This window comes from Lacerta agilis, chromosome 9, assembly GCF_009819535.1.
Source record: "Lacerta agilis isolate rLacAgi1 chromosome 9, rLacAgi1.pri, whole genome shotgun sequence".
Taxonomy (NCBI): Eukaryota; Metazoa; Chordata; class Lepidosauria; order Squamata; family Lacertidae; genus Lacerta; species Lacerta agilis.
This window is the reverse complement of record NC_046320.1, coordinates 10,530,040-10,674,218: the sequence shown is the minus strand read 5'-3', so window position 1 is coordinate 10,674,218 and position 144,179 is coordinate 10,530,040. Positions and strand designations below refer to the sequence as shown.

Sequence of the window (144,179 nt, the reverse complement as noted above, 5' to 3'; positions counted from 1 at the left end):
TTAGTTGGACAAGGATATGATGATTGTTCAAACCATGGCAGGGAAAGAAGGTGGAGTTCGAACACAAATCATGGCAACATATCCTCAGGCAACCTTTGTCCACTGCTCATCCCTAGACATAATCTCACTGTAAATGATCTCAACGGTGGAAGTCATGTGCGTAATACAGTTGGCACAATGAAAGCCACCATAAAAATTTTCTGTGAAAGCACCCAAAGACAACATCTAATATCCAACATACAAAAACATGGTGGACTATCTATCTGTTTGCAGAAAATTACCCAAGTATTTTCCTCACAACTCAAGCAATTAGCAGAATTAAGTGACACCAAAAGACGATATCTCTCATGCCAGTTTTATTGTTTTCCTTGTCATCATAAGCAAATATTCTTCAGTGCTGGAGCCAGTCATTCAAGCTCTGCAATCTGTGCTGTTAGATGTAATGGAAATGAAAGCAGCTAAATGAGAATTGCTGTGAATAACAGGATAATACAAGGGAGCTAGTCAAGAGGCTATTAGCACAATAATAGAGAAGTGCAAGAAATTGGACAGTGAAGTTAACTTCAAGCACCTAGAAAAGCCATACAATGGAAGTACTGTACCATTCATACCAACCAATTCACGGAAGAGTTCCACCAGCAGCTCTTCTACATTCCCTACCTCACCGAGGACTCATTTTAGTGATGAAAGCCAACTTGCTCACAGTTTTCTGAAACTATAACCATCTCAGATATACCACACTGAAGAAAAAGAATTTATAAACTCATATCAATTCTGTCGGAATACACTTCGTGGATCCGTTAAAGATCCGCGGTTATTTGTTTATTTTAATGGTTATTAAGAATTACTTTTCGTATCCTTACACCTAAAAGTGAAAGTGAAAGTAAGAATGAAGAGGCACTTTGCCATTAGGATTATTCCGCCCTTAACTTGTAGTCCCGGTAATGTTTCAAAGTTATCAATGAACGTTAATCCTGCTTCCCGCCTTTTTGGAGGGCAGCAACAGTGGTTTTATTGGTTGAATTATTTGTTGTGATGTCATACCTGTTCCTAAATAAAAGGCTGAGGCTCCCCGCTTAGGCACGTTCGTTCGTTCGTTCGTTCTTCTTTAGTTCTTTCAGTTGAGTCAAGTTTAGTTTAAGGGTTTTTGGGAGCGGGCTGGATGGGTTTCTTTTAGTTAGGTTTAGTTTGCGGAAGATATTTCGGTGAGGGTTTTAGTTAGGCTTTTAGGTTTAGCCTAGGGCTAGATTTGCGGAAGATATTTTGGTTTAGTTTTATTTAGTTAGTATCGCGGAAGAATTGGCGCGCAGGGACTGAGAGCTCAGGGAAACTTAGCTTAGGGCCAGAAGACGAGCCTATGCGGGTTTTGCCAAAGCCACTAAAGATATATTCGGTGTCTGTCGTCAATTTGGGGAAAAGGGAAAAGGTCTTAGGAATTTTTAATTTCTGCCAGAAAAATCTTATGCTTAAACAACATCCTTGGTTTGGTTTCTTTTATTGCTAAACGTTAGTGCAGGAGGTTACAAGTAGTTCCAATTCAGATTCGAGGCATCCATTAGTTTTCGAGGCGTCTATTTTATTTTGAGGCATTCGTTCACTCACGCACCTTCAGAGTCATTTTCCGTCTTACTCAGCTACCTTCGGATTGTGAGACTTGGCCGGCGCCCATGCTCATAAGCACGCGGAACGCTGGCCGCTTTTCCCCCGCAACTGGTACCTCGTGCGTGGGCAGCTTAAGCTCACGCACGGGGAGCTCCAGCACCGAACCCCGGCACAATTCAATTCAGGAACTATACAAATTTGAAAACTTGGGAGCTGAAGCTATGACTTGGTACGAGACAAGCTAAAGAAATGCACCCGTCATCATGTGACCTATGCAACATGAGCCTTACTGAGGTATAGGACTACTACGCCAAATGGTTGCCTGCTATTAAAATGACCATCTTTGCAGCACTTTCCATCCCAGTTACAACATGCATAATTGAACGATCCTTTAGCACTTTGCGCAGGGTGAAGACAGGACTACGTTTGACAACGGCTGAAGATCGATTGTCTGGCTTGTGTTTGTTGAGCATCCATAGAGAAAAGTTGAAGACCTATCTCAAGGAGAAATTCATAGAAGATTTTCTTGACTGTTTTGGCCAAGACCTTTGAAGAAGACCAGTTTTTGTTTAGAGTGTGATCCACTTTGTATTATATTTTCCTTTATGTTGTAGGTGGGCAAGTGTTAAAAAAAAAAGCCTGACTGGTTTCAGATCCTATGTCTGGCATTCACCACAGCTAAGACAGAGTCTGTGTAGAAGGTAAACGGTGTGAAAGTCAGCCTTAGATGCTTTATTCTTATTTGGTTTAGAGTCCTACAGTACTCTTGTTCAATGGGCAAATTAAAGCTGCTTGTCTTTCTAGTGCCTTACTCTGTTATTATTAAATGGACAAATAAAGCAACTGGTGAGATTTCGTTCTGAAATATAACATCCCATACAGTACCCTAAATCACAATTTTTTCTTGCTGCTTCTCATGTAATGGTGAGTGGGGTTTAGTCATGAATCAACAGCCTGCAGTTACAAGTCATAAACCTTGCCTCCCTCAATTATTTCAATGGATGCCCTTGTCAGAGCCCCATGGAAGGCTCTCTGCAAACCTGAATGATCAGCTGATCATGATAAGGATCTGACCCATGGACACAAGAAGATTCCCCACAAGTACCAGCTTGAAGAGTTGTGAGTTCAGACTATGCAGCATCTTCTACTAATTTTCTACATAGTACTAGTACCAGGTGGCACTGTGGGTTAAACCACAGAGTCTAGGGCTTGCTGATCAGAAGGTCGGCGGTTTGAATCCCTGCCACGGGGTGAGCTCCCATTGCTCGGTCCCAGCTCCTGCCCACCTAGCAGTTCGAAAGCACGTCAAAGTGCAAGTAGATAAATAGCTACCGCTCCGGCAGGAAGGTAAATGGTGTTTCCGTGCGCTGCTCTGGTTCGCCAGAAGCGGCTTTGTCATGCTGGCCACGTGACCCGGAAGCTGTCTGCGGACAAACGCCGGCTCCCTTGGCCTATAAAGTGAAATGAGCGCCGCAACCCCAGAGTCGGACACGACTGGACCTGATGGTCAGGGGTCCCTTTACCTTTACCTTTACTACTTTTATAATTGACTTTATCTGTGAAGCTTTGAAGAACTGAAGCTTAGAAGGAAGAATTATCTTAAGTTTCCATATTCATCTCCTCCCCTTTTTCAATGTTTCCATCCACAACTGACTTGAGTTTTGTAATGGTATAGGGAAAAGGTTTACAGTACAATTAGTTTTCTTTGTACTGACACCTCGCTAACAACGCTGTTTCAATTTAACCCTATCTTTGAAGTTTGGAAGTTTAAAGGCAAGGGCTGTACAATATACCTGCTTTGTATTAACCTCCTTTTGTTTTGCTATCTCCACAGTAACATCCTAGCTGCTTTTTGGTTCTGAGGCTGAGTAAAAAGGAACATTCAAAGTTTTCAACAAACACGAACCTGTTCTTTATGAAAATATCCTCAACTAATCTATGCTACAATATATCTCTGTGAACATCTTTCTGTATTGTTTGTGAATTAAGTGTTTCTTACCAATTCCTTTTGATTTTATATTCAGGGCTCTATTTAACACCATTGATTACTCCCTCAGTTATTTCAATGGATGTGTCTTTCCCCAGTGAAGCAGTTGCAAGGACTGAAGGTCGCTGCCAGTGTGATGTAGTGGTTAAGAGCAGTAGACTCGTAATCTGGGGAACCGGGTTCGTGTCTCCACTCCTCCACATGCAGCTGCTGAGTGACCTTGGGCTAGTCACACTTTTCTGAAGTCTCTCAGCCCCGCTCACCTCACGTTGTGTGGGAGGAAGGGAAAGGAGAATGTTAGCTGCTTTGAGACTCCTTCGGGTAGTGAAAAGCGGGATATCAAATCCAAACTCCTCCTCCTCCTCCTCCTCCTCCTCCTCCTCCTCCTCCTCCTCCTCCTCCTCTTCTTCCTCCCACTGTTCTCTAAGGCTCCTCTCCTGGTTCCTTCCCCAGCAGCCTAAGCCTCTGTTGTCTTGTATCTTGTTGATCTACCCTCTCAATTTATCTGCATGTTTTGGAAGACCAGTGGGGATGGGAGCTGATTGAAGCGGGGGGGGGACTCCCTGGATTCTTTGGCAGCCTGGATTCTGCCCCAGCTTCTTCCTGCTCACTAAATCCTGTTGCCTCTTCAGCTTCTGACACCTCCTCCCCCTAGTCTGCTGCCTCTTCTCCCTCTGACCAAGCATTGTCGTCCTACCACCAGTCCCCTGGCTCTGAGCCTTCTTCCCCTGGGGGTTCCCTGGAGGGTTCACCAGCTGCTGCCTCCCAGCATACGTCTGTTTCCAGCCAGTCCATGACAGGTTTATTAAGAAGTGCAAGTTAACAACAAATATGTGTAAGGCATTAAATGTGATTCATAAGACTAGGAGACAAAACAAGCCCCGTGGTCTTTTGCTCTCAGATACTGAAAAAGCTTTTGATCAGGTTGAATGGAATTATCTGTTTTAAACACTATTTGGTTTTGGAGCAAAATTTTAATTAAATTAATATATTAATCTCCCCATAACTTTCTACTTTTGGATTTATATGCTATTATAATAATACAATTGTAAAATAAAATGGATAGATTGTGAAATATTGGGAAGTGGAGGGAATCTCTTATCCAAACTATAATTCCTACTTTCCCCAGATACATAGCAATACAGCATTCAGATTGTAGGCTGATATCCAGGCACAATCTTGAGTCTTTTAGCATTATATAGAATAGTGGGTAAAGGTGAAATGCAGAATCAGATCCTTATCTCCTGGAGACCTCCGCTGACCAAACAAAAGGGAGAAATTCCATGGTATTCTTGATTCAGAGTAACTACCTTCAAAGGATGATGCAGATACAGAGCTCTACTGGTTTAATTCCTATAGTGCAGAATATATATGTAAGGCACTTACACATTGTCTCATTTGCCAAAAAGTATAGAAATTGTAAGTTAAGGTGTCCATACTTAATGACCACTCCTTACATGCAGTAAACATGTGCCTGTTCATAGCTTTGCCTCCATCTCTGCAAACTACCCCTGGTCTTTCCATCTCAATTTTCTTGCACTGCACATCTGGGGCAACAGTGAAGCTGGGTTGGTCGTACGTCCAATTTAAACAAGCTACAAACTTAAAAATTCTAAACTCTTGACTCAGTTAGCCAGCCTGTTCTTATAACTTACAGACCATGGTCATCTGCACATGGAACCAAAAGTAAGATCAGTAAAATAGTTACTCAAGCAGAGCATCAAATCATGAAACTATTACAACATTGTACCTAGCCTTCTCTAGTCTGCAGGCCTAGACACAAACATGACCAAACATTAGTAAATGTTCTCCTGGCATTTGCCCAGGCTTTCTCTGACCCATAAAACTGGACCCTGTTTTACATGTTGGAGTCCTCTGGATTTCTGTTTTATTTGCTTTTATGTGCTTTTATACCACTGTTTTATTGGGTTTAGGCTGTATTTTTGTTTTACTGATATTTTGGGGAGGGGGTTTAAGATTTTGCACCACTTAAGAGATTTTTGAACTATTAAGTGGTTTATAAATGCTTTCAAATAAATGAATGAATTAGTATGAGGTTTTTTCCAGTGTAGAATCATGGGTTTATGCTGGACTTTTTTTCCAGCCGGAACTCACCAGAACTCAGTTCTGGCACCTCTCTGGTGGGCACCATTGCCATCATAAGAGAACAAGTGAGGCCTTCATGGTAAGTTCCGGCACCTCTTTTTCTAGAAAAATCGCACTGGGTTTATGAATGTGTAATGTTCCAGGTGTAAACTGTAAATCCGTATACAAAATAATATTCCCAAACATTAAAAAGAATAAAAACCTTCCTGAAGGTGCGAAACTAAGATCCTGGTGCAAGGAAAGTAAACAACAAATTCCTAGAATGGGTATTTTAAATTGAGCATTGTGGACAGGGTGATTTAAGAGTACAATTTCAAATGGGTTTCCTCTCCAGATCGTTTTTAAAATTTCCATTAAATAAACTATTCTGTGCAATTAAAAACACACACCACCAAACAACCCTGTTGTTGTGGATTCTGATATGATTGGTTCTGCTTTTGTAAACATTTCCAGCGAAGCGGAACCCCAATATTCAGAGAGGAATCTGGCAGGGGTGCGTTCTGTAAGCATCCTAATTCCTTGTAAAAACCACATCTCACAATGTATTAATGCAAAGCATCTTAAAGTATGCTTTGTCATCAGTCTGTGAACATGGGCACAAACTGGACTGCTAAGCAGTTGCTAAGCCTTGTATCTTTTTGCTAATTTCCTACCAGTAACGTGCATTTCCCAGTTCATTTCTTGAAAACTACGTTTAGTAGAAGAGAAACCAAAACAGAAGGGAGAGAGTAGGCCCTTCTTCGGAAGAAAGCGGAGCTGGGCTCACCCTCAGCTTCATTGTTTTTCTTTGGTAATTAGCTTTTGTCCTGCTTTGTCGTTTTAGTGCGTCTGGATATTCTTCAATTAATCAAACAGAACGAGAACAAGAGAGCTTAGGCTGCTCATGAGGTCACTTCTTGCAGGGACTGGATTACAGCACCAAAAGCTGCCTGAAAAGCATGTATTGATCTGTTCTGACAGTTGCTGCCACATTAAGCCTCACCACAGCTGTGATATAAAGGTGCTTTGAGCTGTTATCATAAATACCATCCACTATCTTTAAAGATCATCAAAACAGCTTCACATTCTATAAGAGTGATTGTCATGTATTTTATCCAATACATTTTAACAGCATAAATTGTTTTAACATTTTAATAGTAGCTTAAAGGTCAAATGCAAATTATTTAAACTAGCATTTATCCAATGAAAATTATCATACAAGCTCAATTTGTGGGTATGTGAAATGAAAAACAGAGGCCTTTAGAACGCAAAATTCTCTCTATTTAACTACTAATAGGCATTTTAAAATGTCCAGATCATTTCACCTATATCACGTGGCTGAAATTATGTAATTATGCTTGTAGATCACCACTGTTTGTTTGTTTGTTTGTTTATACACCACTTGTTTGTAAAAATCCTCAATACATTTTACAGTAGATACCACATAATGTAACATATTGTCTCATGAAATGAACTATTATGATGTAGCAACATGGTTTTGTGGGAATGTTGAGGGATGTGGGAGAGGATATATTGTTTTAGATATCCTATCCCAACTTGCGTTTACAAGCTCGATAATATCAGCAGAGCTAACATTCCCTTTTTACTTCATATGCGCAGCAGATAGTTTGCATAGACTCGCTAGAGTCATTAAAAATATTGTCCTGGTGTCTTCCCCTTTTTATCCCTCTTTCAATAAGACACTTCACAGTGTTTGGTAAAGTGTATAACGTTTACTTTACAAGTAATCATCTAGTCACACAAGGATCCTAGAGGCAGGCTTAAAAGTTACTAAATAATATACATATGGTGACTTTCTCCTTTTGAGAGAAAGTCCCTCTTTATACTTTTGGCCTAGTGCCAACGGTGCATTTTAATAATGCTGCTTTTAAACTGTCTTAGAGATAGACACGACAACTGACCAGCGACATGGAGACTCGGCATATATAACAGTTGGCCGCTCCCAACTGTAGAGTTCACTCCCAACTGTAGAGTTCCATATAAGGAAGTTGGGTTTGACTGCCCCTGTCCTTTTACATCCCACAGGTTTAACATATTTGTTATGTCTAAACGTATGCAGTATGGGGAACTTGAAGAGGCGGGTTTCTGATTTTCAATGCAGAAATCAACTTCCTTTACAGGCTGAAGAATAAACATGGGCAGAAAGGTTCTCTCCCAATATGCAGCATAAAAACAGCCGTTGTTTAGTACCGTAAACGCACGTTAATGCCTATAGCATAACCTTTCATGGACTTCATTGTGTCCGGCTGCTTGACGCTTGCTCCGATTTAGAGCTAAAGAGTGGGTTTCCCTTGAGAAAGGTGTGGTGTGGGGAAAACCACTCCTGCCCTTACCCAGAAAGGAGAGGTCAAGTGGGAATCCGCTCAAACCTGTGTTTTCTAGACACAGGAAAAGCAGAAGTGTTGGTGAGCCCAGCTGAGTCGGATAGATTTTAAGCACCGGGGAATGTGGGACATGTAACTAAGGCTTCCTCCCTAAGTAAAATTAAATACTGGCCCATGGTGAATGGTAAGCTCCTTAGGGAAACGCTCAAAGTTTGGACTTAACCAATACACAAGCTCAAATCAGTGCTTGATGGACATGTTAATGGTGGAAATCACACTGAAGAGGAGGTAGACTCTTCTTATCTCTCACAAAGGTCTATAAAAGAAAAACCTGTTTCCTTTACACCTGCACACCAAACCTGTAAATATCCAGCCTTCATGAAGGGAATTGAACTCACATCACTTCTTCCTTTGGATCCCTTCCTGATTTTATTTTCCATCTCAAGAGCTTCCAGAGAATATCATCTGGCATTGCTGTTCACATAGGTTTTGTGGAGGAACCTGCCAAATTTGATATTTCTAATTTATTTGACCTGTGAAGTATAGAGCATTGCCAACCCGTGTACACCATTCATTGTCTTTCCTATAGAGTTAGTATCCAGAGATAACTGTATCCCATCCTTTCTGCCCATTCCACCACCTGTCTGTTATGCCCACTACCTATCATGTTCTCATTTAAAACCAGGTTCTCCAACTCTCATATATTGGTTTGGAGGCTTCTGGCATTAACATAAATGCCTCCAGAAGGTATTTTGGCAAATGTCTCTGGCTACCCCTGCCTCCAGGTCTTTAGGACCGGTTTTTAAGACCTACTTTATGCTCATTTCCTAGCTCCATCAGATGCCATTTGGACAGTCAGAAATGCAGCCCTTTGCCCTCCTGATGCAGTCCTGAGGGAAATTCTTCCTCTATTTGCAATGGAAGGAAATCCCTCTTTGGCACTAGTAGGATTGCCCCCCCCCCCAAAAAAGACAATTTTTTGGATTTTGGGAGGGGGTGTCCTGAGCCTGCAGATACCTCCCTCTTTTTTCTCCTACAGGCCTGCCATTGCACACCAGCTAATTTTGCTGTTAAAGGGGATAACATGGCTGCAGATAAAGTTCTTTGACGTTCCTGACATAGAAATCTGCCTGTGCTCAAGTCTCTGCAGACAAGGGATTTATAATATTTATATATAGGAAGGCCTTTGAGGGGATTCAGTGATCTTTAGGAAGCAAAACATCTTGAAGTAGCAATGCTTTTATGATGTTTTATGTAGAATCTTTTTTTGAGGTGTAAGCCATACGGATCATTCTCAGGGAAAGCACAGGAAGTGAAAATGTCATTCCTCAACCCCAGAAAAATCACATTCGGATCTGGGTTGCTTCTGAACCTGATAGTTTTGCTGCTATGGCATTTTGCCAACTTCACCTGGCAGCTGTGTCCCTCTTAGGAAATTAATAGTAAAAGCTGCCTATATGGGTCTGGGACCTATAGGGGTTTGCCTGTTGGAGGCATCCCTGGCCACTGAGAAGAGTTCACACCTGATGTGGGGTCCTACATTTGAGCTACGGACCCATACCACAAGATGGCTTGTGGGAGTTCCTGCAACGTAGCCAAGTATTATGTCTCCCATTCTCAGTCCACATGCGCAGCAGGCGGCTGTGAGCTAGCCAGTGCTAGCCTAGGACCAGAAGATCCCAGGTTCAAGTCCCTGCATTGCTAGAAAGCTCTCTGATTGGCCCTCTTCACAGAGTGATGAAAATAAAATGGGAAGTGAAGGAAGATATCATTTATGCCACCCTGAGCTATTTGAAGGCAGGGCAGGAAGTAAAAACATAATGAATGAATAAGTCGGCATTATTCCAGCCCACATCTTCACTTAAATTACAGCTTGCCCTGGTTCATTAACATGGAACTACCATTTTCTTGATGTAACAGACCTTGCAGGTCTACTCAACATATGAGCAAGGAAAGGATAGTTGTATAGATTGTGCTTAGGGCTGTATTATGGAGAGGGAGGGAGGGAGGGAGAGAGAGAGAGAGAGGGAGAGAGAGAGAGAGCATATGCACACACTGTGGTCTATATAAAAATCAAAGTCATGAGTAATGAGTTAAGTGTTGGGTACTTCTAGATATCATATAATTACTAGAGCCATTGAGTCCGTAATGTATCTAAGAAAAATGTCCAAACTGAAGTTCATAATGATCTCAGTAATCAATATGGTTGAATCTGTGTGCACAATGCAAGCTAGACAGGTTAATCTTCATACAGGCCCTAGAAAAGCCATTATGAACAATATAAACAACTGAAGCAACACAGATCTTGACAGTGGATTATATAACATTATATTTTCTAATTCAACTATATAGCACAATGGTGAAAACTGTATTGAAAATACGATCAGTTCAACGGCAATGAGTCAAAATGAAAGGGGAGTATTCTAGTTTTCTTTAAAACTGAGCTATGAAAGTTATTCGTGATGATATTCCAGTTCTTATTTCAGTTCTGGTCTATGAAGGTCACGGTGTTCATTCCAAACACAACCCTTTCCAGCTTTCCTTCCACAAAAGTATCAGATGCTCTCTTGTATATGATGGATTAATTCAAGAATATGCTAGGATTATTTTCTAAAGAAACAACCAAAAAAAAAATCCACAAAATCAGTTGCTATTTTGCCAGATGAATCTTGAATAATTCCAGGAGCAGCCCTCTGAATTATAAATCTGTCTCCCCCTAATTCAATTGGCAGTGTCACCCCAGCAACCCAAGTGGTGATCACCTCCCTTAAGAAAGGAGCATGGCCGTCTTCTTAAAGGGTCTTTTCCTGAAACAATGATGATTATTCAGGCACTTGGGCATGGTTCATTTTGCTTGCTTCTTCTCCTGCTCTTTGCCTGAGGTTTCTTCCAATACAGTTTAGAAGTTTGGCTGGCCAGTTCTCTATCCAGCTATCACTTGACTCTCAATATCCTTTTGGATTTCAAAGTTGTATGACTGTGGTGAAGGGAGAACCTACCTTTGGCAGAATCCTCCCTTCATAGTCTACAGTGGGCAACCTTGGGCTTGTCTGCACTATATGTTTTCAGCTGTTTGCATTTACATTTAATTTGTGTACTCTACATTGTATTTACTTCAAACGACACCAGACTTGATGCTTTTCTCCTGTAAATTTGGGTCTATCCAATATGGGGATAATCTGATAAATTGGGGGAAATCAGACACCAAATCACTCCGCAGACTATTTGTTTCATTGTTTTGGGGAGCAAGGATGGGTGGGGGGTGGGGGTAGATCGGTCATTACTGTCTGCTACTCCATTTACTAGGTTCACTGCTTCCTCAATATTTTCTTTTCATTTTCGGCTGTACTTATAACTCTTTCCAGCACACTCCTGAACCAAGGAGTGTAGACACACACATTCCTAATGTTTGCACTAAACCAGAAAGTTGCATAAGCAAATCAGATTAAAAGTTTCTACACCTGATATAATGGGCAGTAATCTGAAAAGTGTGCGCTGAGATTTTAAAATTGCTTGCATTTCTTTTCCAGCATTCTAGTAAGGGTACATCAAGAGCTCAGCATTTCTTATAAGCAAATTTTATTTTGATTCCTCATATTTGCCCCAAACCAGAAAAATGCACACACCAGTAGGACTAATAATGCTGGGCCAATAATGATTTTACAGACACGTGAAATCTGCTTTCATTGCTTTCTCCTGTGTTACTACAATAAATATTTTGGCTCATAAATCTATACAGAACCAACAAGGCCAAAGTTAAGGAAAGTGATGTGAGTAACTTCAGCTCTCTCAAAGTTGGAGGAATATGCTGTTTTCCATATTTGGTAACTTGATTAGGTAACCTAAAACCTTTAAAGAAAGAGAAAATTTGATTAAAGAGTCTCTTTCCTTTTGACAAAGCAGCCCATTTTTACCATCAGACAGGTACAATAAAGAACTCTGTAACTGTTCCCTCTGATATTCCCTGTTATATATTCAGTGGTCTGTGTTCACCTGAGTTTGAGTTTGGACTAAGGAATCTGAGCGCCTGTGTTCTGATTCGATACATGATATCCAATCACACAGCATTGCTGTATCAAGATTTGGGCCACTGGAATAGGCTTTTAAGATCTGAGTTACGATTTGTAGCTTGGGGGGTTTAGACAGCCAATCACGTTGAGAGTGGGAGTGGCCCAGACCTTCAGAAATGTATATAAGCAGTTGCTTTGCCCTTGTTCTGTTCTGTTAGCTCAATAAAGTCTCTTGCTGTTACCACTGTGTCTCGCTTCGTAGAGACCCATGTATACTTCACTCTCCATGACCAGAAGGCCCCAGGCTTTGTTCTCCATGCTTAGTTAAACAGTTTCTTAATCTTACATAAAATCCTGGGAAGCTACTTCAGACCACCTCAGTGTGGTGATTTAAGTGGGTTTTCTTCAGCTCCCACTCTAACTGCTTCTTGTTAAATAGTTTGACATTTATGCGTCTAGACTTGGATTGTTCTGATATTGATTTTGTACATAATGATAATGGAGCACGAGGGCTACATCACTTTGGCCATATATACTAACAATATATCCTCTTGAGATTCTATGCTTCATGATGAGAACAAAACCTTGACACTTAGCAAAGGTTTTTGGTGCTTGAAGAAGAAGAAGAGTTTGGATTTGATATCCCACTTTTCACTACCTGAAGGAGTCTCAAAGCGGCTAACATTCTCCTTTCCCTTCCTCCCCCACAACAAACACTCTGTGAGGTGAGTGAGGCTGAGAGACTTCAGAGAAGTGTGACTAGCCCAAGGTCACCCAGCAGCAGCATGTGGAAGAGCGGAGACACAAACCCGGTTCCCCAGATTACGAGTCTACCGCTCTTAACCACTACACCACACTGGCTCTCACGCCACACTGGCTCTCACACCACACTGGCTCTTGGGATTGGATCTCTCTGCTTTTATCACAATTAAAAAAAAAAATCCTCTAGCAGTCCTTGCAAAACGTGAAGACTTCTTTAAGATTCTCTCTCTTGGTGCTTCCATGCAGATGGCAATTATAAAGTCTGGTTCAAAGAAACTTAATCTGCATCTTGACCTATCTGGTGGAGTGCATAGCCTGAGAGATTCGGTGGTGTGAAGCTTAGTTCCACTGCTCCCTCCTGGCTGCCCTTCGCAGTGCAATTCAGGAAGGAGTCTAGCAGAAGTTAAGTGCTTATCTGCATGCAGAAGGCTTTGGGTTCAACCCCCAATTAAAGGATTGTCAGTAAAAGGGGTGGGAAGAAACCTGTGTCTGAGATGTTGGACAGCTGCTGTCAGTCAGAGTACAGAATAACATAAAATAAAAACGGGAAGGTTCTAGACACAGGAAATATTTCTGATTCTGATTTCTTTTTTTCCTGGCTGCTCCTGAAACATGAGAAATATGTAAAAGTTTTTTTTGTTTTTTTTAAAAAAGGAAGATTCAAATGTGATATACCTAAAATGGGAAGGAAAATGCTATTTCAAACTTACATATTTCTATCAAAGTAGCAATCCAATTACCACGGAGCGATTAAGAACAGATATTGGAGAACTTGAAGTAGACTGGGTACAAATACATCAATTACAATATATTCTTAAAGAGGATGGGATTCAAATGCATGCAAACTACCTGCTTTTAAAAAAAAAGTGTTAGAAGTGACTAATTCTCTGAGCAAGGTCTAGTATCAAAACTATATGCGGAACTAATTAAAACCAAAACTGTTACCATGACTGGTTTAAAGATAACTTGGGAAATTGTTACGGAACTGTCTATAGATGATTGTGACTGTAAATCTATTTGGCTATTTAAATCCATGCAAACTGTAGTATAGAATAAATGATACAGGACAAAAGTACAATTTGCACATTTTGTAAATGGGGTTTCCACAACCTGCTGGCATAATTGTGGGAATTGAGGCTCCTATTATCACCTCTACTGGACTTGTCTGGTGGCTGTAACTTTCTGGGAGAAAGTGCAACAGATAATGTCCTTGTTTTTGAAAGAACCCATACTTTTTTCCTATTTGTTTGAAGGTATCCTAATCTCGATATTAAGGCCCCAGAGTTGCTTATATTACTCATAATAGCAGCTAGATTATCTATATTGCGAGACATAGGTAAACCAAGGGATTTTTGTCTAGCATGGCAAACCTTTATTTCACATACAAATTAGGATGTCCATTATCCTCCATTTTCAGCAACCCTGAAAAAACGGAAACCATTTATAAAAAAGAATAACAATAACAAAAAAATAATGTGGTTGGAGTTATATTGTATCCAGCATAGGCTATTCTGTATTTAAGCTTATATTTCTCTTATCCAAAATGCAACAGTAACTGAATCTTGGACCCTTTTTCTGTGTTTTCTTATTTCCACCCTTACTTACTGCCATCACTACAAAGCCAGATCTCCAAATGGCTCTCAACCTTGCAAGATATGACTCTTTAGCACCATATGACTCACCCCTAAAGCACTGTCCTGTTTTATTGTAGAGTTTCTATCAGATAAAGTCATAATAGGAGAAATGAATGCTGTCTGTTCTTCACTTATAAAAAGCTAATTGAATTGAGAACCATTGGGAGGCTTCCACAAGTCAGACTTTGATTGGGCTTAAACAACATGAACTGTGAGGTCATCCATCCATTGATTTGGTTGTCTTGATGTCTCTTAGCTTTCTTTGGGGGAAAAGACATGGTTTATCCTTGTTTTTCTTTAGGTTCCTGTGTTATTTGTACATTTTGTACATGCCCATAGCTGTCAACCCTCCCTGCTGTTTCCCAATGCTATAATAAGGGAATTTCCCTCAAAAAAAAGGGAAAGGTTGACAGCTATGTACATGCCGTGTTCTCTATGACTGGTCTGGGCAGTTGCTAGCTCTTGCTCAATTAGCCTAATGTTTATTTGGGATTGATTCCTGATATCTAGAGATTACCATACACCTAACCTTAACAGCTGTATATATATATATAGTTCTTCACTGAGTTCTACATATTACAAAAGAGAAAGCCATTATACAATCACAATCCTTTGTAATAAAGTACAAGTTTCTCTGCGTCCAGTCCCTGTGTCCGTGGGATTGCGCTACTGCGCATGTGCCCCACGGAAAGCCGTTGGAACTTGGAGCGCAGAGACTTCGGGCGGCCGGGGGAAACTGTTGAAGCAGCGGGTGTGCGTGGGCACACGGCGGGTGCGCACCCGCATGCACTTCTAAGTGGCAGCGGCCGTTACAAGTGGCGGTGGGCGAGCGATGTCAAGCGAGAGCTGCTCGGTCAGCTCTGCGCGTGTTCCCGATGTTGCTAGGGCAACAGGGACGCTATGCGCAGAGCTGGCTACGTCATTCGGCTCTCGCGTTGTTAGGGGGAAAAAATGAGATAAGTGAGAGCCGCTCAGTCAGCTCTGCGCATGTCCCCAACGTTGCTAGGGCAACAGGGACACAGAGCTGACAAAGTTTCTATAACTAACATTGGGGCAGAGTCGCCTCTGAAATTCTGTAGGACAAACATTTTTTTTTTTGAAAAAAAACCCACTGGTGTGATCTATACCATAAAAATGTTTGACCACATATGTTCTAGCGCCCGTTAATTTAACGGGTTTAATGTCTAGTACTACAGTAAATAAACTGCAGAAAAAAACAAGACCCAGACCCTATGCTGAAATTTGAGGTAGAATATGAAAGATGGCAATACAGTTAATATAAACCAGTAAGCCCAAGTCTGACTTGTGGAAGCCTCCCAATGGTTCTCAATTTAATTAGCTTTTTATAAGTGAAGAAAGCAGTATTTGAATATTTAGGTCCCTCCCTTCTTTCCCTTCTGTTACCTTAAGACAAATGTTATGACTGGCTGGACTCAACACATCATATGGGGACTTCCGGAGAGGAAAAATGGTGGGTGCCACAGCAGCGGGCAGCAAGCAGCTCCTGAAGCCAGCCGGAGCCAACTGCACTACCAGGCTGGCTCTGGCCTGCTGAGGCTGCCACTGCCACGTTTTACAGGGACAGATGTGCAAATCCGGGGACATCTGGTAACCCTACGTTAGTGTGATAAAGTGAGGCCCATCTTATATTTGTTTTTTGCTGGTTCTGAGAAGCTGCAGTTATGACTCATCCACCCCAACTGGTTCTAATTACTCAAAGGCACCTCTGCTTTGGATATGTGCATCTTGAGAGGAAGCCATCTTCCCTCTGACATTCAACACACTCCAAAGGCTCCCCTGATAATCTTCATTCAGACAAGGATGCAATTTAAACAAGGCTTTGTTCTTCGCATGTAATTGAAAGCAAGAATGTAAGACTCTATTGCCCAACTGTTAAGTTGTTTCTTAGTCTCTGAGAAATCAGAGCTCCTTACCGAACCACAAGGGGCAAACACTTTGTCTGGACATCCTATCCTTCTTATTACACAGATAAGAAACTGATACTAAGCTTGAAATCATTGCTTAGTTTCTTCAATTTTTTACTTGGATGGACCTCAAGGGCTACAATTATCTTAAAAGGTTTACCCTCCACAAACCTGATGCTGCTGAGATAGTATGAAAAGTAGGGGAAAGTGGGGCACGTTGAGCCATGGGGCACATTGATCCTTTCCATTTTAAAACCGTACTTTAGCTTTTATACAAAGTTTGTGGCAACACAAAAACAACAGCAGTGATACTACATACTGTCATTGTGTTTGGGTTTGGGTTTTCAAAGAAGTTTTTTTTAAAAATCCAGATTTGTTAAATTAGGTAAGCTTTAGTAAAAAATTGTATATGTATTGTGAACCATGTAGTTCTAAAAGTTGTAAAGGTAGCTGAAATATATTTTCATTTATGTGATCATAGTTAACATAGCTGCAGTATGTACTAAAATATTTGTCATGGCTGCCAGCCTGTTTTGCGTAAAATAGATGTATGTCTGAAATGGTGATGTGGGGCACATTGATCCAATTGGGAATGGGGTACATTGAGCCTGGAAAGGCTGTGTCAAAAATTATGAAAGAAAAGTTGAATGTGAACCAGCTGCTTGAAAGTGACTTGTCTGATTTTGAAACCTTTTCTAAAGATGTAGTAGAGGAAAAAGAAAATATAGAATTCAACAAGACTGTTGTGAAAGAGGGAAACTTTGTTATCGTGAAGATTTTAGGAAAAACCACAATTTCCCATTATGTTGCTGAAGTTACCGGAACTGATGAATATGGTGACTTCAATGTAAAATTTCTAAAACATGTTCTGTCCAAAGTGAATGACCAGCCCAAGTTCACTCCCTCTTCTGAACCAGAAGCTTTGATTCCTTTTGAGGATATTGTAAAATTGTTGCCTAAACCACTCTGCTTCGGAGGAACTGCTCAGTGCTTCTAGGATGGTAACATTTCCATGTTCACTTAATGAGTACAAGTTGAAGTGATGCTGACTCTTAGGAACTTTGAGATATTTTTTAAACTCTTTTGGAAGCTTATACTGTGTAGTAAAAATGCCTTCTTTGCTCTTAAATTGGAATGGCTCAATGTGCCCCAAATGAAGGATCAATGTGCCCCACTACTGGGGCACATTGATCCATTATTTTGAAAAACTTAAATGTGATTTTTTTGTCATTTTATTCCATCATATGTGAAACATTATCCCTTTGGTTTTGTTTGGAATAGTGCCTAATAAATATTAAATGCAAAAGTTTTCTGTTGTGTGCATTATTTTGAGGTGTGTAGAGCTTAAAGTAAAAAATGGCTCAACGTGCCCCACTTTCCCCTATAAAGGCCGAGTACATTATGATGTTTAGGACCCTGAGAAAAACACATCTGAAATACATTAAAAAAATTACCACATCACTGTGGTCAAGGATATTGCTGAGGGAGGAAAGATGACATAAATCTGGTGATTGGGAAATAGCAGATGTTGTCCCTCAAGGGTGTAAGTAGGACTATTATTACAGGGAGAAACAATATAATGTAGAGCAGAAGCGATCTAAGTCTAGGTGGACGCAGATTGACAGAATGTACCTAATTTATCTTTGATGCTAAGGAGACAGAATGAGAATCCTTTTTTCTTTACATCAAGTAGTGGTAGAAGAAAACTCAAAGACATGAACAGAATCATTAAGAACGTAAAGAGGAACACAAATTAGGAAATAGAATTTGGGGCACTGATTGCCCAACAGCATAACAGTTTGCAGCTCTGGGGCATATTAACAGTCGCCTGATCTTTGAATCAAATAATCTAGGCCAGTATAAAGAGATAGAGGTATATATAATGATTCCTGGTGTAGAGAAAGTGAATGGAGAAAGGGACTTCTCCCCCTCTCATGGACATAAGTTGAATTTTGGAAGGTTCGGGGCAGACGAAAGAACGTTCACACACAGTGGAACATGGCTCAACTATGGAATTAATCCCTCGCAAGAGGTGGTGATGGCTACCAACTTGGATTACGTTAAAATAAGATTAGACAAGTTCATGGAGGTTAAGGCTATCAATGGCTACCAGACATGATGGCTGTGTTCTACCTCCACTGTTGGAAGCTGTATGCCTCTGAATTTCAGCTGCTGGGGAGCAGCCATTGAATTCAGGTCCTGCTTTCAGGCTTCCCATAAGCATCTGATTGGCTACTGTGGGAACAGCTGCTTCACTAGATGGGCCCTTGACCCGGCCCATCAGGCTCCTCTGAAGTAGCTGAAATATGATGACAGTCACATATACCTGAAGTTCTAGAGCAGGGGTGGGGAATCTTTTCAGCACTTGGGAGCCAGATCTCTCTGTGGCCCCAATCCACTGGTCAGCTTTCACAGGTAGGCAGGGCGGGCAACCAGCGGCGTCGCAAGGGGGGCGGTGGGGGCGGTCCGCCCCGGGTTCCAGGAGAGGGGGCGTGACACTTGGGCCGGCTTCTGATAGTTCCTCTAAAGCCCCACCATTCCCCACTCTGTACCTGAAACCTTTAAGGCATCAGGTGTAGGGTGGGTGTGGCTTCCCCAAAATGGTCTCATGAGTCAATTAACCACCTTCCATTGAAAAAGAAAATTTGACATTGCTTGGGAAGCACCTTTGAAATCCTTCTAAAAATGTCAATCAGAACTAGATCTGTGCCAGATGCTCTCCTGTGAACATTTTGAGAGTGAAAGGTGGGCTTTTGAGAAGGCATAACTTTAAAAATGTTTACAATTCTTTTGCCACTGTTCACCATCTCTGGCTTCAGCATCCTTCTGTCAACATTCTTTGGATTTCCTTTGCCATGTGATACTGCACCACCATTAGCCATCAAAAAAGGCAAACAAAGCTACCGGTAAATCTATTGCCCTCATTCTGAACAGGCATCACAAGAATGGGCTGCACTGCCTTGACAACTGGGCTGAAGCTCCTTTCCTAGCTTGTGCTACAGTGCCTGCATGGAAGTCTTGCCAAGAGGACTCAACAGAGGAGAGAGGATGCGACCCGCACCCAACCCCTGCCTCTGCATGGAGGGGGAGGGGGGACCACTTCTGCTTCCTTTCACAGTGACCTCTAAATCATTGCCAAGGGGGAGGTACTTTTTGCAAGAAGTGAAAATCTTACATGCCCTCAGTGGGTGGCGCTGTGGTCTAAACCACTGAGCCACTTGGGCTTGCTGATTGGAAGGTTGGCGGTTCGAATCCAAGTGATGGGGTATGCTCCCATTGCTCTGTCCCAGCTCCTGCCAACCTAGCAGTTCAAAAGCACACCAGTGCAAGTAGATAAATAGGTGGCAGGAAAATAAACGGTGTTTCTGTGCGCTCTAGCACTCGTCACAGTCATCCGTGCACCAGAAGCGGTTTAGTCCTGCTGGCCACATGACCTAGAAAGCTGTCTGTGGACAAATGCCGGCTCCCTTGGCCTGAAAAGCGAGATGAGCGCCGCACCCCATAGTCGCCTTTGACTGGACTTTAATCATCCAGGGGTCGTTTACCTACATGCCATTGGTTTTGGTTCACTCCATTTCTAACTTAAATGTCATTGACCTCAGTAGGCTTAAGTGCAACCAACTTCTATGTAAATTGCTTAAATGTTTGTGTTGATTCTTCTTCTTCTTCTTCTTCTTCTTCTTCTTCTTCTTCTTCGGCAATCACTCGTAGCTGAGTAAGATTGTCTTCCATGAATACGGTTTCAACAGTGATTCCATAAGTGACTGTGCAGGCCAATCCAGAATTGTGTTGATTAAACTGTACATATAATATGTTGCCAAAACAACAGTTAACTTTGTCAATTCATGTAAGTTGGCAATCCCTTTAAAACAAAACGGACCCACACATCATTTTTAATGGATGTTTCATATCCAGTTGTTTACAATTTCCTTCTCCTAGCCATCCATTGCATCTCCACATGGAATTGACATGTTCAAAAATGTGTGTGTTTGAGAGAGGGGGGATAAACTAGAAAAAAAATGTTGAATTTCAAGATAGACAAATTTAATAAAAATAATAACCTGGAGGGGAATTCATTTTACTGTCACTCTGTCAGCTGCCAGTCATTCACATTTATTATCCTCGTCTGGTTTGTGGTTTGACCTCCATGAAGTTTATTTTGGGGTATTTCCCCCCCCCCTGCCTTTCATTTTAAGCATAAATGCAGATTCCAATAGTAATGTAATAGTAATAGAGCTACAGCTTGATACAGACCAAGCTAACTGAAACAAGAAAAACACTTTATTAATCAGCAATCTATGTTCAAAGGTATGGCCTCTCCTCTGCCTTTCAAACATTGCCCCACCCCACCCCATTCCTACAGGCCTGACAGACATTTTCTTCTCAGTCTGAAGTTAGCCTTGTAATAAACTGCCAGAAATGTTTTATGGTTCTCTGCTTCATTTAATAGTCATGTCTTTCAAACTGGAGAACTGCTCAATTAACTCTGACTAAATGCTAACATTCTTTGGGGCATATTTGGATACAAGCCTGTGCAGCACATTTTTCTCATGCTCAGCTTTCTTTTCCTTTATGCGTGGACTAGCGTGTGTTTCACTCTGCAGAAGTCTTGACAATGCTGGAAAACTTCCACGTGCAACTACTGAAATCCACGGGCAGTTTCATTTTCACAACCTGTTGGGTCAATCCATAAAACACGCAAGACAGACTGAACGAGCTGAAGAACCAGGCTCTTGTTTAGCAACCACCTGACCTTCCCATGCCTTGGGGGGTGGGTGTGACAAATTTTTTTGCCCCTGGGTACCAATTTACCTTGCTACGCCCCTGAGTGGAGCAACGGTGGGGGTTGGATCTGATGCCTGAGGAGTTTCCATGTGCTGCTCTGGTTTCGGTGTTCCAGCAAGATGAGCACCGCAACCCCAGAGTCGTCTGCAACTGGACTTAACTGTCAGGGGTCCTTTTTACATTCATTTACCTTTTTACATTCATTTTATTTCTCATCACATTTATCCTTTGTCTCATTCAGGCTGATACAAAACTAGGAAGGATGGACCAAAAAACTTCAGAGAATGGGCCAAATATTCTAAATCAGCTCAGTCCCATGGTCTCTGTACCTTGCATTCTTTCGGTTCTGTTTTCATGGTTTAGGTTTCTAGGTTGATTGATTGGGTATGCGGCTTAGGACCCTCATACCTAAGGGACCGCCTCTCCTGGTATGTCCCATGTAGGACCTTATGGTCCTCAAATAATAATCTTTTGGAGGTCCCGAGCAACAAAGATGCTAGGTTGGCCTCAACTAGGGCCAGGGCCTTCTCAGTATTGGCCCTGACTTGGTGGAACAGTCTATCACAAGAGACCAGGGCCCTGCGGGATTTGGCATCTTTCTGCAGGGCCTGCAAGATGGAGCTGTTCCACCTGGCCTTTGGGTTGGTTTCCGTTTGATACTTTGCTTCATTCTTTTATTGGTGGGCTATTTGAAAATGAGACTGCAGTTTTAATTTTGAATTTTGAATTTTGTATTTTAATCTGTATTTTAAATTGATTGCTTTTATGTTTTGCTGTGATTTTAATTAGTGTTAGCCGCCCTGAGCCCGGTTTTTGGCTGGGAAGGGCGGGGTATAAATAAATTTTATTATTATTATTATTATTATTATTATTATTATTATTATTATTATATGTTTTTATATTGGGCACTGCTTAGAGAATATTTTAGTAATAAACAGTTTAGAAATGCTTTTGCATACACAAATAAGAAACAAAGGAAGCTTGTTCAGTGGGGATAAAGAGGGCGTAGGAAGGAGGAGATGGTGGCGAGGTCCCTAACACATCACTTGCAGGGTCAAAGAGGATTTACTGGACCATCTTCCTGAGATGGAGCTGTTACCAGGACTCTCTTGGGGTGCAGCTGCTTCACTCAGCCAAAGCTAATGAGTAAGTGGGGTGGTGAGGCAGGCCTCTCCCAACACACCTGGGGCCATGAGGAGATTGGGACAGTTATATAACTGCTGCTGGGCTCAGAGCCAGGCTGGTGCTCACCTGGGTGTCAGGGGATGCGACAAGCACTGGATGAGATCCATTGTCTCAAGCCTCAGCAGTAGTATATTCCATCTGGGGGTTGGAAATACCGGTACCTGATACTTAGATTCTCCCACTGTTAGCTAGATCCTGTAAACAGTCAATAAAGACGTGGCAAGAAGTTTTTATCCCACCTCCTAATTTCCTGGATGTGGGTGCAGTAAGAATGGCATTAAGTAAAGACAAAATTCACTGCAGATGGTGACAGCAGTCACGAGATCAGAAGACGCCTGCTTCTTGGGAGAAAAGCAATGACAAACCTAGACAGCATCTTAAAAAGCAAAGACATCACCTTGCCGACAAAAGTCCGTATAGTTAAAGCTATGGTTTTCCCAGTAGTAATGTACGGAAGTGAGAGCTGGACCATAAAGAAGGCTGATCGCCGTAGAATTGATGCTTTTGAATTATGGTGCTGGAGGAGACTCTTGAGAGTCCCGTGGACTGCAAGAAGATCAAACCTATCCATTCTCAAAGAAATCAGCCCTGAGTACTCACTAGAAGGACAGATCCTGAAGTTGAGGCTCCAGTACTTTGGCCACCTCATGAGAAGAGAAGAATCCCTAGAAAAGACCCTGATGTTGGGAAAGATGGAGGGCACAAGGAGAAGGGGACGACAGAGGATGAGATGGTTGGACAGTGTTCTTGAAGCTACTAACATGAGTTTGGCCAAACTGCGAGAGGCAGTGAAGGATAGGCGTGCCTGGCGTACTCTGGTCCATGGGGTTACGAAGAGTCGGACACGACTGAACGACTGAACAACAACAACAACAACAAAGACAAAATGTTAATGCTTTCTACAAAGCAAAGATTACTAACAATAGGAACCTGGTCTGCAAACTGCTGAATGAGGGGGGGATCAATTCTAATCTGCCCAAACTCCAAAAAGAGTTGCAGAGACCAGAAATCAACTTCTGATATGCACAGAGAGGAACTTTGGAGGGGAGAAAAAAACATATTGGTTCTGGAACTGTTATTTTTCAAATGAAGGGTGTGGTTTTTGTTTTTGTTTTTTTTTTAAAACAGAATACTAGGAGAGCAAGATCTCAGTTCAAGAAGTGTCCTCTGAAGAAGTGTCCATGCACACGAAAGCTCATACCAAGAACAAACTTAGTTGGTCTCTAAGGCAGTGTTTTTCAACCACTGTTCCGCGGCACACTAGTGTGCCGTGAGATGTTGCCTGGTGTGCCGTGGGAAAAAATGTGTTTATTTGATTCCTATTCAAGAGAATTACTTTATATATAGTCAATATAGGCACAGAGTTAATTTTTTTACCATTTTCTAATGGTGGTGTGCCTCGTGATTTTTTTCATGAAACAAGTGTGCCTTTGCCCAAAAAAGGTTGAAAAACACTGCTCTAAGGTGCTACTGGAAGGATTTTTTTTAAAATTTCTTTTTGTTTTGACTGTGGCAGGCCAACACAGCTACCTACCTGTAACTGTGTCAATAGTATCAGACATTGTGTTTTGTGACTCAGTTCAAGAACATTTGTTTCTTTGTTTTTAACCCATCCACATAACAAGTTTGGGCTTTTGGAGTCTCCTTCAACCGTAGGATTTTACAGTTGTTAGATGGAAGTTCTGCAAAGACAGGCAACTGCAAAATGGTGAGAACAGTTTCTTGTAAATAGCCTAGCCAGGTCTATTAAGCATCTACTTTATTAGAAAAGCTTGGGCCAAAAGCTTACTTAAGAAACTAGCTAGCAGAAGGGGACATGTCTCCTCCTCCTCCTCTCCCAGCTAGAGAGGGTGCCATTGAGGTTTGTGCACACCTAAGAGCTGTGGCAGCTGGTGTCCGCTAGACTACTAGAAGTTCACAGGAACATGGCCAAGTTGTTCTGGTTTTCTCCCTTGAAAAGCTACTATGGATGCTGAAGCACTACAATTTTACATATAAAAAGTGAAAAGTGTCTTGCTTTAGTTCAGAAGGGGTCTCACTTAGCATAAGTTTGCCTGGGTGTGCTGTGCAGGAATGGTACCATCTAAACCAGGGGTCAGCAACCTTTTTCAGCCATGGGCCGGTCTACCGTCCCTCAGACCATGTGGGGGGGGGCTATATTTTGAAAAAAAATATGAACCAATTCCTATGCCCCACAAATAACCCAGAGAAGCATTTTAAATAAAAGCACACATTCTACTCATGTAAAAACACCAGGCAGGCCCCACAAATAACCCAGAGATGCATTTTAAATAAAAGGACACATTCTACTCATGTAAGAACACGCTGATTCCCGGACCGTCCTTGGGCCAGATTGAGAAGGCGATTGGGCCGCATCCGGTCCCCGGGCCTTAGGTTGCCTACCCCTGATCTAAACCTTAAGAAAAACTGGAACGCAAAATATCTCTATAGATCTCAAACCTAGAGACACACCTAGAAACCCTACTGTTCCAATAGCACTTTCAAGTGCCCTCCCCCATTCACAAAAATAAATGCAACCCTAAACAACACCCTTCTTTGTGGGATGTAAACACTGAGAAGACAAAACACAACATTGCTAGAGTGGACATGAAGGTGTCTCAGTCCTCCAGCCTTAACTTCCTGTTTACCTGGACTGAGACAACTTCCCCTATGTTACTGGAGATGGGTGTGGCTTCACCTGGGCAGGTTTACACAAAACCATAGGAACCAAACCCCATCTTTCTCTTTTTGGATCATCTTTTGAACAAGCTACATCTTAGGACAAGATGCCAGCCAAGAGAGGACAAAGAGGCTTTCCTCCCTTATCTACATGTAAATACATTTATCCAAGCTAGCCTGCCTTTCTGAGCCTGTATTGTAACTCAGGATGATTGTAAGTAAACTCTTTTATATCTCATAAACAGTACTGTGTTTATATTTTTAAGAGGGAAGAAGGGGAATATGCCAGGAATATATATTTCTTATAGAGGCTTTAGCAAGCCTATGCAACTGTCTCTGCTGTGTTTTAGAAAGGGAATGGAACTCTGCTAAGTTTGGAGGTTGTTAACACAAGCTGGGATGAGATATATAAAGTAATATATACTCATCCACACTCATAAGCATTCCCACATTCTTCTGTCTAGCTACTAATGAGGCACAGCTTTTTCTTCTTCTTCTTCTTCTTCTTCTTTTTTAAATACAGTTCTGAGCATGCCAAGGTGGCCCTACTAGTCCAACACTGAGAATGCTGGATAGCCTTCATAATGGACAGGAGCCTTCAGGCAGCCCATTCAGTCACACGTTTTTCCTGCTTCAAGACTCAGGGGCAGGACCTCTTTGCCATAGTAACATTTTTGGATTAGGGTTAGCCAAGTGCTGCAGAAACCCCATTGGCCAGAGAACAGGAGATGGGCAGGAATGTTTGCAGAGCTACTGAGAGTTCCAATAAAAGTATAAAATGTGTGTAGCACAGAAAATAGTTTTGAGATTGGGGTGGGTGGGTGGGATTTTTGCTTGGCATTCTCTGTGGGAGGGCTGGGCCCCAATAGCCTTAGTAGGCCTGTCTCCACTGTATAAGAGTGTAAAAGAAATTGGCACTCTGGGGACTGGAGCAGGAAAAGAGACAGGAACTTCACGCAGACACACTCCCAGCAACTAGGTCTCTGGCTTCCCTGCCCTTTTATGCCTGCAGAAAAGGAGTTTTGTACTTCTTACCCCTGCGGAAAGCTAAGGGGAAGAAGGATCTGCTGGAAAGTCAATGCTGTGAGCCAGTGGCGAAGCTTCATGCTCCGGCATCAGGGGGCAGAGAGCAGGCAGGGGTGGGGTTAGTGCGCATCTTGGGGGCGTGGCGTGCTGCCCGCAGGGGCGGTGCACCCAGCGCGGGCAGGGGGCAGCCGCGACGGCTCTCTACCGGGATCACACTGCTGGGGGTGGTGCTCTCCCCCTGCACTCCTCTTCCTCCGCCAGTGCTGTGAGCCTTCCATTGCACATCCAGCCTGTATATGCGTGTAAATAAACCTTTTATCACAGAGATGCCACCAGTCTCCAGTGACCGTCATTAGAAGGGAACCAAACAAGGCATGCACTGGGGTTCCAGGAATTCTCCTTGGCTGGAGAGTGAAGTGTGCGTAACAACACAGAAATGTGCACGCTCAGGGTTGGGTAGCAGCGCTCACCTGACCTCCGGCTGGCTGCATTGCTGTTGCCCGCCAGGAGGAAGAGTGAGAGAGGTTGGCACAGTGGAAATGCCCAGTGTAGCCAATCTCCACAGGAGGTCAAGTGCTCCCCCCCCCCCACCACTAGAAACATGCACATAGACAAAATAATACCATAACGTTTGGAATCTGAAGATGTGTGCATGCACACGAAAGCTCATACCAAGAACTAACTTAGTTGGTCTCTAAGGTGCTACTGGAAGGAATTTTTTTTTTTTATTTTGTTTTGACTATGGCAGACCATTGGAATCTGGTTTACAATATTAAAATTTGGAATCTGTAATATTAGTTACGTTTTTAAAAGAGTCTGCTTTACTTGATTATTTAAAATGAAGCCAGAGCAGACCTCCTTTATATTGCAGAAAAGGCAAAAGAGACGCAACCCTGACTCAGTGAAAGAAAGAAAAACACACTTTCGCGGCTAAGCGGAAACCTATGATGTGGAAATAACAGAAATCATTATGATGGGTTTCCCTAGTAAAATCCTACTGTAAATTACAGCAGCCTGACACAATGAACTGATATGAAAATGTCTCCTTGTTATTGTCTCTGAATCAGCAACCAATGCAGTGCAATGAAGCATTGACCGCTTATAACCTACCTACTAGTGGCCCAATACTAATTTGAAACGACAGCCGAGAGCAACTGCTTACAACTTTCTTAGCTTCTCCAACTAATTGGTAACCTTTCACCTTATCCCATATTAGTAGCTGGGGGAACCACTCCTAGCTAAGCGGGCAGGTCAAGTCAAAGTCCAATGGCTAAGGCTTCAAGCATGGGACTTTCTTGCTCCAATTTTCTTTCTCACACCTAAAGATCAGGTCACTGGGCCCTAGGTCTGCACTTTGATCAGGGCTCAGAATGATTTGTTTACCTTGCAAATTAGCCCAGTCAAATGTGCTTGAACTGTGAAGTATCATTTTCCTCCAGACTTTAAAGTTTGCATAAAGAAATACTGTTATCATTTAACAATGATTTTGCATTTCTGCAAAGTTGACAGCATTAGTAATGTAACCCTGGCGAACTTTCAAAGCGCAGGTTCTGGGAATACGGTAGATGAGGTTTTGCCGTTCCCAGTGTTCACGTTAACGCTGCGATTTTTAGAACCTGCCTCATGCAACATGGTTCCGTGGTTTAATGCACAGAAGTTTCAATATCTCACTCTCTCGGGTGTTTTATCCTGTCTCAGCAAATTCCCACAACAAAGGAAGTTGTGAAAATAATTTACAAGCGTTTAGTGGTATTAAAAAGGGGGGGGGATTTTTGGAGCAGGTCCAACTGAAAATATTTTGGACAAAATAAGATACCCTTGGAAACAAAATGGTGCAAGTAGATCCTAAGGGGAAAAGAAAAGAGTAAGAACACATCAATTAATTAGGTACAGTGACAAAGCCTATTTTCTGACATAGACCAACGGTGCCCCCTTGAGTGTCTGTGATTCAACACTCTACTGGAGTTCCTTAAAAGGCAGTTATCCTGGGTGTTATTTCTAAACACAATTCCCCAGATTCCTTTGACATTTAAAGTAGTAAAAAGGCAATTCTCTTGAATTTATCATTCATGCCTCCCCCATAGTCTAGACTCGCATGGCTACTAAGCTACTCCTGCGTCATCTATGGTTTGTTCAGGTTCTGCTATTTATATATATATATTCCATTTTATTTTTATTAAAGATTTTCTTGATTTACAAAAGTGTGTGCAATGTCTCTCTCGTTGTTGTTTTTTCCATGTAACATTTTTACAACTCAGTTTCGGTTGTTGAGACATTAGGGAGAGAAGGGGGAAAGAGGTGGGTGGGATGGGGAGATGGGTGGGGTGGGGTGACGATGTTTCTATTTTCCTTAATATATGTAGGGTTTGGTGTCAGCGTTGTTTGTGTAGGTTCTCTGTTGTTCGCTTGTGCTCCTTTGGTGGGGAGAGAGGTCGGGATTGGCGTAGGGTGTGATTGTTCATTTGTGGTTGGCTGTGGTGGTCTTTGGTTTCCTGTGTGAGTGGGGTGGGTGGGTGTTTTTGATCAGGTTAGCCATATTGATTTGTATGCTGTCAGTAGGTTTTTGTCATTGTCTTGTTGGGCTGTGTGTGTGATGAAGGGGAACCATACCGGGGTGAAGGCGTCTTCTTCTGTTTGTCCCCGTGTCAGTTTCAGGTTACTGGTTAGTTTTTCTAGTAGGGCTGTTTCCCATACTGCTTGGTACCATTGGTCCATGCTTACTCCTGACAGGTCTCTCCAGTGTCTGGTTATGATGTTTCTAGCTGCTGAGAGTAAATGATGCCACCTGGGTTTGGAAAAGTGAACCCAAAGTTCTTTAAAATTGGCTCTCTCTTTCTGACCTTGGAGAGGGAGATCTCTCCTATTGCCTCAGAGGATGTAGGATTGCAGGGCTAATGTATTAAATTGTCCAGTATTTGCAATTGTATTTTAATAACGGTGAAATGTATAGGATACAAATATTAGAAATAAAAGAGTAAATTTCCTAGTGTCATCTTTTGAGACACATGTCTCTGGATGCTAGTTACTAGGACTTGCAATGGGGGGGGGGAGAGTGCTGTTTTGCTGAGGTCCTACTTTCAGGGTTCACAAGAGGCATCTGGTTGGCCACTGTGAGAACAGGATGTTGGACTTGATGGGCTATTGGTTTGCTCCTGCAGGGCTCTCCTTTTTGGGAAGGAAAGATGTACATTATTTAGCACAATTATTAAGGTCATGGTGGCAAGTTGGGTTAGTAATGCTCATACTTTATTTTTCCATGTATAAGACGCCCCCATGTATAAGAAAAGCCCTATTTTTTGAAACCAAAATTAAGAAATCAATATTTTAAATATCAAACAGAACAACTTTTATATTTTATTAACTATTCAAAGCACTGGCAGTGGCATAGCAACCCCTGCTGGTGCCTGGGGCACTGGGGTGTTTGTGTGTGCGCGCACGGCCAGCAGCGGAAGGTGCCCCACCAACACCCAAGATCACCCAAATTTGGACATCCAGTGCTCTGGGGTTTCCGAAAACATCTTCACTGCAGCCACATGAAGGGAAGTAGTGTAGTTTTTTTAAAAAAACACCTGTGTACCGGTATTCCCCATCTGTGTATAAGACGACCCCCAATTTTTATTTTTATTTAGCAAAAAAACATTGTCTTTTACATGCAAAAATGCAGTGATTAACAAAATATAATGTTGCATGCACTGCAATCTCTTCTATTCCAGCAGAATGGCTGCTGTGTCCAACACTTGCTCAGTCAATGAGGAGCAGGGGGGAAATACACAGCCAGAAAATGCAAAAACAGGGGGAAACCCACAGACAGCCCAAGGCATCCTAGTGCAATGTGCGTAAAAGATTGTTCTGCTCTTTCCTAATATGCAAACCTCATTTTAGTTGGTATGTATTTTGAGATGCTTTTTATTCATAATATTTTTTTCAATTATTATCCAATGTGTTAACCTCATTTCCTTTTATCCAGCAAAAGTATTGTATTATATTATATAATATAGAAAAGGAAGTCCATTCAATTACTTTGCCTCCTTTAAATATTTATTGACATTATTTTCTTCTTTTTTAAAAAAAGAACCTCTAAAAACCAGTGAGGGATTAGTAATTACATTTTGACAATAAGTTCTCAAATTGAATCTTTAGTCTGCTTAAACGTACAAAATATATCTCATATGCAACTCTCCTGGTCCTAATACACAATGCAGTGCATTATCAAATAAGATATGTATTTTTTGAGTAAATTTGTGTTCCCAGGTATTGAAACTAGTTATGTCTTTCTTCAGTTTTGGACGACATTTGTACTGCACTTGCCATCAATTTTATTGTTCAAATCAATTTGTCTCCACTGATGGAAGATAATTGCAAAGTAAACAAATTATCAATGCTCCATTGAAGTTCATTCAGTATGAGATGAGAAGATTTCCCTCTGCTTCTACAAAACAATGATTGATGGCAAAGAATTGCAAAGTTTTCCCCAGGTCATTAGCTTTACTCAATTTGTGTTTGCTATGATAAAGGCTGCTTTGAGGGCTTTAAGAATAAGAAATAAGAATAATGAAAAGCAGAGCAACAATTTCTAAAACAAAACAAGCTTGCTTCCAATCTGAAAGGTTTATATGCTGCAATTTGGGAACCTAAACTTATTTTTATTTTAGAAGTGGGTTAATAGAAGTAATTAGAAATGCAAAGAAAATGCCTTTCTTCTTGGGAGGCGGCCGGGGGGGTGGGGATGGGGGGGGGGAAAGAGGCTTTTGAGCTTCAAGTTAGAGTCCAGTTGCAAGCATGCAAGTCAGTCATTCCCAGCACCTTCCAGGTAAGTGCATGCAGAATCTCTGCCTTTATGCTAATTTCGTCCAACATTATATAGTAAAAAAAAAAAAAAAACCCTCCCTTGGTAATAACATTCACATTTGGCAACACCATTATACTGTTATTTGCATGTTAAACTCTATTATGATTTTCCTGTTGCTGCTCTCCTCGTTTGCCTCCCAGAAAAATCCCAACTTAATCTATTCAAGATGGGCAGCTTGCCTTGCCTGGGAGTGTTGGAGCAGGAGGTGGCAACCCCCTACTTCTCATGGCCTTTGGCTTTCCTGGAGTGCCTCCTTCTGGCCCCTTTAGGCCACATGTTGGGGCCACATGGGCCTGCTCCCTCCCTTCAAGCTGACCTGTCTGCTTCCATGCCTGAGAAAACCCCATCCATATGTGCTCACATCAGCTTTGTTGCAAACTGAAGAGGCTCAAACGTTTCTGTGCATTTTCTCACTTGGCCAGAGAGAGGTGTGTGCAAGTTTGCATTGCATCTATTTATTATATGGTTTAATTTCGGGAAGCTGGCTTGTATGTCATCCAGATGTCCTTTCTCAAGCTAGGACTCTTGCATCAGGGGATTCGCATTTCCTGAGCGTTCAAAACAGCAACATTTAGTGAGAGGAAAATCCCCCTCCATGTGCACATACCCCATATTTGCATCTTAATTGCTTCCCTCCAAGGTCAGGAGTGAACACAAATACACCTTGTCCTATCCAGAACACAAATAATTAAATGATACTGAGCTGAAATCATGGCCTGGCCTGGCTCCTTCCTGTATCTATCAGGGATTCTTATTCCCAATATTTGCTTCCCTATCATAGAATCATAGAGTTGGAAGAGACCACAAGGGCCATCCAGCCCAACCCCCTGCCAAGCAGCAAACACCATCAAAGCATTCCTGACTGACGGCTGTCAAGCCTCTGCTTAAAGACCTCCAAAGAAGGAGACTCCACCACACTCCTTGGTAGCAAATTCCACGGCCGAACAGCTCTTACTGTCAGGAAGTTCTTCCTAATGTTTAGGTGGAATCTTCTTTCTTGTAGTTTGAATCCATTGCTCCGTGTCTGCTTCTCTGGAGCAGCAGAAAACAACCTTTCTCCCTCCTCTGCATGACATCCTTTTATATATTTGAACATGGCTATCATATCACCCCTTAACCTTCTCTTCTCCAGGCTAAACATACCCAGCTCCCTAAGCCGTTCCTCATAAGGCATCGTTTCCAGGCCTTTGACCATTTTGGTTGCCCTCTTCTGGACATGTTCCAGCTTGTCAGTATCCTTCTTGAACTGTGGTGCCCAGAACTGGACACAGTATTCCAGGTGAGGTCTGACCAGAGCGGAATGCAGTGGTACTATTACTTCCCTTGATCTAGACGCTATACTCCTATTGATGCAGCCCAGAATTGCATTGGCTTTTTTCCTTATTGGATGTGCTCTGACACGAACAGTTGGGCGGCTGGTGGGTCTCAAAAACTACCTGAGGTACTTTCCTCAGTAGTTCCATCTGAATTAAATAACAAGAGGAGGAGACGATGGCGTCAACATAAAAGCTTCAGAAAATCCAAGATGGAGAAATCATTCATAAACACTCTTTGGGCTTGGTCAGTCAACCAGCTACAAATGCACCTAACAGTTGCCTCTTCCAGCCCACATTTTACCAACTTCTTCACAAGAATATCACGGGGCACTTTTCTGAAATCAAGATACACTACATCCAAAGCGTTCCCCTGATCCACCAAGCTTGTAACTCAATCAAAAAAAGAAATGAGATTCGTCTGGCATGACTTGTTTTTGAGAAACGCACGCTGGATCTTAGTTTCAGCAAGAGCAAGATGTCCTTTTCAGTCTGAAAGAACCCGGCTACCTCATTTAAGTCACTGCCGGCTTAAATGAGGACCTCTCCTTTCATACTTTTCAAAAGCCTACATGAAAACCAATGTAGACGACATTAAGTGATATTTTTTAAGAAACCATTTCAGATGGGGAAATTAATGTACCAAGTTAAGTAGAAGTAATGTGTATAGAAGAAAAGGCTTTTCCAATTTTTCCTAAAGGGTGTTTTCACTTGCAGTAATGAATGTGTTAAGACATGTATGAAAATGCATTAAAGGATCAGGAAGATTTCTCTTCAGGTACTTTAGGGTCCTAATAAATAATAAATCTGATGATTAACAACAATGGCACAAGGGAAGCACAGTGCTAGGGAATATTAACCGCTACATCCAGCTTTAAGAGCATACTAATTTTAATATTTTCTTTGTATTTTGAAATAAAGAAAATGCAGGAAGGGGGGAGGGAAGGAAGGCAATGTTATATTCACAATGGAATCGGATTCAAATACTTCTGTTATCATCAAAGGTAGAGCCGGAAATGCAATTTACTGGTAGTGTGCTCAGATGAAGAGTGCAACGTAGAACAGTTTAGTGATGTTTAAGCAGCCACAAAGGTTTTTGTTGATCAAGAGAGCTGAAGTAAGACCACCACCAGGGCTTTTCTCTCGGCTGGACAGACTGCCCTCCATCATCTCTTGGTTCTGGCTGGGCATGTTGAGCATGAGGGTCGAAGTGTTCCAGTGGGTCATAATGCTCATGTGCTGTGCCCATGGCCCCATGGCCAATTCGGGTGGGCTTACTAAGGAGGGGTCGCAAGACAAAGTCTACCCGTCCAGCCTTGGTCATCTTGGCAGGCAAAGTCACCTTCTTCAGGACTTTACTGTAGCCACGAGCCTGAGCACTGACAACGTATGTACCAGGGGGCAGCAGTCTCCAGTAGTCTCCACCGGCAGCTAAAGGAGACAAATACCTTGTTTTAAATTTTCAAACATTATAGAATGATACTTCCACATATGCATATTCATTGGTCTGTTTCAGTAGGCAGGGGCGTTCTTAGCCCCTTGGCTGCCGGGGGCGGGGAAGCCAAGAGGCACCCCTGGGGGTGCCGGGCGGCGGATTCAGGAGTCTTTGCGGGCTGCAAAGACTCCTGAAGAAGCCTCCGCCCGGCGGCAGCACCCCTTCTTGCCGCGGCTGCTCGTGCCTGCGTGAGCAGCCGCGGCAAGAAGGGGTGCTGGACGGCGGATTCGGGAGTGTTTGCGGGCTGCAAAGACTCCCAAATCTGCCGCCCGGGCTCCCTTGGCGGAGCGCAAGTCAGGGCAGGGAGAGGGACGGGCCACCTCGCTGGCCCGCCCCTTGCCTCCATGCCGAGCTGCGCCGCTGGAAGGGGGGGCTATTTTCGGTGCTGCTGGGGCGGAGCCGCAGGGGTGGCCAGCGGGGGGGTGACACCCCTCCTCGCTGGCCACCCCTGCGGCTCCACCCCGGCAGTGCCGAAAATAACCTAAAAAGATTTTTTTGTTAAAAAATGTTTAAATTTTTTTTTTTAAAGCCCAGTGGGCGGGGCCGCCCCCGATGTGTCACCCCTAACAGGGGCGCTGCCCGGGGCCCCCCGCCCCCTCCGCATGCGACGGTAGGATAGGATTTATTGAAAGTGAGATGCTCTGGAGACGGTATAATGTAGTTGTAGACTAGGACTGAGGGGACTCACCTTTAAGCTCCCACTCTGGTTCTTCCTGCCTAAGTGCAGAATCTTGTTGAAATTCATACCTCAGTTCTAGTTTGAAACCATGCTCATTTAACTTTCCCGTCACTATTAAACCTTTATAGTAGTTTGAGTCCAAGACCGGAGAACCACAGACATTGATGCTTCTTTCCATGTTATTCTCACACAGGCCTGGGGGAACACGTGGCCCCCAAAATGTTGTTACCCTACAATCAGGGGCAGCCCATCCTACTTTGCTGCTTGAAGTGAAATGGGAAGGTGCCGCCCCGCCCCGAAGTTTCAAGACTTCTACAAGAGTTCTGTGAGTTCTGCAGCAGCGGCAGGGGCAGATGGACGACCCCCCTCCCCGATTCCACCGCCCGAAGCGACTACAATTTCCATCGGCCAACGTTCAGAGCTGATGGGAACTGCAATCCAACATCTGGAGGGCGTCACATTGGCTTTTCCCTGGTTTTGATCTTTCCTTTGATACAGTGGTACCTCGGTTTGAGAACAGCCCTGTTTACGAACTATTCGGTTCACGAACTCCGCAAAACCAGAAGTAGTGTCCCGGTTTGTGAACTTTACCTCGGTCTAAGAACGGAATCCGAATGGTGGAAGGGCACCGGTGGCGGGAAGCCTCATTAGGAAAGCACACCTTGGTTTAAGAACGGTTTCGGTTTAAGAACGGACTTCCAGAATGGATTAAGTTCATAAACCGAGGTACCACTGTATTTTGATAGTTTAATTTATTAGTTACAATTCATGTCCGAGTTGTTTTATTGCTTTTGGATTTTGTAAATTGACTTGAAGGTAAAGAAGTTGTTGCGTAAGTGAATGGCGTCAGCCGCCGGAAGTCCGTAAGTGAATCAATTAATAAAACATTACTGTACTCGAAATGAAAAAAGAATATTATGATATTCAGATGAACCACACCTTGCAATTTCAGGCCTTAATTTGCTTCTCCATACAACCCCATGACGGGGTGAGCTCCCGTTGCTCGGTCCCAGCTCCTGCCAACCTAGCAGTTCGAAAGCACATCAAAGTGCAAGTAGATAAATAGGTACCACTCCGGCGGGAAGGTAAACAGTGTTTCCGTGCGCTGCTCTGGTTTTGCCAGAAGCGGCTTAGTCATACTGGCTACATGACCTGGAAGTTGTACACCGGCTCCCTCAGCCAATAAAGCGAGATGAGCACCGCAACCCCAGAGTCGTTCGCAACTGGACTTAATGGTCAGGGTTCCCTTTACCTTTACAACTCTATTACCTGCAAGTGTATCATGACGGATGCCTTTGACCGAAATCCGGGCATTCTTTATCGGGTTTCCAAATTTGTCAGATACAATTCCTTTTATTCCACGATGAGCCTACAAAGAAAGAGTCAGCAATTTTAACAGGTGGCAATAAAGTAACTTATTGTATCTATTCTTCACTGGCATCATTAAAATCTGCATGTGTAGTGGGAGTTTAGTGGAATTTTACCTCTGTGGTTGTTTGTGGTTTTTATTTCATGATTTTAATGTATGGTGTGAAACAGAGTTGTGTTCTCGTCCCAACTCTCTTTAGCATATTCTTCTCCCTGCTGCTCTCTTTTGCCTTCAGCTCAACTGAAGACAGTGTGGACTTTCATTTGAGGAGCGACGGGGGTCTGTTCAAACACTCATGACCCACACCAAGAGGTCTTGTTTGCAAATGACACAACCTAGAGGAATCTCTACAGAGACTCATCAACCACCAGCCTGGCAATGACCAACACCCCTGGGTCAGGATGTCACCAGCACCCCATACATCAGCACTGTTGACCGCACATGGTAGACAATTTTGTCTACATAAGCTCCATCATAACCAACAGCTGGACAAGCATATTGGCAAGGCAGCTACGGTAATGGCTCGCCTCTCCAAAAGGGTATGGGAGAATGTGATGCCAAGATGAAGGTCAACCAGGCTTGTGTGTTGAGCATGTTGCTTTATGTAGGCAACTTACAACTGTTAGGAGTGACATCTCAGCACCTTCCACATGGACTGCATCTAGAAGATTTTGGGCATTACATGGCAGGACAGACTCAAAGATGTGCTCTCTTGAGCCCACATTCCCTGTATGTTCACACTTCTGTCTCAGCGACGTCTACACTGGCCTGGTCATATCCACAGAATGGAAGATGGTAGGATCCCGAAGGATGTGATCTACAGGGAACTGGCTTCAGGCACTGGGCCCATTGGCAGACCAACTCTGTGTTACTCCCGCCCGGAAACCAATGTCCCCACTTGTGGAAGGATGTGTGGATTCAGAATTGGCCTCCACAGTCACTTACGGACTCATTGTTAAAATCGTGTTAATGGAAGACTATCTTACTCGGCTACAAGGGATTGCTAAAGAAGAAGACAGAGATGTCTTCAAACGTGACATGAAGGTTGGCGACATCACCCCCACCATGTGGGAATCCCTTACAGAAGTGCCTAGAGACAGACACTCATGTTGTGCATCCATAGCAGTGACCAGAGGAGGAATGACCTCTGGGAGGCGTGCAGAGTGAAGAAATGCCATTGTGATGGCCTGGGCCTCAGCCTTGGACTCAGAACCAGAGGAGGCTCAGTCTGCGTCGGATCCTCTTCCGCAGGCATCAGCTGAACCTAGTCTGGGGCCTGATCCTGAAGAGCCTCAGTCTGCTCAGGTTCCCTTGCAACAAGCACCAGCTGGGCCGAGTCAGGGGCCTGCGCCTGTCCTCATTGCCGTCAGCTGGGCCATCAGAAGCTGAGGTGGCCCCTGGGACTAGTAACCCTCCAGCGTCTCCTGAGCTGCAGAGTCTCAGGGCTGAGAGAAGGAGGGACCTGAGTACTCGCAGGAGGAGTGCTTGCCTTCAGGCGAGGCAGGGTGGTGGGTCATCGGGGGATCAGGACCGGCCATTACCTCGGCAGAGATAAAAGGACAGTCAGATTCCACCCCAGCTTGTGGGAGCAACATTGGTGCTTGCCAGATCCTGCCTGTGTTCCTGTGCCTGCCCTCGCTTAGTTCCCTGAAACTGCTTCATCGGAATGACCCCTCGTAGACTCCTTAGACTTCGGACCGGACCCAGACCTCGCCTCTTGGATTACCCTTGGACCAGCACCTCCAGCTGCAACAAAACATGTCTCTCCCACATTGGTGTCTACAGCCACAGCAGGCACTCTAGAGTGACTGAGTCAAGCTTGCAGGGGAATGTATATTCCACCCAGGACTGAGTAAAACCAACCGACCAGCCCCATCAACCTTGTTTGAAACTGCAAAATAAAGCTGCTGCTTAGGCCTGGGCTGTTGTCTGCAATTCCAATCCTGTTCACGTTTCTCCATCTTCTTGACATGAAGTAGATGTGAAGACAGAAAGGTGCAGGACAGAATTAACTGGATTTTCATCAGGTTTTGATGATGGGTGCAACTTCTTCAATGTTACAAATTCATTAGTTATCATTCATCCTCCCCCAATCTTCCATGGTTTTTTTTTAATGTGTACTTAAAAAAATAGTAACTGTTTTTGGTTGCTATCTTCAAAATATTTTGTGTATGAAACGTTTTTGTAAATAACCTGTAAATAGCTCATGTTTCTAATTTTTACTTAGCCATAAAGTTAATTTCAGCAGGGTAAATTCTGTCCTCCTTGTGCAAAGTCTCTAGTTCTGCAATTTCCCTCACCGTCTGGCTTTTGCATTGCTGCTTATTGAACAAAGAAGAGATCTTGGTGAGTGAGGCCTTTCCCCGAGGGGTTTTTGCCACAGAGCAGAGAGTGGATTTCCATCTATTTCTGCGAGATCCATCAATCTACATTTCTGTTTCGGGTTAAACTTTATGAGATGGCACAATACCATCTACTGAACTTGAAAAAGGTGGTTGAGCCCAGGAATTTTTAGGATTGATTATCATGTGAAGATTTATCCACCGTGCACAGAGTGGCTCTTTTTGCTATGATTGGGGAGCGGGGATGGAATGAGGCAATGGTTTTGACTGAGAGGACGCTCGGTCGTTCAGGAAATTTCCTTGGTTTAATGCTTCCCTACCTGCTATATTCATGGCTCTTCCCAGCAGTCGCAAAGCTGCATGCTCCGCTACCGGGGGCGGAGAGCAGGCGGGGGCGTGGCTGGCACCCCGGGGGGCGTGGCACACATTCTGGGGGCGTGGTGCCCGGCACGTGTTGGGGGGGCATGGCACGTGTTGGGGGGGCGCTGCGATGGCACCCTACCGGAATAGTGGTGCCGGGGGCGGTCTTCTCCCTCCACACTCCTGTTCCTCCGCCAGTGCTTCCCAGACTTTACTGGGTGAGGTCAGTGCTTTTGTTACAATGGCCTATGGCTAAACACAATCAAAGTGACTTGACTCAGTCATCTCTATTAGGGGCTCATTTATTCGCAGGCTCTTTTGTCTCGAGTGAGTCCCATTTGGATTCACTAAAGCAGATCAGCTGTAAAATAAAAATAAATTTATGGGTCTGGACTGGACTTTGTAGTGAAGGATGATACTGCAAATAAAACGGATGCTTTATGAGGAGTAACTTAATGCCCGTGAAGGGAAACTGGCATATTCCTAACTACTTTAAATCCCTATTATGACCAGACTCCTCAGAACAATACACAACAGATACCTGCTAATGACCTGGAAAGGGATGTTTTGTTGCTCCTAATTTTGCTGCCACTTATTGTTCTGGTAGACTTGCCAGGCCAGGCCACTGATCTGAGAGAGCATTTGCTTGAAAAACATAAGCTGCAGCCTCCCCAATAAGGGTTTCAAGAAGGTCTGTTCTGGAGTGCCCCTCACAAAAATGACTGTAAAAATGATATTTGAATTCAGTGCTTTTCTTCTAGAAAAAAGGGGCCTGTAGCGCATACCCTTCACCACACCCAGAAAAAAAGTCTGCACTACACATTAGAATCATAGAACTACAGTGGTGCCTCGCAAGACGAAATTAATTCGTTCCGCGAGTCGTTTCGTTTTGTGAAAATTTCGTCTTGCGAAGCAGGGTTTCCCATAGGAATGCATTGAAATTTAATTAATGCGTTCCTATGGGCATTAAAAGTCGGGGCTGCTGCCTGTTGCTGGCAGCAGCAGCGACTCCCAGCTTTGCCCTGCTTCTCTCTTCAGGCGGCAGGGCAGGAAAGGGGCCGCCGCGTCCTGACCGGGAAGGGGGAGCCGGAGGGAGGGAGGGAAGGGCGGCGGAGCTGTGCCCTGCTTCTCCGAGAGCCGCGGCGAAGACGAGGAGGAGGAGCCGCTCCGTTTCAGGTTCCCGCCACCGCTGCGCTTCTTCTTACAGTGGTACCGCGCAAGACGAATGCAAGACGAATGTTTTCATTTTGCGAGTCACGGCCATAGAAAAATTCGTCATGCGAATCACCTAAAAAAATCGAAAAACCCTTTCGTCTAGCGAGTTTTTCGTTGCGCGAGTCATTCGTCTTGCGAGGTACCACTGTATAGAGCTCAGCTGCTTCTCCTCACGTCTCTGGCAGCGGTGATGGATGCTCATGGCGGTGCCCCTTGGATTCCGCTACCTGAGGCAGCTCCCTCAGTCTGCTTCATGGACAGGCCGGCCCCGCCCAGGATGAGCAGAATGAAAAATGAACACACGTAACTGGCTTGACAGCAGGAATTTGGACACTGCTTGCCCTAGGTCTTCAGCTATAATCTCAAAGATGGGAGGGAGCTACACCAGAGCCATCTGTGGACTGCAACTCGCAGCCCCTTTGTGAAAAAGGCAGCTGGGTCCCTTGAGTCAAACAGTGTCACAAACCTTCCTTGGTGAGCAGCTCAATAAAAGGAAGGGAGGAGAAAGAAAGAAGACACAAGAAACTGTACCATTTCTATGAACCTCAGAAGAGCTTCTTTGTTTTGCTGCCAGAGTGAATAGAGTTCTTCTTCCAGGGGAAACTTCTCGCAACCAAGCTCCACAGTAACTTCGAAACAGTTTGTGTGGAGGTAATTAAAATCTGCCATTCCTTGAAAAGAGGAAGATTGGAAGGTTCATTAGAGATCTAACAAAAGCATCAGTACAGTAATGGTATTTGACGGGGGCATTTTGATATGACACTAAAGCAACTTGGAGCCTCCCAGGGTTTAGTTCTATGCATTGTGTGAATGTGGAACAGAAAACAGGAGGTGATTTTTGGAACAGAATCACATTCTAATCAACGTAGATTCACATAGTCATGTGAAATGTGAATATGACTTAAGTAAAGGATTTGGAGTTCCACTCTGGAAAATTTGGGAGGAATTATGGCCATCGGCCATGGATGCTTTAGTTGGGATTCCTCCGTTGCAGGGGGTTGGACTAGATGACCCTTGGGGTCCCTTCCAACTCTATCATTCTATGACTCTGTGAGTTCATTCTGTTCTGCCCAAACTCTGGAATGGATTTATATCATCTGGAATAGATCCCACAATCCGCTGTGGTTATATCTGTGCCAAGTGGGTAGCAGTCTCACTGGTTCCTGGTACACAGGGGGTCTCACTGAGGGTGGGGGCATTGTGTTTCTGGAGGGACCACTTTCAGGCTCCACTAGGACTTCTTTATTCCAAATGTCCAGTTCCCTATTCAGATAGTCATATCACTGAATGTCTCAACATGGGAGGTGGGTCCAGTGTAGCTTGAAATAGTCTGGTTCACTTGCACTTTTCACTTGTCTCATTAGCCGTTCTAGAAACAGATGCTTGAAGAACAGCGGTTCCTGAGAAACCTTCCCATTCACCCGCAGTATCAGCCAGAGAAAGAGCCTATTGTCTGGCTTCTATCCCCGGCAAAGCATTTCCCCTATGTTCTCCCCTTAGGGATGCCATGGTACGTTTTTGTTAGGGTGAATAGCTGGAGTAGTCTGTCTTCAGTGTTCGGCTCCCTCATCAAGATTAGAGCTCTTAGGAGCTGCATGGATGCACTTTGTCTCTAGTGCACACGTAGGCAAATATCTGTGCATGATATGACAGCACAGCCTGCCATTTCTGCCTGACTGTTTTTAAGGAAAAGGCTAGTGTTGTGATGTTCTTGTTGTTAATATCACTGTGTTTTAATATATCTTTTATAGGTGTGTATTTATATGGGCACCACAGTTCAAGAAGGATACTGACAAGCTGGAGCGTGTCCAGAGGAGGGCAACCAAAATGGTCAAAGGCCTGGAAACGATGCCTTATGAGGAACGGCTTAGGGAGCTGGGTATGTTTAGCCTGGAGAAGAGAAGGTTAAGGGGTGATATGATAGCCATGTTCAAATATATAAAAGGATGTCATATAGAGGAGGGTGAAAGGTTGTTTTCTGCTGCTCCAGAGAAGCGGACACGGGGCAATGGATTCAAACTACAAGAAAGAAGATTCCACCTAAGCATTAGGAAGAACTTCCTGACAGTGAGAGCTGTTTGACAGTGGAATTGGCTGCCAAGGAGTGTGGTGGAGTCTCCTTCTTTGGAGGTCTTTAAGCAGAGGCTTGACAGCCATCTGTCAGGAATGCTTTGATGGTGTTTCCTGCTTGGCAGGGGGTTGGACTGGATGGCCCTTGTGGTCTCTTCCAACTCTATGATTCTATGTCTGTGTGTTTAATCAGTGCTTTTTTACTATTAAAAAAATCCTTCCAGTAGCACCATAGAGACCAACTAAGTTTGTTCTTGGTATGAGCTATCGTGGGCATGCACACTTCTTCAGAGAACAAACTTAGTTGGTCTCTAAGGTGGTACTGGAAGGAATTTTTTTCTATTTTTTATTTTGTTTTGACTATGGCACACGACCAACACGGCTACCTACCTGTAACTTTTAACAACAACAACAACAAAGTGCCAGTACTGTGTACCCCTGAGTATTCCCTGAAAAAGCACTGTTTTTAATACTAATCAGTGTTTAATTGCTTTTAATCTTATTTTTTCTGTACTTTTAGCTGTTTCTGTTTTATCCTTAAGCCACCTTGGATCTCTTTGTAGAAAAGAGGCAGGATATAAACGTTGTTGTTGTTGTTGTTGTTGTTGTTGTTGTTGTTGTTGTTGTTGTTTTTCACACTGTACAGTTGCTAAGATATTTTGAACTATCCATAACAGATTGTGGGGCAAATCTGAGCCCACAGCATTTCCCCACTTCTAGTGAATCACACTTTTGGCTCTAAATTCAGCAGAGGACAGACTACTGCAAAACAAGCGAATAAAGCAGGTAGTGATGTGTCTTGTCAACAGTGTAAAGTACGTAATCCTTGGTAAGATAAAAACACATCACTGTTTCCATCTGTGAAATGTTGGCAGATATATCATTCTCTTCCTTTTAATACATTTGGTTTGATGGATCACAAATTAGGCAAGCTTACATTAGAGCCAGTGTGGTGTAGCAATTTGAGTATTAGACTAGGACTTGGGAGACTAGTCCTTAGGACTAATCTATAAAGTAAAGGTAAAGGGACCCCTGACCGTCAGGTCCAGTCGTGGACGACTCTGGGGTTGCGGTGCTCATCTCGCTTTACTGGCCAAGGGAGCCAGTGTTTGTCCGCAGACAGCTTCCGGGTCATGTGGCCAGCATGACTAAGCTGCTTCTGACGAACCAGAGCAGATCACGGAAACGCCGTTTACCTTCCAGTCGGAGTAGTACCTATTTATCTACTTGCACTTTGACGTGCTTTCGAAAGTGCTAGACGGGCAGGACCAAGCAACAGGAACTCACCCTGTCACAGGGATTCGAACCGCCGACCTTCTGACTGGCAAGCCCTAGGCTCTGTGGTTTAGAGCACAGCGCCACTTGTGTCCCTTCTGACTAATCTATACTGGTGAGCTATAACATTATAAATGCAGTATAAAAATGTGACACCAGGGGACGCTGTACAGCAGCCAATGGAAAATTTCACTGACAGATATAACTTTTTTTCTTAGCTTTTTAAAAAAATCAGTGTTGATCCAGCCTGAGATTCAAATCCCCACACGCGGCCTGGGCCAGTCACTTCCTCTCAGTCTAACCTACCTCACAGGGTTCTTTTTGTGGGAATTAAATAAGGAGCAGGAGAGCCACCTTGAGCTCCTTGGATGGGAAAGTGGGATAGAAATGCAGTAAATAACAAATCAGCACACTTAGCCAAAGTTTCTCTTTCTCAACTTGCAATAGCTTCATTGACCCATGAAATTCTAAGAATTGCTATAATATGTGAAAATAATGTGTGGCTTGTCTTAGAATTCATGGAATCATAGAATTGGAAGGGATCCAAGGGTGATCTAGTCCAAACCCTTGCAATGCAGAAATCTCAGCTAAAGCCACCCAACCTTTAAAGCCCTATGCGGCCTAGGACCCTGGTACCTACGGGACTTCCTCTCCTGGTATGCCCAGCGGAGGACCATAAGGTCCACAAATAACAACACTTTGGAGGTCCTGAGCCACAAGGTGGTTAGATTGGTCTCAACTAGGGCCAGGGCCTTTTCAGCACTGGCCCCGACTTGGTGTAACGATCTGTCACAAGAGACCAGGGCCCTGCGGGATTTGACATCTTTCCTGCAAGATGGAGCTGTTCCGCCTGGCCTTTGGGTTGGACTCAGTCTGACCCTTATGTTTCCCTCCCCTTATGGTTTTGATTTATGGGCTGCTACTAAAACGAGGCTGCATTTTAAATTGTATTTTAACCCGTATTTTTTTCTTTTTCTTTTACGTTTTATTGTAATTTTATTGGTGTTAGCCGCCCTGAGCCCGATTCTGGCTGGGGAGGGCAGGGTATAAATAAAAAATTATTATTATTATTATTATTATTATTATTATTATTATTATTATTACTACTACTACTACTACTATAAACACCTCCAAAGATGGAGAGTCCACCACCTCTTGTGGGAGTCTGTTTCACTGCTGAACAGTTCTTACTGTCAGAAAGTTCTTCCTGATGTTTAGACGGAATCTCCTTTCTTGTAACCATTGATTCAGATCCTAGCCTCTGGAGCAGGAGAAAGCAAGCACGCTCCATCTTCCATGTGACATCCCTTTAGATATCTGAAGATGGCTATCATATCTCCTCTCAGTCTCCCCTTCTCCAGGCTAAACATACCCAGCTTCTTCAAGCGCTCCTTGTAAGGCTTAGTTGCCACAGCCTTGATCATCTTGGTTGTCCTTCTCTGTACACATTCCAGCTTGTCAACATCCTTCTTAAATTGTGGAGCCCAGAATTGGACACAGTATTCCCAGGTGTGGTTTGACCAAGGCAGAATAGAGTGGGACCATGGCTTCCCTATGCTTCTGTTGATGCAGCCTAGAATATCATTAGCTTTTCTTGCTGCTGCATCACACTGTTAAACATGTGGTCTACTAAGACCCCTAGATCCTTTTCACATGTACAGCTAGTAAGCCAGGTGTCCCTCATCTTAGATTTGTGCACCTGGTTCTTCCTGCCTAAGTGCATAACCTTACATTTGTCCCTATTGAAATTCATTTTGTTAGCTTGCACCCAATTCTCCGATCTGTCAAAGTAATTTTGAATCCTGATTCTGTCTCCTGTGGCATTAGCTACCCTTCCCAGTTGGGTGTCATCTACAAATTTGATAAGCATCCCCTCAATTCCTTCATCCAAGTCATTTATAAAAGCATTGAACAACAACAGGCCCAGGACAGAACCCTTGTCACTTCCTTCCAGGATTACGAGGAACATTAATGAACACTCTTTGGGTTCAGTCAGTCAACCAGCTACAAATCCACCCAGTGGCGGAGGAACCCTCTCCGGCACCCGGGGCGGGGCAGCCCGTACGGAGTGCACATGTGCAGTGACCATACAGGATGTTGCACATGCGCAGTCTGTACAGGCTTCCGCTTGTGCGCAGCAGCCATACAGGTTGCCGCTTGCATGGTGTCCGTACAGGCTACGCTTGTGTCATCCCGTATGGACGCCTGTATGGATGGTGCGCGCCCTTAGCCACTCGACAGCTGCGGGGGAGGCAGGGGCCATCTTGTCACCCCCCAGAGTGTCACCTGGGGCAAACCGCCCCATCCTCCCCTCCTATGCCCCTGAATCCACCTAACAGTTTCCTCGTTCAACCCACATTTTACCAGCTTCCTCCTGAGACTATCATGGAGGACTTTGTCAAAAGCCTTGCTGAATTTTCCTTTGAGAATTTAAGATTAGAAAGTTCAGGCTTTTTGCAGAGTTGTCAAATTGCTAAAGAGATGTACCTCCTGCAAAGCTGTACCACTCAGCACCATTTATGATGCCTCCTCGCTTCACAAAATTTCCACCACAACGCATTTCTGACTTGTCCGAGATGCCAGGGTGTGCATCTGCGTAGGCTTTAGACAGCAATTTGAACATCTAAAAAGAGAGAGAGAGAGAGAGTGGAATTATATTTATTATGGAGGCAGTGAGAGATTTCACTTTCTTGGGTTCCACGATCACTGCAGATGGTGACAGCAGTCATGAAATTAGAAGACGCCTGCTTCTTGGGAGAAAAGCAATGACAAACCTAGACAGCATCTTAAAAAGCAAAGACATCACCCTGCCGACAAAGGTCCGTATAGTTAAAGCTATGGTTTTCCCAGTAGTAATGTACGGAAGTGAGAGCTGGACCATAAAGAAGGTTGATCGCCGAAGAATGGATGCTTTTGAATTATGGTGCTGGAGGAGACTCTTGAGAGTCCCATGGACTGCAAGAAGATCAAACCTATCCATTCTTAAAGAAATCAGCCCTGAGTGCTCACTAGAAGGACAGATCCTGAAGCTGAGGCTCCAGTAGAAAAGACTCCCTAGAAAAGACCCTGATGTTGGGAAAGGTGGAGGGCACAAGGAGAAGGGGACGACAGAGGATGAGATGGTTGGACAGTGTTCTTGAAGCTACTAACATGAGTTTGGCCAAACTGCGAGAGGCAGTGAAGGATAGGCGTGCCTGGCGTGCTCTGGTCCATGGGGTCACGAAGAGTCGGACACGACTGAACGACCGAACAACAACAACTCCAAATGCTGTTTGCCTTCCAGTTGTTGAAACTCTGGTCTGGTTCACACTTGCAGGTTACCTCACCAAGTGTCTCCAACACAGAGAAGTGCGCTCAGTCACAGCCACACAGAGGCGCCAATGTGCAAACTTCTGGCTTCCGCAGCACAGAGCTTTCAGCATCATGGGAAGCAGTGGTTCCCTGCAAACAAATGCCTGAATTCCAGCATGCAGTCACTATAGCATTTGGACCTTTCTTTTATATATATATTAATTTTTATTAGTTTTTCCATTTTAACAAATCCATCCAAATTATTTAAATTTAATATATTTTTTCAAACAGTCATTAAGTTTCCCACTCCCATTGCAAGCATATGTCCATTAAATTCCTGATGTTACCACTTGCATTTGGACATTTCAAACAGGTTGTGACCTGCACAGCAGCCCACCAGGACTGGGATATTATGGGAAACATCCCCAGCCTATTCTAGTTAAATGTTTGGCATAATGTTTTGGCTGGCTTGCTTGTTTCTTTATTTAAATTTAGACACAGTTTGATTGTTGGGGGGGGACACCCTCAAACCCATTTACAAAAAGATAAAACAAGAAAATTTTACAGTTTCCGACCCTGCATAATTTCCTATCATGTTACTTTATGTTGCTCACTGCATTTCTTCTTCTTTTTTAATGAATGAAAAAAAGAGATGAAGCAGTCTAGTTTTGAACCCGGTGAAATTCATTTGTAGGTCCTACAAAGGAACCTTGATTGTCAGTCTCCCCTCCTGGATCCTTGTCTGTCCTGTGTGAAGGTTTTGTTGCTATTTTAATTTTACATTTGCACGTAGTGATCAGCAGAGTGAGGATTCTTGGTCATTCAATTTATTTATTACCATATTGTCATTAATAATGATTCCACATCTGTGTCCCGCCACCATTTAGAACTCGTGTGTTTTAAACCGCAGCACAATTTCTAACTGCAAATGCTTTGGGTTGTTATCCTCATTTTCATCAGTCGCCTAATAAAAATATATTCTCTAGTGATGGTATAAAACAAAGTTTTTAAAAAAACCCCTCTCTTATATATTTCCAAAGGTGTTAAATGCTCAGCATTTCTTTGAATAGATCTGGCAAGCTAAGTCACAAATGCCCATTCCGGGGCACTTTTGTTCTCTTGGCATAAATTAAAAGGCCTTATTTCAGCCCTGGTTTGATGTCAGTTGTACTAGACTGCAGATATTCTGCTAACAGCCTTTGAAAAACCTTAAGAGAAAGGCACTCAGCTGTGCATTTGCCTAGCTAAAATATTCTGGTGGTGAAGTGTCTGGAGGAGAGAAACCAGCAAAATGCTATGGAGGCACAAAGAAGCACGTGTGCCGGAGAGATTAAGAGGGGGAGACAGCAAGGCCCAAGGACTTGTGACCGGGCAGTCAGCAGAGGAGCTGCAGCTGAGGAGCAGCTTCTGGGTGAAGGGGAGACAGGCTGCAGCAGCGAGAAGAGGCAAGACTTCCTTGGTGCAGCCCATTTCCTCAAAGTTCTAGGTTGCAGGAACCACAGACAAAGCAGGCTGCGAGCTGTTGACTAAAATGCATTAAGCTTCTCCTTGTTTATATTTTGAGGTCCACGTCACATGTAACCCAGAAGTGGCAGCAGTTCTTCTGTAAAGATGGTGCCAGGTGCTTTGCCTGGAGCCAAACTTGTCAACAGTTTTTTGCCTTTAGATGAAATTAATGGACTATGCAGAATTGGGTAAGATGACAGGGAGAATTCAAAATCGGCGGGACCAGAGGTTCTTAGAAGACTGGAGAAAATACCGTACCGTATGTGGACTATTTGAAAACCAACCGCGAACAACTAACTACGCTAGTAGGACTGCAAGAAGTTTTGTAAGGAGGACTATATGAAATATTGCAGGGGAAATTTATGAAAACAGTTATTAGTTATGAACTGTTAAAAGTAACAGTGAAAATAATGGAATGCAGGAGTAAGTGATGAAGACTGAAAATCATTAGATGGAGTTGATGGAAGTCCTAGGCTTATAGCCAAAATATTGTATAAGATAAGAAGAGATGTTATGTATTTGGAAAATGTATGAAAAGTTTGTGTGTGTGTGTGTGTGTGTGTACACACACACACACACACACACACACACACACACACATATCAAACATATCCATCCTTAAAGAAATCAGCTCTGTGCTCACTGGAAGGACAGATCCTGAAGTTGAGGCTCCAATACTTTGGCCACCTCATGAGAAGAGAAGACTCCCTGGAAAAGACCCTGATGTTGGGAAAGGTGGAGGGCAGAAGGAGAAGGGGGCGACAGAGGATTGAACAGTGTTCTCGAAGCAACTGGCATGAGTTTGGCCAAACTGCGGGAGGCAGTGGAGGATAGGGGTGCCTGGCGTGTTCTGGTCCATGGGGTCATGAAGAGTCGGACACGACTGAACAACAACAACACACACACAAACACACACACAGTTTTTGCCTTTGCACAACAACCTGAAGCAGGTGGCTCACAATCTCTTTGTTGTTGCTTCTGGGTAGTGTGTGAAGCAGCTGTGGATAAGGAACAAAGGTAGATTTTTGTGGGCTCCAAAAGCCAAGGCTGACAATGGGCCAACAGATCCTGAGGATTCCTATCTTACTTCTTTGTGGGTCACAAATGCCTTCAGAGCTCCAGTACGTCTCTTAACGTTCAGAGCTATCTGGTGAGACTCTCACCCTTTTTAGGTTAGGGGGCTTCGCTTTCTTAGTGGCTGGGGCCCCAATGTATCTCCCACCCCACCTTTATCCCCTGTTGGGCTGAGGGACACTGTGTCCTTTGCTCTCCCCTCAATACCCCTTCCTGCCTGACTAGCTCCCCTTTCAGTTGGATACCCAACATTGCAGGGTCTCAGAGAATGCCTCCCAGACAGCTCCATGCACTGAAATGAGGCTATTAGGTCTTCATCTATGCCAGGATGTATAGGATAGAATTATGATATATGTGTGGGAGGAGACCCATATTCCAAGTCTATACTGGCCTCTCCAAAATGATGCCTGGGCCCTGAGAATCCACACAAAATATCTTGGGCTCCATCTTACAGACATCTTACCTGCTTGGTGTGATGAATCCAGATATATAATACTACATGTATGATTGCCTTAAAAGGGGTGGGGAGCATTTTATGAGATAAAAGTGAATTATTTATCTTGTAATTCAGCGATTTAAGGCAATAAAATGCAGGACAGGAAAAATGAGAAATGTGCATTTTGAAGTTCTTCAGAGGGTGATAGCTCACTCTAATCCTAGACAAATTTTCTTGGAAGAAGATCCCATTGGTTTCTAAATAAAGATGCTTTGGGAGTTGCAACCCCAAAGAAAGTGAGTAAAAGGGCTTCTTCTGACAGACTCAATAAAAATGACATTACTGCCCCCTTCTGTTGCCTTTTCATTTTACTCAGAGCTGCTCTTTCAATGTTTCGTGCTGATCCTGGGGACTAAGACTTGGCGTTCCTGGGACAACGGATTCACCCATTTTCTTCTTAAATACAATGGCTCTTGTTCTAAGCCGCAGTGGATGTGTGTGGTGAGCCATTTAAATGCAAGCAATTGCCGTTTGTAGAACTATCACACTTTTCTTGTCAGGCAATTATTAGCAAATTCTTTGGTCAGCCATTTTGAAAATTCACACAGGTTCAGATTATTCTGAATGAGTCTGTCATGTAATACAGTATTACCTTTTCATCGGGGGTGGGGGAAAACATTTTCTCTTCCAGGGGGTGTACGGAGTAATCATAAGGGTAGGAAACAACCAGGTCCCCCCCATGGAGACTGGCAGACAGGACAAATGGGATAGATTTGAGCCACTTCATCACAGCTTTCGTCTCAGGGGCGACCTGAAGAACATTTTAAAGTGATCACATTAAGATGAATTTCATATTTCCTCATTGAGATATTGTGAATGGAAAATACAGCCTGAAGCCTTTACACACCGCTGGAACATTTTAATGAAAGTGCTCTGTGTCAAGAAGGATATCACCGTAGCACATGAAATTAAGAACTGAGGTCATTTTGACATGCATTACTGAAATGAGGCAGATTATGCACCAAAGAGTATTTTAGCCCCGATGATCTAAGGATATTTTAAAGGTGCATTTATGTTAGGGGACGCGGGTGGCACTGTGGTCTAAACCACTGAGCCTCTTGGGCTTGCCGATCAGAAGGTCAGCGGTTCGAATCCCCGCGTCGGGGTGAGCTCCCGTTGCTCGGTCCCAGCTCCTGCTCACCTAGCAGTTCAAAAGCATGTCAAAGTGCAAGTAGATAAATAGGTACTGCTCCAGCGGGAAGATAAACGGCGTTTCCGTGCGCTGTTCTGGTTTCGCCAGAAGCGGCTTAGTCATGCTGGCCACATGACCCGGAAGCTGTCTGCAGACAAACGCCGGCTCCCTCGGCCTATAGAGCGAGATGAGTGCCACAACCCTAGAGTCGTCCGCGACTGGACCTAACGGTCAGGTGTACCTTTACCTTTTTAGATACTATGTTAAAGGTAAAGGGACCCCTGACCGTTAGGTCCAGTCGCGGACGACTCTTGGGTTGCTGCGCTCATCTCGCATTACTGGCTGAGGGAGCCGGCGTACAGCTTCCAGGTCATGTGGCCAGCATGACAAAGCCGCTTCTGGCGAACCAGAGCAGCACACAGAAACACCGTTTACCTTCCCACCGGAGTGGTACCTATTTATCTACTTGCACTTTGACGTGCTTTCGAACTGCTAGGTGGGCAGGAGCTGGGACCGAGCAACGGGAGCTCACCCCGTTGCGGGGATTCAAACCGCTGACCTTCTAATCAGCAAGCCCTAGGCTCTGTGGTTTAACCCACAGTGCCACCTGGGTCCCTATGTTAATGGCCTATAAAATAGAACACGTTTCATAAACTTTTGCAATCCATACCTTACCCCACCAGTAAGACTGTGGAACTGGGAGATGGTCAGTACGAGCCCCTCGGATCCTTGATAGCCTGTAAGCTTCAGACGTCAAATCTGGGAAGTTCCTATTAAGATCCAGATTCTGCGCTGTTTGTCTCCCATTCGTCCATCCGTTGTAGCCAGCCCCCTGGTCAAGCAGTCAACAAAAGGAGAAGCTCCACAACTCTGGTGCTACTTTGAGATGGTGCACTGAAGCACCAGAGAAAATCCAGAAGTGCCACAACAGCCACTAACATGTAATCTAAACAAAATAGTCACAGCTAGAAGTGGGCATGCTTGCCATGAAAATGAAGTAGAAAACTCAAGTGGTCAGTTCAGATACTGGGGTGGTTGAGGGGGCCTCCTGCCTGCACTAGTTTGCCCTGGTCCCTAAGGGGAGGAATGTTCCCTTAGGGGGAAGCAGAGGGGAGGAGATGGGTGGTGGCAATTCCAAAAGTGTCTCCTTTGATTCATCTTCCTGCACATGTCTTTGAAAAATGGAGAAGACACAACATATTCACGTTGCAGGATCTCCTTCTACCTGGGATTATGGGGGGGGGAGAAGAACTGTAGCTTGGGTGCTACAGCCTTACAGAGCTGAAGGAACTGCTGACCACAAACTCCTGACCAAGAGGTAGAAGGATCTACACATCAGCAGGGGCGTAGCAAGGGGGCGGGCCACCCCAGGTTCCATAATGGAGGGGGTGACAAATTACCAAGGACAATTGGGGGGGGGGATGAATTTTTTTTAATGCCTGCTCCGAAGGTCTTATCTTACTATACTAGGGATTATATAGCTATATATGAAATTTCATGCATATCAGTTAATATCTTGACCCTCCTCCATCAAAATAGCTGTTCACTTGGCTGTTTTCCTATGTCATGAAGGCTGAAATTTCAGTTCAGTGGAGTACTTACTGTTCCCAACCCTAACCCTGTGGAAAGCCATCTAATTAGACTTTAATTTGATTTTGAGATGTTTTTAGGAGGTAATATAATTATTGTTTGATTTTATACCAATGTTATGTATCTGATGTTAGCCACCCTGAGCCCGACTTCGGCCGGGGAGGGTGGGATATAAATAAAAGGGTTTTTTATTATTACTTGTTATTATTTCTTTGTAAGAAAATATGAAATAACATAAAACCATTTTTGCAGGGGGGGGGAATCAATGGGGGGTTTGACAAGAAATTTTCCGCACCGGGTACCACCTGACCTTCCCACACCTCGGGGGGGGGGGGTGACAAAAAAATTTTTGGCCCCTGGGTACCAATTTACCTTGCTACAACCCTACACATCAGCCCCCCCACACCCCCGAAATAAGTTGTTCTGGATGACTCAGGTAAAAAACGCAAATCACACACTACTGTATTGCCAAAGAAAAGCAAAAGAGGTTTGTGGGTTCCCAGAGCAAATTATTAGGTTTTTTTAATTTTGTTTTGTGAATTCATTGTTAGACACCTTGGGCACTAATTTTTTTTTTTTTTAGCAGTATATTATTTCAAATCAAAACAAAAGTTCCGCCCAATCCCCTGCTAGGTATTGACCTCTTCTGCTGCAAGCTCATATCCATCTGGATTCATGGAAGGAAGGAGATGAATTCGTGTGTTGTTGATGAGCGTCTGGATCCTGGAATTCCCAATAAGGTATTCAGAGCACAAATACTGGGCAAGGTAGATCAGTAATTCTTTGCCCACAACTTCATTTCCGTGCATGTTGCCGATGTATTTAAACTCTGGCTTAACTGTGAAGAGATGAGAACCAGGATATGTTTTATCTGACTTTCAAGAAACAGACCGTGAGACTTGGCTCAGTGGTCATTGTGGTTTGTGTTGCCCTCATCAAGGTGTCTGTCACAAACTGCCAAAGTAAGAACCACTGGGAGACGTTTGATCTCTCCCTGCCCCTGGCTGGCCTTCTCATGCCTCAAGGTGAGAGGCGCAGGTGTGCCACCACCAAAGAGCTCTTTCCTGGGGTGGGTAGGCTCTGTTTCGGACAGAGCAGGTATAGCCCCGGTGCTGGCAACCCACACTACACCACTGCTGGAGGGTGGAAATGGGATCTGGTATAAACATGCAATAAGTCAATAGTTCATTTATGGTTATTTGACATGCTCATTCTATAAATATTACAGTAATTGCACACTGCTATTACCAAACTGCGAAATAAATACATTTAATTTAGTTGTTATTCACTGATGCAGGTCTCAATCCCTAGTGTAGTTAACAGTAAGGGTCAGGAATATTCTTTCCAGTTTGCCACGGCTCAAGCAACGTCAATACTCTGAATAAATTTCATATACCTCTGGTGTCCATTACTCACGCAATTCATGGTGTCCAGGACTGGTAGAAAACTCAATCACAAAGAGGTCTTTCCCTTCAAAGCTGCGGCCAATGCTGTACAACTTAGCAATGTGGGAACACCTGGATGCTACCTTTTTCAATTCTCTCACCATTTGTGGGAAGGAGTGGTGGGTGAACTGAATGAAAGTAGGAACCTCACTGGGAGCATCTTCCACAAATTCAGTTTCCCCTGCAATGCAAGGAAATCGATTTAGCTGTGCTTGCTCACTAATTTTTATGCTCATGTAGACGATTATCCCAACACCTGAGAACCTAATACAATTGGGACAAATCTAATTCAAAGAAATGAAAAGGTACGTGTGAATGAAACATGATACCCAATTGTAAGAAGGTGGTTAATACTCTATTTTAGGATCACACTTACACCATGTTAAGCTACCCTGTTCCCTGGGTTGCAGGCAGACTGGTCCCTAAGGAAAATATGTCTCTGAGAAGTATGTGCAGGAGACCTTATTCTCCATCATGTTCTGTTTGTGAACATCTCAGAGGCATTTGGAATATCATAAAACAAGTCTTGTAGCATCTTAAAGACCAACCAGTTTGTTGTGGCATAAGATTTTGTGGACTACAAAAAGGTAATCTGAGCCTGTAGAGTTTAGCAAAACACAAAAGCAAAAAAACATTTTCTCAAGCCTGATCAACCAAAATGAAAACAACCTGAGCATATACAGTTTTACATTTTAAACTCACTTCCACTTAATTCATCATGGTTTTTGCTCCCTTCCTGCCTTGGATCAGGCTAGCGTACCCCACATGTCTGTTGTGAAGTATGAAGGAAGAATAAAATGGTTACAAAAGAGATCTTCATGCTTGAAGACATAAAATCTTGGTTCCTTTAGCTAGAGTGATACCTCTTTGTGCTATAAAGAGACAAGTTTTTCTGCTCCCTCTTGATCAAATGATTGCAGCTCCAAGACATCAACTAATCTTAATCTGGCCTTTTTGGCATTAAAATCACTTTGAGATTTAACCAATCTGTGTGCAGATTTGTTAAATCATCAATTTATTGATCACTTTCTACACAATTGCCTCAAGGTGATGTACAATAAAAACCTTTGTCCCAACATGACACCAAATACTTTATTTCATTCAGGACTGATTTACATGGACCTAAACATATGCCATCCCAATGTGGTTTTGTACAGGCTATGTCAGTAATCTGGTTAGTTTATTTGTGCATAAATTATCAGCAACATAGAATCATAGAGTTGGAAGAGACCACAAGGGCCATCCAGTCCAACCCCCTGCCAAGCAGGAAACACCATCAAAGCATTCCTGACAGATGGCTGTCAAGCCTCCGCTTAAAGACCTCCAAAGAAGGAGACTCCACCACACTCCTTGGTAGCAAATTCCACTGCCGAACAGCTCTCACTGTCAGGAAGTTCTTCCTAATCTTTTGGTGGAATCTTCTTTCTTGTAGTTTGAATCCATTGCTCCGTGTCCGCTTCTCTGGAGCAGCAGAGAACAACCTTTCACCCTCCTCTATATGACATCCTTTTATATATTTGAACATGGCTATCATATCACCCCTTAACCTTCTCTTCTCCAGGCTAAACATACCCAGCTCCCTATGCCGTTCCTCATAAGGCATCGTTTCCAGGCCTTTGACCATTTTGGTTGCCCTCCTCTGGACACGTTCCAGCTTGTCAGTATCCTTCTTGAACTGTGGTGCCCAGAACTGGACACAGTATTCCAGGTGAGGTCTGACCAGAGCAGAATACAGTGGTACTATTACTTCCCTTGATCTAGACGCTATACTCCTATTGATGCAGCATACATACCTAATTATGTGACTGACATCTCCGCTTTCCTTCTTACATGACTGGCTGATTGGCGATCCAGATGACAAATTCACCATCTGATTCAACTCAGGTTAAAACAAGCTGATTTCAGCAACCAATATTCAATTGTAACAAAATGAGTAACTCAGTTGACTTCTAGTCAAAGTCCCTAATACATTGGAATTATATCGGTAGGAATTGTTCTGTAGCCTACAGACGTAAATACTTCGGATTGTGGCCCGGGCCTTTAGGCCTTTTATTTACAAGGACACGCCAAATTTCTAGGCATGCTCACTGCATCTGAAATTAGTAGCATATATACAACATGCAGAGATGGCTTCGGTTCTTACCTCGCAGCTTTGCTAACGGATCAAAGCATCCTTCCACTTCATCGACAAAAAAGCGATCACAGTCTAAGAAATATGGCCATGCCATGTCAATCGCATCAAAGGCAGGAAGGCAGTTTTTCCTCAGAGCTTCACAAACTTTACGGCAAGGCTTAACAATTTTCCCCTCTTCACATTTTGGGGCCATGATAGAGCAGCCTAGAATCCTTAGATCAGGATTGCATTCTCCCTGCAGCAAGTTATGGAGCACACTCATCAAGATATATTCAGAGCTGTATTCAATCACCCCTCTGGACTTCTGATCCAGCAAATTAGGGAAGATTGTTTTTGAATAGGACACGTCATTGCAGGATCCCAGGCTGATGTCCACGCATGTTGCTGTAAGAAATCAGGAGATAAGTAAACAAATGTTTCTTGTTAAGTATTCTTTTGCTGGAAGCCGCCCAGAGTGGCTGGGGAAACCCAGCCAGATGGGCGGGGTATACAATAATAATAATAATAATAATAATAATAATAATAATAATAATAATAATAATTCTACCTAAAAGAATCTAGTATTAAACATAGCACTATCTTTGAATTTATTCATCGGTGGCTTGTCTGGAAACTCTTCACAGGACTGAGGCATCAAAGTTGTTTAGGGTTTTAAACATGTAAGCACATGGAATTGGGCCCAGAAGCAAACTGGCATCCAGGACAGCTGTTTTAAAACAAGGGTTCTATGAGCATTATTATTATTATTATTGGTAAATAGTGATATCGCAAAGCACCCTTTATGTTAAATATGAAGAGGTTCATAGATATGTTGGCTAAGTTCCTACATGGGGTGAAGCAGTACCATTAATTACTCTGAGTGAAATATGGGCATTTTTGTCTCTCTTTGTGTGAGAAAATCTGGGAAGATTTTTCAGTATTTGCACATTAGATTTAAATTCAAAAAAGGAACAAAAACAGATATCTTACCTTTATTTTCTGATGGGGTTTGACACTGAGCTGAAAAACAAAGGTGGAGGGTGGGGGGGGACAGATTGTCATGAAATAAATTAAAACGTGACTGCTTCAAATTGCAGTATATTAGATAGAATTTTTAGACAACAAAACAATTCATTTATTTATTCCCCCTCAGAGTGCCAGATCTCAGCTCCTTTCCCGTTATTTGTTGCATGAGTGTTGGTTGGTTTATTTACCACGGAATATGTGCCAGCAAGTTACACACAAAACACACAAAAATATCTCTGCTCACTACCTTACATTTTCCCTATTAATTACAGTGTCCCACTAGGAACATATTATGCAGTGCTTTTTTCTGGCAGCACTCAAAGGTATGCATTACTTTTTATTTTCAAATGTTAAAAGTGTTTCATTTATTGTAATAACTTCATGGTGTGTACCAGCACCTCATTCACTCATTCACACACACACACACACACACACACACACACTATATATATATCACTTATCTTATGCTCCAGCAAGAATACAGAGAATTGGTGGGTGAGAGAGAGAGGATGGAATAGGAGTGAAATGGCTGTAGTGAGTTCATGGCAGGACATTTGTTGCCTTCCCAGCTAGCAAGTTTAGACACTCCATATGGCACATCACTTCTCAGCTAAAATATGAATTGAGAAACTCCCGATTCAAATCTCAACTAAATTCCAAATTCACTGTTGTTTGGTAACAGGGTACTGCTCCCTTAAGCCACTATTGTCTCTGTCCCCATCCTCGATATGGGAATAATAATGGCCTACTTTACAGGATTGCTAAAATAATACATGCGAAGTGCTTTGAACAACACACAAAGAATTCTTCTTTTACTACTATTACAATTAGGAATCACTGTTACTGCAGTATCTGTGTGCCACATAAATGGAACATGAATTACCGTGCTTGGCTAAATGTATGAAACCCAGATCTACCTCTCTCTATTCCAAAAGATGACGCAGATAAATCCATCAAAAACAGTCCCGAGTCAAGCAAATCAAATCTCATTCGGAATCTCCCTCAGTAGCTTCTTTGCCTGGCTCTGAAAACACTATTTTCGTTCTGTTATCCTATCCCAACCTTCCCTAACCTGCTTTTGCCAGCTTCTGCTAATAAAGGGTTGCCAGATCCGCAGGACTGATCCGAAGTCTCCTGGTTTGTCTGGCTACCCCTAGGTGGCAGGGGGAGAGCTTGAATCTCCAAGTGGGCAACAGCACATTAAAAACACCAAAATTATGAAGAAGACTCAGTACTTTTTCTGAGGGGCAGTATTTCAATATGAGAAGAATAATGAGAGTACCCCTAAACACTTATTTATTTATTTTTAGAAAAAAGCACTGAGAAGACTTAATACTTTGCAAGCTTCAGCCCAGTAGCAGCCAGCTGCAAATTGATGTATAGATTCTGTAGGATGGTTTGCTCTCCTCCAATTGACCTCCGTCTCTGCAAATTATTGCATACTCTTTAGGGTCTGCCTGCCTTCCTAGGTAAAGGTAAAGGGACCCCTGACCATTAGGTCCAGTTGTGTCCGACTCTGGGGTTGTGGCGCTCATCGCTTTATTGGCCGAGGGAGCCGGCGTACAGCTTCCGGGTCGTGTGGCCAGCATGACGAACCAGGGCAGCGCACGGAAACGCCATTTACCTTCCCGCCAGAGTGGTACCTATTGATCTACTTGCACTTTGATGTGCTTTCGACCTGCTAGGTGGGCAGGAGCAGGGACCGAGCAACGGGAGCTCACCCCGTCGCAGGGATTCGAACTGCCGACCTTCTGATCAGCAAGCCCTAGGCTCTGTGGTTTAACCCACAGCGCCACCCACATTCCCTGCCTTCCTACCCTCTACTAATTAAACTCCTTCTCTGGGTCCCAGTGGTGAGAGGGAGCACAGAGGAAGAAAAAGAACTGGGCTGGCCTCAAGAGGAGAGGGTTCCGAGCGTGCATTTGTGCCCATGTGCCCGCATGAGTTGTGGTGCTACAAAACACCGTGGAGCACATGAAGAGCAGCAGGTGCTGAGCTCTGCTGTCTCCGCTGCCACAGCAACTGGATGGCCTTTGGAGACTGGAATGCTAGGAGCAAGGAGTGGAGTCTGGATCATTTATTTTTGTTTAAAATGGAGTGGAGGCTAGATGGAGCATTTCAGGGGGAACTGGATGGGGTGGGGATACCTTTGTGTGTTTGAGAAAATTGGAGGAGCTTTCCAAACTGGAATATGAATTGACGACAGAGCTACATGGATTCATAAAACGGGATTCTGGTAGCTCAGTGATACTTTTGGCTCCCCACACTGCCCCATCTTAAACACAGAGCTTGGGGAATAAAGGAAGTCTGTGTGTTTGGGAAAGTTAATATGCTTTGTGCTAGTGTTCCCACTCCCCATTTCTGGCAGACTCCCTTATATGCCAGACAGGTAGACCTGAAGAAGAAGAAGAAGAAGAAGAAGAAGAAGAAGAAGAAGAAGAGGAGTTTGGATTTGTTTTCCCGCTTTATCACTACCCAAAGGAGTCTCAAAGCGGCTTACATTCTCCTTTCCCTTCCTCCCCCACAACAAACACTCTGTGAGGTGAGTGGGGCTGAGAGACTTCAGAGAAGTGTGACTAGCCCAAGGTCACCCAGCAGCTGCATGTGGAGGAGCGGAGACGCAAACCCGGTTCACCAGATTATGAGACTACCGCTCTTAACCACTACCGCTCTCAGAAATCTTGCATGCTGTGACTGCAGCATTTTAGCTTTCATTCCAAGTATAGGGGGAGCAAATCCACAACACTGATCAATTGCTTATCTCCACTCTCACATTTACAGTGGTTACAGATGCTTCAGGTTACAGACTCCACTAACCCAGAAATAGTACCTCGGGTTAAGAGCTTTGCTTCAGGATGAGAACAGAAATCGCATTGCAGTGGCAGTGGGAGGCCCCATTAGCTAAAGTGGTACCTCAGGTTAAGAACAGTTTCAGGTTAAGAACGGACCTCCAGAACGAATTAAGTTCTTAACCCGAGGTACCACTGTATTGCCACTAGTCTGGCCTTCAGTGATCTGCTGTTTCCCAAGATAATAAGAAACAACTATCCGCCTACCCGAAAATATTAAATGTATAACTTCTGCTTTGAGAGAAAAAAAAGAATCACGGAGGCCGTGAGTATAGAGTTAATTGGATTCTAAATTTCTGCTAATTGGCACTCCGGGAGGAACGTGAAAAAGGAAGCCCGTTCCTCCCTTTGTTTAATGAAGAAGATAACATTGTTTTTAGCTGCTGCTGTAGTAGCGGATACAAAGTCTCCATGGAGTTTTTGACAAGTGAGACTGGCTGAACCCCTTTTAGGGGAATTAAGAGATCGGAAATATCTCTTTTTTGAAATTGTTGGATTACAATCTTTCCACCCTGACTCGGGGGGAAATGGCGGCTAAAATTTATGGTTAAAGATGGAAAAGTACTGAAACCTGAAACCCTCTGCCTATTTCTACCATGCTTGGTTTCGCTTTCAAACTGGCTCTAGACTCGGGACTGACACATGAACAAAGGATTATTCTTTTGAAGTTGGAACTGTTAAACCAGAAGTTAATTTTGTTGAACCAGGATGTCGAAGAAAAGTTATATGCTACAGGAGAGACTCTTGAGAACTTTGGTAAACTGGAAAAAAATCTTGCTAGGGAACTTGAGGAAGTTTTTGGAAAACAAAGTACAGTGACTGCGCAACTGCGAGAAGCTGAAAAATCCTGCTGGTGTGAGAGACGCAGGGTTGGAATACAATTTATATCCAATTTCTGGGGTGAGAGCCCAGAAATGATGGGAAGAAGATTTGTGAATCTACAATCGGAAGATGATTGGAACTTTGAAACGGAGATGCTGGAAGGAGAAGATTTGTGTATCCTGAAGCTCCCTGCAAGGACATTTATGGACTGCGTCTGGACCTGTGGATTTATAGAAAAAGAGGACATTCTGGACAATGGTGTTGGAGGGAGATGGAGAAATGTCTGGGGGGAGATCCCAAGATGGCGAAGGAAAATGGTTAGAAAAGGGATAGGGTGAGAATATATAAAATATAATTAGGATGGCTTATTATGGTACCCTGAAGTTAGTGTGTTAAGAATTTAAGATTTCGAATTAGTGAAGAGATGTTAATTTTATTAGCAGCAGTTTAAGTGAAATAAGATGTATGATTTGAGTTAAGAAGTAATAGGTTATTTTGAAGTAAAAATTAAATATTAAGAAGTATGTTTAGATTTTTTCGATGATTTAAACTTTAGAGATGAGAAGTTATTAAAGTAAATTAGAATTGGAACCAAAGGAGAGAAAACGGGGGAAGTCACCCAGTATAGATTCGAACAAGAATTTTTTAAAAAAAAAAAAAACAAGAAAAAGAATTATTGGTGTTTCAGTGGGGGTTTGCATTTGTTTTTCATTATGTTTTGATTGTTGTGTTTGTGTTGTTGTATGTGTTTGTGTTGTTGTGTTGTTTGTAAAAAACCAATAAAATTCTTATAAAAAAAAGAAAGAAAATGCAGGAACAACTTATGGTCTGTAACTAGCTCAAGAAGAACCCTCATCATCAGTTTGTGCAACTTGACAAACCGTATTAAAGATTCAATATTGTAGGTTAAATCTGCACTTTAGCCACTAGGTGGCAATACAGACAGCAGCAGAGAGAGTGAAAACATTTCCAAAACTCATTCTCGGATCTCATCGTTAGTGCTTGATGCATAGAAAGACCAGGGAAGGGGAGGGAAAAAGTAGACTGGTGAACCAGAAAACATATCATCATTTGAGCTGGTTTATAACTGTAATAAACAAATGAAAAACGTACTATCTTTAAAGGAGCCTTTGCAGCCTGCAATTTACAAAATTGCTAGAGGCTGTGCTCACATTGCTTACCAACACCACAAAAAAGAAGAAGAAGAGTTTGGATTTGATATCCCGCTTTATCACTACCCGAAGGAGTCTCAAAGCGGCTAACATTCTCCTTTCCCTTCCTCCCTGACAACAAACACTCTGTGAGGTGAGTGGGGCTGAGAGACTTCAGAGAAGTGTGACTAGCCCAAGGTCACCCAGCAGCTGCATGTGGAGGAGTGGAGACACGAACCCGGTTCACCAGATTACGAGTCTACCGCTCTTAACCACTACACCACACTACACCACAAAAAAACCTCCCTTGCCAACCCCCTCCCTTTACACCTCCCCCAATCCATGGAGTTTGCCAGGATTTTTGTTAGGTGCAGGCAGGACTTTGTGGGGGACGACGACTTTGGTTAGAGGGCACAGAACCGACGTGATTGGTCATTTAGTTAAGTATTTCTATTGTTTTACTTGATCTAGTGGGGCAGCTGCTCTCCCGCTGCCCATGCCCCAATTCCTTCTCCTTACAGATCACCCAAACCCCGAACCATCTTTCAAAGATGCCAAAGCCATGCCCAGATAATTCAAAGCGCAATGAGACCTGCACCAGCAGTTGGTAGTTCCAGTAGGGTTGCCAAGTAAAAACCAGCACACCCTGAAAGTTGTTGAGGTTTTAGGAAGAACTCAACCTTGTTGAGCTTCTTTTTAGGAAACCACCGAAATTGTTGTTGAGCTTTTCTATACAAAAACGATAAAAACACAATTTTTCGATTGACTTGCCTAAGATCCAGGACAAAAGAACCACCTTTTGGAAATGCCTCCCCCCCATTGTTTGTAAGCCAGGCTCCTTGGAGTACAGGAAGTACATTACCAGAGAATTTATTAGCATATAACTCTCATTTTGCTTTGTATTTATGATTTGTCATGTTCTAATTTACTGACAGGGATGCGGGTGGCGCTGTGGTCTAAACCACTGAGCCTCTTGGGCTTGCCGATCAGAAGGTCGGCGGTTCGAATCCCCACAACGGGGTGAGCGCCCGTTGCTCTGTCCCAGCTTCTGCCAACCTAGCAGTCTGAAAACACACCAGTGCAAGTAGATAAATAGGTACCGCTACGGCAGGAAGTTAAACAGCATTTCTTTGTGCTCTGGCTTCCGTCACAGTGTCCCATTGCGCCAGTAACGGTTTAATCATGCTGGCCACATGACCAAGAAAGCTGTCTGTGGACAAACATCGGCTCCCTCAGCCTGAAAAGCGAGATGTATTCTGCACCCCATAGTTGCCTTTGACTGGACAACTGTCCAGGAATCCTTTGCCTTCCCCTACCTTACTAGAGATGATGCTCTGAGTGTGCCCCAAATAACACGGCAAATTGGAGTGATTCTGGGCAGGTTTTCATGTCTCCAAATGGAATTAACAAGGCTTCTCAAGGTGAATGCTAAACTTCAGTCCCTCTGTGGCCTTGTCCCGTCCCCCCTCGCCCCACTTTGCTTTTTCTTTTCTTAGAAATGAAACCAGACTGATTGCGGAAACGCCCAGAACTCTAGAGGGGGTGGAGAGGTAGAAGGGAACTTACATTTCGACAGACGTTTAATTATTCCCCCAGTGCACTGCAATCACAGTGTTTGCGGGAAGAGATGCTGAAGTAAATAAACAGTTGTTCTTCAGTTGGGTTGTCATTCTTGTACACGATCCATTTGGCTATGAAAAGCAAGCAGCTAGGCTATTGGGATAGCTTCCTTCCTTCCCAATCATTCTTTCTCCTACCAAACAATTAAAAATCATTTCCTTCTCTTTCTCTTCTTCACAAAGGGTACTTTCAGAAAGGACTTGAAAAGCATGATTTCCCCATTTTTTATTTCAACAGATATATATTTTTATGTATATGAGAAAATCACCTAGCAAAAAAGCCCCCGGATCTTTTGTATGAAATTTGTTGAGTTTCTTACCCAGGATTGCCACCTTCATCTCCCCAGTTTTCAAACTGATTTTGCCCATAACAAACTGAGGGAGAGAACTTGATTGCCAATTTAGGGTGGGAAAACAAAGTGTGAGCTTGTGGGAGAACTGCTGTGTCTATTTCCCCCCCTGAAATCTGGCAGTCTTCTTCCCCTCGGAAGAGGGGACCTTATCTTCAGTTTTAAATTGTCTTTGGTTTGCATCTAATTCAGAAAAAAGTAGAAACTTTGGGCAGTTACCAACTAAGCAGCTATGCTAGTGCAACAACATTTAGCCGCACAATGTATTTTCCCTGTCCTCTTCTTGTGCCAAATTTGGTCCAGGGGTTCCCCCCAACCTTCTGGAGCAGATTCTTTTTGTGGGGGGAGAGCAGGGAGTGGGAAAGTTGCATCGCACAGCTAAAAGTTATCGCACAAGCATAACTTCACTTGGATACTGCCCTAAAGATTGCCTACACACACAAAAACCTGGATGGATCTCCCAGAAATCAAGCAGGTTTAAACCATTCCTTTGCCTGCAAATTTCATCCACTTATGTGAAAATGGGGGGTTAATAGCAAGTTTTATATCTCCCATTATAGTCAATGGGAATGAAACAGCTTCAAATTTAACATATCAGAGTTGGACCCAAATACTGAATCAAAATGACACAGCACAGATTCAAAATGGGTGGAGCTGTTTCAAAACACAGCAGATACAAGGCAGAGCTTGTGGCCTCTGCACACATTAAAAAAAAACGGGATGTACATTCCAATGCAGCATAGCTAAATAAATAGTTTCTCCAGCTTTGTATTTCTGGAATTTACCCTGTAAGGAATGATGGATGGGTGACAAGTAGACCAACAGAAATTATCTCTGCACATGGAAGCAAACTTTCTCTAAAACTTAACCATAGGTTAAACTTAACCAATCTAACTTTCCGATATGAATTGTAGCATAGCCCAGATTGCAAAAGAGATTGCAGGATATGGGGTACATACCTCCACCTTTGGTGGGAGTGCACCCTGGTTCAATCATTTTGGTTGGCAGTTTTCAAAGAAATTGAATTTATTCACAGGTAGGTAGCCGTGTTGGTCTGCCACAGTCAAAACAAAATAAAATAAAAAAATTCCTTCCAGTAGCACCTTAGAGACCAACTAAGTTTGTTATTGGTATGAGCTTTCGTGTGAATGCACACTTGAGAAGTGTGCATGCACACGAAAGCTCATACCAATAACAAACTTAGATGGTCTCTAAGGTGCTACTGGAAGGATTTTTTTTTTAATTTATTCAGTTTGCCTTTGTTTGAAGGTAGTAATAATGACATGAAATCCAACAAACTTTTAATTCTGCAAGCCTTTCTATACTCAAAAAATAGAAAACGTTATCTGGCCTCTGTATTTCCTCATGACTGAATAATGTTTGGAAATTTGCTTTGCTAGAAAAGATAACTTGGCATTTAGGGCTATTAATGGCACTGTGAAACTGGTCTCTTTTCATTCTGTATGGGAGGAATTCTCTCTTTTATGCAAATACCTATCAGTTGCATCAAATGTTGCCTGCTGATTCCCTGGTCATATGGAGCATGTGATCCTTAAAAAAAGGACTGATATTATTATTCCAGTTACAGGTAGGTAGCCGTGTTGGTCTGCCATAGTCAAAACAAAACAAAAAAATAAAAAAAATTCCTTCCAGTAGCACCTTAGTCTCTAGATTCCTGGAAGGAATTTTTTTATTTTTTGTTTTGTTTTGTTATGATATTATTATTATTATTATTATTATTAGTGGTAGTAGTAGTAGTAGTAGTAACTTTCATATACCCTTAACATATGCACTATTGACCTGAATGCAATATCCGGTGTTTGTGATCCAGTTTTCTCTTTTGTTTTTTTCTGATAAGCTTGCTTCTACAAAAATCCAATAAAAATATTTTTTTTTTAAAAGTAGAAATGATGGGTGGACATAATGCACAATGGTAAGTCCTACAGTTGGATAGAAAGGAAAAATAAACAAAGAAAAGGAGGCAGGTTTTCCAAGTTCCTCTCCTTTTCCCCTGATGGGGCCTCACCATGCCTGGCAACATAACTGGAGCCTGTGTCTGCCACTGAGCTGACCCAGCGCTTGGAAGTAAAGATGGGGCTCTTCGAACTGCTCCTGTAAGCTACAGCTGGGGCCAGTTCCTTGGCTACCACAAGTCAGTTGTGGAGAGCTCCGGCCCCGGCTGCCACCCTCCTCTTAGAATCATAGAATCATAGAGTTGGAAGAGACCACAAGGGCCATCCAGTCCAACCCCCTGCCAAGCAGGAAACACCATCAAAGCATTCCTGACAGATGGCTGTCAAGCCTCCGCTTAAAGATCTCCAAAGAAGGAGACTCCACCACACTCCTTGGCAGCAAATTCCACTGTCGGACAGCTCTCACTGTCAGGAAGTTCTTCCTAATGTTTAGGTGGAATCTTCTTTCTTGTAGTTTGAATCCATTGCTCCGTGTCCGCTTCTCTGGAGCAGCAGAAAACAACCTTTCTCCCTCCTCTATATGACATCCTTTTATATATTTGAACATGGCTATCATTTCACCCCTTAACCTTCTCTTGTCCAGGCTAAACATACCCAGCTCCCTAAGCCGTTGCTCATAAGGCATTGTTTCCAGGCCTTTGACCATCTTCTCTCTGGCAGTAGCAGCCCCAGGTAGCCAGATGACCCACATGGCCAGGGACATCCTGCCCCTTGATGTTTTGCTTGGGACGCCCTGTCTCCTCCTTCCCCTCCTCCACTGCAAGCATGCCACAGCACCACCACTGTCTCCTCCACGGCTGTGCCATGCCGCCACTGCCACCAGCAGCAGTGGCAGGTCATACCTGTAGCAGAGGAGGCAGCGGGAGGGGGTGGCTGCAGCAGTGGTGGGGTGCACTCACAGCAGAAGGCAAGCCCACACTCCTCAGACCCACATCTGCTTTCTGAAGAGCCCACCTCACGTTGCCTCATGGGTGGGTGGGCCAACTCTGGGTAGGTTGTTCCTGGGCCTTAAAATAGCAACTCAATTTACAGAGATATATGGAGACAGCTACTAATAAACTGGCAGTGCTATGGATATGTGTTTAGGTCTTTTGTCTTAAGGGGTGGAGGTACCGCCAAAATTTAAATTCCAGTTTTTAATTTTGAAATTTGCACCCATATATACATTAGCATGTATGTTTTATGCAAATTTGTTTCCTCTTTTCGGTGATGTTTATCCTCCTTGTGGCAATGCATTAAGTGGCCACTCTAGGTTATTGGCTGGATGAATGAGAGAAAATCCATCTAGAGAAATGCTGAGTAGGACCTCTAGATCTGTCAATGCAGATGCACTTTGCTTTGGGTGGAGTTGCAGGGGCGGAGGAAGGGGGTGTGGTGGGGGGTGGTCCGCCCCAGGTGTCACCACTGGGTGTGTGTGTGTGACAAAATGCTGGGCGGCACTCACCGCAGGGCCTGCAGTGTGCCCGAGCCACGGGACTCTCCTGGGAGTGATGCGGTGGCTTGGGCGTCCACAGGCTCCGTGCTGCCCCCAACAGTCTGCCAGCCACCTCCCCCTCAGCTGTAGGGCAGCTGAGTAGGAGGAGGCAGGCAGGCTCCTCAGAGGCCCCACAGAGCGTCCTGCCCCAGCTGGCCCTGCCCCTGGGCGCAGGTCACACGTGCCACCCCCGGCGCCTGATCAGCTTGCTCCGCCGCTGTGGAGTTGCACTCCTCTTGAAGAATCAGGTGTGCAGTTAGGTAGTGTTCCTGGACCCAGGTTTACTCCTGAATGCTCAGGGAGCTGCTGTACCAAGGACCACCTTCGCCCAGCTGAGACTGGTGCACCAGCTTCAACAATTTGTAAAGAAGGCAGGTTTGACCATGGTCACACATAAATGAGTCGCATCAAAGAGTACTATAATGCTCTTCATTTGGAGCTACCTTTGAAGTGTGTCCAGAAACTTCAGCTGGTTCCAAAATGCTGCAGTCAGACATTTGACTGATTCCAGATACTAGGAACACATGACTTCTTTGCTAGATCTTCATGACCTGCTAGTCAGTTTGTAGGCCCACTTCAAAGTGCTGGTGACTTAGGACTAGGATACTTGAAGGACCATCTCCTTAGGAACCTGCCCATTCCCCAAGGTCATCAGGATAGGCGCTGTTTCATGTCAGGCTCACCTTGCAGAAACAAGGCTGGCCTGAGACATTTTGGCGCCTGAGGTGAACCTCAAGGGAAGAAGAGGTGAGTGAAGATTTACATCAGGAACATGGGGGAGGAGTAAAGGTCTGCATCGGGAACAGGATGGGGGATCAAATCAACCTTATCCAACAGTTGTGGGAATCAAAGGCCATCGGCAGAGAAGGGGCCTGCTCTGAATCGTGCTGGATGGACGCAGAGCCCAGGAGAACCCAGCCAGCAGTCAGCCCCCCATCATTTTCTCCCTAGGGGTAGGAGACCAGCAGCATCTCCTCCTATTTCCCCAAGAGGACGCTGTAGAGGCAGCACAGGTGGGGGGGGGCTGCTGAGGAGGGAGGAAGATCTGACCTCCAATGAATGTGCTGTAGCCATTACTACCACTGCGACGGCAGCAGTGGGCGATGCATTCCTTGGGCGTCTTATCTGCTGCCCCTGTGAGTCCTGCCGCCTGAAGTGGTCGTCTCACCTTGCCTTATGGATGGACCAGCCCTGCCCTAGAAGGACAAGTGGCCACTGTGAGCGGGAGCACCTTTTCCCAGGTTAGACTGCCATGCCAACTGCAGCCCTACCCGGATACGGTAGGCATAGAGCTGCCTTTGAAAACAGTGAAGAAACTCCACTTAGTTTATATGATGGCTAAAAGACTGTTAACTGAATCTGAGCAATCTGAGCACATCATATTGTTTTTGCCATCTTCAACAGCTCCCAGTCAATTTTTGGCTCCAAGTCAAGGTGCTGGTCCACAGATGCTTGATGCTTGATAAGATGCCCACCCTAGCATCAAGCTTCTCTCCTGACTCTTGCTAGGAAGCCAACCCTCCCCAATGGCTCAGATTGCCCAAGGAGGCCAGTTCAGGGTTGCAACAGGTTCCTTGGCTCTGAAAGACCCATGGGATGCCACCAAAATATGCCACGAGGGACCCTGCTGGCCCAAGCCTACCAGCATTAAATGTCAAGGGCTGGCAGGATCAGTTCCCTGGCTGCGTTCTAGGGGCAGATTGTGGAACTGGGTGGTACAATGAACGAAATCATTTCCCTCCCCCCAAAACTTTTTGAGCCGCCACAAATGCTTCCGAATATTTGTAAGAATAAACAGAAAGAATGGAGGTGAGTATCATACAGGAAGAAAAAGAATGATCTTACAGAGTTTGCCAACCTGGTTATTGAAGGCAGCGAGTAGAGAAGATGAGCAGAGCCCCCCCCCCCATAGCTCCCTATTTCTGCTTCCTCCAACCAGGAGCTAAATAAAGTCCCCCTTATGGCTTCCCAGGGCCCGATGGAGCGCGCAGCAGAGCAGACAGAGGCACCGGGGGATGAAACTTACTGTTTTTTAAGGAACCCTCTCCTCTTTATCTCTTTCAGACTCGAAGGGGGTCACGCTCAAAGTTAAACGCCCAGGAGACCAAAAGCGCGCGCACAAAATTACAGGCGAGGGATCGTCCCCTTTGATTACAGGGAGTCTGGCCAATCTGTTCCTGGAAAGAGGAAATCTCACGTCTCTCCGCATCCTCCGAGGCTTAAGCCGCTGCAGGGACGGTGCGATCCTGCTGTGCTTTGCAGGGGGAACCCCTTGAGCTGGCGCTTCAATGGCAAAAGCACCCGGGGGGGGCTGAGGGCTTCCCCCCCCCAGCTCCCCCTCTCCCGAAGCGCCGCTTTGTGCCTGATCGCCCTTACCTTGAGCCCCCTGGCCCGGCTGGCAGGCGGGGGCTGCGGGGTGCAGGGCGCCCACGAAAGCGCCCACGAGCAGAGGGAGCCACATGCCGGAGCCCTTTGTGCGTGTCCGACGCCGTGATGTGGCAGCACCGGCCAGCGGCTCCTCCACGTCGATGGAGCCACACACGCGCGCGCTGCTCTCTCGCCAGCCGCGAAGGGACCGAGGAGCGCGCTGCAAGTGCGCGCCCGCGTATTATGGGATATACGGCGCGGGGATCGGGTTACAGCGGCTGGTATTCCTGGGTGGAAAAACAGATTTATAGGAGCCTCGGGCTGGGAAGGGGGAAAGGGAGGAAGCTGGGGGTGCGGGGCTCCCTTCTTCGCCAGGCGCTCACATCCTGCCAGATCTGGCCGCTCCAGGGACGGCCCCCCCTTCCTTCTCCCTGAGCGAGCAAGACCTCAGCAGCACGTTTGCTGCTGCAGCTACTAATGAACTGATTCTTCAAATCCAGCCCCTGGCCCCCCCTCACCCTCGACTAGCACGTGGGTCAAGACCCAGGATCAAGGCATCTTTCGACCAGCCCCCCCCCCACTCTTCATTTAGCGCTCAATTCGTACTTCCGAGTGGAAAGGTAGAACGCAAGGCGGCCAAAGCGCACCTGTTCGGGGATCCAGCCAAGCCAACCTGGAACAGAAGCTATGTTCTGGCGACCTTGTTTAAGGATCCCAGCCCCAAACTAGAGGGCTTCATTGCTATTTAGCAGGGTGGGGGGCGGAAGGGGTCCTGGAATGTAGAAGGGAACAAAGGTGGTTTTTCCTTCTCCTTGAACATCCTCAAATGGCACACGAAAGCTCATACCAAGAACAAACTTAGTTGGTCTCTAAGGTGCTACTGGAAGGAATTTTTTTATTTTGTTTTGTTTTGACTGGCAGACCAACACAGCTACCTACCTGTAACTTTTTACTAAGTTTTGAAATATTCAGTTTCTGCAGCATCCAATTGTTCTGCATGGATAGGCGTCCAGGTGACAGCAGCAGGCCATTGAGCCTCAAGAGCTCTTTAGGGGAAATGGCACAGGCTTGCTGCTATTTCTCTCTTAAGAGCTCTAGCCTCCAACCAGCCTCTTTCCTTTCTCCACACAAGAAGTTAGTTAGTCGGTCAGTCACAGAGCTGTGGGGGAGCTCCTTTTCTGGGACCAGATGATCTCCATGAGTCACAGGAAGTTAAATATTGCCCCACTCAGCAGCCTTTGCTCATGCCCTTCCTGGGAAGTTTGAACTGCCAAAAGGGAAACTGCTCAAGTTCTGAATGTGATCTTTTCAGGAAAAGTAACACCAAAGAGAAGAGGCTAGAGTCTACCCCCCCCACACACACCTGAATGAAGCTTCAGTTTATCAGCATTTGTTTGTTGTAGAAACACACCCTACTTTTACCTTTAATGTTAGGGGCTTCAAGTTTCTGTAATGTGGCTCCCCACAAGCAGCGTAATACAACAGACACAAACAGTAAAAGTTTTATTTATTTGTTAAGGAAGTAGACTAAGATTCAGGTGCTGAAATCCTATTAGTGTGAGGTTTAGACTTGTCAAAGTATAGTGCTGACCCCAATCCCCCTTCCCCATTTTGTCAGTTTATTAAAAAGTTTCCCCTTCCCAACCCCTAGCGACTTTTAATGTGCAAACCCACAGCGGGTAGGTGTGTCATGGGTGAATGTGGTCCTCCGCCCAAAACAGGTTAGCTCACCCTGTTTAAATGGAAATCAGGGCAGGATAACTAAGGGGTGCATATGTCCAAAAGGAAATTACAGGACGTAGCTCAGGGAAGCTCAGATCTGTGCCTCCCTAGCATTGAGCTTGTATAACAAAACTCTTCTCCCCTTCCTCTTTCACAGAAACAAAAATGATTAGTTCTGTGTTCTTTGCATTACACCAAACATGTAAAAGAATATGTGCCTGGATGTGTTTGAGACAGCACAAAAACAACTGGCATCGCAAAGTCATACAGTGACATTTGCCCACCAGATACGTAATTTCAGAGGCAGATTTGGCTCGAGGTTGTTCTGAGATATGATTGAAACAAAAATGAACACTATAAACTATAACCTCTGAGTTATTCAGAGAATTCAGAAGATTATCAAGGTTGAAATTCAACAGACAAATGGAAAGTACATCGACCATCCAGCCACGGATCCCTCCAAGATGGGATTTAAAAACCTTTATTCTCTTACCACAGGGGATTCTCGGAGAAGAGCAGGCATAAAGTGGAACAAAACATAAATGTCACCGCTGTACAATCAATGTACATGAAATTCAGTCAGAAATCCATCCAAGTAGCGTAAGTTTAACTCCCAAATCCTTTATCTTTTGTCACTGTTTTCAGAGATGGCTTCAACTCCTCGCTCCCGTGAGCATAACAACAGAGCTCAGAAGACAACGGACAGCCCTGAGGATGGTGAATGTGAAACCAACACAGGCGTGTTTTAAATGCTTTGGAAGGAAGTCTTTGCTTCCCCTGCTTGCCTGGCTTATTTTTCCTTGGTGGTTTCCATTCTCTCCAATCACGAATATGAACTTTCCCATTTAGAACTGAAATTAAAGGGTGGGGACGGAGAGAGAAACACACAGACCCAAATATTAACAAAGGGTTACAAGAATTAGTGCCAGAATGGGAACCACAAGAAATCTGGGTGAGTAAATTTAAACACGACGAATATGCATGTGAGATTTGCTAGTCTCTGAGGTGCCACAACCCTTAGCTTAGCTGGGGGAGAAGCAAAACGGGCATCATTTGGCTTGCCAATACACACGAATGAGGCCGGCGTGTAAAATCTAAATATATATTTGGATGGAAAAAACTACATTACATCTGCAAATATGTGAATGGTAATATAGAAGAACTAAAATGGGTTACAGGTAACAACAACCTGCTAATAAAAGATCGGGGAAAGAAAGAAAACACAGGAAAACTTTCTCTAAGACGCTACATCTTCTCAAGAATCAAAGAAATAGAAACCATATATATTTTATACACTTCTGTCATAAAAAACAAGCTGAGGAAGGCATCTACGCCGAAATGGGGCCCTGTCCTGGTCTCCCTGGTCTCCAGTTGTCTCATTATACATCTGACACGCATCGTAGAAGCCCTTGCATCAATTTCTAAAAGATGTTCAAGAGATTTTTCAATGTGAAACTATTTTTTCATTTAAGACTGTAATTCTTAACAGGATTAACACTATATTTGTATTTACTTATGAGTAAACGCATCTTTTTGGTTGAAACTTCTACCCACCGTGGTGTGGCACCCAGTGCCCCCCGCCCCACAGCTACGCCTTTGCTCTTGTTTGAATCCAATACTCAACATGCTTGTTACAGAGGCGAAGCAGTCCTTAGACTAAGATCATTCATCTTCCACATACTTAAACCAACATATAAGAGACTACCAATCACTGAACAAACCTTGTCCTTACCTTCAAACACTTGATGATGGTTTCTAAGTAAGGTCTGGAGGCCTCCATATTCATTCTTCAGCCTTTTTAAAGTGTCCTTGTCCAAATGCTCTGCAATTTCACTCAAGGGGAGACTCTCTGCAGAAAACAATATATTTATGTAAAGTAATAATTGCTAACCCTCAGCAATATTTTCAGTTCTGAGCTTCTTGAGAACAGCTTAAGCGTGCTATGGAAAATACCCTTGTCTATGTAGGCAAATAAACTTTTCATGCTGCTGATTATTTTGATCAGCTTAAGGCCCACGTATGAAAGAGAAATGGCCTTGACTGCTGTGGTGGATGACTTATGTCATAGAATGGGTGCAAGGAGAGGGCAAAGAGAAGAAGAGTTAGTTCTTCTAGACCCTTTGGAGACTTCCAAGACCATCAATCATGGTATCCTTCTGGATTGTCTATTATCTTTGGGCTTAAGGGGGCTTACAGTGGTTCTGAATGGGTGCTGCCAGATGGTAATAGTGCTGAGAGAACCTTGCTCTGCCCTGTGACCTTTGGCTTACAAGGCAATGGAGGACTTCCTTCAAATCTGTATTCTACAGGGTCAGAACATGTATGCAAGTATTATGAGAAATACGCCAAGAACAAAGAGGTAAAACTAACAAATTGGTTTGCTATTAATCTACCATTTAACTTACCATGTGACCAATTTGGTATTATAGGAAACCTACGGCCATCAATTGAATGCAAGTGAGTTGGCGAAGGTTATCAGCAGCCAGCAGCTATTCTGTTTAGCTTACTGCAGTCTCTGGGAGCAGAGCCTGGAGTGCTCTCTCATGGTGTATGTAGGATCAAGAGACATGAGGGGCGAGGGAGTTGCAGCAGTGACCTGCAACACCTGTGCCATGTTTGTCTTCCTGCCTAAAGGGTAAAGGTAAAGGGACCCCTGACCGTTAGGTCCAGTCGTGTCCGACTCTGGGGTTGCGGCACTCATCTCGCGTTACTGGCTGAGGGAGCCGGCGTACAGCTTCCGGGTCATGTGGCCAGCATGACTAAGCCGCTTCTGGCGAACCAGAGCAGCGCACGGAAACGCCGTTTACCTTCCCGCTGGAGTGGTACCTATTTATCTACTTGCACTTTGACGTGCTTTCGAACTGCTAGGTGGGCAAGAGCTTGGACCGAGCAACGGGAGCTCACCCCATCGTGGGGATTTGAACCGCTGACCTTCTGATCGGCAAGCCCTAGGCTCTGTGGTTTAACCCACAGCGCCACCCACGCCGCTGTCTTCCTGCCTAGGAATGTGCAAAAGTACACCTGCAGCAAGTGCAAGTTGGTTGCCTTGCTGGAAGAGAAGGTACAGCAACTTGAGGTGCAACTACCCACATGAGGAATTTCTCACTAGACCAGAGTGGACTGTCCTGGAACAGAGATGTAGATGGGGTGCCCCAAGGGGAGAAAGAAGATCACTCAATGGGGGAGTCAACCCTCTGGTGGAGTGTGACACACAGAAGCAGAACTGTCAGGAGCCATGCTGTGTCACTGGAGCTGCAAAATTAATTCCGTGCCCTTACCCCGGTCACTGATTCTGGGCCAGAGGAGCAAAAACAGCAGTTGCAGACCTCAGAAAACAGGTGGCTGTGGAAGGTACGGTGCACGGAACAATTCTTGCCACACCCCAGAGGAGGAAGAGACATGGGGTTTTGTTAAGTGGCTCACTACTGAGAGGGACAGAGGCAGCAGTGTGCGGAGTTAACAGGATGTCCTGGGAGGTGTGCTGTCTTCCAGGTGCCAAGATTCACGACGTGACAGAAAAGTTGCCTAGTCTTATAAAGCCTTCTGACTGCAACGCCTTCCTTCTGATTCACAAATGACAGTGCCAGACATACTGGAGCCTTTGATGTATGGCAAGGGACTATGAGCACAGGTGGTTTCTTCAACCTTCCTGTTGAAGATCATGGCCCAGGGAGAGAGAGGAAAATATTGGAAATAAAACTACTGCCTAACATTATTCTAGACCACAGGTCGGCAAGGTTTATCTCGCCGGGGCTGGATCGGTCCCACGGAGATCCCTCTGTGGGCCGGATCACACACACACACGCTCACACGCACACCTGTGATTTTTGGCATCTGTGCATGTGTAGACATGATTTCAAGCGCCGCAGAAGTGAGTCGCCGCGCTGCACCGGTTTAGCGCAGCACGCAATTTGGTTTGGGGGCAGCTCCTGGGCCGGGCAAACGACCTCCGCAGGCCACTTCTGGCCCATGGGGCTTAGGTTGCTGACCCCTGTTCTAGACTACATCAACAGAAGAATAGAATCCTGATCAAGGGAACTAATGGTACTACTTTCTTCTGCCTTGATCAGACCACACCTGAAGTATTGTGTCCAGTTCTGGGCGCCACAATTTAAGAAGAATATTGGCAAGCTGGAACCTGTGCAGAGGAGGGGAACCAAGAGGATCAAGGGTCTGGAAACCAAGACTGCTGAAGAATGGTTGGGTATGTTTAGCCTGGGGAAAAAAGGAGACTGAGAGGAGTTATGACAGCCTACTTCAAATATCTCAAGGGCTGTCACATGGAAGAAGCTTATTTTCTCCTGCTTTGAAGGCTAGGACCCCAACCAATGGATTCAAGTTACAAGAAAAATGGTTCTGAATAACATGCGGAAGAACTGTCTGACAGTGAGAGCTGCTCAACAGTGGAATGGCCTCCCTCGGCAAATTGTGGACTCTCCTTCGTTGGAGGTTATAAAGCAGAGGTTGGATGGTCATCTGTCATGGATGCTGTAGTTGAGATTCCTGTGGTTGAGATTCCCTCGGCGTCCCTTCCAACTCTACAATTCTATTATTCTACGATTGGGGTAAAGCAGCAAGAGTCAACATAAAAAGGCTTTTGGGTAGAACAGATAGAAACTTAATGAGAAACTCATGTCTTCTAGCTGTCAGGAATATACTAAAGGATGTCGTGTTCAATTTACAACATCTCTTAACAATTTGCACAATAAATCTGAAAAGGGAGAATCCACAAGTATTGGTGTACTTGGGAGGTTTCTGTCTTCTATAGGAGACAACGGAACAAGCAAGAGGATCCTCTGGCCAAAGGGGCGAAGCTGAGCAGATGGGAAACAGACATTAGGGCAAATGGGAAACACATTTCCATTTGGAACTTATGGTAACATTTGTTTTTAACTGAAATAAATGGGGCCCACTGGATTGATTTCTCTATTGATTTTAAAAAGAATGCACCCACAACTCTGTTGTTTACTCATACTGAATTATAACCCAGTGTTCAGAATGCGAAGGGGGAGCTGCTTACTCGGGAGAGGAAGGGAGATCCATAGGTGCCATATTTCTCCTTTTTTTTGTTGATACTTGATCTGCCTGCCCACACTTCCCCCTTTGAAGCTGAGGACTGAAGGAATAGATGTTGCTAAAAAGAGGAGCGACTGAGATCTACCATCCTTTCCCAAGGTACCTTCACTGCAGGGAAAGTGGTGATCTCACTGCTGGTAAACATGTTGGTGTTTATAAAGCGAAGAAAGCAGGAGAATACACATCAATCTTTTTGGGGATATCACTTGTAACACCCCTCACTGTTTCCTTGGCACCTGTGTTCTCTAGCTGTTGAGGAGAGCAATGGTGCCTCCAAGACAAACTGACGGCCACTAGTGTGAAGAACAGCATGGGATCTGGCCAAGTGACAGATTGTGGTTTCTGCAACCAAGCAGTCCTTTTACCTCTCTTCTCCTGGAAGCCGAGAGAAAAGAATAGTAACACGTTAGTTCAGCTCCGACTGCTTTCCTGCTCCGAAGGAGAAAGAGTGAAACTGAGTGTGGGGAGCCAAGAACTTCAGGGCTGTGGTGCAATAAAACGATCGCCTGAGTCCCTCCCTATAACTGTGTCTTTCTCCCAGAAAAGCAAAAGCAGAGTATAATTCAAACGATGTGATATTAATGATGCTAGAGCCCTGCTGCTCCTAACCAAGCAAGGCTGATGAAGAAGAAAGAAGAAGAAGAAGAAGAAGAAGAAGAAGAAGAAGAAGAAGAAGAAGAAGAAGAAGAAGAAGGGAAGAGGAGTTTGGATTTGATATCCCGCTTTTCACTACCCGAAGGAGTCTCAAAGCAGCTAACATTCTCCTTTCCCTTACTCCCCTACAACAAACACTCTGTGAGGTGAGTGGGGCTGAGAGACTTCAGAGAAGTGTGACTAGCCCAAGGTCACTCAGCAGATGCATGCGGAGCGGAAACGCAAACCTGGTTCACCAGATTACGAGTCTACCGCTCTTAACCACTACACCACACTGGCTCTCCTGAAGCTGATGGACACCCCTCCATGGTGATGTTCTTGCTAGAAGATCCAGCCTGCCAACCAAGAAGTTTTGCATGCCAGGACTAAAGGCTTCCTTACCTTAGGTAACAATAGTTAAAGTTGCATCCTAAGTGGGTAATCTATAGTGTGAACAGACCATTGAATCTGAACTGGACTAACAGATAACTAGGTCAGATGTAAGAGGGGAAGTCAGAGCACATGAGCACAAGGCTCGTCCACACAGAATCAAACTATGATTTTTTGGTTACATCTCAACCAACTGAGGGAAGCTGTCCAAAAACTTTCTTTCTGCTGTATGCTCACATTTATTCAGTACAAAAACAAGAAGCTGAAAACAGACAAAACAAAGCCTTGGACAGAGTACTCTTTATGCTGAGCTTCCCAGAGATGAATCCTAAAATCTGTTTATGATACTTGGGCTAAGTCCTAGAATATAAGAGGAAGAACTGCTTATGAGCATGAGAATAATGCATTTCACACACTGCTAAGAATTGCAACTTATCCACCCACGTACATTTAAAATCAAGAATCCAGGCTCACCACCAGACATATTACTCAGCACCTCTTTTTGGAAATGAAGCACTAGCACATCTCCTCTACTAGAATTATACACATTTATCATCTACAGAAACCCACTCTTGGCTTCTCCTCTATCTCTAAGAAATACCCTCTCCCCAAAACATTAGCAAATCTACCATTATTTGGGTGCACCCAGGGAAGGTTATGTCCCAAGAGAAGCCTAGAAATCTCTTGTTGATAAAGGGCTGTATCTAAAAAAATCATTTCTTTCCAGGCATGCTGTCTATGTCAAGCCTTTACTGTGACATTATAACACAATATATTTTTACAACTTTTTGCATTCTAGAGACTCCGTAATATTTAGGAGTTGTTAGGAAACAATGGGTGCCTGCAATTTAAAGTTCTGCATTCATGATGAATTCAGCATGATTACTCAGAATGCTTTCTAACATGTGAGTTGAACCCCATAAAATGTGAGTTGAACCCCATAAAAACAGAGCTTTTCCTCTTTGCTTTTCTCCCTTTGCAAAAGGAGCTTTGCTTTTCCCCCTTTGCAAAAAAAACTGCAAAACGTTTAGCTGATCCTCAAAAAAACAGGGCTTTTCCCTTTGCAAAAAAGCTGCAAAACTTTTAGCTGATCCTAAAAAAAACCAGGGCTTTTAGAGGAGGAAAACCAGAAAAATGCGCCCTATGGTCCGGTGCGTCCTATGGAGCGAAAAATACGGTAATTGACAAATTCAATTTATAGGAAACTTCCATTTTAATATAATACATGAAGCAAAAATCTCACCTCCTCGATTCCACGTTTTGGCCATTTCAAGTGGACCCCCTTTGGTTTCCTTTAACAGTAATTTTGCTACCTTCAAAACCACTTTGTCTACCAGATCCTGGGGGAGAGTAGTGCAGTTTCTCACTTGTTCTTTTCCCCTGGGCAGAAATCCAGATATTAGGACTTTCCCCACATCTGTCTTTTGGGATTCTTTTGTATCTGCTGCTGGGCAGATGGTGACATCGTTTGCAGCTGGGAGGCTGTCATGTTGATGAAATCCGTCTATTTGATGATCTGGTGCTACCATGACGCTTGACTGGCGACGACTGATATATTGTGCTCGCTGTTCATCAAGTACAGCACCTTGCGTTGCTAGATATGTTCTAGACGTCCCAATTAGGCATACCTAAGAGCAGCAGAATTAATGCTATTTAGACACAAAACACAAAATTATATACCCTGAACAAAGAAAACCTCCCACTCAAGCAGTTTGCCTCTATTGTATTATAGGGCCATAAGGCAACACTCTCCTCCATACAATAACCAATGTACCTATATACTTGAGTATAAGCCGACTTTTTCAGCACATTTTTAATGCTGAACAGGCCCCCTTGGCTTATACTCGAGAGAGGGTCCCCGGCAGAGGAAGAACAAGCAGCCCGAAAGCAGACCTTTTGGGCTGCTCCTTCCTCCTCCGCCACCTTTGCCGCTGTCTGCATATACTCAATAAGTTTTCCCAGTTTTTTGTGGTAAAATTAGGTGCCTCGGCTTATATTCGGGTCGGCTTATACTCAAGTATATGCGGTATTATCCTCCCATGCTAAATCTGGATCAGACAATGTTCAGGACATCCGATATGACTGCAAAGCAGAGAACACGATCCTCTTGTTTAAAGTGCCTGTAGCTTCGGGGAAGGGGAAAACTCACCAGAGTCACCAGCCAAACTGGGCTAGGAAGTTGCTTCAGCCCCCACTTCCGCAATCCCAGAATAAGGAACTAAGCAGCTATGCAATCAGAACTTCACCACTAAACACTCCTCGGGATACTAGCCCGACTTGTCTTAATATTCGGTCTTTGGTTGTGGAAGACCCAGAGGGGAAAAGAAACAGGGGGAAAGAACCACCAAGAGAGAACAGCCTCCCTCCTAATCCTTAAAAGTCTACTTGATCGTTTTAAGCTGCATTTCTGATGCGCCTACAGCGTGATGCATTGTTCAGTGGGGTATTAGATGACATGAAAGCCTCATCTGTGATGTCTGCTTTACGAATAGTTGATTTGAACTTACAAGGTTCAAAACAACATACGGTGCTACGGGCTGGCATTTTGATGTCAACTTCATGTGGATGCGGTATAAAACGTTTATAGATAAGCAACACCTATCTTACTAAGGAAACTTGTCTACAGGCAGGTATTTATGGTGGGATTGGAGCTCCTCATGCAAGTCTTATGCAGGGCCCACATGACTGATTCCTATTACAGTGGTACCTCGGGTTACAGACGCTTCAGGTTACATACTCTGCTAACCCAGAAATAACGCTTCAGGATAAGAATAGAAATCATGCTCTGGCGGCACAGCGGGAGGCCCCATTAGCTAAAGTGGTGCTTCAGCTTAAGAACAGTTTCAGGTTAAGAACGGACCTCCAGAACGAATTAAGTACGTAACCAGAGGCACCACTGTAATAATTATTGCATTTATATCCTGCCCAACCTCTCAAAGTAGTCCAGGGCAGCAAACAACAAATGATTAAAAACACACAACTTAATAACATACTGTATATTCTGGCGTATATGACTACTTTTTAATCCAGGAAAATCTTCTCAAAAGTCAGGGGTCGTCTTATACGCCGGGTGGAGAATCTGCGGTCAAATATATCTCAAACTCTATATTTTAACTGGAAAAGTTGGGGGTCGTCTTATATGCCCAGTCCGTCTTATACGCCGGAAAATACGGTATTATAAATGTCCAATTAGTCTGGATAATTTCAGTGTCCTGTATTTAACTCAAATCCATCTTGAAACCAGTGAGATTCTGTGCTCTCAACTGTTCTGCATGAGATACAGTGGTACCTCTGGTTAGGTACTTAATTCGTTCTGGAGGTCCGTTTTTAACCTGAAACTGTTCTTAACCTGAAGCACCACTTTAGCTAATGGGGCCTCCCGCTGCTGCTGCACCGCCAGAGCACAATTTCTGTTCTTATCCTGAAGCAAAGTTCTTAACCTGAAGCGTTATTTCTGGGTTAGCGGAGCATGTAACCTGAAGCCTCTGTAACCTGAAGCGTATGTAATCCGAGGTACCACTGTAGTTGCTAAAATGTATTGCACTGATAGGACTGCTACAGCTCTACAATCTAGGTTTATCAAGATGTTGCCAGTTTTTAGCTCTTTGACCATGCAGCCTTCCTTAACCAAACACTTTCCTGCCTTACTTTGTGATTTCAAGGGAAATGCAACCCATCAGGATTATTAGACATTGACTGGGAGAAGCGTACTTACGGGGGGGTGGGGATCAAGACCTTTCCATCACTACTTTCAAGACCACCGATTCAGCCAGGCTACAGCAAGATATTCTTTTAAAACCCAAGGCTATATGAAGCAATTAAAATGGATTAAAAACAATGCATTTGAAAGTTACCCTTTTCGTTGAAGGAATTCTAAGGCAATCTTCTTCCACACGAAAGCCACATACAAATCCCACTTCCATAACAAAATCAAGATACTCTCTATACTGGGTCTTCTTACTTTGCCTCCGGTTGTACTTCCCATAGAAATCAAAGAAGCAGCAAGGCAACAGGAAATAGCGGCAAGAATAGGAAGACCTGCAGTAGGGGAAATGTGCTAAATCTATTGAAAATGCATCTGCAAATACTTATGCAAAACCTACAAACTGTTGCACCTCTTAGATTTGACTGAAGTGTTACAATTTAGGGTTTATAGAGACCAGACTGATCTCCTATTTCCCCTTTCAACTCTGCCATGCAGTCTAAGGTCAGAGCATTTTCCCGGCAAGCTAGACTATAGAAGGACCAAGGCTGCCTTGACTTCCTGGAATTTGGCTTCCAGATAAAAGGACACCAGATTCCCGAAAGCTTTTTATTGTATTCCATCTCAAGCTCGAAGCTCCCTTGCAGTTGTCGACTGCTAATGGGATCGTTTAAATGTTTTTTTTCCTGGCTCATTTTCTATATTAATCAGTAAGATATAGATATTCTTTTAAATAGAATGTTGTATTCTTTCATGGCCCACAGCCAATACAGAAATAAAACTGAATTGAGTTGATACACCTTATCTAAATGGACTGCTGCCCCCTGGTGGCTGTTCACACTACTATCTGCCACCAAAAATTCTGCTCCCCATCACCACCAACCTCAGCCTATTCTTCTGTTTTCAAATGGTGTTAGCTAATCTAAATATTGTATTTTACACTGGTTTAACCTGCCCTGGGGACTTATGGTGAAGAGGTAGTAAGAATTTAAATAATAATTATTATTTTTTTAAATTTATATCCTGTCTTTTTCTCTGGCAGGGACTCAAGGCAGCTTACAGATAAAACAGAAATAGCTAAAAATGTCATTTAAAACAATTAAATATTAATAGAATTAATAGCACACACAGAGATCATTGCCATAAACAACCCACCCACTGGAAGTTCCACATCAATCCCTGCTTCCGTTTGCTTCTCTGCCTTTCCCAAGGCTGCCCCCCTCCCACCAACAGCCACATTCTCATGGCGTTTGGTGCACAGCAAATGTGGAGGGACCCTTCAGGCATTCAAGGCCCTTGAAGCAAACTCAAACCTATGCTGCCCTTTTCTCCGGATTATGTTCTACCAAGAAACCAAACTTTCCTAGGCTTCAGAGGAATTTCTTTCACCCAAAGTTCATTTCTGCAAGTTTTGCGTTGACTGAAGCTTTCGTTGCCATTCTCACTGGCTTCATTACTTCAGCTCAGATCCTCTCCCCAAAAACCATGTTTTGTGGTGGTGTTTGTTTTCTGTGTGTGTTTTGACATAGTTGATTTTTATACTATCCTTATTCTGTTTTTATTTGTTCCATGTACTATGGCAGAAAGGCGATTAGTAAATATATAATTCCATACTGGTTCTTCATCCTAAGATAAGAGTGTCCACTTTGGTTTTACCTGGCTGCAATTACAGGTATCCAGGGTGTCAGCTCATCAGAATGATTTCCAATCAGCCAGTCAACATCTGGATACAGATTGTCTGGACTAACTGTATTTTCCTAAAAGGAAACAAAACAATGTCTTTTACACAGTATGTCACAGAAAGTAAACAAAACTGGTAGTAGTGTTTCACTACTGAAATCCATTATTATCCACATCAGATTTACAGTTTGATTACGTTTCCAAAATAGCTTGAGTTAGTGATGTTGTGCATTTTGAGAATGGTTCACAATTTGATTTACTCATCTCTCTGGGCTTCCCATGGGCTTCTCAGAGGCCATGGTGACAACACAATACTGGACTGGACTGGGTGGGGGGCTCTGTTCTGACCCGGGAGATCTCCTTGCATTCTTATGTTTCTTATATGTTTCAAAGCCTACATTTATACTGCTCTTATTTTCACATTTTAAACAAACAATTCAAATGTATTCAAGCTTTTTCTTTTAAAACAAATGGGAAGTTGAAAACTCTAGAGGTTATTTTACCTTCTGGGAAATTCTAACAGAAGTTTTGGTAGTAAACCTTTAAGACTCAAAATCTCTTTTGAGAACTCTAGGTTGTAGCCCATAGGGTCTTTCATATCATGCATTGCTACTAAATAGAAAATGTGGATTTCTTCCTGATCACTTCGGCAAAGGGTCTTCACTTCAGTGCCACCTCACACCTGAGGCAAAAAGATTGTTTAACACACCCCCTTTCTCTGTATCCATTGCAGTTTATACTATGAGCAAGATCCTTTTATGTAATGGGTCATAGAGAATTCCAAAGGCTATTAAAAATGAAATAAAATGCAAACTTTCCCCTAAACCACCTTAATATGTTATGCATTCTCTCATAATGTATAGGTCAATTACTGTGTGGTGTTCTCTCTCACTCTCATATTGATGGGAAAGTTTGAGACAGTGAGAGAGAGAGAAAGAATCAACAATCCAAATTAAACTGAATGCGGAATGAATTTGTTTTTACTTCATCATTGTAAAAAAGTTTCTACCTCGCTCTTCTTTAAAAAGAAACTAGGACAGCTTACAACATAAAACATCGCAACAACAAAAGCTCAGTTACAAATGATACAGGTATTACAAAGAGTCCTTGTGAAGTATATGAACATCAGGTCTCTGTGGAAACCCTACTAATGGTCAATCTAAGACTGCTCAGCAAGCCTGTGGTTTCAGCCTCTTCTCTGCCTCCTGTTAACTACTCTTATTCCGTTTGAGAGATAAAAATATAAGTATCCAGTGTTAACAACAAAACCAATTGCAAGGGTGGTGGAGAAGGGAAGCTGATATAATGTTTTATCTGCACAATCTTGCGCACAAATACAGACTTACAAAATGGGCTGGGCTACATTTTGATATGCTTTACATAAAGTTGTGGGGGTTTTTTGTTTTTTTAGAAGAAGAGTTTGGATTTGATATCCCGGTTTATCACTACCCGAAGGCGTCTCAAAGCGGCTAACATTCTCCTTTCCCTTCCTCCCCCACAACAAACTCTCTGTGGGGTGAGTGGGGCTGAGAGACTTCAAAGAAGTGTAACTAGACCAAGGTCACCCAGCAGCTGCATGTGGAGGAGCGGAGACGCAAACCCGGTTCACCAGATTACGAGTCTACTGCTCCTAACCACTACATCACACTGGCTCCCTTCTGCTGCAATCCTATATCCATTTTCCTGGAATAAACCTCACTGAACTCAATGAAACTTACTTTCTAGTCATCATGCATAGGACTGAACTGTAAGTGAGCTTGTTTGCAAAAAGCAATTCTGAGTAAGATGCAGTTTATAATGATGCCATCCAGAAAGCCCATGTTTCAACAATACCTCCAAGTGTGTCTGTGGGCCGTACATGCCCCATATTTTTCTTCTTCTGACATCAATCCCTTTGCCTGGATGCTGAAAGATTACAAGTATTAATTGTCAGTTAAACTGTACCTTACTTTTTAGAAACTCCTCCCAAAAACGATACAAACAGTGAACAGAATGCCACCATACACCCTGAAATCAGCATGAATTCTACCAGTATTTCTTCAATTCATATCCCATGCTTCCTCCTAAAGGAGTCCAGGGCAGCACATGGAGCACAAATTATAATGAAAGTAGGGGATTCTCACAGGACTGATGCCTGATTGTAAAACCACATTTTTACCTGAAAATCCTTACCCCTCATCCCAATGTATTGCCTGATTCTACTTCATCAGCGCTAAGACAAGTTTTTATACAGTATTTATGCGAGTTCTACAAAAAATGTTGCAGTTCATTGTCTCCTGTTAACAGGAATGCCCCTATTAAAGCCCCTTAGAGAATACTAATATTGGGATGTGGGTGGCGCTGTGGGTTAAACCACAGAGCCTAGGGCTTGCTGATCAGAAGGTTGGCGGTTTGAATCCCTGTGACGGGGTGAGCTCCCGTTGCTCGGTCCCTGCTCCTGCCCACCTAGCGGTTCGAAAGCACGTCAAAGTGCAAGTAGATAAATAGGTACCGCTCTGGCGGGAAGGTAAACGGCGTTTCCATGTGCTGCTCAGGTTCACCAGAAGTGGCTTTGTCATGCTGGCCACATGACCCGGAAGCTGTACGCCAGCTCCCTCAACCAATAAAGTGAGATGAGCGTCACAACCCCAGAGTCCGACACAACTGGACCTAATGGTCAGGGGTCCCCTTTACCTTAGAGAATACTATACACTGTTAGAGGCTGAAGCAGCGATTATACATATCTGTAAGCTGCTTTTCTGCCAAAAGGTTTCCAAAAGCTTAAAATAAATCATAACACAAAAATATACACATACATTTAAAAATAAACAGATCCAAGTCCCCTATGGTCTCAGCCGGCAGCCAAAGGTCCATTTAGAGGTTACAAGCCTTCAATCCCAAATAGAATACCATTCGAGCCACAACCATCGGCCAGGCAAAGAGCAGCTGCAGAGAACCTGCTTTTCCTCACCTTACCAGGAAAACCGTTCTGCTCCAACTGCCCATTGTGCTGAGATTGCAGACATGAGAGAAAATATACTCTGGGCAGGCAGGCATAGGACTGAGGGACATAGCAACCCAGTAGTATTTCAGTTTATATAGCAGAATGTGTGGGTAACAGCAGACACCTTCTGTTTCAACCTTTAAACGCCTGCTGAAAACTTGTCTATGCTGCTGGGTTGTTGCAGACATTGAGGCAAAATCTTTCTATAATAGTTAGTTGATAGCCTTGAGTTTTGTGTGCTTTTATTGTATCATAAAAATATTGAAGTTATTCACAATCATGAGGTAGCAGTATATGAATGTTTTATGAAGAAATCAAATAAGTTGAAAACTTCAAGTTATTTACCCCCTCGTTGTTTAAAATGTGAACCAGGAGACCATTTCCACAGCCGAGATCCACAAAGGACTGTTTCTTGGACAATCCTCTCTCAGCTCTCTCATCTTCCCAAAGGATCTAAGAAAAAGACAAAACCCGATTTTTTTAAAAAAAAACCACAGGTGGCAAAAACAGCATTAATGAAAACTATAAAAAGGTTTGTTAGTTTACAGAAATCAAGATGATTTTCTAATGGTGTTTGCAACAGGGGTATGTGGCTACATTCTATTTTGACAAGAAGGATAAAGAAATGTTCTTTAAGAAATGTAAGTTAATCAGAGACTCCATTAACCCCCGAATAAGTGGGAAGAATAGCTCTTAAAGGAAAAGTACAAAACTCAGTGCACACACACACAAAAATAAAATGCATAGACACACAAGAAGACAAATGTTTAGCATTACTGCTTTGTCTTCTTGTGTGTCTATGCACTTTCTTCTTTCTGTGCACGGAGTTTTGTACGGTACTTTTCCTTTTCACAGATATAACATACACATGGTAAATCAAATATTTTAAAACCCAAAGCCATCACCTCTCATTATCACTCATCCCTTGGAAATGCATTTCCAACTGAGAATATTTCAGACTTTTATATCAGCTGTGCATTTTAAAGTCTAATTCACATTTCCATTTGTTAAAATCCCATCTCGTCTTTTAAAAGCACTATGTGAAATGTTTCTTTAAAAAAAATATATAAATCTACATTTGTAGAGATATTTTGTACCACCACGCACCAGCAGGTATGAAGCTATAGCAACATCTTCATATACAAATTTTTCTGGATCTGTTACTTCAGGCCATACCTGCAGGTAAACAAGCAAAATGACAATTCATTTAACTGTGAATATTCAAAATTGCACACACACATACAAAAATTCACACATATCTACACATAGTAGATAGTAGTATCCCTCTCTGGTGATCACTCGTAGCCAAGTAAGATTGTCTTCCATGAATATGGTCTTAACGGTGTGTCCCTAAGTGACCGTGGAGGCCAATTCTGAATCCACAGATCCTTCCAGTGGGGACATAGGTTTCTGGGCAGGAAATATACACAAATACACACACATACACAGCCCACAAATAACTGAGCAGAATGGTGGGCCTTTCTAGAAAGTGTCCTGTTTTTCTTGATTCCAGGTGTGCGAATAAGAAGACGGGAATTGAGCAATGGCAGTTGAATGTCATGCCTCTTTGTCTATTTGGAAAGGTTGAAGCATTTTGAGGGAGGGGTGTTTTGGAGGCAACCTGTTTTGAAAATCCCTAAAGGCAAGCCTTTTTGTTCATCACTGTTGTTGTTGTTCAGTCGCTCAGTCGTGTCCGACTCTTCGTGACCCCATGGACCAGAGCACGCCAGGCACCCCTATCCTCCACTGCCTCCCGCAATTTGGCCAAACTCATGCCAGTCGCTTCGAGAACACTGTCCAACCATCTCATCCTCTGTCATCCCCTTCTCCTTGTGCCCTCCATCTTTCCCAACATCAGGGTCTTCTCTAGGCAGTCTTCTCTTCTCATGAGGTGGCCAAAGTACTGGAGCCTCAACTTCAGGATCTGTCCTTCTAGTGAGCACTCAGGGCTGATTTCTTTAAGGATGGATATGTTTGATCTTTTTGTTGTCCATGGGACTCTCAAGAGTCTCCTCCAGCACCATAATTCAAAAGCATCAATTCTTCGGCGATCAGCCTTCTTTATGGTCCAGCTCTCACTTCCATACATTACTACTGGGAAAACCATAGCTTTAACTATACGGACCGTTGTCGGCAAGGTGATGTCTCTGCTTTTTAAGATGCTGTCTAGGTTTCTCATTGCTTTCCTCCCAAGAAGCAGGCGTCTTCTAATTTCGTGACTGCTGTCACCATCTGCAGTGATCATGAAGCCCAAGAAATTAAAATCTCTCACTGCCTCCATTTCTTCCCCTTCTATTTGCCAGGAGGCGATGGGACCAGTGGCCATGATCTTAGTTTTTTTGATGTTGAGCTCCAGACCATATTTTGCGCTCTCCTCTTTCACCCTCATTAAAAGATTCTTTAATTCCTCCTCACTTTCTGCCATCAAGGTTGTGTCATCAGCATATCTGAGGTTGTTGATATTTCTTCCGGCAATCTTAATTCCGGCTTGGGATTCATCCAGTCCAGCCTTTCGCATGATGAATTCTGCATATAAGTTAAATAAGCCTGTGCCATATTACAAATACTAACATTCCCCACCCTACAAATATCTAGATATGGAGTGAAAGATTCCAATGAAATTTCTTTAGTGTGCATTCAGATATGAAATACAAACACTGTCACATACATTTTACTAAAAAATTGAGTAGCAAAAGGTTTATCTGGTCGTTTTGCTCTTTACCTTTACAATGTCTTTGTACTTTTCCTTTAGATCTTGATAAATTTTGCTGTATCTAGCAACAGAAATGAGAGAGAGTGTGCTCTTAAATTCACGTTTTGTGGTCTCTGTGGACCATTTAGCAAGTTTTGGCAACAGTTCACTTCCCAGCCATGTTGTTTTAGGGCACAGAATTCCATCTGAAATGTAGTTTTCTGGAGGTGATGAAAACATTGAAATAGACCTTCAACATTAAAAAAAAGAAATAAAGAAATCAGAGCTGCTCAGTAATAAAGTGCTTGAAATCATCTGTGGCTCAGTGTGTGTCTGACTATGAATTAACAGGTATCAAAAATAGGAAGCTGCCTTTGAGGAATGGCTCCTGCATGTTTATGGTATGGATGCATGAATTTAACTCTGTCAGCTAAATCTTTCTTTCCAGGAAATGGCGAAAGAAATAAGAAGGATAAAATAGGTTATGACTTGAGGGACTAGCACACTACCTAATTAGCCTTATCTTACTCAATTTTGTATGTGCTCATTCATATCAGAAGACAGGGTAGAAAAATGACAGACAAGCCAAGCTGGACTTGTGCCACCTCTTTTTCTTAGTTTAAAATATATACAAATATATATACCCTGCTCTTGCACCGCAGACACAATGCTTTTAGAAACACCCACAAAATCCATTAAACAAATCAATACAACCATAAAACCTTGAAGATCAAAGGCAAGAAAAGTAGCCTAGATAAATCTCAAAACTTACGGAGGACTGGTCTCTTAAAAACTACTCCGTCTGACACCTGCTGGAAAAATGTTTGACCACAAGTCTGAAAGAAGGGAGGTCAACCAAATTTCCTGGAAAAGGGAATTCCAGTTTGGGAATAGCCATAGAGAATACGATCTCTGGCATCCCAAGCAATCATGCCTCCACTTTCCTGGGAATTTGAAGAACAGCCTCCCCTGCAGGGTGGTCAGACTCGTATCGGAAAGAAATGGTCCTTTAGGCTTCATGGGCCCAAACCATTTAGGGATTTAAAAGGTGGCCAGAGGTTATGTTTCAATGGACTTTCCCATGTGAAACACATTGCAGCAAAAGCAATCTGGCCATAACTAAGGTCTAGGTCACCATGGCTGGATCCAACCTTCCTAATTTCTATTAAATGCAATTTTAAGTTTTAGGCATAACTGAACCACATTAATGGAAAAATTCAAGAAACTTTGAAGAAATTCGGAAGTTAGCTGTCTGGGTAATAGATTCAGAGGTCTATGAGGAAAACAATGGGGGCGGGAGGAAATGTCACCTTGCCCCCCAGTGATAAAGCTGATAAATTAGGACGATAAATAATTCTGATTAATGAAATCATTTTTAAGACCAATGGTTTACACTCTAAACGAATGTGTTGTAGGAAGAGTTTTAGGTAAGACAATCAATATCATTATAGAATGATACAGGCATCCAACTTAAGCGCAATTGATTTGCACATGACCGTGTAGACGTGTGGGGTCTGGAAATATATTCAAACCAGGAAATGGTGAGAGAGCTGGAGAGTCCTTGTGGCTCCCCGGGAGCCCAGAGGACTTCAGTGGCGGAAGCTCCAGAGGCTGGAGGCACAGCGGGGCTTCGTTTAGGCCTAGCAGCTGACACAGGTGGTAGCACAGCAGCTGCGGCCACTTTTCCACATGTCCTCTAGCTGCCCAAGCTTCAACTCTAGTTAAAGGAGAGTTGATTGGAGAGTGGGGGGGGGGCAATTAGAGGCTTTTTAGAGGGTGCTTCCCACTTGTGCGATTTCCGCTTATTCATGTGGGGGGCCCAGAATGTAACCCTCGAGTGTAGGACGCCTGTAGTTGTGTATTTATACAACACTTAGATCTGTGTGATGCAGTCTCCGACTCCTGTTATGTATGTGCTTCGGATTCCTTCACATGAAATAAACTGACTCATGTTTAGAATTCTCACACTAAATGATATAACCAAGATGTGATGGAAACTTTTGTCCCATTTGTGCAAAACTCGACTTTTTTTTGCTATCCATGGAGATAAAAATGAAGCCTCAGATTCAGGGTTACAAGTTATGAATCATGAGAAACAGATTCTGACTACAGATGCTAGTATTTATGGTGTCGCAGAGCTGCAACTTACACATGATTTACTTACGTGATTACAGCTTTGAATGAGTGGCAGAAAAATTAATAAATGGAGAGCAGGGGAAAGCATCAGAAGCAATGTTAGAAATTCCCCAGGTGCCAGGCACATTTTGCAACTGCCAAAGGTCCAATTGTGACCATGTGGAGATATCTGGTTGCCAGACTGGCAACTGATGTCTCCATCTGGCTGGCCCCTCCAGCTTTCTTAAGCAGGTAAGAGGAGCTTATTTACTGCATTTATCTCCCACCTTTTCCCCCAGGGAGTACACAGTTCACCCTCTCTCAGTTAACCCCTACGACAACCCTGTGAGGTAGGTTAAGAGGATGTGCCTGGCCCAAGGTCACCCAGTGAGCTTCATGACTGAGTGGGGATTTGAACCCTGATCTCCCAGGTTCTAGTCCAACACTACACCTCACTGGCTTCCTAGAGTACTTCTGCTATGGGGAATCTCTACATATTAAGTAGGTAAACCACTTTGAGATCATTATCTTTAAAATATAAAGTGGTACAGAAATGAAAATAATAATCCTAACAATAAATTTCATTTTTTAAAAAAAAATATGTTCCGTTATGGCGACCATAACTTAGGGGGCAGCAATTAGAAATATTTCGAAACAAAAAATTATAGGAGAATGGAAATACGTGGAGGAATATTTGAAGAAAGAAGGAGTAGAAACAAAATTGGTGATCTGCTTGGAATGACTGACATACAGGGAAAGGTAATTATGGATAACGAGGGATAAGTATATAAAGATATTTTGTAACAAACTTGCTTTATTAAATAAAGCATAGACAAGAACTTTAGTAGGAGACACGAAGACGAACTTTAGGAAGTCATTGTAACTTTTTTTCCCCTCTGTCTTTTTTTGAGTTCTATTTTTACTTGATTGTGTAATTGTATGTAATGATGTGGTTGTGTAATTGTCTTTTGTAATTGTGTAGACTGTGTTTGTATTATTATTTGTATTATCTTAAAGAAATTTCAATAAAAACTTGTTTGTTTGTTTTTTAAAAAAAACCCTTAGGTTTAAGGTACCATCTGGTGATTAGATTACATATCTGAGTTTCTATCACGGGTCGGAATGGGCCGTCTCGAGATCTCAAAAGGCCTCATTAGATCTTGCATGACCTCCCCAGAGCTGGGTAAGCAAGACAGATTACTTAAACTCGTTCTGTGCCAGATTTTCCAGCCCCAAAAGGGTTTTACTGGATCTCATGGGAGGCTCCCACAGCCTTCCAGAGGCCTCAAACAACGCTTTCCAGAACCTAGTTGTGATGGCCTGGGAGTCAGACTCTGATGCTGAACCTGAGGGATCCCAGCCTGCACAGGATTCCCCGCCTCCAGAACCAGCTGAGCCGGGGCCAGGGCTTGAGCCTGAAGGATCCCCACCTGTGCTGGATCCCCAGGTGCAGGCATCAGCAGAGTCTGCTCTGGCTCCTGATGGGAGGGAGGACCCATTGCCTGCAGGTGCTCCACTCCCAGCCTCTTCAGAGGAAGCTGAGGCATCCCCTGGGTCCAGTAACCCACCAACCTCTCCTGAGCTACAGAGGCTCAGGGCAGAGAGGCGAAGGGAGTTAAGTGTCTGCAGGAGGAGTGCTCGCCTCCAGGCCCGGAGGAGAGGCGAGTCTCCAGAGGATCGGGGCGGCCCTAAGCATAGGGCCAGATAAAAGCCAGCCAGACCCAGCCCAAGTTGCGTGAGCAACATAGTTGCAAGCGTGTGCTCAACCTGCAACCTTGTGCCTGAACCTGCCTTGGACCTTGACCTGCTCCCTGCCTTGCTCCCCGCCGGACTGACCTCCTTTGGACCCCTAGACCCAGGACTGGACTTGGACCTCGCTTCATGGACAAACCCTTGGGGCCAGCACAGTTTGCTCACGCCACACCCGCACTCCCCCTTCGCTGGGGTGCGTTCGGGAGGAACTAATAGCCATGGCTGACCAGGCGGCTGCGCTGGTGGCATTGGCCCAGGAGAACCAGGCCTTGACCCACACCGTGCAGCAGCTAAGCAATGTGGTTACGGCGCTTCAGCAGCGTTTGGATGCCTTACCGGCTCCTGGGGCCGCCGCCCCAGCTCCTGGCAAGTACCCCGTGGCCCTGCCAGAGAAATTTGATGGGTCCCCAGCCAGCTTTCCCATGTTTCTCGCCCAGGCCAAGCTGTATATTCAGGGGCGAGCTCGGGATTTCCCCGACGACCGCACCAAGGTGCACTTCCTGATCAGCTTGCTGAAGGACCAGGCGGCCAAGTGGGCGTTGCCGCTGCTCCGGCAAGACTCCCCCTTGCTGACAGACTATACGGGGTTTTGCAATCTTCTGGAAACCACGTTTGCCAACCCTCAGAAGGGGAGTCAAGCCAATCGGGCAATTCGGCGGTTGAAACAGGGCAAGTCCACAGTGGCCACCTACGCCACAGAATTTCGGCTGCTGGCGCAGGACTTGACCTGGAACGACTCTGCACTGCGGGACCAGTATCTCGAGGGACTTTCAGACGAGGTACTGGATCAGCTGGCCACGTTGGATCGCCCTGCCACACTGGATGCCCTCATCCAACGGAGTCTGCAGATAGATGATCGGTTGGAGGACCGTCGCCAGGCCCGGGGCCGCCGGCACTCCGGGCTCCCAGCGCCGGTGCTACCCTGCAGTTCCGTGGCCAGAGCTGAGTCATTGGAGGAGCCGATGCAGCTCGGGGCAGCGCGGCCTCGCCTCTCCCCCTCGGAAAAGACTCGGCGTCGGGAGGGGAACCTGTGTCTCTACTGCGGTGGGAGTGGACACTACGCCCGAACCTGCCCTGAGAAACGCCAGCCGCAGGTGAAACGGCCAACCCCAGTAGCCGATGGCCCAGGCTACCTGGGGCCCCAAGCATCGCATGATGGGCCCTCACCAGTGGAATTGCAACACCTCATGATACCGGTGCGTCTATACCCCCCCGGTGGGCCCTGGATTCTCACCCACGCTCTGGTGGATTCGGGGGCAACCCGCTCCTATATGGACTCTGCCTTCGCCACTCAGCATCAGGTGCCGCTTCAGAACAAGCCGGAACCAGTACAGGTGGAGGCAATTGACGGACGGCTCCTACGCTCGGGCGCGGTTACTCGGGAGACCCAGCCCTTGGTCCTGTGCTACCAGCAGCACCGGGAGGTGCGAACCCTGGACATTGCCACCATACCCCGGTTTCCCCTGGTGCTTGGGATGGACTGGCTGGAGTCGCACAATGTTCAGATCGACTGGGTCAATCGGACTGTACGCTTCCCAGACCCGGGTTCCCATGCTCAGTCCGAGTTAGTAGCAGCTGCTCCCATGGGGCAGGCTGTGTCAACGCTCCCTGCCGTGTACCAGGACTATTTAGACGTGTTCGAGGAACAGGGAGCAGACCAGCTGCCACCTCATCGGTCCTTCGACTGCGGCATAGACCTCCAGCCTGGGGCGCCCCTGCCTGTAAGCCGCCTATATTCTCTTTCGGAGCCAGAGCGTGAAGCCTTGCAGGACTTCCTTCGCAAGAACCTGGAACGCGGGTTCATTAGGCCCTCTACCTCACCCACTGCCGCTCCTGTACTCTTCGTTAAGAAGAAGTGTGGGGAGCTTCGCCTCTGCCATGACTACCGGGCCCTGAATAAGATCACCATCCCAGACCGGTACCCCTTGCCCCTTATTGCAGAATTGCTGGAGCGGGTGCAGGGGGCGCAGATGTTCACCAAACTGGACCTCCGAGGGGCCTACAACTTGATTCGGATCCGTGCCGGGGACGAGTGGAAGACGGCATTCGGGACCCGGTATGGGCAGTTTGAATACCTGGTTATGCCGTTCGGATTATGCAACGCACCCGCCGTGTTTCAACGGTACATCAACCACGTGTTCCAGGACTTGCTAGACAAATACGTGGTGGTGTACCTAGATGATATTCTGATTTACTCCCGTGACCCAGCCCGTCACGAGAGTCATGTTCGGTCCGTGTTGCAGCGCTTGCGGGAGCACCGCCTGTATGCCAAGCTCAGCAAGTGCGAGTTCCACCAGCGGTCAGTGGACTTCCTTGGACACCGACTCTCCCCTGACGGGGTGCAGATGGATCCTGGGAAGGTGGCTGCGGTTCGGGAGTGGGCAGCGCCCCGGAACCGCAAGGACTTACAGCGGTTCCTAGGGTTCGCCAACTATTACCGGACCTTCATTGCAGATTATGCTCATCGCACCACCCCATTAACCCGACTGCTGCGCCCCAAGACACCCTTCTCCTGGGATGAGGAGGCTGAAGTGGCATTTCAGGGGTTGAAAGCCTGTTTCCAGAGGGCGCCGATTTTACAGCATCCTGATCCCTCTCGTCCCTTCGTGGTGGAGACTGATGCCTCCAGTACGGCTCTCGGTGCCATCCTGTCTCAGCAACACGGACCCGATGCGCCGCTGTTACCCTGCGCCTACTACTCCCGGCAGCTCCTTCCGGCGGAGCGTAACTATACCGTGTGGGAGCGGGAACTACTGGCCATCAAGGTGGCCTTTGAGGTCTGGCGCCATCATCTTGAGGGGGCACGACACCCGGTGGAAGTGAGAACGGACCACCGGAATCTGGAGTACCTCCAGACCACCCGCAAGTTGAACCAAAGGCAGATCCGGTGGGCGCTGTTTTTCTCCCGGTTCCAGTTCCGGATCCGCTACATCCCTAGCTCCCAAAACCGGAAAGCGGATGCCCTGTCCCGGAAACCCGAGGACGTCGCAGACACTGTACAGCAGGCAGTACCGACGACTATCTTACCACCAGCCACATTCCTGGCCACTCAGGAGGCCAAGCCACTGCAGGCTCGGGTGCGAGAACAGCAACGGGTCGACGCTTGGGCTCAGGAACGGCTCCGGGAACTGTCTGACGGGTCATGCCCTCGATATCCAGGGCTGGCCCTGCACCAGGGCCTACTGCTGCACCAGGGTCGTCTATACATCCCACCAGGTCCATTGCGGGCTGAGGTTCTCCAGATGTCCCACGATGCCCCAGCAGCAGGGCACTTTGGGCGGTACCGGACCACTCATCTGGTAAGCCGGGAGTTCTGGTGGCCCCGCCTGAAGGCTGATGTGGCACGCTATGTTGCTGGTTGCGATGTCTGCCGGCGGGCCAAGGGTCCTACTGGGCGACCCCCCGGTCTGCTCCAGCCATTACCAGTCCCACCACGTCCCTGGCACACGGTCTCACTGGACTTTGTGGTAGACTTGCCCCCATCTCGTCACTGTACCTGCCTCCTGGTTTTCACGGACCATTTCACTAAGATGGTGCACTGTGCCCCCTGCCCGTCCATACCCACAGCTAAGGAGACGGCTCAACTGTACATGCAGCACATCTTCCGCCTGCATGGCCTTCCCGAGCGTGTGGTTTCTGACCGCGGCGTCCAGTTCACATCCCACTTCTGGCGAGCCCTGCACCAGACCCTTGGGACGGAGGTCTGTCTATCTTCGGCCCACCACCCGCAGACCGATGGCCAGACGGAACGGGCAAATGCGGTGCTGGAGCAGTACCTCCGGTGTTACTGCAGCTTCCAGCAGGATGACTGGGTCGATCACTTGCCATTGGCGGAGTTCGCCTACAACAATGCAGTGAACGCCTCCACCCAGCAGACCCCGTTCCAGGCCTCCTACGGCTACCATCCACGTTTGTTCCCGGACGTGCTGCCAGCTTCCGCGGTCCCCGCAGTGACAGACTGGCTTCAGGAGCTTCAGTCCCAGCAACAATTATTGATGGAGCAACTGCGCCAGGCCAAGGACGCATACAAGGCCCAGGCTGACCGACATCGTCAGGAGGGGCCAGAACTCCATGTTGGCGATCGGGTTTGGCTCTCTACCCGTCACCTGCATCCTTCTCGGCCCTCACGAAAGCTGGATGCACGGTTTGCCGGCCCATTCACCATCACTGCGCAGGTGTCACCGGTGGCGTTTCGCCTCCAGTTACCTCCATCACTCAAGGTTCACCCAGTATTCCACCGGTCCCTACTTAGTCCAGTCGCCCCGCCCGACGAGTTCCACCCAGACAATCCACGACCGCAGCCAGTTTTGGTTGAGGGGGAGCCTGAGTACGAGGTGGAGCGCATTCTCGACTCACGATACCGCAGGGGGAAGCTCCAATACCTCATCGACTGGAAGGGGTATGGGCCTGAGGATCGTTCATGGGAACCAGTGGAAAACGTCCACGCACCTGCCTGCCTCCGTGATTTCCATGCAGCTTACCCCAGCAAGCCTGGTCCGGCCCCTCAGTTGAGGGGGAGGCCTGGGAGGGGGGATGGTGTGATGGCCTGGGAGTCAGACTCTGATGCTGAACCTGAGGGATCCCAGCCTGCACAGGATTCCCCGCCTCCAGAACCAGCTGAGCCGGGGCCAGGGCTTGAGCCTGAAGGATCCCCACCTGTGCTGGATCCCCAGGTGCAGGCATCAGCAGAGTCTGCTCTGGCTCCTGATGGGAGGGAGGACCCATTGCCTGCAGGTGCTCCACTCCCAGCCTCTTCAGAGGAAGCTGAGGCATCCCCTGGGTCCAGTAACCCACCAACCTCTCCTGAGCTACAGAGGCTCAGGGCAGAGAGGCGAAGGGAGTTAAGTGTCTGCAGGAGGAGTGCTCGCCTCCAGGCCCGGAGGAGAGGCGAGTCTCCAGAGGATCGGGGCGGCCCTAAGCATAGGGCCAGATAAAAGCCAGCCAGACCCAGCCCAAGTTGCGTGAGCAACATAGTTGCAAGCGTGTGCTCAACCTGCAACCTTGTGCCTGAACCTGCCTTGGACCTTGACCTGCTCCCTGCCTTGCTCCCCGCCGGACTGACCTCCTTTGGACCCCTAGACCCAGGACTGGACTTGGACCTCGCTTCATGGACAAACCCTTGGGGCCAGCACACTAGTAATGTAGGAATAGTCACGCAGGGGTGGTTCCAGAGGTCTTCTGGACTTTGCAAAGTTTTGCCTTTGCAGGCAAACCCTTGAAATGTAACTCCTATGCAAGTTGTGGGCTTACTATATTACTGTTTTGCATACTAGCATTTAAGGGTGTTTATTTGGCACAAGTAATATGCTGTGGCCCTTAATACCATGACTGCAGGAGACCATTTTGGTATAAATAAATTTTATTTTGCTTATTACAGAATTTGTGGTTTCCATTTCCAAATATATATGTATTTATTTATTTACATCTCAAAAGACAAAAAATAAGATAACTCTGCACCGTGCAGAAGTTTGGAGCACTCTTTCTCTAGGATTGGGAGTATTCATGATTTTGCTTGCCTTAATTTGGACATCCATACTTTTGAGGCTGCAGTCCTACGTGTACAACTGGGAAACACTCCATATATCAGGGTAAGTCTGAGTAAACATACAGAGATAGGACTGCTTTTTAAATTTCATATACAGGCTAAATAGTAAAAATTATATACAGATGGTGATCATTTTGTGTATGCGTGACCGCTGACACATACGCTGTTTTCGGCCTTGGAAGGGAGCAGAACAGTTATGTAACAGACCAGCAATGCAACCCACACATAAATGGGGAGTTGCATGTATGCCACCTCAGTTATAAATGCTTTTTATGCTACCAAAGTAGTGAAATATTTAGGTGTGTCAGGAGGCACTCAACTGCTTATATTTCAATGTGTAAGTTGGATGTGCATGATTTTTATTTAATGGTTTCAGAAATTTTCAAAAATGTTATACTCTAGCCACCACACACACCATAATAATTCCACATGACAAATACATTCAAAAGAGTGAAAAATCTTCTCAGCACCCACCATTCATTGTCTTGTGTATGCAGAAGTCGAACTTGATAAATATTGCTCTTCTTGATCTTGTATTTCCCATCAGGGGTTTGTACCAATGGCAAAAAAGTTATGGTCCCATTAAATATATCTGTAAATATTTCACAACAGTAGGTTTTATTTACCTTTGGGAAACAGAGTAGTTTCCCAAGACTTATGTAGCATACATCATACTGCTGCAACCTTTACAGTAACATTGCAAGCAGGCCAGCTTTTTTTATCAACACCCTATTGTGGATGGCTGTGGAGGCTCTTACCATTTGATGCTCAAGTCCTAGCAAGGCCCAATGCTTAATTTCCCACCTGCGCTGAACATAGAAATGCACAGTGCTGCTAGTTAGCGGAGCCACATTGACACAGGAAAGCCACTGCCGATAGTAATATGTCTCTGCCCACCAAGACCAGACACATAGCTGATTTTTGGATTTACTGATGTTCTCTCTGTGTGTGTGTGATATATTCAATGCTTTCCATTTTTGATGTTCTGAATGTTTTTTCTTTGCTTTGGGCCACTTTGGGCAAAGCTGGGGCTCACCCACACTTCTGCTCCGCCCGTTGCTTCCACCCGCCCCAAGAAACCCGCTTTTTACCACTGAATCAGAGCAAATTTTCCGCGGGTGGACGACTGCTCCCAATTCAGCAACGAAGATCAAGTTTTCCTGGGGGAAGTGGTGGGGCAAACGGAAAACTGCTCAGACCCGTGCCTTCTAGGCATGGGCCAAGTGAAACTGTGGACAAGCCCTTAGGGTTCTCCGCTTGCCCCGCACAGAGTGGCGGAAAACCTGATTGCCTTCTACTGTCATTCAGCGCTAAACCGTGGGGCTTTTTTTTCCACGGCGGGGCACACGAGCAAAGGCACTCAATCCGCCTGTCCGCCCCCCGCCCGCCCAAGGTCCGAGCTCGCTCTGGGGGAGCCGCAGGGCCGAAGCGGCCGCCCCGATCCCTCCTCCCGCCCCGAAGTCACCTTTGACGACCACCTCCCTGGCGGGCGCGGGAGGGCAAGCCTTGGGCACGAGCGTCCGGAGCACCACCTCCAGCTCCTCCTCCGCGGGGCCTGCGAGGCCGAGGGCGTGGAAGTCCTCGCGGCGGCAGCGGCAGAAGGCCTCGCACACGGCCTCCAGCGCCCTCCTCCCGGGGCTCCCCTCCCCGCCTGCCCCGGGCCGAGCGGCCCGCCAAGCCCCGTCCTGCCGAGCGCCGCACAGCCGCTTGTTGGCCACCTGGGGCTTCTCCAGCCACACGCCCACCGCCGCCCAGAAGCCCCCCGGGAGCAGCGCAGAGTCCCGCAGGGCGACCTCCCCCAGCAGCTCCATGGCGGCCGGCGGAAGACAGCGGCGGGGCGCGGGGTGACGACGTCACATCCGGGCAAGGAGATTTCCCCGCCCCGCTCTTCCTCTCCACCTCCGCCCAGAGAGCTATGAAAAAAGGTCAAGAGTGGCGCGCTTTCCTTGCTCATGGGGATATTCCGGGAGCAGTCGCTTGCAAGAACAACTGCAAGAGAGTGAAGAAATCTCTCCCCTGTAGTAGCACCATTTGGAGAAAGTCACAGCAACACAGCATGATGGGGGAGTGGGAAGCGACCCCCGAGGGTCATCCAGCCCAACCCCCGGGCAATGCAGGAATCTGAACCAAAGCATCCATGGCAGGTGGCCATCCAACAAACAGGATTTCGATGCAACTTCACGGCGGCTGCAAGCTTTCACCGCGGGGAAAAAGGCAGCTGGAGGTGCGGAAGTCCCGCACGCGTGTCGGTGCGATTCTCTGTGCCGCAAACCGCCCTGGGACCTTCGGGTGAAAGGCGGCGTGTAGTAAGTTTAATAACGAACTGAGAACCATTAGAGGCGATGAAGAGCCCAAGCGCGCTGCTGTAGGAATCCCGTTCCGTCCGGGGCTGGTTTGGATGCCCCACCAATACAACGCTGCGCGCCCCGGAGCCTCGTCGCACCGCACGGAAACGATGTTTACCTGCCCCCCAGAGCGGTACCTATTTATCTACTTGCACTTTGACGTGCTTTCGTACTGCTAGGTTGGCAGGAGCTGGGACCGAGCAATGGGAGCTCACCCCGTTGTGGGGATTTGAACCGCCGACCTTCTGATCGGCAAGCCCTAGGCTCTGTGGTTTAACCCACAGCGCCACCCGCGTCCCAGGGTTTTCAATCTAGGATTGGGTAAAAACAATATTTTCAAAAATATTGGAAGCCTTTTGAGGAGGGGATAGGTTTCTTTTGTATTGTGTTTTTGATCTGGAGGAAAACCACAGAGTTATATTGGTATAAAATTGAAATTATGCACTTCTCTATCAAATCCAAACTTCTTCTGCTTTTAGTGCAGTACGTGGAATGCAATATCTATAATAATAATTCAAAGAGCTTTTAATCGCTGAGGCAACATTTGGATGTGAACTTACTTAGTAATATTGCTTGTCAGATGGTTGACATTTATTAAGTTTTAAACTGCTTCCCGATTGTCCTTGTCCTTGTACATTTCTTATGGCATAGAGAAATGACTAAATGTGTTAATATATAAAATAAGAATACGTCAGTTCAATTACAAATTCAAATCTCACGTTCAAATATTCTGATGTGTTTCTACCCTGAAGAACAGAATATTCTCAGCTCTTGAAAATGACCCTCTCTTTGCTCGTCACACTGGAGAAGAATTACCTCTTGAGAAATACCGTGAACTAACCTTCCTCCGATGTAGGAAACTCTTTGAATATGATTTTCTACGACTAGAAGACATAATTGAGAAACCATTGAGAATTGTAGCGCTGATTACTTGCCTGGGGATGTATGACTGGTCTCTAGGAGCCAAATATTTGCTAAATTCCCAGGTATGTATAATGCAGGTGTAAGCTTCGTTATAGATTTCGTGAAGGAGTCAAACCTACTGCAAAGTGTTCCATTTTTATTTTGGATAAATATTTTTGGAAATTACATCTGAGCTGCTCTATGTGCGCTTTTGATTCAGAGGCTATAGTGGCTTGACACTTTTTTCACGTAGTAATTGTAGTGAAAACTTCATTGCTTGAACATACACCCTTCACAATAGTCTACTGATATTTGTTTTTAATTTCTTTTTGCTTTTAAATTGCTTTTCACTCATTATTATTTCACTTATTATTACAGTCATACCTCCAGTTGCGTTTGCTTCATGTTGCGGATTTTTGGGTTGCGAACGCGGGTGGCGCTGTGGGTTAAACCACAGACTCTAGGGGTTGCTGATCAGAAGGTCGGCGGTTTGTATCCCCATGACGGGGTGAGCTCCCATTGCTTGGTCCCTGCTCCTGCCCACCTAGCAGTTCGAAAGCACGTCAGAGTGCAAGTAGATAAATAGGTACCGCTCCAGCGGGAAGGTAAACGGCGTTTCCGTGCACTGCTCTGGTTCGCCAGAAGCGGCTTAGTCACGCTGGCCACATGACCCGGAAGCTGTATGCCGGCTCCCTCGGCCAATAAAGCGAGATGAGTGCTGCAACCCCAGAGTCGTCCACGACTGGACCTAATGGTCAGGGGCAGGGGCGTCGCTGGGGAGGGGCGGTGGGGGCGGTACGCCCCCAGTGACAGGGTGAAAAGCGGCGGGTGGGGGTGACAAGCGGCGGCCCCTCCCGCCACTCCCACACGCCGCTGCTCCCTCCGTCACCCAGCAGCACATGGAAGGGGTGCTTTCCGCCGCTTTTTTCGGCGGCGGGGGGGGTCGACCAGCGAGGGAGGGTGTCACGCTTGTCTCCCCTCCTCGCTAGTCGACCCCCCCCTCGCCGAAAAAACCCGCGGGGGGGGGGGGCGGGAAAGGAAGCAGAGCCGGGGCTTGAATGCAGAGCGCCGGCTCTGCTTCTTTTTTCCCCTTTCCGCGGCTTTTTTTTCGGCGGGGGGGGGGTCGACCAGCGAGGGAGGGTGTCACGCTTGTCACCATTCCTCGCTAGTCGACCCCCCCCCTCGCCGAAAAAACCCGCGGGGGGGGGGCGGGAAAGGAAGCAGAGCCGGGGCTTGAATGCAGAGCGCCGGCTCTGCTTCTTTTTTCCCCTTTCCGCGGCTTTTTTTTCGGCGGGGGGGGGTCGACCAGCGAGGGAGGGTGTCACGCTTGTCACCATTCCTCGCTAGTCGACCCCCCCCCTCGCCGAAAAAACCCGCGGGGGGGGGGGGCGGGAAAGGAAGCAGAGCCGGGGCTTGAATGCAGAGCGCCGGCTCTGCTTCTTTTTTCCCCTTTCCGCGGCTTTTTTTCGGCGGGGGGGGGTCGACCAGCGAGGGAGGGTGTCACGCTTGTCACCCCTCCTCGCTAGTCGACCCCCCCCTCGCCGAAAAAACCCGCGGGGGGGCGGGAAAGGAAGCAGAGCCGGGGCTTGAATGCAGAGCGCCGGCTCTGCTTTTTTCCCCTTTCCGCTGCTTTTTTTCGGCGGGGGGGGGTCGACCAGCGAGGGAGGGTGTCACGCTTGTCACCCCTCCTCGCTAGTCGACCCCCCCCTCGCCGAAAAAACCCGCGGGGGGGGGCGGGAAAGGAAGCAGAGCCGGGGCTTGAATGCAGAGCGCCGGCTCTGCTTTTTCCCCCTTTCCGCTGCTTTTTTTCGGCGGGGGGGGGGTCGACTAGCGAGGAGGGTGTCACGCTTGTCACGCCCTCCTCGCTGGCCACCACCCACCGCCAAAAAAAAGCCTCGGAAAGGGGGAAATTCCCCCTTTCTGCACCCACGTGCGTCGTGACGTCATGATGACGTCACACCGCACGCGTCGTGCCCCTCCCCCAGGGGGGTTCCTCTGCGCTGCCGCCGCCCCCAGCAGCGCAGAGGCTAGCAACGCCACTGGTCAGGGGTCCCTTTACCTTTTAATCCCTTTTAAACAAGTAGTATCATTATTCTGACACCAGTGGGCAGCAGTGCCTTGAACACAAAAGTCCTGATGAATAGGAAGAACAAAGTCTCCCCAGCTTCCCATTAGGAGGAGGAGGCAGGATGGGAAGACTTGAAACATGGCAGTGGAAAGATTTGCCTCTATACCCTCACTAGATCGTGTCGAAGATTGAAAACGAACATCTTCCGTTTTTGATTTTATCGTGATTGTCAAACATATTCTTTTCATGTTGGGTGTGTGATCGCATACATCCTGGGTGTGGCCAACACATCCTTTTGGGACGGATCTTGAAAGAGGCAGTGATCCAACCATTCCTTGAAAAAATCACCCTGGGCCCATTGCTTTATGATGACTACTGCCCAGTTGCAAATACCCCCTTTTTGGAAAATTGATTGAGAGGGTTGTGGGATGGTGGCAAGTGCTCTAGGATGAAACCCGTTCTCTTCACCGGCCTTGAGAATACATTTTACGATTGCTTAAGAATAATCCAGAGATCAAGGAATCATTCATTTTTATTTTCGTTATTTCACTTTGCAGCTGAAACCAGGAGGAAATTTATTTTCTTGTAATGAAGTTGTGTTTCCTGATGCAGAATAGCGTAAAATATCACAGAATAGCATTTTCTCCTGGGAAGGAAGCAACTTAACATGACTTCACTATCTCAAATCTTTCATGAATATGTCATTTTGACCCCTTCCTCTACTTTAACAAAAAGGTTTTAATATTTATCAATCACATCAGCTAATTGTCTTTAATGTTTACAGGTGTTCAAAAGTACAATTGAGAGTGCAGGCTCTGAAAGACATGAAGAATTTATTAAAGATAATGCAAATATGAAGGTACTCTTTAAGCTGCCTAAATCAATCTTTGCTTTAAAATATATATGCTGCCACTAATTTTGAGTTAATGGTGTTTCTAAAAACAAGATTATTAACTACGTATTCTAATGAAGCAATATCTGCAAATCTCTTGTAAAATAGTATCTCATATGGAGTTACCGTATTTTTCGCTCCATGGGGCGCACCGGACCATAGGGCCCACCTCATTTTTAGAGGAGAAAACAGGGTAAAAAATATTTTTCTGGTTTTCCTCCTCTAAAAGCCCTGTTTTTTTGAGCTAAAAGTTTTGCAGCTTTTTTTGCAAAGGGAAAAGCCCTTTTTTGTTTTTGTTTTTTGAGGATCAGCTAAAAGTTTTGCAGCTTTTTTGCAAAGGGGGAAAAGCAAAGATGGGGTTCAACTCACATTTCTGCAGCTTCTGAAGGAAAGGGAGCCATTTCTACAGTTTCCAGACAGAAAATCTAATCAGCCAGTCACATGTTGCTGGGGAAACAAACAACCTCCCTCTGCAGCACATTCAACAATGGAGGGCGGGGCTGAAAGGGAGCCGGGACTCTTATCTCTCTCCCGATCTCTTGCTGATCAGCTGCTGAGTGGGGTCCTTTCAACACCCCTTTTTCTCTTTGTAAAATAAAAAGCACTATCTGCTTTTGGCCCCTGGGCAATTCAGCTCTAGGGACCACCATTCGCTCCATAAGACGCACAGATATTTCCCCTTAATTTTTAGGAGGAAAAAAGTGTGTCTTATGGAGCGAAAAATACGGTACTTCATTTTGATTTACTAGTGCTTCTCTGTTACTATTGGCAAACCATAATTAAAGTTTCTTACAGTGGAAGCGATGAATTACCTGGGTCAGTTTGCTTATTCGCCATTTATGAAAGTATTGCAGGATCATCAGCACCAATATGTAATACAAAAGTTATAAGGCAATAGTTCAAGAAGTGCCTCGCAGCATCCAATCAGCAGAGTGGAGTCCTTCAGCGCAAAGCATACCTGCCCAAAAGGTGCTCACCTTGCTTCAGTTAAAGGTGATGCAGGTAGAAGCAGGATTCCACATGCCTATCCTAAGCTGTATACGTCAGTTCTGTGTGCGTGACTCCCATTCCCACAACCAAACAGTTTTCAGAAGGTGTAAACTTAGCCAAGGGATGAAGAGCCTGTTGACATGTAGATGTTGTTGACTCCAGTTCCCATTGTGACCAGCAGTCGGGGATTATGGGAGTTGTAGTCCGGCAACGTGTGCAGGGCTGTAGAATCCCCACCTTAGCTTAAAAAAAATGTTCAGAAAGGGAAGTGGTGCTTCTCTGAACGGTGGGAGAGCTGATCCCCCTTCTAAAGGACTCTGGGCACACTCCTTTGGATAAAACAAAGAGTTTTCTTTCAACTTCTTAAGTGTTTCTTCACTGTTAATACATTGACTAAGCTTTGAATCGGGCATAGGCAAACTCGGCCCTCCGGATGTTTTGGGACTACAATTCCCATCATCCCTGACCACTGGTCCTGTTAGCTAGGGATGATGGGAGTTGTAGTCCCAAAACATCCGGAGGGCCGGAGCTTGCCTATGCCTGCTCTAGAGGCCCACAATTTCCCCATCCTTGGCTGTCATGAAATTCAGATACAGGTAGGTAGCCGTGTTGGTCTGCCACAGTCAAAACAAAATAAAATAAAAAATTCCTTCCAGTAGCACCTTACAGACCAACTATGTTTGTTCTTGGTGTGAGCTTTCGTGTGCATGCTGAAGAAGTGTGCATGCACACGAAAGCTCAGACCAAGAACAAACTTAGTTGGTCTCTAAGGTGCTACTGGAAGGAATTTTTTATTTTATTTTGTTATGAAATTCAGATGCAGCAGGTGGTGCTCTTTCCACACTCCAGGGAAGTCCCAGCTGGCTGCCAGGATGAGCTGGAAAGGAAGAGCATTTAGAGGACTGAATAGAAATCTGTGGGCAGGTCTCAGAGAGAGGGGTGAGCTCCTCCCCACCCTGCAGCCCTGCCACCTGGGGATCCAGCGTTGAGGAAACAGGAATGCGTAGGGAGCTGTGTCATTAAACCCTGTAACCTGTTTTGAAAGGGAGTCGCGTTCTGCTGGCGTTTCTGGCTGACTCTGTATAATGAAAGATACTCACAGGACTTCCTTGGGGTGCTGGAAAGGGGAAAGGGAGGAAAGAGCATCTGCTTTGTCTGCAAAAGGTCCTCAGTGTCTCCAGGAGTCGCTTCTGCTGCCTGTCCTGACTCTTTCCACATTCACCTTCCTTCCATTATGTCGTTGGGGTTGGGGTTTTCCAAACACAAGAGCTGTAGTTTGGTCCTTAAAACATGAATCCTTTGAGGTGTAGGAACCTTTTGTTTCACGTGCCCTAGGTAGCTGTTGGACAGAGCTTCAGGGTAGGTCCCTACGACTCCCTTGTTTGTTCCAGAGGTTGGGAAAACCAGGACCACCCAAAGAAGCCATCAAGTCCTTTTATTGGATTGTTATAAATGAAAATTAATAGTAACAACAACAACAACAACAACAACAACAACAACAACAACAACAACAACAATAAGCAGCCATCAAGTGTATGATCTGAAACTCCAAATTCCCAAGCACCGTTTTGGAATTCTGTTCCACCGCAAAAGCAAAAATGCAAGACAATGAACATGTATCTTTATTATGATAAACTATTTTTGGGTGGAGGTAAAAGGCACCCATTGTTACCTAAATAACCATAAGCTCGAAGGAAGAAAGGGGTGGGACCCAAATATTGTCACACTTCTCCCTTGTAGAAGCCTCAGTGGGGGCTGACTTTTAGTAAATCGGCAGCGTATAGCACGTGTCTTCCCTCAAAAGACTCCTGGGAACTGTAGTTTGTTAAAGGTGTCAGGAATTGTAGCTCTTTGAACTACAGTTCCCAGGATTATTTGGGCGAAGTTATGAGCTTTAAATGACCTTTTGATGTATGGTTTATAAGCCCTGGAGTCTCCTTAGGATCTGTATCTTACAAGGAAGACCTGCAACAAAGTGTTGCAGTGTAGAGTGCTCCTGTTCAGGGTGCCAGCCAGCCACGCCCCCTTTCAAGATGCTCCATTCCACACCCTGTTATTCATTTCTCTCTGCATATTCTCTCTCACTTGTCTGCATTCTTCTCGTCACTGTGGAATGTCGCTGTGATAAAGCAATAAGCAGGATTTCGGAAACGGAGTGCAAAGCAAACCACTCACAAGGCACGGGATGGAAACTTTAATCTGAGACAATCTGCAGGGTGGAGTTGTGGAAAGAACTCTACGTGGAATAAGCAAGACTTAGTGAGCCCTTCTGCTTTTGGGGGGTGCCGTAGATACAGGATAGAGGGGGTACTTTTAGACTCTGGACTTGGTGGTTCCACAATGATTATTTATGCATTACATTGATATAGCACCTTCAGCCCAGGCCATAGGTTGCTTAACTGCCCAAGGCCTGGGTGAAGAGGCACCTAAAGACACGTAATGAATACGCAGCCCAGCTGCAGGCGGAAGAGCAGGTGCCTCCGAGTTCTGACACAGGAGCATCACCTCTCAGGAGGGGCCAGGTGGGCCCAGGTCCAGGGGGAGGGTTGCCACGGTGACAAGGACCCCCCCCTCCTTTGTGACATCTCTTGCTTCTCCTTTAAAAGCCACTGACTTGCAGGCAGCCATTGTGGGTTTGTAGTGAGGCGTGGAGAAAGAGAGGAGTTAGTGGTGGTTGGTGGTGGTTGGTGGCGATTCAGAGAGGAGTTTGGTTTGTTGTAATTTTTTTTCCATTTTCTTATTTTGATTTTTATTTCATTTATTACTTTTATTTTATTTATTTTCATTTTTATTTTCTTTTATTCTTTTGTTTTAACACTTTTATTTTATTTTTTATTCTTTATTTTAATATTTTTGTTCTTTATTTTTTATATTTTTGTGCACATCTGTGCATATTTTGTACATATTTTGTACATTTTTATTTTGTACATAGAGTAGTTAGGGTTAAGTGTAGGGTTAGGGCGGGGTTAGGTGTAGGCTTAGGGCAGGGGTTGCGGTTGGGTTCAGATTTAGGCTTGGGTGGGCATTTAGAAAGTTAGCTACTTTAGACAGGAGGGTGGGATCTTTTCCTGGACGAAATGGGCAGGCTGTAAGTAGCATTCCTTCCCTTTCTTTTCACAGTGGGGACATAGTTTTCTGGGTGGGAGTTGATCACAGTGAGGGTTTGCCAAGCGTACCTTCCTCTTAGCTCGTTTCTCCCTTGCGTCCTGAGTTGAAGTGTCTTCAAAGCCCAGGACACCTTTGGTAAAGGCTGTTCTCCTATTGGAGCGCTCGCAGGCCAGTGTTTCCCAGCCATTGGTGTTTATACAACATGTTTTTAGATTGGCCTTGAGAGAGTCTTGAAACCTCTTTTGTTGGCCACCAGCATGACGCTTTCCATTTTTAAGTTTGGAATAGTTGCTTTGGAAGACGATAATCAAGCATCCGAACTACATGGCCAGTCCAGCGAAGTTGGTGTTGGAGAATCATTGCTCCAACACTGGTGATCTTTGCTTCTTCCAGGACACTGGTATTAGTTTGCCTGCCTTCCCAAGTGCTGTGTCACATTTTTCAGAGACACCATTGATGGAATCTTTCAAGGAGTTGGAGACGGCATTTATAAGTGGTTCATGGTTCACAAGCATACAGCTGGGTTGGTAGTACAAGTAATGTGGAATGCCCCATCTAAAAAGAAAAAGCGCAGAAGCGCAAAGGCAAAGGCCTTGGCTCTGTTTGATGTATAAGTAAGATGTGTTTTCCAACCCATATTATACTGTAAATAAACACCCAAATACTGAAATTTAAAAACCTGCTCAATGGTTATCCCATCTATTTTCCAATTATATGTTCTTCGGCTATTTGAGAAAATTAAAACTTTAGATTTAACATGGTTTATTGTAAGGGAATTAGACTTACAATATAGACCAAAAATCTTTAGAGCTCTCCTTAGACCAATTCTTGAAAAGGATAAAATCACCGCATCATCGGCATACAGTAAAAGGGGGCAACGATATTGAGCAAGATGAGGGGCATGAATATTTTCTTGAGATTCTATCAGGGGAATTCTCATATCACTGATAAAAAGGTTAAAAAGAAAAGGAGCAAGTATGCATCCCTGGCGCACTCCCCTATTAATGGGAACAGAGTTTGATAGGTCACCAGCAGGGGTAAGTCTAACCCTGGCAGCTGACCCGTTATGCAGTTGAGTTATTAGCCACAATAGCCTTCTATCAATTCCCCATCTGGCCAGTTTTCCCCATAGTAGTTCTCTAGGGATGCTATCAAAAGCAGCCTTCAGGTCAATAAAGGCCGCACAAAGTTGGCCTCTATTTGGGGAAGAGTACTTCCGGATTAAATGATATAGAACCACCGCATGGTCAGGAGTAGATTGGTGCTGTCTAAATCCCGCTTGTTCTGGACCAATCAGGTTACTGTCATCTGCCCTTATTTAACAAGTGAGCTTATTTAACAAAAAACGGGCATAAATTTTCCCAACTATGGACAATAAACTGATGCTCCTATAGTTCCCTGGGTCCTCTGGTGTGCCCTTTTTAAAAATTGGGATGATGATTGCATCCTTCCATATTTTTGGAACTTTACCACTGTTGTTAACTGCATCAAATATGGTAGCCAAAACTTTTGCCCACCAATCTGCATGGGTTTTTATGGCTTCCGCCGGGATGAGATCTGGGCCCGGGGCTTTACCATTTTTAAGTTCAAAAATAAGATCTAAAACTTCATCTGGGTCCGTTGGAGGCCAAAGAGGAAGATGATTATATAAATCATCATTTAAATCAGTAGTAATTTCAGGTAAAGTAAAGTAGTTTCTTAGGAAGGATTCCCGTATTGGTGCAGAAATGACTGATAGAGGATAATTTCTGGATTTGCAGTTGATCAGAAGCCAGAACTGGCGGGAATCGCGAGAATTTGAGGCAGCCACCAATGCCTGCCATCTGTTCAATCGCCATTCCTGTTTGGCCCTTTTTTGTGATTGTTTATACAGGGATTTTGCCTGGTGGTATTCTTTGGGGAGCACATCTGCTCCAGAAATTTTATAGTCATTATAAATGGTACTTAGGATTTGTCTGGCATATTTGCAGTCAGAGTTAAACCAAGGGGCGCCCCTCTTGTGATGGATTTGGTTCACCTGATGGTCCGGAACGGTAAAAAAAGAAGTAAGCTCATCCGAAAGATTAACAAAGAGATTAATAATTTGTTGTTGGTCGTAGGGAGTTGAGACAAAGCTCGAATAAGTTTGTATTATCGTCTGATGAAAGAAATCAGAGTATCTTTGGGCCTGCACTGCAGACCATTTTGTACCTTTAACTCTTGTAGCCGCACTTCTATCCATATATGTGGGATGCCTTTCTTCAACTAGGTCCCAATCAGTCCGCATTTTAGCGACTAAGGGGAGATGGTCACTTAGCTGCACATTATCGACTTTAAAATATAGAAATTTAGGAAATGCATTTTTAGATACTATAAAATAATCTAAAACACTGTTGCTTGATGAACTTAAGTGGGTAAATTCACCCGGAATGTCCGGGGTACAATTCCCGTTTAAAATTAACAAATTTAAGCGTAAAGTTAAATGATAAAGGAGGGTGCCCGCCACATTCACCCTAGAGTCTTTGGATTTTCTGTGGGTATGATGGGAGAAATCAGTAATCTGCTGAACAGGAGTGATCCACCATTGAGCTTTACAGAGAGAGTCCCAATTAGTAGCGATACGCGCATTAAAATCTCCTCCCAACACTGAGAGGGTATCTGGATACTTAATATAACAAAAGGTAAGATGGTCTTCCAGAGTTTCCCATCTGGAATGTAAGTCTGCTATTTGGCCTCCTGGAGGAAGATATACATTAGTAACTAATAACTCAAATTTACGGTTTGAAATCAAACCTGAAATCACAAAAGGGGGAGAAGATTTAATAAGGGTGAGTTTGGCGTGTAGTTTTAGAGACATTGCTATAGCCAAGCCACCCCTAGCCCGTCCACCTTTAAGGGACCGGGCTGCTGGAAGTGAGATAATTTCGTATCCATTAATTCTCAAGGAGTCCTCTTCCCAAGTCTCCTGTAAAAGGATTATTTGAAATTGGTTCAAGAATTTTAAGAATTCAGGGTCTGATTTCTTCCCCCTCCACCCTGCAATATTCCAACATAGGAATGAAAGCAAAGGGTGTTCTGGTTGATTATTTGATGGTCAAAAAGGGGGAGGGAGGGAGTCAGGAATTGAAGGGTTCTCAGTTCTAAAGATGTCAGTAATTTTGCCCGACAAGGTAGATTTTTTGGGCATGGTAGCCTGATGAGTAAGACCGCTTGTTACCCTAGAGATGGATTCTCGATTTGACATGTAAGGTTTGTCATTCGGAGTTTGTGTAATTTTGTTAATACGTCCTATCGGATCTTCAACAGTAATATCTTGGGACATGTTCAGCTTACTCACATTAGAAGAAAATGGATTAATACAATTGGATACCCGCATGTCCGTGCTAAGCACTTTATATGGGGTACCCAATTCGGACTCGTTAAGTTCTCTCATTTTATCCCAGGCTGACGAAGTAGCTATATTTGCCTCGGAGGGAAGTTGTATGGGAGATGGGACTGAAGGGGAACTTTTCACCTCCGGCTTATTGGAAAGTGGGTTCATCTCTGCAGCTACCTGCCGGCAGAGAGGGGCAGATGGTTTTCCAACCCACAACTCTAGCTTATGATGGTATAGACAGGGGGCAGAGTTTGAAGCACAATCAAGCGGGTTTTGCTTGAGTGGCTGCATCTTTTCCTTCGTCAGGGTTATCAAACAAGAGCGCAGGGTGTCAAGTTTGTGGAGTATTTCACTCTGGGCTTCTTGAGGGAGAACTTGGTAGGAGTATAATAAGTTGTTTTCAAAACTATCAAGGTCGTTTTGAAGGGAGAGAATTCAATTCTCTAGCCTTATTGTCTAGTCTTTTAATCCAGTTTTATAATCTGATATTATAGCTTGTAAGGCCTATAGGAGTTTTTTCCTTCTGTATCAATATTCTGCCTCTGTTCATATCAATATTCTACATGCTGTGTATAGAGTGAGCACCTAAGAGAGGCCCCTTATTCTGCATAGCATGAAAGGGTCATCTTGACCCAAGCTGGCTTTAAACTTTCTGGCATGAAAAGCCCATTCCAATTAAGTCCTGGTGAGAGGGTCATCTTGACCCAAGAAGTCTTGGCATAGAATTCCAATTAGTCCTGGCATAGAAGCTGCTTTCCCTTTTGAGAGAAAGTTGCCTTTTTTTTGTTCAGAGCTGCGCATTCACCTGTCTAAGGCTGCGCAGACAGTCTGTTGCCTCTCTGGAGAGAGAGAGAGATGGATTTTAAGCTGGATTTTTGGGCTGAAAATCTTCTTATTTAGAAGGGAAAGAGACCCTCTTTCTCCCTGAATACAGGTAGGTTCTCCTTCTGAAAGACATTTAAATTCATATGGCTGGCTTTAGAGCTGTCCGGCAGTGGAGTTTGCTACCAAGGAGAGACCCCTTTCTTTGAAGGTCTTTAAGCAGAGGCTTGACAGCCATTTGCAGGCATACTTTGATGGTGTTTCCTGCTTGGCAGGGGGTTGGACTGGATGGCCCTTGTGGTCTCTTCCAACCCTATGATTTTATTCTATCCCTAGGCAAGCTCCTTCTGACATTCCTGCTTTTTCTGAAAGCTCTCTTTGTGCTTAAGTGCAAACCTCTCTAATGTTTCCTTTTAAGTATACTGTATTGATGTCACCTGAGTTTGGGAAACTTTAGCCCCATGTATTTGATATTATTTTCTGGCTTTTGTATTGGTATAATGTTCAGTTTGTTTGTAGTTTCTCTAAGTCCTTTTATTTGAAATTTAGTTTTTACCTGTTTGAGGCTCTCTTTGTGAAACTTTTTTGTGTATATTCTCTCTTTGCTGGCATATTATTAATCAATGGAAAGCTGTAGCTAAGAGTGCCCCTTCCCGTGGAAGGTACAGAAATTGGCCAGAGATGTGAAGGGGATTGGATAATGCTTTGATGGGTGATCCTACCAATTAGAGGGAAAGGCAAAAAGCTTTAATTATAAGAGCTAGCCAAAGGGCAGACTGACCCATAGCGAGAAGCTTTAACTTTCACCCAAGTAATGAACTCAGGGCTGTTCTGGCCAGGAGACAAAATGAGTCATTGAATAGGTGGCCTGGCACATGAAGACAGGCAAGCACCAGGAACTCGAGGCCATAGTGACCTTTTGCTTTGATATTACTAATGGTGTGACGTGCATGAACTCATGAATTCATAATGAGGGGAGAGGGATTCTGAACAGGATAAAAGCTGTATGTATCTTTTCGCCTGTTGTATTTCGCTGTGAATTATCACGCGGATGCCTTCTGCTGTCCTAGGCAGTCAGAATATAAATACTTTCTCTACTACATGTCTTCGGAGTCGTTATTGACCCCTTTTCTCTCTCAACTCGTGGTGCAACGCGAACCCCAAGGTTAACGGAAATGGTCAGCCATGTAAAAAGGCTACATTTTCCTTGATTCGTCGCATGTGTAAGCCCATGGGAGTCCGTCTTTTGGTGGTCTTTGGTAGTCAAGTTGGTCGGGTGATTAAAGTTTCCATCTGAGGTGATTATATCAATTAGGGCAAGTTGATCAGTCTTATGTTGAGGGATTTTTGAAAAAGTTACAAAATGAGGAAAAAGAGGTGTTGGAGGCGCCTCATTTTTAAAATGTCTTGATATTCTTACGCCGCTTATCTTCAGACGATCTCTACATTTGTACACTGTTTTTGCCAATCTCCAGTCTCGAAATGAGACCACCGCCCTAGCATGAACGCCGTCGAAGTGTAGATATTCGACATAAGCTAGGTCCGTAGGATTGATAAGAATACCTGGCATATAGGCCTTTAAAAAGTCCCATAAGTGGGCTTTACGCTCCTCTTGTCGTTGAAATCCTGGGGGCTTAGGGTATCTTGACAGAACAAGTTTGTCTTGAGACAATACCAATTTCCAGTTATTGTTTGGCGGAATTTTCTTCTCATGGGGTTTGGGTTTATCTGCAGATAAGACGTAGGCCCAAGGATCTTGAATCAGGGGATCTTGCCTGACATTTGGTGTGTATAGGTACACTTGGGAGTCAAGAGATTCCAATGCACGATCTGAGCAAGGGATTAGGGTATTCTTTTGCTTAGCTAGCTTGGGTGGCTCCTTGACTGGAGGTGTCGCCGAGTTCCCACTGTTTGAAGGACTCTCAAGAAGTTTAAATAGCTTTTTGAAATTCATTTTTTTTTATATTTCATTGCCTTGGCGTTTTTAACATTTTTGCTCTTCTTTACATTGGTGAATCTCCTTTTGTGAGCTTTAGCTTTAGCCCTACAGCTTCTTTTTGTCTTCTTTAATAATTTATTTTTACGAAAGAGGGAAGAGGGGTTACTATTGCTTGCGGGTTCTGTGGTCTCACTGCCATGTTTTCCCCCAAAAGGTTTTACAAGTGTCTGTCACGATGGTCCAAATTTTAGTACAAATGGCAAGAAAGGATTTTATGAGTTCAATGTCCTCTGTTAAAAGCACAAGCCACTTTATAATTGAAAGATCCTCTTCCTTTGTCTCAGTGGCTCGAGAATTAGGATCATTAGTTGTTTTAGCATTTCCATAGGACAGTTCTGCAATTTGCTTTAACATTAGTTCCTCGATTATTTGGGCTTGGAGTAACTCGTGGGGTGTTCGGGATTTAGGACTCAGTTTCTGAGGTGACTCAGCAGTTCTAACGCTTACCTTTGTCCCCTTGGTGTAACTTCCCTCAGCACAATCCTCTCTCTGCACAGCAGGTCCTTCATTGTGGATGTTAGGAGGCTCGGCGAGGGAGGGGATAGAGTCTGGGTCCAGCTGTTTCTTAGTCACCCCCACTTTGCCCTTGCTCCGATAGCAACGAGTAATTTTTGTTTCCACTTTCTTAGGAGTAGGTCTTTTTGTGCAAGATCCCAAATCTTTCAGTGGAGGCCTTGAAGTTTTACAGCCACTCTGAGTCGACACCATTATTTTGCTTAAAGTTTAAAAAAGTCACACTGCCATTCATTAGCTGAGATAATAATGGCAGGGAGTACAAACAGGCAGAGATAAAGATGAAAGGATGGTTAGGGTGAAGGCGGTCACAAACTATGAGGCTTCCTTCACTCCCCTGGCTCGTATCCAAGTGAAAATCAACAATATAAAACAGTAAAATCAACAGTTTATAGCAACTTCCATGGATCTTGATTCCTTTAAAACATTTAGGATAAAACTGGATGGTTTAAACTAAAAACTAAGCTAAAAAAGTTAAAAGATAAAACAATATAAAACAGTAAAAATCAAGGAAAAACAAACCAGGGAGGTACGGCAATCAGAGAGAGATGTTACTCCCTCCCCTGTTAATGAATGACCAAAGCTCTCCCCTCTCCCTGTTGATTTCATTTGCTTCAGGAAATTTATACACTGCTTGACTGCATGAATGAAGGGGCCAGGCTCTCTGGGTCCTGGCATGGCCGTAGCTCTTAAAGCCAGAACACTTGGGACCTCCTTTCTCTGAGAGCCAGTGTGGTGTAGTGGTTAAGAGTGGTAGACTCGTAATCTGGGGAACCGGGTTCGCGTCTCCGCTCCTCCACATGCAGCTGCTGGGTGACCTTGGGCTAGTCACACTTCTCTGAAGTCTCTCAGCCTCACTAATCTCACAGAGTGTTTGTTGTGGGGGAGGAAGGGAAAGGAGAATGTTAGCCACTTTGAGACTCCTTCGGGTAGTGAAAAGAGGGATATCAAATCCAAACTCTTCTTCTTCTTCTTCTCTGCCAGCCCTTCATGCTCTGGGCTGCCTCTTTCAGGCTCTGATGATGCCCTTCAGGTCACTGAAGTGCAGAGAGATGGAAGGAATTGGTCACAGTGGGCTGGCAAGGATATACGTATTTCTGTTCTGCCAATTCGGTGGTGGTTCCCGGTTTTCTCCAGACGCCCCTCCTCACACACAAACACCCCCCAATAATTGGGGCTGCCAACATCTGAGCCAGTGTGGTGTAGTGGTTAAGAGTGGTAGACTTGTAATCTGGGGAGCTGGGTTCGTGTCCCCGCTCCTCCACATGCAGTTGCTGGGTGGCCTTGGGCTAGTCACACTTCTTGGATGTTAAAAAATCTGATAAAAATTTCCAATTAAAAGCACAAATATTACAAGCTTGAACATTTCATTTCCCTACTCCCTCCTCTCCCACCGGAGGGAGCAATTTACCCTCGTCCCCCTCTCACAGGAGCCATTAAAATCATTTTAAATTCACCCCCATTCAATATTCTAATTATTCTAATTATTGCTTATTCCCGACCTGCCTACTGGGTCAGGTAAACATACATTCAATCCTATTCCATGACTTCCCCAGCCCCCCCCCCCATGCTGATTCCATAATCAAATATAATTTACAGTTTTCCTCTCTCATCTTTAAAATCTAGTTTAAATGCCTTTTCTTTCCTTCTAAATAATTCAGTATATAACATATATATTCTTACCTAATTCAGTAACATTTGTCCTCCTTAGCTTCTTTATGCTTCTGTAATTTTTCTAATCACACTTCTCTGAAGTCTCTCAGCCCCACTCACCTCACAGAGTGTTTGTTGTGGGGGAGGAAGGGAAAGGAGAATGTTAGCCGCTTTGAGACTCCTTTGGGTAGTGATAAAGCGGGATGTCAAATCCAAACTTTTCTTCTTCTCCTCTCCACTCATCTCTTCTAGGATCAGGTGCTTAAGGCGCCTTTTCAGCTGCTGCCACAAGGTGGCCCCCCAGCAAGGCCCAGAGCAGCCCGTGGCGCCAGGTGAGCAAGTGGCAGGCATGGGCATGGGGGGGGGGCAACTAGTCAAAGGATGCAAAGATCCAGATGGCCTCATCCAAGCCAAGGTCCATCGGGCCAGGGGCTGGAAACCCAACCCCCCCAGCTGCCAACCTGTTTTGTGGGGTCCAATGAAGGAAGCAGGGGGCAGGGCTGTGGGGCATGGCTGGGGGGGAGCAGTTGTCAGCGGGAGGGGCACCTTCCCTGGGGTGCCCCATTCTGGGGAAAGGAGGCCAGGATTGGCCCCCAAGTCCTGGGGTGTCCCACCCCTGCAGTAGGACTTGGAATCCAGGAGAAAACTCTTGGAATAGCCTTGCCAGGTACTCACCTCTTCCCACGTCCTTCTTTTTGCAGTTCTGCTGCGGTTCCCCATCCCTTCCGCAGGGGTGAGTATCACAGAAAACAAGAGCAGGGACTGGATCCCTCAGACCTCTCCCCCCCCCCACTGCCTGGGCTCTTTGCCCCCCCACTCTGCAGTCTCAGATGCGGAGTAGCCCTCCCCCCACTCAGAACTGACAGCCTGACATTTGCATTTCAGCTGCTGGAGGAGGAACAGCTGAAACTCCTGGGGGTCATCCAGAGCTGCCAGGCAGCTGAGCTCCGAACCCTGAAGTGCTCCAAGCAGGAAACGGCCAAAGCCATTCTGGTGAGTGATGGGTGGTGTGAGGGACCCCCGCGGGGAGGTGGGGGGAAGGAGGGACTTTAGGGCTTCTGCATCTGCGGAGAGGACCACCCTGCCGGCTTAGGGCATGGGGTTGCCATTCCCCTGGAAAGCCAAGCCTGGTGTTTGGGGTCGGAGCTGTCCCTTGGAGGCCTTGGAAAGAGCTGGTTTTCCTCCTCTGTTCTCTTCCAGGACATCTTGCGGCCCTTGGAGCACTCCAGGGTTCGGAGCCCCCTCACCCTGGCCCTTGCCTTGGAGGCCCTCCTCCAGCTAAGGTGAGTGGGGTCTTTGGCATGGGTGGGGTTGTGGGGGGAGAACTCCAGGGGGAGTTCCGGGTGGGAAAGAGCAGGCAGGAGGGAGAAGGGGGCAAGGGAGACTCGGAGGAGGCAGGCAGCGTCAAACCCTCTCCCTTTCATCTCTGCAGTACTATGCACCCCAAATTCAGCAGCGATATGCTCAGTTTGATCCTCCATAGGACCTTGGAGGCAGTACTGGAGGGCCCAGAAATGGAGGAGGACCGAGAGGTATGTCCTTTGTCTTGAATTCCCTCTTTCTTCTTCTTGCTCACACACTTGCAGACTCTAACCCTGCATTCAAACTCTCCTCTCTTTTCCCACAGAATCTCAAGCAGCACTACAGGCTCCTTCTGGGAAGTCTCCTCATAGCAGCGCCTAATCCTGGCACCCTCCTCCAACTTCTAACTGTAAGTGTCCCGATAATATCGGGGTGGTTATAGGGTTGCCCCCTCCCCGTCCCTTAGCCAACGGACTGCCCTATTTCTGGGGCACAGAGCCTGTTTGGCCCCCCGTTTGGTCCAAGACCAAAGCTGGCAAACCCTCATGGTCCAGAGGTGCCAGGGACTCCGTGGTGGGGGCAGTGGGGGCCACTTTGGCCAGACTGGCCCCTGACTCTGAGGCGCTCTTTCCTCCTGCAGGACCTCCGAGGATACGCCCTGGGAGAAAGCGGTGAGGCTCAGGATTTAGCCGCCAGGAGCATTTCATTGCTGTTGAAAATTGCCCGCAGATACCCGCGCCTTAGAGTACGTACCTCGCTTTCTTCTATTCGTTTCTCTGGTTGCTTCCATCCCTCCAAGAGCACATCGCTGAGTGGTGCAGCGGTGTGTGTCCCTGGAGCCAGGATGAGGCCAGAGGGTTTTCCTGCCCCCTTTGCTGCTGCTGCTGCTGCCCTTCCACCTCTGCCCAGGAGGTTGCAGGACCCAGGGAGGTCCTCTGGAACAAGGGATTGGGCCCAAGACAGAGCGAGACCCGGCTTTCCTGGCTTGGCGCTGCTTCTGTGCTCTCTTGCTCCCATCTGACCCCAATATTTCTTTCCTCTGCAGATGACGGTTATTCGCCCGGACCTGGCCTGCTTTCGGCTGAAGCCTGAAGAAGGTAAGCCCCAACACCGTGGAGACAGCCAACTCCCTTGTCCCTTCTTTGCTCAAGACCCACCTCCCAGGTCTTCTTGCTGGGAGTCCTGCAGAAGCTGCTCCCTGCCTGGCAGGCCTTTCCCACCTGGCCTGGGAGGGCCGCGTCTGGACTGACTCCAGCTACATTTCCAACCTGGGACTGAAGGATGGGTATAAATGTGGAGGCCTGTGGGAAAATCTAATTCTCCTTCTCCTTCTCTTCCATCCAGACGACATCTTCATTGAAGAAATATAGAAAGAACTAGACACAAGACACGTCATATGGGGACTTCCGGCAAGGCAGCGAGCAGCTCCTGAAGCCAGCCAGAGCCAACTGCGCTCCTGCAAGAGATCAGGCGGGGGCCCAGAGGAAGGCCGCACAACAGAAGAGACCACAGAAGAGAAGATATTACTTCTTAATTTTCTTTAAAAATATTTTTTTTTGGAAATAAACTTTTTTCTGTTTTTTTTAAAAAAAAGTTTCCCTGGATTCTTTGAAAAAAATCTGGTAACCTTTTCTTAATCTCCTCACCACCACCTCTGGTTGTTTTATTAATAATAATAATAATAATAATAATAATAATACCCTGCCCATCTGGCTGGGTTTCCCAGCCACTCTGGGAGGCTTCCAACAGAATATTAAAATACCATGATTCATCAAATATTAAAAGCTTCCCTAAACACCTATGGGCACAAACTCCAGGAGGGGTGTAGTTTATGAGCACCTTGGGTGAATGAGGGGACTTAGTATCCTGTGGGAACCCCCCATTTCTCCCCCCGCTCCCCACAATTGCTGGTGGAGCAGCAATGGTAGAGGAGATTTCCACAACAAGACCTCTGGGGGCCTCCATCCGTGGTCGGCAGCATCTACAGAATGGCAGAGAGCTTCTTCCAGCCCAAGGGCCACATTTCCTTCTGGCAACCCCATGATCCTGGTGGATGTGGGCAGGGCAACAAATGGAAATACAGTGGTACCTCGGTTTAAGAACAGCCCAGTTTAAGAACGATTTGGTTTACAAACTCCACAAAACCGGAAATGGTGTGTTGGTTTGAGAACTTGACCCTGGTCTATGACCGGAATCCAAATGGAATCCCCTTTTGTCTGTAGACTGGCTGCTACCCCCGCCCCTTTACAAACACCCCTTTCTTTTCATTCTATCCTTTTTGATCATGTGAGTACTTAGAAAAGGATGCTGTGATTGCTAAGACCCAGCATGGGTTTCTCAAAAACAAGTCATACCAGACAAATCTCATTGTTTGTTTGTTTTTTGTTTGGTTTGTTTTGTTTTTGGATAGAGTTACAAGCTTGGTGGATCAGGGAAATGATGTGGAAATAGGGTATCTCAATTTGAGTAAAGCTTTTGACCACGTCCCCCATGATATTCTTCCGAGGAAGCTGGTAAAATGTGGACCCGACAAAGTACTTGTTGGGTGGATTTGTAGCTGGTTTGACTGACCCAAAGCAGTGGCAGAGGAAGCCTCTTCGCAGCCCGGGGCAGCGGAGCAGAGGCAGACCCCTGGGGGCGGGGCGTCATGGCGCACGTCGTATGCACTGCGCACGCCCAAAATTTCCGGGCATGCGTGGTGCATCCGGGCTGGCGCTGCTGCTCCTGCGGCGAGCGGGCAAACGAGCAGCGGCTCGTGGGGCTGCCCCGTCCGTCCGTCCGTCCGTAAAGAAGCACAGACAGGGTGCCGGGTGGTGGGGGAGTGGCGGGAGGGGCCGGGGAGTGTCACCCCCCTCCCCTGGAAACCGTGGCGGACCGCCCCCTACGCCCCGCCCTTCCTACGCCACTGACCCAAAGAGTGCTCCCTAATGGATCCTCATTATCCTGGAAAAAAGTGACAAGTGGGGTGCTGCAGGGTTCTGTCCTGGGCCCGTTGCTGTTCAACGTCTATAAACGAAGGAATCGAGGAGATGCTCATCCAATTTGCAGGTGACATTGGAAGAACAACATGCACAAATATAAGATGGGGGACACCTGGCTTTCCAGAAGTACATGCGAAAAGGATCTAGGGGTCTTAGTGGACCACAAAGAGAAGGAAAAAGCTTCCCAATACAGGAGTTTCAGGATAAATTCCCATGTTGAAGCATTTCTTTTTTATATAAATACTTTTTATTAGTTTTCAATTACAAAGATCCAACATATGCCTTATTACATCAATACCAAATTACAATGCCCACGCCGAAGCATTTTTAATTCCTATGCAACGCAACCACCGAACAAGACCCGTTGGCATTTGAGGGGGAAGAAGGAGAGAAGACGTTTCCGACTCTTGCCCATCTTCGCTCCATTTTCCTGCTGAAGCTTATTCCCTCAAATGTCTTCCACGCAGACACACAAAAGGTATTAATACCCATATTGTTTGCTGGCAGGGAAAAAAGCTGCTGGGTTGTGATGGTGAGGAGAACCTTCAGCGGGAAAACTGAGTGCAAAGAGCTGGCGTGCCCTTAGATTGCTGCCTTCCTCTCCCGACCTTAGCTCTAAAACACTCGGCACGGAGGTCTGGGTTGCATACACACCATACCCTTAAAACACATTGCTTCCCCCCAAAAAAATCCCGGGAACTGTACTGCACTCCTCAGAGAGCTCCCTTAAACTACACTTCCCAGGATTCTTTGGGGGGCAGGGAGCCATGTCCACTAAAGCTACGCTGCGTTCTAAGGCAATAAAAGGCTCCGCCATTTTGTGTTCATTTCCTTGGGATGCAGGCAGCTCCGTGGGACTCAATTCTGAGCAAGCAGACACAAGGATTTGAGCACCCAGTAGATCTCTCTCTCTCTCCATATTTCCAAGGGATGAAGCCATAGCTAATGTTTAACCGGCTCACTAAATGCAGAAGTTCAGATTATAGTGGGCTCTCCCAAGATTAGAATTGCTAAATGTGTGGCAATTTCAGAAGTTGCAGAGGAAGCTACATTGAAACATACAATATTAATCGTCATCAAAGTGCTGGTACAAAGCGCAATATACAAAGTGCCATATAATGTTCAATATAATGTTAAAGATGGTATTGCAAATGTCTATCAGACGCGTGGGTCCATCCTCCCAATGTTGGAGAAGGTTACACAAAGTCACTCCAACATCAGATCAATGATGGGAGTCTGAGGCACTTTGAATAGCTTAGTTATGTTTTATATCCTAGTTCTGATTTGATGATAAAGTCCAGACCTTGAAGAAACTGTTGGTGAAACGGGAAGTTTGAAGCTAGCCACCCGCTGGGAGAACACACCCACATGTTGGAGTGACTTTGTGTAACCTTCTCCATCATTGGGAGGATGGACCCACGCATATATAAAGCATATGTAGGCTTTGCCTCTGAGGAAATATCTATGAATGCTTTTTGTATGATGATATTGTCAGTTTTGTTTCATATTAATACAATTCTTCCAGTGATATACTGAGTAGCTGGAGGGGCAACCCCCCCCTTTGTTCCTGAGACAAAGAAATACTTGGTCAGTTGGGAGTCAAAATGGAGTGAGGCCTGTCTTCCTGTGCTGTTTTTCAGACATGTGGCCTCATTGGTTTTGGTACATTAATAACAATTATTATATATAAATAAAATACCTTAAAATTCTTACAACACTACTCAGCTTCAAAAACAACAACAACAACAACAACAAGTGTCCCCGGAGTCATTGAAAGAAATCTGGTAACCTTAAGTCTTAATTGTGTGTCAGGATTGGACCCTTCTTCTTCCGCTCTTTATGATGCGCCATCCATTGTGCCCCCAACTCTTGTCAGCATTTTGTTACTCCACGGCCCAGCAGCAACCATTTTGTTACTGGCCCCCGCAGTGCTTTCTTGAAAGTCCAGCTGCACCCCCTGCCCCGTCCCCCATGCTCCCTGGCCACCCGTTCTTGTCGGAACATGCGATCATGTGGCAAAAGAGAGGAGGCGCTGCCACCCACCCTCCGGGAGAGGGCGGGAAAAGGGGCAGCAGCCTAGGCAGAGGGAAGTGGGCCAGGGAGGGTGTTTGCCCCCAGCCTAGCCCACTCACTCTGCGAACCGGGCATCTGCAAGGCTGGAGGGCAGTGAGCTGCCGCATTTGCAAAACAAGATGCATTTTATGCCAGTCAATGATTTGTAAAGACAATCCTTGTATGAGTCAAGACTTCGTCCGTTTTGGAGCTGCGCTGTATCTTTGGTGATTTTTATTAAGTACAGGAAACCATGCAAATAATGGGTACTGGTCATCAGATACAGTACTGTATGTTTGTGCCTTTGTCCTTCTAGGCTGTGGTGATTCATGGTTGTTTCTTTCTTTTTCTTTCTTTCTGTTATGGTATAATCTCAGAGTTGGAAGGGAGATCCACTCCCCTGCAACTCAGGACTTTGCAGACTTAACATATAGAATAAGAGAACAAGAACATACGTTTAAAGACGACTGGAAAATAAACGTTGTTTATTGAATATATGGGGGGAAATTGTGTACACTTGAAAACGTTCGCAGCATTAAGATAAATTCGACAATGTAAATAAGTTTTGATGGATGTAATAACTGAATACTGAATGGTTTAGTTTATGTAAAACATGTAGGAAATTATGATATGCAAAATGAACCATGGGAAGAGAAGAAGGGAAGTCACTGATATTTTAAGGATGTTTAAATGAGTATTCTAAATTGTAAAACTGAAAAAAATTAATAAAAATTATATATATATATATATAAGGTTTGCACTCCTCCGACTCCTTTAAGTAATCACTAATGACATTAAAAATAAAAGCAAAACTCAATTCAAGTCCGAGACGAAAGGCGCTGGACCTCCAACTACCGTAACTGAGGAACAGAAGCGCCTTGGAAACTTCGCGCACCCAGATTCTTTCTAAACTCACGGCAGCTTTGAATTCCCGCCCGCCTATTGGCCCCTCCTGGCACGCTCCTCTCTTCTGATTGGCTCGGGAGCTTAACGTCACGACGCTGCTCTACCCCGACCCACGGGCTTCAGTCTCCCCCACCCATGCTGGAACCGCCGTTCCCAGGATGCCCTGCGGATCGACCCACGAGGGGGCGGAGCTTACCGTCGCTCCTCCTCTTCCCTCTTCGGCCGCCCAGGCGAGAGTCGCGAGGCTGCTTCCTCCGCGCGGACTCCACTCCCCAGCATGCCTCGCGCGGGGTCAGGGAAGCGCTTCCGGCTGGAGGAGACCGTCGGCTGTAAACATCCCGGTAGGCAGAGCAAGGAGGGGGGATTTTGTAGGAAAATGGGCTTCTGTTGTTTACTGCATTTGTGGCCCACGTAGGGCCTCAAGTAGGACAGCCAAACTCCCTCTCCCTCCCCGGTTTATCCGCACCACAACAACCCTGCGAGGTGGGCCAGGCTGAGAGATCTCCTTGCCCTGCATGTGCCCATTCAACAGCTTTGATTGGTAGAATTCACCCAATTACAGGCGCCACATAAGACCCACTCCACGTTTGTAAGAACTCGATCCTTTTGTGTGGCAGCACCTAAACTCTGGAACTCCCTGCCTATTGATCTCAAGCTTGTACCTTCACTGTATTCCTTTTGGTGTCTGCTAAAATGTTCTTGTAAATTGTAAATTTATCTTGATCTTATGTTTTACCTTTTTGCAAAGCGCTTTCAGGGTTTTTTCTTTCTACAGTCAACCAGTGTATTAATTTTTATGAAACAGACAATCGGACATTTGGAGGGGGGCACCATGTTGTCCAGCTCTGGTTCAGAAAGCGGTGCTGTTACCTCCCCGGCCCACAAGCCCAGCTTTTTCATGTGTGCCATGCTGCACTGCTTGCCTTTCAGATCTGATCTACTGTGGACGGAAGCTGCGGGATGACCAGACACTTGAATTCTATGGCATCCAATCCGGCTTCACAGTCCACGTCCTCCGAAAGTCGTGGCCAGAGCCAGAACAGAAGCCAGGTAAGCCGGGATGGGACCAACCACTTTGGGAACCACTGATCCAGCGCATGGTGCATGAAGGCCAAGATGTCCCTGCATCATCAAATCGCTGTTCTGTGTCCCCTTCGGGCACCTAAGAGAGTGGAATTGCAGAATATGCTTGACTCTTGCCTCATGGATGCCTGCTGACTGATTCCACTGATTGTCTGATTTCTTGCTCTGCTCTTCTTCCCCCCAGAGCCAGTGGACAAAGTTGCCGCAGTCCGAGAGTTCCGGGTCCTGCACACCGCTCTGCACAGCAGTCCTGTCTTCAGGGATTCGGTGAGCATGGCTGATGCTGCCCCTCCTGGGCCCATTGCACCCCTTTCACAGGGAAGTGGGGAGCGTCGATACGTTGCAGCTGCTGTTCTCAAAGGCAGCTTGTGGCTTTCTCTGTCAGCCTTGCTGATTTCTCTGTGTCCCCCACGCAGGTCTTCAAGATGCTGGGGAACAAGGAGTCGCTCGATCAGATCATTGTTGCTACCCCTGGCCTCAGCAGCGACCCAGTCGCTTTGGGTAGGTAGGCTTGGTGTGTTGGCAAAGACACTGCCATTCTGCGTTTATCTCAGGCTGTCATACCTGAGCTGGCACAAGTTTGACACCTAGGATTTAACTGTGTGAGGTCAACCCGTATATAAATGAAGTATATAAATCAGAAGTATATAAATTCTGCAGTATGTAAATTTAATAATACAGTGGTACCTCAGGTTACATACGCTTCAGGTTACATACTCTGCTAACCGAGAAATAACGCTTCAGGTTAATAAATTTGCTTCAGGATAAGAACAGAAATCGTGCTCTGGTGGCGCAGCGGGAGGCTCTATTAGCTAAAGTGGTGCTCCAGGTTAAGAACAGTTTCAGGTTAAGAACGGACCTCCGGAACGAATTAAGTACTTAACCAGAGGTACCACTGTAAAAATATTTCTTGGTGGATAGGATGTTACAATTTTTTCTTGTTGATTACAATTACAGACAAAACAGATTTCCTGTCAAACTTCAAATCTTTTGCTCCTGCCCCTGAAAAAAGAGTCAAGATTTTTGTGGTGCTGGATTTTTTTTGCACCTGGCACCTATTTCCCTATGTGAATGCATCTCAACAAGTTCTGAGTTACTGAACCATTTTTTAAAAAAAGTTTCGTTTCTGAATTGGTGAGTTCAAACTGATGAACTTGGATTGGAACTGAAGGCAAACCTTGCAATGTTTTAGGAAGAACGTTAGGATTTTTTTGTTATCACAAGCTGTTGGGCAGCAGAAAAGGCTGCCACGGAAGGAGGCAACTATATTTTGTTAGAATTTTTTGCTAAGTCTGGATGGCCTACCTATCAGGGCTGTTGTGGGAGCTGGTTTCTGCCATTGGTGGGGCTGGGGTAGATGTCCTTGGAGGGCCCTGGGGCTGTTGGGCCTCCCCCAGCTGACTTGTTCTTGCCACTCTTTCTAGGCTCATCCCATCCCACCCTGCCTTGGTGAATGCCATTATCCTGGTTCTCCACTCCGTGGCCAGCAGCACCCCCTTGCCCACGGCAGAGACCTCCTCGCGCAGCATGCCTTCCAGCTCCTACCGGGACATGCCAGGTGAGCGAGGCGCTCCCACTTGGGGCACAGATCTCTGAGGGGCTGAGAAGCAAATGTAGTGCATTTCTGATGTTTCGTAATTCTAAAATGGGGAGTTCGCACATCAGGATTTGTGCCGTCGGTATTGAATGGTGCCTGAGTTTGAGGAGAACCCTGTCCTTCCCTCTGGTCTCTTTTCTTGGGCAGGTGGCTTCCTGTTTGAAGGTCTCTCTGATGATGAAGACGATTTCCATCAGGTAATGTTGAAAAGACCCGAGAGGTGCGCTGGGTGTCCCTGTGAAGGACACAACGCCAAAGGACCATCCAGTCCTGCTTCCTGTTCCCACGGGGCCAACCAGATGCCTCTTCTGGCAAGCCCACCCGCAGGACAGGAGGGCGACTGTACTCAGCCCAATTGTGCTGAACATCAGCTGACATTTGGAAGCATACGGCCTCTGTTACCAGAGTTCAGCACACAGTTGCCCTGGCAACTGGCCATTGGTAGCCTTATCCCCCATGAATGTGTCTAAATTGTTCAAAAAGCAGCAATATCTACCTCTTACAGCAAATTCAGTGGTTTCACTCTGCTTGGAGGGCTTCCTAGTGTTTTGTTTTGAGTTGCTCACAATTCGGTTTCATTGGATGGTCCTGAGTTATAGGACTGTGAGAGAGCGAGAAAATCTTTCTGCACTATGCCTGATGTTATGCCTTGATCATGTCCCCTCTCCTTACCTTTTCGTTCAAAAAGTTGAAATATGTCATCTGTTAATGGATATGCAGCAAGACCGCACATTGCCTTAAAAAATATGTTGGGGTTGAATTTGATATGACTTGTAAGCTTCGGGAGGGAGCTGTCTGTTTTTTTTTAATATTTTGGAGTGCCTTTTAAATATTAAGTGCTACTTAGATTTTTCACCACTGAATGGGAATCTCTCAGAGCGAAAACATACGCCTCGACTCTCAAATTCTTGAGCTGCCTTGTTCAAAACACAGGCCATACCACCGAATAGCAGGTGCTTGGGGTAAAAACAGCCTTCTTGGTGGGCTTCCCAGGGACTTCAGGTCTGATCCAGAAGGGCCTTTCTTACGCTGGGCAGTTGGCAGGAGCTCTGTTTCGACTGGATTTGCCAGGATGCAACTGAATTCCACTCAAAAATAGCAAGACTCTAGAAGCTGATTTCTCCTGCGGTTTGCATCGCGGGAGAAGTGAAGCAGGAGCAGAATGAACATTAGAAGAGCCCTGCAGAATCAGGCCAGTAGCCCATCCAGTCAAGCATGCTGCCCTCACTGTGGCCCACCAGATGTCTCTGCAGGAAGCCCACAAGCAGGATCCAACCACAAGAGCCTCTCCTCTCCAGTGCTTTCTAGCAACTGGTATTCGGAACCATTTATGGCTCCCAACAGTGGAGGCAGAGTGCAGCCATCTTGGCTCGGAGCCATTGATAGCCCTCTCCCCCATGAATTTCTCTTAAGTGCGCAGAGTGCTTGCTGGCTTATCCTGATGTGCGAATGCAGCCAGTCTATGAAGTCATCCAAAGATCTCCCGGAACTCTTCAGTACTTCCTTTCTAGAGAGGAAGCAGGTCTCTCTGTGGCAGGCAGAGACTCCTCTAGTGGGGATTCTGAATGTTCCCAACTGGTTCAGAAATAGAATCACTCTTTAAAATACAAAACACGGAGGTCCCGCTCCTGGTCTCTGCTCACTTGGGTTAGAACAGGAGTTGGGGAGTCAGCTGTGCAGTTGAAACAAACCTTTTTGTGCAAGCAGTGTGGTGTAGTGGTTAAGAGCAGTAGACTCGTAATCTGGTGAACCGGGTTTGCGTCTCCACTCCTCCACATGCAGCTGCTGGGTGACCTTGGCCTAGTTACACTTCTTTGAAGTCTCTCAGCCCCACTCACCTCACAAGAGTGTTTGTTGTCGGGGAGGAAGGGAAAGAAGAATGTTAGCTGCTTTGAGACTCCTTTGGGTAGTGATAAAGCGGGATACCAAATCCAAACTCCTCCTCCTCTTCTTCTTCTTCTTCTTCTCCTTCTCCTTCTCCTTCTCCTTCTCCTTCTCCTCTTTGCTCTTGCAGAGCACAAGGACCACACCTTCCAGCAGCACCTCTGGGTCCCGCCCGGCATCCCTTGGCTACACTGGGGCAGCCGACCCCCGGCCCATCACCCAGAGCGAATTGGCGACGGCCTTGGCTCTGGCCAGTACCCCTGAGAGCAGCTCCCACACTCCGACCCCCAGGACCCAGGTAAAAGGGAAGCATTGGGTGTGGCTGGATGCTGCTGGGCACCTTCCAGAGGCATTCCTGGGGGTTGGACTAGATGACCCTGGGAGGCCCTTCCAACTCTAGGATTCTATGGTGTTAAAAAGACCTGGGGTGCAGGCCCATTTCCTGCACATGCTGTAGAAGAAGAAGAAGAAGAGTTTGGATTTGATATCCCGCTTTTTACTACCCGAAGGAGTCTCAAAGCGGCTAACATTCTCCTTTCCCTTCCTCCCCCACAACAAACACTCTGTGAGGTGAGTGGGGCTGAGAGACTTCAGAGAAGTGTGACTAGCCCAAGGTCACCCAGCAGCTGCATGTGGAGGAGTGGAGACACAAACCCGGTTCCCCAGATTACGAGTCTGCCGCTCTTAACCACTACACCAAACATGTGCTTCTATGCCAAGGGTGAGGGGTTTATTCTCCAGCTGAGGGCCACATCCCCCTCATTGACAACTTGCTGGAGGCCAGGGGTGGGAGGGGCCTGGCACAAGAAGCCCTGGGGCTTGGGCCGTGTTGGCCATCTCCTTACAGTGCCCTCTGGGACACAAAGCACTGCCTTAGCGGTACAGGAGCTTCGGAGGGGGGTATCCTGCTCCCCCTGCAACAGGGATGAGGCAGCTGTGGCCCTCCAGGGGTTATGGGTGGCCTCCAGCTCCCATCCATCCTGACCATTGACTTTGCTGGCCCTGGTTGCTGGACTGGGAGTCCAATATCGCCTTTTAGAGCCACAAAGTTTCTCCACCCCTACAGTAAAGAGACCTGTAATGGGAAATCCCCCGTTCCCTTCTATGCACCAAAAGCACCTTCTTCCCCTTCCTCTTCCTTTTCCCAGGGGCATTCTTCAGGCACGTCTCCGATGTCCTCCAGCGTCCAGTCAGGAACGCCCATCACCAATGACCTCTTCAGCCAGGCCTTGCAGCACGCCTTGCAGGCTTCTGGGCAGCCAAACCTTCAGGTCCGTAACCTTCAGGCGCACCTGCCCATCCCAGTGGCGCAGCCGGCTTGGCCGATGCCTTCCTTGCTTTTGTCGCCTGGGCAGCGCACTGCGCCCACAAGCCACTTTTACAAGGAGGGCTCCTTCGGGAGAAAAAGTGGGATGGAAATGTAATTAATAAATCAATCAACCTGGTGACATTACATCCTCTTTAACCACCCTACACCAGGTGGGTTAGGCTCAGGGCTAGCGACTCGCCCGGTTTCTTTATCTCTCCCCTACTCTGCCTTCCCTACTTGAAGCATTTAGTTTCATGACAACCCGGCAGGGCCGGTGAAGCCAAGCGGCCTGCCTGAGGTGATTGCAGGCACACCTGGATTTGCCCTGGGGATTTCCTGTCAGTTAAGCCTAGTGTTCTGCAGCCTCCATGTGCCACCTGCTTCTCCCAGAGCAGCTTTATGAGGTGGGTCAGGTAGACAATTATAATGATTGGTTTGTTGGTTGATTGATTGATTGATTGCCCACCCTTCACCCTAAGGTCCCAGGGCAGGTTATAGCATTAAACACAACATTTAAAACAACTTGCAACCATAAAATTAAGGTGGGTCCTAAAAACTTGCACCTTGAGTATTCAAAGCCAGGGATACAGCCTTCAGAATCCACCGGATGCTGTGCAATAAAGGTGCCAGGCATAGCTCTGGACAAAAAGTTCCACAGCTTGGGCCACCACGGAGAAGGCCCTCTCCCCTTGTCCCCCATCAGGTATTTGGGGCCTGAGTCATTTAAGGCTTTCAAACATTAACCTTGAATTGGGCCTGGAAATGAACTGGCAACCACTGACTTGCCCAAGAGCACCGTGCCAACTTCTGCAGCCCTGCCTCTGGTTCTCTCCCACTGGCCCTCCAGATCCAGCCACCCCACTTGACTGTGTTGTGCCTTGGGCTAACTCTGCTCCTTCCCTCTCTTCCGCCTACAGAGCCAGTGGCAGCTGCAGCTGCAGCAGTTGCGGGACATGGGCATCCACGACGACGAGCTGAGCCTCCGAGCCCTCCAGGCCACTGGGGGGGGATATCCAGGCCGCTCTGGAGCTCATATTTGCTGGAGGAGCCCCCTAACATCTCTGCATGCTTACTTGCGTGCCTCTGACGGAGAGGCCTTGGACCCTGGGAGGTTATTCTATTGTGCTTGATCCCTGCACCCACTGAGCCCATCCTCAGGCACCTGGCACCCACCATTGCCCTGTTCTCCGTCCATGCTGCACTGGGCCAGCCCAGAATCTTGCCCACCCTCCACTTTTCCTTGTCTAAAGAAAAGCCTTTTTAAGGCAGAGGGGCTGATGGACAGCAACAAGGCAGAAGCTCTGACTTTGGGATGGATTGTGATGAACCAGCAGCTGCTTCCAGGGCTGGGCCAAAAGACTCCGCACCCCAGACAGCTGGGTGCCCCTGTTCCCCTGTGGGAAGAAGATCGGGCACTGCCCTCTCTGAAGGGCACCTCCATCGTTCTGAATAACTTGCATGCTTTTTCCTCCTGTGTTCATGGCTCTGTCTAGTTTGTATGGCTCTCAGACACCTTAATTAAAGCTGTCCTTCTCCCAATAGGCTGTGCTTCTGTTGTCCATTAAGGTTTTTTTTTAAAAAAATAAATCTTTATTGTTATTTTAAAAAGTTACAAATAACACTAAAAGACAATTGACAAACATCAAGCAACTCAGAACAAGACAAGACAAAACAAAACAAATAACAGAAAAGAAGAAAAATCTACATATTATACATAACTTACAATCGGTTCCGCATCTTCACAAAAAATTAAAAATGACTTCCAATTAATCTCACTGTATATAACTCTTTTTACTACATTATCGCACATTTATTCTTTTGTTTATCTCTTAATTTACTCTATCTTGATTTTCCATCGGGTTCAGTCTAGATCTGTCATAAGGAAACTACCTGCGCCATTGTTTACCAAATACTCCTTAAATAATTTCCATTCTTTATGGACTTTTTGTCTCGTTTGTCCTCTTATTCTTCCGGTGCTCTTCGCTAGTTGTAAATATTCCACCATTAATATCTGCCAATCCAAAATTTTAGGTAACTTTGTTTTTCCAATTTCTGGCTATTAATATCCTGGCAGCTGTTATGCCATAAAAAAATATCCTTTTTGGTTCTTTGAGTTCTATTGGCACCATACTTAATGGAAATAATTCTGGGTTTTTTCCTAAATGTACATTTTAATAGTTTCTTCAATTCTTCGTATACGTTGTTCCAAAAAACACAAACCTCCGAACAATACCACCACATGTCCATTAAGGTTTTGAGCTTCTGGTGCCCAACTGACATCCGCCTAGTGCTCTCATGAAACAAGGGTGGACATCCAGCAAAGCTGAATGTTGGAGGATTTAGGGCAGCTAAAAAACGGGAGTTTTCCATGGAGTGCACTGGCAGCTTTAGAAGAGGATTGGGCAAATTCATGGAGGAGAGGGGGGGATCAATGGCTACTAGCCCCCATGGCTATGCTGTGCCTCCACGGTCAAGAGGCAGCAATGCTTCTGAATGCCAGTTGCTGGAAACCGCAGGAGGGGAGAGGGTTTCTGTTGTGCTTGGATCCTGCTTGCAAGCTTCCCACACAGGTACCTGGTTCTCCACTGTGAGAACAGGAGGCTGGACCAGATGGGCCATTGGCCTCATCCAGCAGGATCTTCTGATGTTCTTATGGGAGGGCAGAAGGCAGATCAGGATTAAGGCAGGGACTGTAGCTGAGTGCAGAGTGCCTGCTTTGTGCATGCAAAAGGAGTGAGGTTCAATTATGGCATCTCCAGATCCTGGATTTTTTGATAAAGATCAGGTAGCAGGTGAATGGGAAAGATCTCTTTCCTGAGATGTAGGTTTAAATATGCAGGTGATTCCGGTGGACATCTTCTGGAGGTGCATGGGGTAACAGAGTATTCTCTATTAAAAAAATAAATTCAATACATTAATCGACCCATTAAGAAAATATAATTAGCTGTGCTTAATATGCATTACCCTGAATATTTAATAAAATTATCAACATTTATTTAATTAGACCCAATGGTATGATGCTCAGTTCATTAAAATGCACACACCAGCAATATCATTATCTGTAAATTCTGAAAATGCATGAAGAGTTTCAGTACAGTGGTACCTCTGGTTACGTACTTAATTCGTTCCGGAGGTCCGTTCTTAACCTGAAACTGTTCTTAACCTGAAGCACCACTTTAGCTAATGGGACCACCCGCTGCGCCACCAGAGCACGATTTCTGTTCTTATCCTGAAGCAAAGTTCTTAACCTGAAGCATTATTTCTGCGTTAGCAGAGTATGTAACCTGAAGCGTATGTAACCCGAGGTACCACTGTACTAATTTGGCAATGCGTTGATCAACAGTAAATAGTGTGACTACATATTATGTCAACCTTGAAAGCACTGAATCTTCAAGAATACTCTCAACTTTTTTTTTCTTAACATGCCCTCCCGATGTTGCTGCCCCCCAACTCCCATCATTCCTGACAACTGCCCATGGTGCTGTAATCTAAAAAAGGTTTAGCTGTGATTCCCGCATTGCAACTCTACAATTCTGTGAACCTCTAGCGCAGGCATAGGCAAACTCCTGCCCTCCAGATGTTTTGGGACTACAATTCCCATCATCCCTGAACACTGGTCCTGTTAGCTAGGGATGATGGGAGTTGTAGTCCCAAAACATCTGGAGGGCCGGAGTTTGCCTATGCCTGCTCTAGAGGCCCACAATTTCCCCATCCTTGGCTGTCATGAAATTCAGATACAGGTAGGTAGCCGTGTTGGTCTGCCACAGTCAAAACAAAATAAAAAATAAAAAATTCCTTCCAGTAGCACCTTAGAGACCAACTATGTTTGTTCTTGGTATGAGCTTTCGTGTGCATGCTGAAGAAGTGTGCATGCACACGAAAGCTCAGACCAAGAACAAACTTAGTTGGTCTCTAAGGTGCTACTGGAAGGAATTTATTTTATTTTATTTTGTAATGAAATTCAGAGGTAGCAGGTGGTGCTCTTTCCACACTCCAGGGAAGTCCCAGCTGGCTGCCAGGATGAGCTGGAAAGGAAGAGCATTTAGAGGACTGAATAGAAATCTGTGGGCAGGTCTCAGAGAGAGGGGTGAGCTCCTCCCCACCCTGCAGCCCTGCCACCTGGGGATCCAGCGTTCAGGAATGCGTAGGGAGCTGTGTCATTAAACCCTGGAGCCTGTTTTGAAAGGGAGTCGCGTTCTGCTGGCGTTTCTGGCTGACTCTGTATAATGAAAGATACTCACAGGACTTCCTTGGGGTGCTGGAAAGGGGAAAGGGAGGAAAGAGCATCTGCTTTGTCTGCAAAAGGTCCTCAGTGTCTCCAGGAGTCGCTTCTGCTGCCTGTCCTGACTCTTTCCACATTCACCTTCCTTCCATTATGTCGTTGGGGTTGGGGTTTTCCAAACACAAGAGCTGTAGTTTGGTCCTTAAAACATGAATCCTTTGAGGTGTAGGAACCTTTTGTTTCACGTGCCCTAGGTAGCTGTTGGACAGAGCTTCAGGGTAGGTCCCTACGACTTGTTTGTTCCAGAGGTTGGGAAAACCAGGACCACCCAAAGAAGCCATCAAGTCCTTTTATTGGATTGTTATAAATGAAAATTAATAGTAACAACAACAACAACAACAACAACAACAACAACAACAACAACAACAACAAAAACAATAAGCAGCCATCAAGTGTATGATCTGAAACTCCAAATTCCCACGCACTGTTTTGGAATTCTGTTCCACCGCAAAAGCAAAAATGCAAGACAATGAACATGTATCTTTATTATGATAAACTATTTTTGGGTGGAGGTAAAAGGCACCCATTGTTACCTAAATAACCATAAGCTTGAAGGAAGAAAGGGGTGGGACCCAAATATTGTCACACTTCTCCCTTGTAGAAGCCTCAGTGGGGGCTGACTTTTAGTAAATCGGCAGCGTACAGCACATGTCTTCCCTCAAAAGACTCCTGGGAACTGTAGTTTGTTAAGGGTGTCAAGAATTGTAGCTCTTTGAACTACAGTTCCCAGGATTATTTGGGCGAAGTTATGAGCTTTAAATGACCTTTTGATGTATGGTTTATAATCCCTGTAGTCTCCTTAGGATCTGTATCTTACAAGGAAGACCTGCAACAAAGTGTTGCAGTGTAGAGTGCTTCTGTTCAGGGTGCCAGCCAGCCACGCCCCCTTTCAAGATGCTCCATTCCACACCCTGTTATTCATTTCTCTCTGCATATTCTCTCTCACTTGTCTGCATTCTTCTCGTCACTGTGGAATGTCGCTGTGATAAAGCAATAAGCAGGATTTCGGAAACGGAGTGCAAAGCAAACCACTCACAAGGCACGGGATGGAAACTTTAATCTGAGACAATCTGCAGGGTGGAGTTGTGGAAAGAACTCTACGTGGAATAAGCAAGACTTAGTGAGCCCTTCTGCTTTTGGGGGGTGCCGTAGATACAGGATAGAGGGGGTACTTTTAGACTCTGGACTTGGTGGTTCCACAATGATTATTTATGCATTACATTGATATAGCACCTTCAGCCCCCCAACACATTTAAGAGGCCATAGGTTGCTTAACTGCCCAAGGCCTGGGTGAAGAGGCACCTAAAGACACGTAATGAATACGCAGCCCAGCTGCAGGCGGAAGAGCAGGTGCCTCCGAGTTCTGACACAGGAGCATCACCTCTCAGGAGGGGCCAGGTGGGCCCAGGTCCAGGGGGGAGGGTTGCCACGGTGACAAGGACCCCCCCTCCTTTGTGACATCTCTTGCTTCTCCTTTAAAAGCCACTGACTTGCAGGCAGCCATTGTGGGTTTGTAGTGAGGCGTGGAGAGAGAGAGAGAGAGAGAGGAGTTAGTGGTGGTTGGTGGTGGTTGGTGGCGATTCAGAGAGGAGTTTGGTTTGTTGTCATTTTTTTTCCATTTTCTTATTTTGATTTTTATTTCATTTATTACTTTTATTTTATTTATTTTCATTTTTATTTTCTTTTATTCTTTTGTTTTAACACTTTTATTTTATTTTTTATTCTTTATTTTAATATTTTTGTTCTTTATTTTTTATATTTTTGTGCACATCTGTGCATATTTTGTACATATTTTGTACATTTTTATTTTGTACATAGAGTAGTTAGGGTTAAGTGTAGGGTTAGGGCGGGGGTTAGGTGTAGCCTTAGGGCAGGGGTTGCGGTTGGGTTCAGATTTAGGCTTGGGTGGGCATTTAGATAGTTAGCTACTTTAGACAGTAGGGTGGGATCTTTTCCTGGACGAAATGGGCAGGCTGTAAGTAGCATTCCTTCCCTTTCTTTTCACAGTGGGGACATAGTTTTCTGGGTGGGAGTTGATCACAGTGAGGGTTTGCCAAGCGTACCTTCCTCTTAGTTCGTTTCTCCCTTGCGTCCTGAGTTGAAGCGTCTTCAAATCCCAGGACACCTTTGGTAAAGGCTGTTCTCCTAGTGGAGCGCTCGCAGGCCAGTGTTTCCCAGCCATTGGTGTTTATACAACATGTTTTTAGATTGGCCTTGAGAGAGTCTTGAAACCTCTTTTGTTGGGCACCAGCATTACGCTTTCCATTTTTAAGTTTGGAATAGTAGCTTTGGAAGACGATAATCAAGCATCCGAACCACATGGCCAGTCCAGCGAAGTTGGTGTTGGAGAATCATTGCTCCAACACTGGTGATCTTTGCTTCTTCCAGGACACTGGTATTAGTTTGCCTGCCTTCCCAAGTGCTGTGTCACATTTTTCAGAGACACCATTGATGGAATCTTTCAAGGAGTTGGAGATGGCATTTCTAAGTGGTTCATGGTTCACAAGCGTACAGCTGGGTTGGTAGTACAAGTAACGTGGAATGCCCCATCTAAAAAGAAAAAGCGCAGAAGCGCAAAGGCAAAGGCCTTGGCTCTGTTTGATGTATAAGTAAGATGTGTTTTCCAACCCATATTATACTGTAAATAAACACCCAAATACTGAAATTTAAAAACCTGCTCAATGGTTATCCCATCTATTTTCCAATTATATGTTCTTCGGCTATTTGAGAAAATTAAAACTTTAGATTTAACATGGTTTATTGTAAGGGAATTAGACTTACAATATAGACCAAAAATCTTTAGAGCTCTCCTTAGACCAATTCTTGAAAAGGATAAAATCACTGCATCATCGGCATACAGTAAAAGGGGGCAACGATATTGAGCAAGATGAGGGGCATGAATATTTTCTTGAGATTCTATCAGGGGAATTCTCATATCACTGATAAAAAGGTTAAAAAGAAAAGGAGCAAGTATGCATCCCTGGCACACTCCCCTATTAATGGGAACAGAGTTTGATAGGTCACCAGCAGGGGTAAGTCTAACCCTGGCAGCTGACCCGTTATGCAGTTGAGTTATTAGCCACAATAGCCTTCTATCAATTCCCCATCTGGCCAGTTTTTCCCATAGTAATTCTCTAGGGATGCTATCGAAAGCAGCCTTCAGGTCAATAAATGCCGCACAAAGTTGGCCTCTATTTGGGGAAGAGTACTTCCGGATTAAATGATATAGAACCACCACATGATCAGTAGTAGATTGGTGCTGTCTAAATCCCGCTTGTTCTGGACCAATCAGGTTACTGTCATCTGCCCATTTGGTGAGCTTATTTAACAAAAAACGGGCATAAATTTTCCCAACTATGGACAATAAACTGATGCTCCTATAGTTCCCTGGGTCCTCTGGTGTGCCCTTTTTAAAAATTGGGATGATGATTGCATCCTTCCATATTTTTGGAACTTTACCACTGTTGTTAACTGCATCAAATATGGTAGCCAAAACTTTTGCCCACCAATCTGCATGGGTTTTTATGGCTTCCGCCGGGATGAGATCTGGGCCCGGGGCTTTACCATTTTTAAGTTCAAAAATAAGATCTAAAACTTCATCTGGGTCCGTTGGAGGCCAAAGAGGAAGATGATTATATAAATCATCATTTAAATCAGTAGTAATTTCAGGTAAAGTAAAGTAGTTTCTTAGGAAGGATTCCCATATTGGTGCAGAAATGACTGATAGAGGATAATTTCTGGATTTGCAGTTGATCAGAAGCCAGAACTGGCGGGAATCGCGAGAATTTGAGGCAGCCACCAATGCCTGCCATCTGTTCAATCGCCATTCCTGTTTGGCCCTTTTTTGTGATTGTTTATACAGGGATTTTGCCTGGTGGTATTCTTTGGGGAGCACATCTGCTCCAGAAATTTTATAGTCATTATAAATGGTACGTAGGATTTGTCTGGCATATTTGCAGTCAGAGTTAAACCAAGGGGCGCCCCTCTTGTGATGGATTCGGTTCACCTGATGGTCCGGAACGGTAAAAAAGGAAGTAAGCTCGTCCAAAAGATTAACAAAGAGATTAATAATTTGTTGTTGGTCGTAGGGAGTTGAGACAAAGCTCGAATAAGTTTGTATTATCGTCTGATGAAAGAAATCAGAGTATCTTTGGGCCTGCACTGCAGACCATTTTGTACCTTTAACTCTTGTAGCCGCACTTCTATCCATATATGTGGGATGCCTTTCTTCAACTAGGTCCCAATCAGTCCGCATTTTAGCGACTAAGGGGAGATGGTCACTTAGCTGCACATTATCGACTTTAAAATATAGAAATTTAAGAAATGCATTTTTAGATACTATAAAATAATCTAAAACACTGTTGCTTGATGAACTTAAGTGGGTAAATTCACCCGGAATGTCCGGGGTACAATTCCCGTTTAAAATTAACAAATTTAAGCGTAAAGTTAAATGATAAAGGAGGGTGCCCGCCACATTCACCCTAGAGTCTTTGGATTTTCTGTGGGTATGATGGGAGAAATCAGTAATCTGCTGAACAGGAGTGATCCACCATTGAGCTTTACAGAGAGAGTCCCAATTAGCAGCGATACGCGCATTAAAATCTCCTCCCAACACTGAGAGGGTATCTGGATACTTAATATAACAAAAGGTAAGATGGTCTTCCAGAGTTTCCCATCTGGAATGTAAGTCTGCTATTTGGCCTCCTGGAGGAAGATATACATTAGTAACTAATAACTCAAATTTACGGTTTGAAATCAAACCTGAAATCACAAAAGAGGGAGAAGATTTAATAAGGGTGAGTTTGGCGTGTAGTTTTAGAGACATTGCTATAGCCAAGCCACCCCTAGCCCGTCCACCTTTAAGGGACCGGGCTGCTGGAAGTGAGATAATTTCGTATCCATTAATTCTCAAGCAGTCCTCTTCCCAAGTCTCCTGTAAAAGGATTATTTGAAATTGGTTCAAGAATTTTAAGAATTCAGGGTCTGATTTCTTCCCCCTCCACCCTGCAATATTCCAACATAGGAATGAAAGCAAAGGGTGTTCTGGTTGATTATTTGATGGTCAAAAAGGGGGAGGGAGGGAGTCAGGAATTGAAGGGTTCTCAGTTCTAAAGATGTCAGTAATTTTGCCCGACAAGGTAGATTTTTTGGGCATGGTAGCCTGATGAGTAAGACCGCTTGTTACCCTAGAGATGGATTCTCGATTTGACATGTAAGGTTTGTCATTCGGAGTTTGTGTAATTTTGTTAATACGTCCTATCGGATCTTCAACAGTAATATCTTGGGACATGTTCAGCTTACTCACATTAGAAGAAAATGGATTAATACAATTGGATACCCGCATGTCCGTGCTAAGCACTTTATATGGGGTACCCAATTCGGACTCGTTAAGTTCTCTCATTTTATCCCAGGCTGACGAAGTAGCTATATTTGCCTCGGAGGGAAGTTGTATGGGAGATGGGACTGAAGGGGAACTTTTCACCTCCGGCTTATTGGAAAGTGGGTTCATCTCTGCAGCTACCTGCCGGCAGAGAGGGGCAGATGGTTTTCCAACCCACAACTCTAGCTCATGATGGTATAGACGGGGGGCAGAGTTTGAAGCACAATCAAGCGGGTTTTGCTTGAGTGGCTGCATCTTTTCCTTCGTCAGGGTTATCAAACAAGAGCGCAGGGTGTCAAGTTTGTGGAGTATTTCACTCTGGGCTTCTTGAGGGAGAACTTGGTAGGAGTATAATAAGTTGTTTTCAAAACTATCAAGGTCGTTTTGAAGGGAGAGAATTCAATTCTCTAGCCTTATTGTCTAGTCTTTTAATCCAGTTTTATAATCTGATATTATAGCTTGTAAGGCCTATAGGAGTTTTTTCCTTCTGTATCAATATTCTGCCTCTGTTCATATCAATATTCTACATGCTGTGTATAGAGTGAGCACCTAAGAGAGGCCCCTTATTCTGCATAGCATGAAAGGGTCATCTTGACCCAAGCTGGCTTTAAACTTTCTGGCATGAAAAGCCCATTCCAATTAAGTCCTGGTGAGAGGGTCATCTTGACCCAAGAAGTCTTGGCATAGAATTCCAATTAGTCCTGGCATAGAAGCTGCTTTCCCTTTTGAGAGAAAGTTGCCTTTTTTTTGTTCAGAGCTGTGCATTCACCTGTCTAAGGCTGCGCAGACAGTCTGTTGCCTCTCTGGAGAGAGAGAGAGATGGATTTTAAGCTGGATTTTTGGGCTGAAAATCTTCTTATTTAGAAGGGAAAGAGACCCTCTTTCTCCCTGAATACAGGTAGGTTCTCCTTCTGAAAGACATTTAAATTCATATGGCTGGCTTTAGAGCTGTCCGGCAGTGGAGTTTGCTACCAAGGAGAGACCCCTTTCTTTGAAGGTCTTTAAGCAGAGGCTTGACAGCCATTTGCAGGCATACTTTGATGGTGTTTCCTGCTTGGCAGGGGGTTGGACTGGATGGCCCTTGTGGTCTCTTCCAACCCTATGATTTTATTCTATCCCTAGGCAAGCTCCTTCTGACATTCCTGCTTTTTCTGAAAGCTCTCTTTGTGCTGAAGTGCAAACCTCTCTAATGTTTCCTTTTAAGTATACTGTATTGATGTCACCTGAGTTTGGGAAACTTTAGCCCCATGTATTTGATATTATTTTCTGGCTTTTGTATTGGTATAATGTTCAGTTTGTTTGTAGTTTCTCTAAGTCCTTTTATTTGAAATTTAGTTTTTACCTGTTTGAGGCTCTCTTTGTGAAACTTTTTTGTGTATATTCTCTCTTTGCTGGCATATTATTAATCAATGGAAAGCTGTAGCTAAGAGTGCCCCTTCCCGTGGAAGGTACAGAAATTGGCCAGAGATGTGAAGGGGATTGGATAATGCTTTGATGGGTGATCCTACCAATTAGAGGGAAAGGCAAAAAGCTTTAATTATAAGAGCTAGCCAAAGGGCAGACTGACCCATAGCGAGAAGCTTTAACTTTCACCCAAGTAATGAACTCAGGGCTGTTCTGGCCAGGAGACAAAATGAGTCATTGAATAGGTGGCCTGGCACATGAAGACAGGCAAGCACCAGGAACTCAAGGCCATAGTGACCTTTTGCTTTGATATTACTAATGGTGTGACGTGCATGAACTCATGAATTCATAATGAGGGGAGAGGGATTCTGAACAGGATAAAAGCTGTATGTATCTTTTCGCCTGTTGTATTTCGCTGTGCATTATCACGCGGATGCCTTCTGCTGTCCTAGGCAGTCAGAATATAAATACTTTCTCTACTACATGTCTTCGGAGTCGTTATTGACCCCTTTTCTCTCTCAACTCGTGGTGCATCGCGAACCCCAAGGTTAACGGAAATGGTCAGCCATGTAAAAAGGCTACATTTTCCTTGATTCGTCGCATGTGTAAGCCCATGGGAGTCCGTCTTTTGGTGGTCTTTGGTAGTCAAGTCGGTCGGGTGATTAAAGTTTCCATCTGAGGTGATTATATCAATTAGGGCAAGTTGATCAGTCTTATGTTGAGGGATTTTTGAAAAAGTTACAAAATGAGGAAAAAGAGGTGTTGGAGGCGCCTCATTTTTAAAATGTCTTGATATTCTTACGCCGCTTATCTTCAGACGATCTCTACATTTGTACACTGTTTTTGCCAATCTCCAGTCTCGAAATGAGACCACCGCCCTAGCATGAACGCCGTCGAAGTGTAGATATTCGACATAAGCTAGGTCCGTAGGATTGATAAGAATACCTGGCATATAGGCCTTTAAAAAGTCCCATAAGTGGGCTTTACGCTCCTCTTGTCGTTGAAATCCTGGGGGCTTAGGGTATCTTGACAGAACAAGTTTGTCTTGAGACAATACCAATTTCCAGTTATTGTTTGGCGGAATTTTCTTCTCATGGGGTTTGGGTTTATCTGCAGATAAGACGTAGGCCCAAGGATCTTGAATCAGGGGATCTTGCCTGACATTTGGTGTGTATAGGTACACTTGGGAGTCCAGAGATTCCAATGCACGATCTGAGCAAGAGATTAGGGTATTATTTCGCTTAGATAGCTTGCGTGGCTCCTTGACTGGAGGTATCACCGAGTTCCCACTGTTTGAGGGACTCTCAAGAAGTTTAAATAGCTTTTTGAAATTCATTTTTTTATATTTCATTGCCTTGGCGTTTTTAACATTTTTGCTCTTCTTTACATTGGTGAATCTCCTTTTGTGAGCTTTAGCTTTAGCCCTACAGCTTCTTTTTGTCTTCTTTAATAATTTATTTTTACGAAAGAGGGAAGAGGGGTTACTATTGCTTGCGGGTTCTGTGGTCTCACTGCCATGTTTCCCCCCAAAAGGTTTTACAAGTGTCTGTCACGATGGTCCAAATTTTAGTACAAATGGCAAGAAAGGATTTTATGAGTTCAATGTCCTCTGTTAAAAGCACAAGCCACTTTATAATTGAAAGATCCTCTTCCTTTGTCTCAGTGGCTCGAGAATTAGGATCATTAGTTGTTTTAGCATTTCCATAGGACAGTTCTGCAATTTGCTTTAACATTAGTTCCTCGATTATTTGGGCTTGGAGTAACTCGTGGGGTGTTCGGGATTTAGGACTCAGTTTCTGAGGTGACTCAGCAGTTCTAACGCTTACCTTTGTCCCCTTGGTGTAACTTCCCTCAGCACAATCCTCTCTCTGCACAGCAGGTCCTTCATTGTGGATGTTAGGAGGCTCGGCGAGGGAGGGGATAGAGTCTGGGTCCAGCTGTTTCTTAGTCACCCCCACTTTGCCCTTGCTCCGATAGCAACGAGTAATTTTTGTTTGCACTTTCTTAGGAGTAGGTCTTTTTGTGCAAGATCCCAAATCTTTCAGTGGAGGCCTTGAAGTTTTACAGCCACTCTGAGTCGACACCATTATTTTGCTTAAAGTTTAAAAAAGTCACACTGCCATTCATTAGCTGAGATAATAATGGCAGGGAGTACAAACAGGCAGAGATAAAGATGAAAGGATGGTTAGGGTGAAGGCGGCCACAAAATATGAGGCTTCCTTCACTCCCCTGGCTCGTATCCAAGTGAAAATCAACAGTTTATAGCAACTTCCATGAATCTTGATTCCTTTAAAACATTTAGGATAAAACTGGATGGTTTAAACTAAAAACTAAGCTAAAAAAGTTAAAAGATAAAACAATATAAAACAGTAAAAATCAAGGAAAAACAAACCAGGGAGGTACTGCAATCAGAGAGAGATGTTACTCCCTCCCCTGTTAATGAATGACCAAAGCTCTCCCCTCTCCTTGTTGATTTCATTTGCTTCAGGAAATTTATACACTGCTTGACTGCATGAATGAAGGGGCCAGGCTCTCTGGGTCCTGGCATGGCCGTAGCTCTTAAAGCCAGAGCACTTGGGACCTCCTTTCTCTGAGAGCCAGTGTGGTGTAGTGGTTAAGAGTGGTAGACTCGTAATCTGGGGAACCGGGTTCGCGTCTCCGCTCCTCCATATGCAGCTGCTGGGTGACCTTGGGCTAGTCACACTTCTCTGAAGTCTCTGAGCCCCACTCACCTCACAGAGTGTTTGTTGTGGGGGAGGAAGGGAAAGGAGAATGTTAGCCACTTTGAGACTCCTTCGGGTAGTGAAAAGCGGGATATCAAATCCAAACTCTTCTTCTTCTTCTTCTCTGCCAGCCCTTCATGCTCTGGGCTGCCTCTTTCAGGCTCTGATGATGCCCTTCAGGTCACTGAAGTGCAGAGAGATGGAAGGAATTGGTCACAGTGGGCTGGCAAGGATATACGTATTTCTGTTCTGCCAATTCGGTGGTGGTTCCCGGTTTTCTCCAGACGCCCCTCCTCACACACAAACACCCCCCAATAATTGGGGCTGCCAACATCTGAGCCAGTGTGGTGTAGTGGTTAAGAGTGGTAGACTTGTAATCTGGGGAGCTGGGTTCGTGTCCCCGCTCCTCCACATGCAGTTGCTGGGTGGCCTTGGGCTAGTCACACTTCTTGGATGTTAAAAAATCTGATAAAAATTTCCAATTAAAAGCACAAATATTACAAGCTTGAACATTTCATTTCCCTACTCCCTCCTCTCCCACCGGAGGGAGCAATTTACCCTCGCCCCCCTCTCACAGGAGCCATTAAAATCATTTTAAATTCACCCCCATTCAATATTCTAATTATTCTAATTATTGCTTATTCCCGACCTGCCTACTGGGTCAGGTAAACATACATTCAATCCTATCCCATGACTTCCCCAGCCCCCCCCCCCATGCTGATTCCATAATCAAATATAATTTACAGTTTTCCTCTCTCATTTTTAAAATCTAGTTTAAATGCCTTTTCTTTCCTTCTAAATAATTCAGTATATAACATATATATTCTTACCTAATTCAGTAACATTTGTCCTCCTTAGCTTCTTTATGCTTCTGTAATTTTTCTAATCACACTTCTTGGATGTCTCTCAGCCTCACTCACCTCACAGAGTGTTTGTTGCGAGGGAGGAAGGGAAAGGAGAATGTTAGCCTCTTTGAGACTCCTTTGGATAGTGATAAAGCGGGATATCAAATCCAAACTCTTCTTCTTCTCCTCTCCACTCATCTCTTCTAGGATCAGGTGCTTAAG

At 45.2% G+C, this 144,179-nt stretch overlaps 2 protein-coding genes and 1 pseudogene across 2 annotated transcripts; 1 reads left to right on the top strand and 2 right to left on the bottom strand.

Annotated features, from left to right (window-relative positions):
- Nucleotides 1-32,954: 32,954 nt before the first annotated feature.
- Nucleotides 32,955-69,460, bottom strand: CPZ (carboxypeptidase Z). The gene is made up of 11 exons (XM_033160610.1): nt 69,280-69,460; nt 56,630-56,659; nt 55,670-56,044; nt 53,498-53,707; nt 52,723-52,919; nt 51,162-51,323; nt 49,952-50,110; nt 45,480-45,615; nt 40,179-40,318; nt 35,631-35,730; nt 32,955-33,618 (listed from the first exon to the last, which is right to left on the bottom strand). Exons 1-11 carry the CDS (start codon nt 69,362-69,364, stop codon nt 33,254-33,256), a joined length of 1,959 nt encoding a protein of 652 aa, XP_033016501.1. The 5' UTR covers nt 69,365-69,460; the 3' UTR covers nt 32,955-33,253.
- Nucleotides 69,461-71,460: 2,000 nt separating this feature from the next.
- On the bottom strand, nt 71,461-99,389 carry TRMT44 (tRNA methyltransferase 44 homolog). The gene is made up of 11 exons (XM_033160264.1): nt 99,027-99,389; nt 98,036-98,153; nt 88,180-88,399; nt 86,565-86,633; nt 85,803-85,910; nt 84,308-84,379; nt 82,451-82,551; nt 80,946-81,129; nt 78,335-78,719; nt 72,725-72,841; nt 71,461-71,843 (listed from the first exon to the last, which is right to left on the bottom strand). Exons 1-11 carry the CDS (start codon nt 99,370-99,372, stop codon nt 71,599-71,601), a joined length of 1,965 nt encoding a protein of 654 aa, XP_033016155.1. The 5' UTR covers nt 99,373-99,389; the 3' UTR covers nt 71,461-71,598.
- Nucleotides 99,390-123,590: 24,201 nt separating this feature from the next.
- On the top strand, nt 123,591-130,379 carry LOC117053195 (annotated as a pseudogene).
- The last annotated feature ends 13,800 nt before the right edge of the window (nt 130,380-144,179 follow it).

What these genes read in the sequence shown, in the direction of transcription:
- CPZ (XM_033160610.1), bottom strand. Translation starts at nt 69,364, where the DNA reads ATGTGGCTCCCTCTGCTCGTGGGCGCTTTCGTGGGCGCCCTGCACCCC. An exon ending in AACCCCATCAGAAAATAAAG is followed by an intron (nt 56,045 to 56,629) that starts GTAAGATATCTG and finishes GATTTCTTACAG; the next exon opens with CAACATGCGTGGACATCAGC. An exon ending in TCCGTTAGCAAAGCTGCGAG is followed by an intron (nt 53,708 to 55,669) that starts GTAAGAACCGAA and finishes CTTGCATTGCAG; the next exon opens with GGGAAACTGAATTTGTGGAA.
- TRMT44 (XM_033160264.1), bottom strand. Translation starts at nt 99,372, where the DNA reads ATGGAGCTGCTGGGGGAGGTCGCCCTGCGGGACTCTGCGCTGCTCCCG. An exon ending in CAGGGAGGTGGTCGTCAAAG is followed by an intron (nt 98,154 to 99,026) that starts GTGACTTCGGGG and finishes AAATATTTACAG; the next exon opens with ATATATTTAATGGGACCATA. An exon ending in CATACACAAGACAATGAATG is followed by an intron (nt 88,400 to 98,035) that starts GTGGGTGCTGAG and finishes TTAATGTTGAAG; the next exon opens with GTCTATTTCAATGTTTTCAT.